The sequence below is a fragment of the Crocodylus siamensis genome, chromosome 15, assembly GCF_052110815.1.
Source record: "Crocodylus siamensis isolate JL-2025a chromosome 15, ASM5211081v1, whole genome shotgun sequence".
Taxonomy (NCBI): domain Eukaryota; kingdom Metazoa; phylum Chordata; order Crocodylia; family Crocodylidae; genus Crocodylus; species Crocodylus siamensis.
This window is the reverse complement of record NC_143409.1, coordinates 40,619,549-40,758,634: the sequence shown is the minus strand read 5'-3', so window position 1 is coordinate 40,758,634 and position 139,086 is coordinate 40,619,549. Positions and strand designations below refer to the sequence as shown.

At 48.1% G+C, this 139,086-nt stretch overlaps 8 protein-coding genes and 1 long non-coding RNA gene across 30 annotated transcripts; 4 read left to right on the top strand and 5 right to left on the bottom strand.

Annotated features, from left to right (window-relative positions):
* Positions 1-3,902: 3,902 nt before the first annotated feature.
* Positions 3,903-10,933, bottom strand: LOC149852424 (uncharacterized). Of its 8 annotated transcripts, none has more exons than XM_090028934.1 (6): positions 10,615-10,933; positions 9,813-9,875; positions 8,132-8,216; positions 7,551-7,622; positions 6,250-6,376; positions 3,903-5,379 (listed from the first exon to the last, which is right to left on the bottom strand). In XM_090028934.1, the coding sequence occupies exons 4-6, from the start codon at positions 7,578-7,580 to the stop codon at positions 4,367-4,369; spliced, it is 1,170 nt and encodes a 389-aa protein (XP_089885060.1). In that variant the 5' UTR covers positions 7,581-7,622; positions 8,132-8,216; positions 9,813-9,875; positions 10,615-10,933; the 3' UTR covers positions 3,903-4,366. The 8 variants fall into 8 exon arrangements, with proteins under 8 accessions (XP_089885060.1, XP_089885057.1, XP_089885055.1 ...); XM_090028931.1 differs by having other exon boundaries at positions 3,903-5,430; positions 7,551-7,590; positions 10,615-10,924; XM_090028929.1 differs by having other exon boundaries at positions 3,903-5,430; positions 7,551-7,652; positions 10,615-10,923.
* A 10,058-nt stretch (positions 10,934-20,991) lies between these two features.
* Positions 20,992-25,502, bottom strand: LOC149852423 (uncharacterized). 3 transcript variants are annotated; one of them, XM_090028910.1, is made up of 5 exons: positions 25,368-25,502; positions 24,640-24,728; positions 24,335-24,476; positions 22,879-23,073; positions 20,992-22,624 (listed from the first exon to the last, which is right to left on the bottom strand). In XM_090028910.1, the coding sequence occupies exons 2-5, from the start codon at positions 24,709-24,711 to the stop codon at positions 21,495-21,497; spliced, it is 1,539 nt and encodes a 512-aa protein (XP_089885036.1). In that variant the 5' UTR covers positions 24,712-24,728; positions 25,368-25,502; the 3' UTR covers positions 20,992-21,494. The 3 variants fall into 3 exon arrangements, with proteins under 3 accessions (XP_089885036.1, XP_089885038.1, XP_089885037.1); XM_090028912.1 differs by having other exon boundaries at positions 20,992-22,621; XM_090028911.1 differs by lacking the exon at positions 25,368-25,502 and having other exon boundaries at positions 24,640-24,810.
* Positions 25,503-30,136: 4,634 nt separating this feature from the next.
* On the top strand, positions 30,137-38,707 carry LOC149852422 (uncharacterized). 3 transcript variants are annotated; one of them, XR_016439312.1, is made up of 3 exons: positions 30,171-30,371; positions 34,736-37,867; positions 38,270-38,707. It is a non-coding gene; the product is annotated as an uncharacterized LOC149852422 (long non-coding RNA). The 3 variants fall into 3 exon arrangements; XR_016439311.1 differs by having other exon boundaries at positions 34,736-38,152; XR_016439310.1 differs by having other exon boundaries at positions 30,137-30,371; positions 34,736-38,707.
* Positions 38,708-41,469: 2,762 nt separating this feature from the next.
* LOC149852421 (uncharacterized) lies at positions 41,470-58,926 on the top strand. 4 transcript variants are annotated; one of them, XM_090028914.1, is made up of 5 exons: positions 41,470-41,571; positions 46,240-46,322; positions 46,745-46,871; positions 52,795-52,908; positions 53,326-58,926. In XM_090028914.1, the coding sequence occupies exons 1-5, from the start codon at positions 41,514-41,516 to the stop codon at positions 54,354-54,356; spliced, it is 1,413 nt and encodes a 470-aa protein (XP_089885040.1). In that variant the 5' UTR covers positions 41,470-41,513; the 3' UTR covers positions 54,357-58,926. The 4 variants fall into 4 exon arrangements, with proteins under 4 accessions (XP_089885040.1, XP_089885039.1, XP_089885041.1 ...); XM_090028913.1 differs by having other exon boundaries at positions 52,792-52,908; XM_090028915.1 differs by lacking the exon at positions 52,795-52,908.
* A 10,303-nt stretch (positions 58,927-69,229) lies between these two features.
* LOC149852420 (uncharacterized) lies at positions 69,230-75,819 on the top strand. Its single transcript, XM_090028980.1, has 6 exons — positions 69,230-70,020; positions 70,251-70,363; positions 71,193-71,272; positions 71,426-71,528; positions 71,912-72,019; positions 72,945-75,819. Exons 1-6 carry the CDS (start codon positions 69,423-69,425, stop codon positions 73,026-73,028), a joined length of 1,086 nt encoding a protein of 361 aa, XP_089885106.1. The 5' UTR covers positions 69,230-69,422; the 3' UTR covers positions 73,029-75,819.
* A 5,371-nt stretch (positions 75,820-81,190) lies between these two features.
* Positions 81,191-89,531, bottom strand: TERB2 (telomere repeat binding bouquet formation protein 2). The gene is made up of 7 exons (XM_090029626.1): positions 89,468-89,531; positions 88,744-88,825; positions 85,803-85,942; positions 84,006-84,067; positions 83,206-83,291; positions 82,302-82,390; positions 81,191-81,336 (listed from the first exon to the last, which is right to left on the bottom strand). Exons 1-7 carry the CDS (start codon positions 89,529-89,531, stop codon positions 81,191-81,193), a joined length of 669 nt encoding a protein of 222 aa, XP_089885752.1.
* Positions 89,532-90,102: 571 nt separating this feature from the next.
* On the bottom strand, positions 90,103-102,219 carry TRIM69 (tripartite motif containing 69). Its single transcript, XM_090029587.1, has 6 exons — positions 101,517-102,219; positions 99,353-99,448; positions 96,814-97,047; positions 95,455-95,477; positions 94,730-94,854; positions 90,103-92,959 (listed from the first exon to the last, which is right to left on the bottom strand). The coding sequence occupies exons 1-6, from the start codon at positions 102,105-102,107 to the stop codon at positions 92,409-92,411; spliced, it is 1,620 nt and encodes a 539-aa protein (XP_089885713.1). The 5' UTR covers positions 102,108-102,219; the 3' UTR covers positions 90,103-92,408.
* Positions 102,220-107,832: 5,613 nt separating this feature from the next.
* B2M (beta-2-microglobulin) lies at positions 107,833-115,736 on the bottom strand. The gene is made up of 4 exons (XM_090029233.1): positions 115,579-115,736; positions 114,650-114,925; positions 113,370-113,405; positions 107,833-108,681 (listed from the first exon to the last, which is right to left on the bottom strand). The coding sequence occupies exons 1-3, from the start codon at positions 115,658-115,660 to the stop codon at positions 113,392-113,394; spliced, it is 372 nt and encodes a 123-aa protein (XP_089885359.1). The 5' UTR covers positions 115,661-115,736; the 3' UTR covers positions 107,833-108,681; positions 113,370-113,391.
* A 7,543-nt stretch (positions 115,737-123,279) lies between these two features.
* PATL2 (PAT1 homolog 2) lies at positions 123,280-138,474 on the top strand. 8 transcript variants are annotated; one of them, XM_090029274.1, is made up of 19 exons: positions 123,280-123,404; positions 124,206-124,308; positions 124,802-125,247; positions 126,049-126,117; positions 126,525-126,584; positions 127,440-127,607; positions 127,939-128,025; positions 128,987-129,141; positions 129,482-129,562; positions 130,196-130,337; positions 130,862-130,982; positions 131,070-131,167; positions 131,830-131,874; positions 134,266-134,414; positions 134,675-134,834; positions 135,458-135,598; positions 135,869-135,966; positions 136,056-136,205; positions 138,044-138,474. In XM_090029274.1, exons 1-19 carry the CDS (start codon positions 123,381-123,383, stop codon positions 138,081-138,083), a joined length of 2,337 nt encoding a protein of 778 aa, XP_089885400.1. In that variant the 5' UTR covers positions 123,280-123,380; the 3' UTR covers positions 138,084-138,474. The 8 variants fall into 8 exon arrangements, with proteins under 8 accessions (XP_089885400.1, XP_089885405.1, XP_089885402.1 ...); XM_090029275.1 differs by having other exon boundaries at positions 123,350-123,404; positions 124,206-124,282; XM_090029279.1 differs by lacking the exon at positions 127,440-127,607.
* The last annotated feature ends 612 nt before the right edge of the window (positions 138,475-139,086 follow it).

Sequence of the window (139,086 nt, the reverse complement as noted above, 5' to 3'; positions counted from 1 at the left end):
AGACATGCTGGGGGAGCAGGTCCAGCTCAGCCTCAGCTTCTGAGTGGCAATGGAGGCAGCAGGAGCAGGGTCTGACTTAGGAAGTTCAGCAAGGAAAGGGACGGGGCTGCCTCCTCAGTGCAGTAACCAGAGCCCTCTCCTGGCAGCAGCTCACAGAAGCTCTGAGCCAGAGCCAGGCAAACAGTAGGTTGGTTTAACCTGGGCTCTGCCTGTACGGGGAAGTTCCCACACAGTGAACAAGGGTGTGAGTTAAAGGGGAACTGGCTACTCTGCTCTGATGCCTCAGAGGGCAGCCCTGGCTGCTCATAGCAAGTGTCCAGTGACTGACTCCACTTTCAAAGGCTCAGAGCTCTTCCCCTTCATCATGCTCTCACATCTGAATTGCTCTTCCTTGCTGAACCACACACACAGGACAGCCACAGGACAGCAGGGCCCTGGTGGAAAGTGTACAGCAAGGGGAACTGGCCCAGTACGGGGCAGGCATGGAGGAGAGAGCAGTACCAGCATCCTTGTTCTCCAAGCACTGCACCCATCTACAGCAGATCCCAGGGCTCATGGCTACCAGCTTCCCAGGCTCTGACCACTAATCCCTTCCCCTCCCAGAGCTGGGGACAGAGCCCAGGATCCCAACTCTTTCCCCAGGCAGGTCTCTTGTGCTGTCACAGAGCATGGTCTCTGGTTTCCCATCCAGGAAAGATTTTCTGAGCCACAGCTCAATTCAGGGGTGAGCCAAGGATAGGGAGTTCTCATCACTGTCCCTCCTTGTCAGCTCACAGGTCCTTCCCATGTGCAGGGAAGCTCTAGCTGGTACCAAAGCCCAGCAGAGAGCCTGAAGGATGTACACAGTTGCACAAGGATACACAGGGTATTTTGGAGGCCCCTGATGATGAATGCCAGGCACAGACTCAAAAACCACCTCGCAGTGGTGTTTACTTCATGCAGTGACCTCCACTGCAACTGCTGCTGCCCTCATTCTGCCCCAGGACCTGCTCCTTGCTCCACTTGGGGCTGGAGGGGGTAGATTGAAGGGGAGGTAGGGCAGAGTGTGGGCAGGGGCCAAAATGTGTCCAGAGAAGGGTCAGAAATGTGGGGACAAAGAAAAAAAATGGGGCAGCCAGGCAACATGAGGGATATTCAAGAGAAGCCAGGGTAAAATCTGCACTGCCAGTGGCAAAGAGAAGCTCCAGGATAGGGAGAGGCAAAGGGTTAAAAGTCCCCCAACTGCAGGTATGTCTGGACTAGAGTGGAAGTGGCCAAAGGGCTGGTGCTTCGCCTTGGCTGGTCCTCCCCAGCTCTGCAATGTTAAAAAGCCCATCACCCAATTACAGCAGCTCCTCTCTGTCTGGACTGAGACACTGAGCTACCAGAGGGGGTGGGATTTTACACCACTGCTAGTCCATAATTGCTGTTTGTGATATTTTTAAAAAGCCCCTTGAAGTTTATGTAGGTATAAGATTTCATAGATTTCATAGACATCAGGGCTGGAAAGGACCTCGGGAGATCATCGAGTCCAGCCCCCTGCCCAAAGGGCAGGAAGTCAGCTGGGGTCATAGGATCCCAGCAAGATAAGCATCCAATTTACTCTTGAAGGTGTTCAATGTAGGTGCTTGAACCACCTCTGCCAGCAGCTCACAAAATTCTCTCCTCTGCTGTTCTGACTGTGTAACAAGTACTTCAATTCCTGTACCTCACTGCAACCAGTCTCATTCCTTTTATTTAATTTTTTTTTAAAGTTTTCTTAGAAATCTGACTGTCCTTGGTACATCCTGGCTAGTGTGGAGACAGATAACTTAATGCTACTTAACGTGTTGTTTTAATGGCAAATAATCATGGATAGTAATATTTGATTGTTAGCTAAGCGGTCACATCTCATGGTGCTTTCTATTTATAACGGCTATAGTATTCTTCCTGTGACTGTGGTAATGCACCATGATTATTTCTTATAGCGCAAATAACAGATTCTGTGTTATCATGGGACTTCATTGTTGTCTGCTTTCTTAGGTTTCCTTCAAAACTTCCTCTGTGTCCTTTGAACCACCCATAAGGATCTCCATTGTCCAACCATTATTTTGATTCTCTCTCATGGTGCATTAGGCCTGGTCTTTAGTAAAAAGTGCTAACAGTTACACTGGACTGCAAATGGCTCTTTTTCAGCTCATCTCACTCCACTGCAATATGCCAAAAAATACAGTGGCTGTTCTGGAGTAAGGGAGTCTACCCTGGAGGTTGCTGTAGTATAACTCTGGCCATGGGCACAAATCAGGTTAATACAAGATCTTTACGAGCACTCATGGTGCTCTGGTGTGGTGCCAGAGGACTGGAAGAGGGCCAATGTAGTTCCCATCTTCAAAAGGGGGAGGAAGGAGGACCGGGGAAACTATAGGCCAGTTAGTTTTACCTCCATCCTGGGCAAGCTTTTTGAGAAAATTATTCTGGCACATATCCACAAGGGGCCAGCAGGGGAGGTCATGCTTAGGGGCAACCAACACGGGTTCATTAGTGGCAGGTCCTGTCAGACCAACCTGGTGGCCTTCTACAACCAGGTCACCAAATCCTTAGATGCAGGGGTAGCAGTGGACATAGTCTTCCTGGACTTTCGGAAGGCCTTCAACACTGTCGCTCACCCTGTTCTCATTAAGAAACTGGGGGACTGTGGTGTCGACACCCACACAGTCAATTGGGTCACCAGCTGGCTGGAGGGCCGCACTCAGAGAGTGGTGGTGGATGGGGCATTGTCGACTTGGAGGGACGCGAGCAGTGGGGTCCCACAGGGCTCGGTCCTTAGGCCCGCACTGTTCAACATCTTCATCAGTGACTTGGACAAGGTGGCAAATAGTGTCATCAGCAAATTTGAACAGGATGCTAAGATGTGGGGGGAAGTGGTCAAGCTAGAAGGGAGTAATAGGCTGCAATCAGACCTAGACAGGTTACGGGGTGGGCGGATGAGTATAGGATGGGATTCAACACTGACAAGTGCAAGGTGATGCACCTGGGGAGGAAGAACCGGCAACATAACAGTCAGGGCAGCTAGGATCTGGAACCAACTTCCAGGAGAAGTGGTGCTGGCTCCTGCCCTGGGGGTTTTTAAGAGGAGGCTAGATGAACACCTTGCCAGGGTCGTTTGACCCCAGTACTCTTTCCTGCCACAGCAGGGGGGTCGGACTTGATGATCTGCTCAGGTCCCTTCTGACCCTAGAAACTAGAAGTTCGTCATTTGCAGGCCCTTCCTCAGGGTAAGTGAGAGATGATTCTCCCTTCAATCTAAGGGGGGGGGGTGTAAACTGTTTCACTTTTATCATGAAATAAGAGCATGCGCATGCAGTTATGTGAAGTACCAGTTGTATAGTAAGCCCACATTGTACCTTGCTGCATGATAACTTGTAGCTATATCTGCAGCCAGCATAGGATATTAATATAATATCCTACAAACTCCGAAGACTCATGCAGCCTCAAGCTATAACCCACAGGTGTTAAATGCACCATTACTCTTAAAGGGCCATTAAGACCGAGACATAGTCTATGTGGCTTCAGAGCTCTTGAGCGTAAGAAGTATTAACATACAAATGTCCATTACCTGTCTTTTGTGGGGGTAGCAAGATGCTGAAGTAATATCTTTTTTTGGACCAACTCATGGTTGAAAGAAATGTTAGACCTGGTAACAATAAATTTGTGCTCAAAAGTTTGTCTAATGCCTCTCTCAACTAGAAAATGGTCCAGTAGAAGATCTTACCATACCTAACAAATCTTGCTTCTCACATATTCCCTGGACCATCCTGGCTACAAAAGTACTACAGCCTATTTCTGGGGAATGTCATGGAACAGAAGCAAAAAGCATTTTAAAAGCAAATGTCAGGTGTTAAAGGGAGCCTTTACTGCTTAAAGAAGAGACAAGTGGATTTTTTTTAGGCTTTTATTGCCTTAATATCTATTACAACAGTTCCCAATGTTTCCAGGCATTCATTTCTGAGTTTGCTTCAGGTGACAGAAAACTGGATTTGATGGTGTGGGCAGTCTCTTCTGGTCCAAGGTTACTACTGAGCAAGTGCAAACTCTGAACCTTATTTTCTTCTCTAAGTCTCCATGGATGGGAAGGAGGACATGGGAAGGATGGTGATCCCAACCCGGGGAGACAGAGCTAATGGTACTCTCTCTGTTCCCCCAGTGAGTTGTCAGGAGACAGAACCTGGATGCCCTGTGGCATGGCACTGGTTGTGGTGCATCTCTTTTGCCTGGGTCCTTATGCTAGGCACAGCTGGATGTAGGGACCCCAAGCTGAGTGGTGACATCTCTTGCTGGTTCTTGGACGTGTATGTGAAGATACTTGTTGGAGCGAGCAAACTTTGGCAGAGTGAAGGCTGCTAAACGATTACTTTTTCAGATGCGTTCTCTGGTGTTTTGTGAGACCTGTGCTGGAGATGAAGGCCTTCTCACACTCAGGGCACTGATAGGGTCTCTCTCCTGTGTGGAGTCTCCGATGGATGGTAAGGGTTGACTTGACCCGGAAGTTCCTTCCACAATCAGGACACTGATAAGGTTTCTCCCCAGTGTGGATTCTTATATGTTTAACAAGGGTTGCATTCTCCTTGAAGCCTCTCCCACAGTTGGGGCACTCGTGGGGCTTACAGACCCCATGAGTTCTCCTGTGCGTGACCAGGGCTGAGTGAGCACTGTAGCTTTCCCCACATTCAGGGCATGGATAAGATGTCTGTTCTGCATGTTTCTGCCAATGCTGGTTCAGAGATGAACGTTCAAGGAAGACTTTCCCACACTCCAGGCACTGGTAGGGTAGCTGTCCCAGGTGGACCAACCGATGAATATCATAGGAGGAGCTGTCTGTGAAGCTTTTCCTGCAGTCGGGGCACTGGTGGCGGCTCTTTGCCTTATGAATTTTAAGATGCTTTTTTAAGGATTTTTTTGATATGAAGCATTTCCTGCAGTCGGGGCATACAAAGGGTCGCTCCCCAGAGTGGGTTCTCTGATGGACCACGAGGCTTGATTTGGAAGTCAAGCTTTTCTCGCACTCAGGGCACTGATAGGGTTTCTCTCCCGTGTGGGTTCTCAGGTGTCTACTGAGGGAGGAGCCCCTGCTGAAGGTTTTCTCGCACTCAGTGCACACATATTGCCCCTGTCCCAAGCATACCTTTTGCTGTGTCTTGACACTGAGGTTTTTGTGCTCTTTCCCATTAGTGCCAGAATGAGCCAGTCTCTTTGCTGGGTGGCTTCTCTGCTGCCTCTCTGTCCTGTGCTGATCTCCACATGCCAGAGAGTCATCCCCTTTGTCTCTTCCCCATAATATCCCATATGGTTCCAGTTGCTCAAGACCTTTTTGCTGGGGACTCTCCTCCTCATCCTCACTTGCCATCCAATAACCTGCTGGGACTGAGAGAGCATCCAGAGGGGGATCATTCTCTGTGCTGGGGGAGAGGGAACCTGGGAGACAGTAATAGGGAAAGAGGGAAAATAACTGCTGGGGAGATGGAAAAATAAGAGGATAATTTCCCACACCCTGTGCCAGAGAGGCTGGGAGCCATTCTGTCTCCACATCCCATCTGAAGACCCTAAGCAAGGAGTTAGTCGAGATCAGGGGGAAGCCACAGGAGGCAACAACTATGAGACTGTATCACTGGCTGGGGACAATCCAATATTGTGTTTGTGGGAATTCTAGTTTTTTTCCTTTTCGTGGCCAGGGTTTCAGAACAAGTTCATCATAAGTGCTCTCCTTGGAGGTCTGGAATTCCAGCACCCAACAAGTAGGATTTTGTGTATAAGCCATGGGGGAAAGTGAAGAACCAAAACAGCACCAAGTCTAACATATATATTAGGGGCATCAGACATGAAGTAAGCACAGGTGGAGAGGCAGTGCGACTGAGGCAGTAGGAGAGGGCTATCCTTCCCACAATACAGAGGAACCTGAAGAAGTCCCCCCCCCAGTGGGATGTCCTCAAAAGGGAAACCCTTTCTCCAAAGGAAGAGGTGGGAGCCCATGACTTGGTGCTGGGCAGATCACTAAGCAATGCAGCACTGAAAAAAATCCAGCCTTAATTGAGGGACAAGATCGAACCCATTAAGACTTCTCTTCCACTGACATTATGCCATGAAACAGATGAGGGAGGGACACTTTCTCTCACATGGGTTCTAGGGCTCACTGCCAGAAACTAAAGGCACGAGGGAAAAGCCCTGACCAGAAGTCTCTGCAAGTGCTTCAAAGGGCCCACAGCTTCTACTGCCCAAGGGGACAAGAATCCTTACCCAGTGAAACCACCATCTCATAAATCTCCTGAATGACATCTGTATAGAGGGATCTCTGATCAGGGTCCAGCAAATTCCACTGTTCCTCAGTGAAATGCACAGCTGCCTCCTTGAAGGTCACCAGCATCTGAATCAACAGGAGTCCCACACTTAGCACCGGCTGCCCAAACAGAATCCCACTCGCTCACAGATGGAAAACCTCTTGCTAGGCTGCAAGCAACAAGGAGTATTCCTGGGCATGTACTGCACAATTCAAGCTCTTATATTGCAAGTTCCCAGCACATCTGCCTAAGTGGATAATTTTGAACAGAGCTCTGATGCTCCACCCCAAAAAAGGCCTCTACATCTGATTAGAGTTTTTCCAAGAACTTTCCTTGGTAGACAAAACGCATTTCTACAAATGTCTAGCCCTCATTTCACAAGCTTAACGGTACTCCCAGACAATCTGGCTGAAAGACTGGTTTCCAGGAAGGCTCTGCTGCTACTCCCCAACAACAAGCCTGAATTCCACTGAATTCCCATCTGCTCCAGCCCTTTTGCTGGTACCCTGCATGCTCCATGTTAGAGCAGTTGTTCTCAACCTTTCTAGACTTGAGGCATGCCTCAAAAGCTTTTCTGAACTGAGCAGTGCCCCATTTTATATGCTTTACTTATTACAGTGCTCATCTCCTTGGGGGCGAGAGGGCAGTGGAACTGAGGGAATGGCAGGGAAGAGCCTGAGCTTGCACTTATCTTTTCACACTGGGAGGCAGTAGCATAAGGTAGGGTAGGCAAGTAAGTGAATGTCCCCAGCACCACCTACAGAGAGGACACACAGGAGAGGAAGGGACAGCCATCACCAGCACTTCCAACCTTCCTTCATACATGCAGGGGAAGGAGTTCATGCAGAAATCAGCATCTCATGAAAATGATTACAGTTCCCAGGTATTCTGGGAGACCAATATTATGGAGGTGGAGGTCCCAGTGTTGCTGATCTGCTTCAGGCAGCTCCAGACCCTCCAAGGTTGTTCCTAAGCCATTTCTAGTGATCAAATCCAGGGGTGCTGTTCAAAGAAATATGGGTATTTGAAAGATTCATCAGAACCTTACTCCATTGACATTACCAGCTGTGAAATGGGGCCTTTTCCTTGAGCTCAGTGGTGGAACCCACCCCACTCCTGTTCTAGGAGTTGGGGAAATGCTGGCCCTTTCCCAATTCTGAGTTTTGGCTGGTTTGTGAAATCCTGTTCCACCTCCCATCCCATCCCCTTCTTGGATTTTCTGCCCATTCTCCCTCCAACAGGTCTCTGAAAATACTCTACCTGCACCACCTGTTCTGCAGCCACGTCCATTCCCAGTGGCCTGGAGCAAAGCACAAGAGGTTACTCTGCAGTCTGTCGGGATAAGAATGACAACTGAGGAGACTGTGAAAGATAAAATCCCATTAGTTGCAGACAGATGTTCTAAACTAGGGATACCAACCTGTGACACGGGTGCCACAAGTGGCACAGGCAGCCTCAGTATGTTGCATATGGCAAATACGGTGGGAAGCAGAAAGCAAAGCAGCACTTCAGGCAGGGAGAAGAAAGCTGAGCAGCAGATCAGATGAAGGGAAGGGATCAGAGTGGCACTCAGGGATGGTGTGGGACTAATTTGTGACATGGCTTGCCAAAAGGTTGGCCCCTGCTGTGCCAACTTCTGCTACAATGGGATGTTTTACGGCAGGAGAGACTCTACACCACCCACTAAGTCAAACTATGCATCTCAAGTCAAAGAGACTCCAAATTAAGTCCCAGGAGCTGCCTTGGGAGATTCCCTTGACACGCTCCCCTTGGCAAACCCTCTGTCAGCAGCGCAGTGGCCAGGCCGGGGCAGGAGGACTCACTTCTCCCTCTTTCCTCACCTTGTGCAAAGGACAGTAACTGGGGCAGAGCTGGCACTGGTTTTTCACTCTTCCCTTCATTTATTTCTTCTCATGGCTCTCTCTCCTGTTCAGATTATACAACAAGCTGGAAATGCTGGCGCTATGCACATATATTTGTTTCTGTTTAAAAGTATAAAGCCCCAAGAAGAGTGTGAATCCTGCACTGTAAGACATCTTCCAGAATTTAGATCCTCCAGTTGTTCTCATTCCCAGTTTATCAGGGAGCAATTTTTGGCAGGAGTCTCACTGTTAGATAGCCTCTGTCCTTTCAAGCAGAGGAACACTTGCCTTGGGTAACACTGGACAGTCTCACAATTCAAGATCATCTGTCCCGTCAAATTTCTGTCTTATTTAGGTGCTCAATTCCACAAGTTAAACCCTTATTTTTAAAAATTAACTGGGAATTTTTTATTTTGGGGGGGGTGGGTGGGAAATGGTTGTGGAAATTACCAAAGAAATAGGAAACTTGGATTGTAGATCCACCTCAGCCTAAAAGGACTCACATCCATCCACATCTTCCACCCTACAGGAGAGACACCCCTCACTACAATAGTATTCAGGCTGGTGGGTGGGATACTAGACCTAGCATTGCAGCACCCAGCCTTTTAGCTGCCAAGACTGTCTGGAGTTTCAGTCCAAAAAGGGGTCATTCTCCAAAGAGGAAAGAATAACTGGGTGCATCCAGACAAGCACGTACGTGAGGTTTGCAGTACCTCAAAGCAGTGTGAGGCACTGCAAACTGCATGTGATGCAAGTGCAACCATTCATTGGGAGATCCCATGGTCAAAAAAAAAAACACAAACAAACAAACAAACTAACACCACGAAAAAAAACCTAGCGTGGCACATGCTCCAGAAGCACGCGTCAGCAGACACAGAAGCTGGGTCCTCCAAGGAGATGCTCTGGATGGTGACCCATGTCCCCTCTTCTAGTTGTCCACCAGCTCCTTGAGTGCAGGAGCTGGGAGAAGTGGGGAAACAGATGTGTCCCTGAAATGGGGCATTTTGCCCCCCACCAAACCCCATGTGCAGGGGCAAAAAGCAGAGGCACAAGTTTGTGCTGCTGCTATTTTTGCCGCAGCAAACACAAGCCCCTACATGTGCACACTCATTGGGGCATGCCCAATGGGGCCTGTATCCTGATGTGCTTCTCAAGGGCATGTGAAGAGGCCTCATAAGATATTTCTTCTTAAGAGGAACCCAACTAACCAGTTCTGTTCGCTACTTTTCATCCAACAAAGAAAGCTTGGTTCAGGCCATCTCCCCTGCTGCGGCTGGAGGCCTGGCTTTGTGACCCAAATGTGTCTTAGGAAGGGCTCTTCAAACACAAGGGCATTAGAGGAATAAAAAAGACCTTCGTTGGGTTTCAAAAAGAAACAAGGTTTTTTATTTCCCCCCCAAAAAAATAAATAAATAAAAAGGAAGAATAAAAAGATCCCCACTTCTCCAACAGTTATGCCACTTAGTTTTCACAGGGAGCGAATCAAAGTGCCTTCCATCCCTAATGTCTATGAAATTTATGAAATCTATGAAAGAAGCCAAGTTGTTGGGCAAAAGTGGATTTCATTTGCCAGGACAACATCCCTTAGATGTCACGTCACTGTGACTTCTACATTTGCCCACAGAATAATTTTAAGAAATGCAGAATAGGAAAGACTTACGTGTCCTGTATCAGCAAGTCAGGGACAGCGGAAGAGCAAGAAACAACATTCCAAACTTTCCCCCTAAAATAAAATAAAAAGTAACCCAGTTATGTCTTCCCCTTTTATAAGTCACCATTAAAAGATACTGAGCCCACAGACACCCTGACTCCTTTCAACTAAAGCTCTCAGCAGGACTGAGGCTGCTGCATCACCCCTTCCGGTCCCTGTTTAATTACACTAATTAAATGATGCTGTTTGCAGGGAAGCAGGGGGTTGCATGAGTGTTCACACAGCTGCACAGAGTTCAGCTCCATTTAGAGCTGCCTTGTGTGCCAGAGCAAACTCCCTCCCCCTTACCTAACATTTCTCTACCATCAGGCAGATTTGCCCATCTCCCCACTTATCTCTGGGCATGGCCAGGGCTAGCAGTGGGAACAGGTTTTTAGGAAGAAGAGTGAAGGCAGGGGCTCCCTATCATCTCCTAATTGTGCAGAGAGGATTAAACAATCCCACTGCAGGCTAGCTTTCCTACCCAACATCCTTTGGGCTTTTTTGCACCCCTTCCCCTCCCAGAGACTTCATGGCACAGAAGCCAAGGGGTCCCCAGCAACTCCCACCCATCCCATCAGAGGCTGGTTCTGACCCTAATTCAGAGCAGTACTTTCCTTGCTGGTAGAGCAGCTGGGTCCCTCCTGCAAAAGCACCCACATCCTGGGAGAATTAACCCCAGGAGCTGCCAGGTACAAGACTCCCTGGACACGTGGGTGCAGAGCCCCTGCCCTGCCCATCCCAACGCCTCCCCCAGGTCTCTCTCCATTACCTGGAGTCTCCGGCTCAGGAGCTGGTGTTGGCAGAGCCCAGGACTGGCCTGGGGGGGCTGGTTCCTGCCACTGGAGAAAGTCCCCCCACTGGGCTGGGCACCGAGGGGCTGCAATTCAGGTCTTTCCCCAGCACAGACCCTGCGGGGGAAGCAGCCCCTGCTCAGCCTGGGCTCCGGGATCACAATGGAGCAGGCAGCAGCAGCATCTGACTAAGCCAGTTCAGCAGGAGGGAACAGAGCTACCTCCTCTCTCAATGCAACAAGCAGAGCCCTCTGGTGGCTAGGCCTGGGCCTGGTCTGCACATAAAAATGCTATTGGTTATACTGTACAGGGCCTGGTTCGCACACCGAAAGTGCATTGGTTATACAGGGCCTGGTTTGCACACCGAAATTGCATTGGTTGTACAGGGCCTGGTCTGCACACAGAAATGGCATTGGCTACACAGAGCCTGGTCTGCATACAGAAATTACATTGGTTATACAGGGTTATATAGTGCCTGGTCTGCGCACAGAAATGGCATTGGTTATACAGGGCCTGGTCTGCACATAGAAATGATATTGGCTATACAGGGCCTAGTCCGCAAACAGAAACGACAGTGGTTATACAGGGCCTGGTCTGCATACAGAAATTACATTTGTTATACAGGGCTATATAGTGCATGGTCTGCACACAGAAACTGCATTAGTTATACAGGATCTGGTCTGCACACAGAAATTGCAGTGGTTGTACAGGGCGTGGTCTGCGCACAGAAATTATATGGGTTATACAGGGCCTGGTCTGAACACAGAAATGGCAGCAGTTATACAGGACCTGGTTTTCACATAGAAATGGCATTGGTTATACAGGGCCTGGTCTGCAAATAGAAATGACATTGGCTATACAAGGCCTGGTTTGCATGCAGAAATTGCATTGGTTATACAGGACCTGGTCTGTGCACAGAAACTGCATTGGTTATACAGGGCCTGGTTTGCACACAGAGATTGCAGTGGTTATACAGGGCCTAGTCTGCACACAAACTGGGTGTGAGTTAACGGGAAACTGGCTACTCTCAGCTCTTAGCAAGCACCCACTTCCAAAGGCTCAGAGCTCTTCCCTTCATCATCCTCTCACGTCTGAATTGCTCTCCCTTTCTGAACTACACACACAGGGCAGCCACCCCCTGAGGCAGGGGCCCGGTGGCAAGTGTACAGCAAGGAGAGCTAACTCAGAAATAGGAAGTATCTGAAATCCTGGACTTGAGAACCTGAGATGGAGAATGTTTGCCTGTAGTTTCTGAGGGCATCCAAATCCCAAGACCTCTGGGCTTAGGCCTGCATGTAGGATGCCTGCCAATGGATTTGGGAGTATCTGAAGTCTCAGCATGAGAGGCTGGACAGGGGATGCTTCCCAGCTGTAGTGTTATACATGATGTTTAAAATGATTGAGTTCTGCCTGCTCAATCGATATGGTTTTTGGAGCGACTGAGTTCTGCTCAGTTGAGATGATATGGAACTGATTGGCTGATTTGACCTGGAACACAAAATAAATTATTAAAAGAAAGAGAGAGAGAGCATGCAGTACCAGCATCCTTGTTCTCTAAGTACCACCCTAACTATAACCATTGGGTCCCACTGCCTCCCAAGACCTAGGAGCAAATTCCAGGGCTTGTGACCACCAGCTTCCCTGGCTCTGACCACTAGACCTTCTCCCCTCCCAGAGCTGGGGACAGAGCCCAGGATCTTGTCTCCTTCCCCTGTTATTCTCCCCCATTCTTTCCTGTAGGTCCCTCGAGCCACAGGGTAGTTGGATATTGTTTCCCACCCGGGCTGAAGGTTTTTTCTGCCTCAGCTCAGTTCAGGGATTAGCCAGTCTTAGACTGGGAGCCCCACTTCTCCCCCCTTCCATGTCCCTTCTTACAGGCCCATGGATCTTTCCTGTGTTCAAAGAAACCATGGCTGGTGCTGAAGCCCAGTACAGAGCCTGTCGGATGCACCAGCTGCTCTAGGATGCTCCGGGCATGTTGTGGGGCCCTGATGATGGATGCCAAGTGCAGACTTAGATACTGCCTCCTGGTGGAGTTTGCCACTTTGCTGTGCCTGCACGCTGGCGCAAAATGACTTGTGACTCTGCTGCTTTGGGCACCAGGACCTGCTCTGGAGTGAAAGGGGCCTGAGTGGGGTTGCACAGAGGCCAGAATGTTTCCAGACAAGAGGAGGCAGGGGAAGGGGGGGTGGCAAATGGACTGTGCCGGATTATGACATGCTGAGGCCCTAAACTATGTCCAGTTTAAGAGGCCCCATATGATAAAAATAATCCATTGTATCTCTATTTTTGTCATATTCAAATGAAAATGTCCATATTTAGAGAGTCATTTCCCATATCTCCTTTATCCAACCCTGACTCAACTTGATATTGAGTCAGGGTTGGGGTTTTTTTTCTTATTTAGAGGCCCCTCATATTGTGAGGCCCTAAGCTATAGCATAAGTAGCTTAAGCCTACATCCAGCACTGTAAACAGGGAACCCTGGGGACCTTGGTTCGGAGATCTGGTAAGAAAGGGGGAGCTGCACTGCTCTGCTGTGGCAGAGGGAGAGACTCTAAGATAGGGAGGGGCAGAGAGGATAAGTCACCCCACTCACCTACAAGGGCTGCTGCACTAGGGAGTGGATGGCAGAGGGCCTTGTGCTCTTTGCTGGCTTGTCCAGCTCAGTACCCCTTCCCCAGTACTCAGGGCAGCTCAGAGCCCAGGTACAGCAGCTCCCCTCTGTCTGGACTAATGCACTGAGCTGCCAGAGGGGACATGATTTTAGACCCCAGCTGTTCTAAAACTGTTCTTTGTGTTATTTACTAGAAGCCCTTGTAAGCTTATGGAGATGTAAGGTATCTGCACAGAGCTTCCCAGCAGCTCACAAATCGTCCAAGGGATACACCTTTTCCTATAGATCGCTGCAAATACAATCTCATTCCCACTATGTAGTTTAAAATTGTTTATAAATCTAACTGTCCTTGGTACAACTTCATTTCCCTTAGCTAACACAGGAACAGATATCTTTGTACTACTTAATGTATTGTTTCAATAGCAAATAACTATGGATAATAATATTTGATTCCGTTAGCTCAGCAGTCACTTCTCATAGTGCTTCCCATTATAACAGCTCTTGTGTTCCTTTTGTGATTATGGTTATTTCTTTTATAGCACAAATAAAACTTTCCCAGTTATCATCTGACTTCAGAGCTGTCTGATCTCTTAGGCTACCATCAAAGTTCCTTCCAGTTTCTTAGAGCCACCCATGAGGACTGCCATTATCAATCATTAATTTGCTTCTCTCTCCTGATGCCCTCAGAGTGAAAAGTACTGAGAGTTACTTGGATACTACCTAATGTGAAATAAGAATGGGTTTTTTTCAGCTTCTCTTACACCCATTCCTATGTGGTAAAAAAAAGAAACTCCTGTTTTGGGGCTAGAAGTGTCCCCTTGGGGATTACAGGGTAGAGCTCTGGCCATGGACACAAGGCCAGATTACCACTAGATCATCAATTGCCCATATGTAGGCTCTTTCCCAGTGTCAATAAGAGATGGCTCAGCCTTCAGTGAAACGGGGTAAACTATTTCACATTTATCATGGAGTAAGAGCATATGCAGGCACAGTTATTGTGAAGTACATAAAGCAAGGGAAGTCTGCCTTGCAGCTTGCTGAGTGACAGTTTCTGTTTAGGTAGCCATACCTGATGTTACTATAGGATGTCAGTATAATTTCCCTGCAAACAAGCACAGAGACTTGTGCAGCCTCAAGCTATAACTGGTAAGTGTAAAATGCGCCATTGCTCCTAATGGGCCATTAATTCTGAGACTGCTAGTCTGTATGGCCCCAAGGCTCCTTCCCCATAGGAAAATTAACATATGAATGTCCACAGTGCTCCATTATGTGTCTTTGGTGGGGGTAGCAAAATTAGTTTAAGCTGAGATAATTTTTTGGACTAATTTGTAGTTGGGAGAACACCTGAGAAATGGTATTTTGTGGCTGAAAGATTATCTAATGTCTCTCCTGACTTTAAGGGGGTCTGATGAAAGATGTTACCACACCTCACTTATCTTGTTTCTCATGTTTTCCTTAGACCATGATGGCTACAACAATAGGGCACTTCTCAGGAGTGTCATTTAAGAGATGCAAAGAGCATTTTAAATGCAAGGAACTCAACTCTCTCTTTGTGGTTTCTCTTATTCCCTTCCTTTTCCTTACAGGAGACCTTCTTTGGGGTTTGATGTTGGCTTGACAAAATTATAACAGAAGCAAGGGCTTTTTGGTATCTTTTTACTGAACAATTCGTCCAGTAAATAAAACATCACCCCCAAAACCTTGCTTCTCACATAATTTAAGGACCACCACAGCTACAATGACACTCTGACCCCACTGCATTATAACAGGGAGCTGAAGGCTCACATTCCCGATCATCCAGTTGCTCATCTTTGGCTTTCTCTACCCTGATCTCTGATGAAGAGGATGATGAAATATCAGTAGTTTTATGATAGATGGGCTAACAAGAGCTTGGTAGCCACCAAGATGATGAAGATCATTCATTTACATCTATTTACCCTACTTGGTGTATGGCAGTGGTAGCCATTTTGCAGCACTGGTGCCAGAAGTTGCAGCCTCTGCATGTGGCATGCAGCAGATGAGGGAGGGGACAAGTGACACAGAGGCAGATATGGCAGGAAGCAGAAAGCAAAGCAGCAAATCATTCAGGGAGCACAGGGAAAGAAGCAGAAAGCTAAGCAGCAGATCAGGCAAGAGCACAGGGCTGGGCAAAGAAAGCAGAGCAGGAGATGAGGCAGGGGAAGAAGATTGGAGTGGCCCTGGGTGTGGGACTGACTTATGGCATGCCTGCCAAAAAGGTTGGCCCCCCACTGCTGTATGGTGACTTTCACCATGTAAGGTACAACTCTACCCTACCTCTTCTGTGACTTCAAATTAATATAGCTAAATACCTCTCTCTCCACATAAGTACATATCCCCCCATAAGTACGTAAAATATGTACATGAGGTTCCTTGCCCCTCCAAAATCAACCTATTAATCCACTTTTTCATTATTTCAACTGTAAAGATTTTCTCTGTTGTAGTTATAGGATTAATTTACATTTTCCTTTGCATCTTATGGCTAGTTATAAATGTACAGGTCTTTTGCATGCAAGCTCTATTTTTAGGGCAAGGGGGGTGTTAAGTTTGGTGAGGATGCTTTCGGACAGCACACCTCATATACCCTTTGTCTATTTTTTCTGCGGACAATCCAATCTCCCTACAGCAGCTACCTTGCCGCTCTACCCCTGTAGGTTTGCTTTTTTTTTTTAAACTTCAGAGTCAGAAACTTCCTCCACTCGTGAGTTCCAGAGATCCAACACAAGCAGGGCAGGATCGAGTCCTGAGATCTGTCAACTGTGAAGTTGTGGGTGATGGTTACTAAAAACAAACCCATCCACTTCCCCAGCTTCTTCCAGGCAGCAACACAACAGCTTCTGCTCTGTCTGAGAGGGGAAAGGAGGCAAGGCAATGAGAGAGACAAAGCAAAGAGCTGCTAATAGGCACCCAGGGACCCTATGGGCAATGCAGGGCCTGTCCTGCCAGACCCAGCCAGGAGACCTTCCCCACTTGGTGCCCAGGGGGGAGGATAGGTGGGGCACATGCTTTGTAACATGATGCTTTTGGGATGCAAAAGGCTGCTGTGCAGGGCAGCATCTGGAAAGCCCTGCCCTAGCCAGGGATCAAGGTTAGGTGTGGCAGCTCAAGAGCTCAGCTGGTTTGGCTTTCACCCTGACTGGAGAGAGGGGCAGAGCAGAGGACAGTGACATCCCTAACCAGACTACATTATGCTTTGTCAAGACCCCTGTGCGTAGTGCGGATGAGGTGGTCAGTGAAAACACCCTCTGCTGCAACGACTTGTGGGTAGCTGTGCCCCCACGCAGTTGACATAGCTCCTGTGTCTAAATAAGACCAGAGCTATAACAACACAGTGGTGCTTATTTGCCATTCCAATATGAGAAAAGAGGGGATTTTTTAAAGAAAATGTTAGCGTTCCAAACCAAATCAGTCAAATCCGTTCCAAATCCGTGAGTCAGTCCAGAACCATAAACGGCCCTACAACTGCCAGACACCCTCCGCCCCCACCAGGGGCTTCAGATATTTCCAAAGTCTTTTGGCGGGCATCCTACGTGCAGGCCCAAGCCTGGAGGCTTGGGGTTTGGATGCCCCCAAGTTTTGCCTGCCCTCAACCCTATGGCCACAGAAGCAAGTTAGGGAAGAACCTCCCATTTCCATAAAGTGGGTTTTAAGCCCCAACACCTTGGCAGGCACTAAACCATGCCAGAACAGTTTTCCCCAGGAATGCTTAGGAAAACTGCCTTCATGGACCTACATACATGGTGTTTCCAAAGAGATAAGTTTTCTAGGTAAGAGCCCACTGAAATTGCTCTAGCTCTGACCATTTCAGATACAGAGGTACACACCTCTGAAGGCAGGGGAAGTCTTCGGGGTGAGGGGATGGCCTGTTTTAGAGACCTGTCCCCATTTCCCTTAACTCTTACCAGCCCCTGGACTCGGTTCCTGTGCTCATATATACATGCCTCAAGCTGTTGCCTTTGGCCAGGGGTTCAGGAAGTCTTGTAAAACCCCATCACTACCCCACATGCCCCAGAGAGCTGAGTGTGTTGGAAGATCATGGGGTGACAGGGAAAGAAGAGATGCTTTGAAACCACAGGAATGGGCAACTTCACCAGCCAGCCATTGCAAGCAGGTCCCTCCTCCTGCCCCCTCCCATCACTTGCCCCTTTTGTACCTTTGGAGGTCAGAAAGCAGCAGCAATGAGGCTGCTTGAGTTCCCTCATTAGGAATAGGATAAGGTCTGCTATAATGAAGACCTTATTAGCAGTTGTCAGCATCAAGGTTTAATAGCCCCACACCTTGAAATAACATTATGAGGAAGTAGGGCTGAGAGTATAAATAAACAGTACCTCTTTCTTTCTCATATAAGATTGGGTAAACTTTACGGCCTTCCAGTGCAGATGGTTATCCCTTTATTTTCTTTCCCAGCCCTGGAATGGCATCAAACAACTAACCAGAACCATCCTGACCAGTGGTTCTCAACCTTTTTAGACTCAGGGCCTCCCTTGGAAAATGCCAGCTGCTAACTTTCACTTGTTTCTTGACTACAGGAAATAACCATGCAATTCTTCTGTTGCCAAGAACTTAGAAGGACCACAACGGGTCAGAACTTTGTGACTCTGGATTCCCACTTGAAATCTCTGGGTCTTTTTTGTGAACTGCAGGACCCCGGTTTAGAATCACTGTTCTACAATTAGGGCCCAGCTATCATTAGGGCCTATGCGTTATGACTTTGGCATCTTCCTTGCTGGTAGATATGACCATCCTATGTTAATTTTGTTCTTCTAAATCTCGTGATTCACAATGTGAGTCCATTATTATTTCTTTTTCTTATATCTTGCAATTCAGGAGAAGCCCCAGTCTGGATGTGCTCATATGGGGTGCATCTAGGATTTTGTAATTACAATTAAAAGAGTGGGTTTCACATGTCTTGACATGATATTGAGGGACACCATCATTAAAACTTAAGCTATCATTTTTTCCAGACTGTATGTTTTAGCATACAATTGCTTGGCATTCAACTTCTTCACCCCTTTCACACCCACAGCATCCCAACGCAAAAAAACAGTTGTGCAGCTGACTTCAGATTTCCCATAGGCATATTCAACAGGCGCCAAGATCTGATTGTCTGGTTTTCAGGCTGACCTAATTACTTTTGGATTGAACCTCAGGGGATTTATGCAGTGTAACCAGTAAACATTTACAGACACTCTCCTGGAGATCAAATTAAATAAATAGATTTTATTTGTGTCCTCTCTAAATAAAGGAGTAGGGCACTTATTTGTACTTTGTTCCTCCTCATGCACTGCAAAAAAATCAAAAACAACCATCCTGATTCAATGCCTATAGCCCAGGTTAAAATGCTGAATTCTGAACAGAACAGGATAAAAACTGAGAGAAATGGTTCATACCAGGAAAATGGTATATTTATATATATAAAAAACCCTATTACAGAACAATAGTTGTAAGAATAGCCCAAATTAAGTGACTTCATTAAAGTGAATAAAAAGAGGGAGAGAAAAAGGGTGTGACCCAAACCATCCAGGAGATCGAGATGCTTTTGGTTATAGGTTGGTTGTAAGATGCCTTTATGGGTTTGGAAATGTAATGTTTTCAGTAAAATGTACATGTTTTAAGTAAAATGGAAGGCACAAAGGTGTTCTCAAGTGTGTGTATAGGGATGGAGAGGACACAGTAAATGGAAATCTTAGCACTGAATGGATGTGTGGATCAGTATAAATATGACCCTCAGAGGTTGACGGTGCTGGGACTATGGTGGGATTGTCTCTTCCCATAGAAGATTTTCTAGGCCTGAAGGAAACCAGGCTCCATGAGTGGGACTTACTGTACTTCTACCTGGTGTGGTCAGGGCTGGCTTTTAGGACATGAAGGTCCAGTCAGTGGAGATCCTGGAGTCTCTGCTGTTGGTGACGGGCTTGAAAGGAAAAGTCACTCCTGCACCAGCTGGATCTGTTGGCTTCCTCAGTCTGCAGACGGAGCTCAAGCAAGTGAGCCTTAGGGTGGGAGGCCTTCTCACCTCTTCTCGATTGCCCAGTCCAGCAAACTTCCATAGCTCCTAATCATGGGCACTTCCTATTGACTTGTTGCCGGAACCAGCCTCTGACCTTGCGTGGAATCCACTCAGAGCTGTCATCTGTCAAGCACATCCAGTCCAACCACTCTGCATCTCACACCTACATCAGAAATGGCCATGCTGGGGATCTGTGCCTTTCCAGCTGCTTTCACCAATGCAACGTCCCCTAGAATTTGCTTCCCTGCATCCACCTGCTTCCTTGAGAATTAACAGAGTGGTCCCAGCTGTGTGGCTTCTGGGTCATCCCTACCACAGAGAACAGCTCCAGGTGAGGGCTGGACCTGTCTGAAATAAGGGCTGGAACCTGTCTGCAGAGCACGTTTTTGAATCCTTTGGCTTTTATGCACTACTTTTGCAGAGTAGAAATGTACCTTATAGACTAACTGAATCAGAGATGCATAAGATTTTGTGAACAAGAGCTTAGATCATCAGATGCTGTGAAAGGACATGCACAGAGCAGGCTATTAAATAGAGAGAGGGTGATTTGAATATAAAAGATAGGGAAGAGGCAGAGACAGTTCAATGCTGAGAGAGGCAAACAAGTAAGAAATCTACCAGGAAAAAAGGGGTCACAAAAGCTAATCCAGGTAATGGGATAAGAAAGACCATTGGGATATTATAGATAGCTCACCTGAAAACCCGCCAACCACCACAGCTACCTTCATGCCACCAGCTCTCATCTTAAACACATGATTAGATCTACCATCTACAGCCAAACTCTGTTACAACTGTATCTTCTATGATGCCTCCAGTTGGGATGCACACCTTATCTGGAGCATGGATTCATACACTTCAATACAATCACCAAACCATAGCCACTCAAACCAACAAAGCCAGACTCAGCCCCTACTCTGACCTGCTACAATACCAGTCCCCCAGACAAAGACAACAGAATCCCTCTGGTTGTCACCTATGGCCCCCAGCCTGAAAGCCTTGGACATATCATCAATAATCTGAATCTCCAACTGCTCCTGGAAAAGGGTGACCATCTTAAGGTAGCCGTGAGAAACAAACTTGTCCTGGCTTACAAACAGCCCCAGTCTCAAACGACAGGCTACTAACTCCTATTCTCACCAAGGCCAAGCTTTGTAATGTGCCCCCTAATCAGTATAAACCATATCATGACTGGGCCAAAGGTCACAGATTAAAACATTTGAGGGTCACATTCAACTGCACCTCTATCAGCATCATATACACCATCACCTCCTTACAGTGCCCCTCTGCTGCTTACATTGGCCAGACAGGGTGAACCAAATATGAAAGAATAAGGGGGCACATATTTGATATCAAGTCCAAAACCACACAAACTTTCATAGCAGAATACCTGAACCTTCCTGGACAGTCCATTGCTGACCTCTTGCTGGCTGCTCCTATACAGTGAAAATCAAAAGCAAACTTCAACACAAAATTGCCCCAAAAAAGAAATCATCCACAGACTAGATTGTGTTAAATATGGTCTAAACTGGAACTAGGGATTCTTATCTCATTATCTGGATTAGCTTTTGTGACCCCTTTGTCCCTGTGGGTTTATTACTTGTTTGCCTCTCAGCACTGCCCTCCCACCCACCTCTCCCCACCTTCTCTTCCTAGTCTTTTGTATACAAGTCGCTCTTCTGATGTGATCGTCTGCTCTGTGCATGTCCTTTCACTGCATCTAATGAAGTGAGCTCTTGCTCAGAAAAACTTATGTATCCCAGTTCGTGTATTAGGTGCATCTCTACCATGCCTTCTTCCTGACTTCAGACTAACATAGCTAACGATGTGTCTCTGCTCAGAGATGTTAAGGGGTATTTGATGGCTTATGGGTGCATGGGGGAGGGAGGGGGGTGGGGCCTGAAGGAGATGTTCTTGTGGATTTTTATTGCTTTAACACCTATTACTGCAGTTCCCAATCTTTCCAGGCAGGTAACCTTACTTCTAAGCTTACTTCCTATGTCAGAGGACTGATTTTGATGGTCCTTTCTGCTCCTACATTGCTGTTGAGAAAGTGTAAATCCTGGACCATGATTCTTTGTCTATGTCTTCATGAAATGGAAGCAGAGCATGGGGATGCAATGCCAGTCCAGGGAAACAGAGCTCATGGGATTCTCTTTGTTCCCCCGCCAAGTGGTCAGGAGGCAGAAAAAGCCAGCTGCTCTGTGGCAATGAACCCGTCATGGGAATCTCTTCTGCCCGGGGTCGGTAAGCCAAGAAGAGCTGGAAGCAGAGTCATCAGTCAGCTTGGGATCAACTCCTACTGGCTTTTGGACTGGTGCATGAAGATAATGGTGGGGTAATTTCTTTTTCAGGTGAGTTCTCCGGTGTTTTGTGAGGCCTGTACTGGACCTGAAGTCCTTCTCACACTCAGGGCATTGATAGGGTTTGTCTCCCGTGTGGAGTCTCCGATGGATGGTGAGGGTTGAGCTGGCCCGGAAGGTCTTCCCACAATAAGGGCACTTATAGGGTTTCTCCCCAGTGTGGATCCTTATATGTCGAACAAGGGTTGAGCGGTCCCTGAAGCATCTTCCACAGTGGGGGCATTTATAGGGCTTGTAGTCCCCATGAGTTCTCCTGTGCGTGACCAGGGCTGAGTGATCATTGCAGCTTTCCCCACATTCAGGGCATGGACAAGATTTCTGTTCTCCATGTTTCTTCTGATGCTTGGTCAGAGATGAGTGTTCAAGGAAGACTTTCCCACACTCCAGGCACTGGTAGGGTAGTAGCCCCAGGTGGATCAACCGATGAATATCATAGGAGGAGCTGTCTGTGAAGCTTTTCCTGCAGTCAGGGCAATGGTGGTTGCTTTCTGCCTTATGAATTTTAAGATGCTTTCTTAAGGACTTGTTTGACATGAAGCTCTTCCCGCAGTTGGAGCATACAAAGGGTCGCTCCCCAGAGTGGATTCTCTGGTGGACCACGAGGCTGGATTTGGAAGCGTAGCTTTTCTCACACTCAGGGCACTGATAGGGTTTCTCTCCCGTGTGGGTTTTCAGGTGTCTATTGAGGGAGGAGCCCCTGCTGAAGGTTTTCTCACACTCAGTACACACATGTTTCTGCTGTCCTGGGTGCACCCCTTGCTGTGTCTTGATATTGAGGTTTTTGTGCTCTTTCCCATTAGCACCAGACTGGGGCAGTTTCTTTGCTGGTTGGTTTTTCTGCTGCCTCTCTGTCCTGTACTGTTTTGCACATGCCGGAGAGTCATCCCCTTTAGCTCGTCCCCATAACATCCCATGTGGTTCCAGCTGCTCCGGATCTTCTTTCTGGGGACTCTCCTCCTCATCCTCACTTGCTGTCCCATCACCTGCTGGGACAGAGAGAGCACCCAGAGGGAAATCATTCTCTCTGCTAGAGAAGAGAGAACCTCAGAGGGAGGAATAGAGAAAGAAGGAAAGAACAAGTGCTGGGGAGATGGAATAATCAGGCAATCATTCCCACACCCTTGCCAGAGGACAGAGAGGCTGGGAGCCATTCTGTCTCCACATCCCATGTGAAGAGCCAGAGCAAGGAATCAGTCAGGACTGGAGGGGACCCACAACATTAGCTGGGCACAATCCTGACCTGGCTGTGATGAGGTTGAACTGGGGGAGCTCAGTTTGTAGTAATTCCAGTATGTTTTTATTGTTGATCCCAGTTTCAGGAGTCGTCCAACTGGTTCCTCATCACCGCTTTCTTCAGAACTGTGGATGTCTGGCACCCAGGCCTCTTCCCCTCGCTCCAGTCGTGCAAGGAAATCAGCTGTGTAAGTTGGAAACTCTGCGCATGGGCAAAGAAACAGGTGAGTTCGCAGTGGATTGCAGACTCGGGGGAAATGTGCTAAGGACATTATTCCAGCCACTTCAGCCTCAGTCCACTTGAAAGCAGCAAAACCCCAGGGCAGGCTCTCTAGATGCTCAAAACCACCAGGCATTCTGCTGATGGCGGACTTAATTCTCCACATCTGTGCTGGGAGCACACAGCCAGATACCCAGCATCAAAGATGTTCTTAAAATATTAAGCCAGCAGCTCCATGTCCCAGAGGGAAGAGATGCCAGCCAGAAAGGGAGATGCTCTGTATTTACTGTTTAAGAAAAGAGAAGAGTGAAGTAAAGTCAAGAATCACAAGGAAGCTCAAGAGTGAATGAACACAGTCCATCCTGAGTAGCTTATTTCGCTTAAGGCTGGGCTCAAGGAGGGAGCGTATCAAGCAGCAGAGCAGGAGGTAACAAGAACTACAGGGGCTAACCATAGCACTTCCTGAAGGGAACTGAGAGGGTGAGCATGTGTGGGTGTGTGCGTGTTCGATTTATATGCCACTCATCCCAACTAATGTTTGGGGTGGCTTACAATAAAAGAACAGAATAACTTACAAAACAGGGGAGCGGCAAGAGACCACAAAAGCTTAAAAGGGAATTAGAATATCAGCATAAAACAGAGATGCCCAAACAATATCTCAGTCTAGCTTAAAGTCTGCCCATGTAGGAAGGTCTTGTTGTGCTTCTGTCCAGCTCTGGCGGGGTCTCAAGATGGGGGGAGTTCCTGAGCTGAGGAGCAACTGGAAGGAACAACCTCTCATACATTTTCACCAAGCAAACTTGGGCTATTGTTGGTACTTGCCAAAGGTTGCTCTTGGCTGACTTTAGGGATCACAGTTAGGGCTGGACACAGGAATGGGCAAACCAAAAATTGTAATTTTTATTATTATTATCATTATCTCTGGCAAAAGGGGGCCCGATAATGAAAGTTCACCCGTGGCCGCCGGGAGTCTAGGTACAGTTCTGATCACAGTGGGGCATAAGGAAGAAAGTGGCCCCTTAGGTAGGTACAGCCAGACTCTTTAGGGCTTATAAGTCAAAAAACAGCACCTTGAATTGTGCCTTGAAAGCTTTTGGGTACCAGTCCAGACTCAGATCCAAGTGCAGCAGAGGATCCAAGAGTGCCCGAAGGCTGCAGACCTGAGTGGTAAGGGAAGACTGACCCTCATCAATGACAGATGCCCCAATCCCCCCACATCAAGTGATCTGCCCACCACCATCACCTCTGTCTTGTCTGGATTCAGTTTTAATTGGTTTTCCTGCTTCCAGTCCCCAACTGGGGTCTTCCTCCTCCTCTTCCTCCCCCTCCTCCTCCTCCTCCTCCTCGGTGGAAAAGACAATCACCTCTTCATAGGCCTCTGGTACCTGAAATAAGCATCTTCCACTCATTACCTGCCCCCACAGCATCAGCTCAGCCACAGGCACAGTATGAATGGATCTCACTGCCCTTAGGCACAGCCAAGAAGCAGGCACTCTCCAGCACAGCCCCCCTCCCCCTCACCCCATCAGCTCTGCGACAATCACTTACCTGAGCTAGCTTGGCTGCAGCCATTTCCTCTCCCTGAGCCCTGGGAGGATGGGTTGACCAGCAGTGGGTCATGGAGGTCCCTCTACAGCCTGTCAGGGCAAGGAAAACCAGTGTGGGCTGCAATCAGCTTTGCACCTAGCTCCCTCCAGCCCCCCAAGGCTCTCTCCCTGCAGACAGAAGCTCTAGTCTGCAACTTTGGGGAAATACTTGATCCCTGCATTACAGCTCAGACCTGACCCCTCCCACTAAGATTAAACCCACCCAACATTTTTAACTCCCCTCCCCTGCAGTTTCCCCCTCCCAGAGCCAGAAAAAAGCAGCATGAAGCTCCTCAACACTGTCCCTAAGGGCAGCTGCTTCCCTCAGCAGCACAAGGACCAGGCAGGAGCAGGGACTGGCTCTTCCTCTCTCTGCTCCTCACCTTGGTCACACGACAGTCTGGGCAGGACTGGAGCAGGTCACCTCCCTCCCCAGTGACTGCTCCTGCTGTCTCATCCAGTCTACCTCTCCCAGTTTCTGTCTTCTTCCACTTCTTGGACTCCACATCTCATTCTTGCAACCAGAATAGCTCCTCCCTGTGCTCCCAGGAGTGAGAGTCTGTGTGTCAGCAAGGGCAGCAGCTCTGGGACTCTGCTCAGGGAGCAGAGATGGATTCAGAGGGGCCATGTGTACAGAGAGACCCTGTCCTGCCAGTCCCCAGCACTTTCCCCAAAGGCTCTCTCCTTTACCTGGAGTCCCCAGCTCAGGAGTTGGTGTCAGGAGTTGGCTGCCCTAGGGGGCTGCTTCCAGCCACCAGCAAATGTCAGCATCTCCCACCACAGATCCTGCTGGGGCAACAACAGCTTCTCATCCTGAGCTCCCTGCTCACAATGGAGGCAGCAGCAGCACAAGCATCTGATTCAGGAAGCTCCACTCTTCCCCCCTTAACCCCATGCTGACCAGAGACAGAGAACACAGGTCCCCTCCCATAGCAATAACCACATCCCTCTGGTGGCAGCAGGCAATGTGGTTCCACCCCTGAGCTCCCCTCCTCGGTGCCCAGAGCTGGTGTGTGCAGGCGGTGGGGAGCCTGCCCTCCCCCAGGTAATATGTCCTGGGAAATGAAGGCAGGGAGGATCCAGCCTTTACCTGGACCCATGTCCAGGCTACACAGGTATGACAGGGGCAGTGGTGATGCCCAGGGTCACTGTGCTGGGCAGAGAGGTCTGAGACAGCTGCAGAGTTGTCAGTGTTGGGAATCCAACAAGATTCAGGAGTTTACATTTTTCTACATCGTGAGATTACCAGCACCAAACCTGCGATTTCACCTTTTGCTAAAGCAGCCACTGTTTCCCTTCCCATCCTGCAAAGTTGAATCCAAGCTGCTCTTCAGCATAGAGCTGCCATCCAGTCTCTCCTGCCTTTGCCCCTGGAGGAGGGGTTGTCCCTTGCAAAGCTTTCTGCCATCTCTTGCTGTTTTTACTTGAACTGCTGCTAGGCTGCCGGCAGAAGTGATGGCAGGGGGGAAAGAAGTGGTAAAGCAGCCACAGGGCAAATGTAAATCTAGCCCCACTAAATTAATATGGTTTTTTTAAAGACTGCTATTTCATATTCTTAAATTAGGGGAAAAAAATAATGCGGTGACTTTTTTTTGTTTAGTGTCCCTTATGAACATTTTAACAATGTAAAACAAACAAAGAAGAAAATTCCTAGATTAAAAACAAAGTTAAATTGCAGCTAAGTGTATGCATATAAGTAATTTTAGTATAAAACACTGAAGGGATGTTGTACTTATCCCAAAAGTTCATGTTACAAAACCAGGATGCTCAAAATGAGGGTTAATTTTACAGAAATGCCAGTATGGTATGGTATGGAAATATGCAATTAAGGTACCCATGCAACCTTAACTCTGCCCTATATGAGGGCACATACTGTAAAGGAAATCTGAAAGTCAGCTGTCTTCAGAAATACATGCCATTTGATCAGGGACTATAAAGCCTTTCTGCTGAAATTAGTTATAATGTTATGATCTAGCATTACTCCAGGATGGAGTGAAGATTATTCTGAGGATAATTAGAACTGCTGTAGTATAATATTACTTGTTTAGTTACAATTATATCAACTCCCTCAATTAATTGTTTAGTTACAATTATATCAAATTATACCAAATTCCCTCGGAGAAGTGCAATGAAGTCTTCTGTTTTGGCTGTCTCAGAACTACTTCATTTTCAGATTATTGGCTCTCTTTTCTTTTGTTCTTCATGACTGTGAAGGTGAAACACGTTTCACTACAGAAAATGCCCTGAAGCCTGACCTTGCAAAATGGTGTGATCTCTTTATTGTTCTCACTAGATTGAGCCTATGAGGCTAGAGCCATTGCTTTTTCCTGAGGGCAATAAGACTTCATTTCCATTACGAACAATGGGGCACTGTGGCCATTTTGAAAGAGGGCATCTCTTCTCAGAGCACCTTCTCATCAGGGTACATGTACACTAAAAGTCATTTTGCTGGGCCCTGTCTAAGCATAGAAAAGAGAAGATAGCTATCCCAAAAGGTTTATCTTCTAGCTTCACCTCTAATTTGCAGATTCTAACCTTACTAATATTGTTTTTCATAATCAAGGAATTTTATTATATAATTTAGCTCTATCTCGATGCACTGAAAAGTCCCAGATGCTTAGGATACATTGTTTCATATTAATTACCAGAATTTCTCTTTTTTCTTGGGGTTATATGTCCACCAGAACTACTGCATGGTGTTGCATACAGATGATTCTTCTTCAGTTTTCAGCCACTCAGTGAGTCTAATACAGATCCAACATCACTCTGCAAAGCACAGGGAGCTAACAGCATAGTGCAATGAGAGGGTTTTGTAGGGTGCAAGGTCAGGAGAGGGAAATGACTGTAGGGCTCAAAGACATGGTATTAATGGTAGGGTTCTTCATCCTTGGCTCCCAAGTTGGGGTTTCCAATCCGTGCATCATTCTTGCAGCTTTCCTTGGACTCTCAGCAATTTTCCAATCACCTTTTCAAAATGGGGATGCCAAGGCAGGGCCCAGGATCCCAGAAGAGGTTCCACCAGTGCTATATGTAGAGGCAATAGGACTTCCATTTGATACTGCCAAATTTGTATATCCCAGGATAGAGGTAGCACTCTTACTCACAGCATCACATGAGAAGCTCATATGGAGCTGGTTATCTACCAACAGACTCTAAACCTGTTGTAGACTAAAGGTCAAACCCACTCTGGTAAACTAGGTGCCTAGAGTTGAGGCAGAATTTCGGTACCTAAGTTGCAAGAAGTGATCATTGTTAGGGAGACTAAGGATTTTGGAGCTGAGTGCTGAGAGCAACTGCAGAGAAGGGCAGCGGTTCAGCCATACCTGTGCTGGGTCCAGGTAGCTCCCTGCTCAGTCTCCCGTGGACCAGTGGTTGGAAGTGTCCAGCTCTCCCCATTAACAGTATAGGCAGCCCAGACATTCAACCCTTTTTTTTGTGGCTTACTCTGCTGGAGCCAAGCACCTTATTTTAGCACACCAAAGCTGAACTTGGAGACACATAATGAGCTGGATTTTAACTGTTTTTCCTGTCTGATGGAGGCTCTTCAGTCTCCTGCCTTGCTTACTCCAAGGGCCTTATGGCTAAGGGCAAGCAAAACTCAGGGGCACCCAAACCCCAAGCCTCTGGGCTTGGGCCTGCAAGTAGGATGCCCACCAAAGGATTTGGAAACAGCTGAAGCCCCAGGTGTGGGTGGAGGATGTTTGCTGGTCATAAAGCCACTTACGGTTCTGGACTCTTGGATTTGAAATTAGTTTTGGCTAATTTGGCCTCAGTTACAATTTTTTTTTTTTAAAGCTCTTCAGATAGGGAAAACCATAGCAACAGTGAGTCGCTGCTGTTCAGGGGACCAGGGTAGCTGAAGCAGCTGTAAGTCTCCTTCCAGAAGGCATCATGTCTCTACCAAGGTACACTGCCACCATAGTGTGGCAGCAACCTCAGGATATGGACGAGGCCTGGGTCCGATGACTTGGAGAGGTGGAGAAGGCACAACCTGACTTGGCAGTCTGCTCCCCCTTGATTAAAGAACCTCAAACCCTAACCCTAAACAGGCAGCCTCCAACCCCTCAGAACACCCTTCTGCCAACAGACATCCTCCTGTAAAGCCCAGTGGTTACAAACACTCCCCCAATGGTGGAACTGTAAAGATGTGTTTTGGATTGTCACGTGAACCACAGCAGTCACAAAGCAGGTTGGTAGAGGTATAGTGATATATATAGTGAGATGTATGTGTGTGTGTGTGTGTGTTTGTTTTTGCCAACAAAAAAAAAATCTGGGAGATTTTGATTTGCCAAAATGTCTGCATTGGGACTCAAACTCTAATTCCCATCCTGTATTTCTGGGTCAGTCACACCCCCTTCCTCTGTAGCAGGGACTGCTCTTTTTCTCAAGTGCACACCGGCACTTGCCCATCCCACTTCCACCCTTGCTCCCTCTCTAGGACCCACAATGGGAACTCAAGGACCCTAAAACAAACCTGGCACAATGGGCTTCTGCTTCCTTCCTTATATCCCTCTGTCTCCTCCTACTCCCTCTGCCAGTCCCACACTTACCCATTCCCCCATCTCCCTGGCAGTTCCAGCACTGCCAAACAGATCCATGGATGTGCCAAAAGCTGCCTGCCATCTACAAATCCAGGTGTCTCACGTGCATGGCTGCAGACCAGAGCATGGCTATGTAACAGCTCAAGACCCAGGTGGCAAATAAAACCAGCTCTGTGTGAGATGGCTTTAAAATCTTGCAATTAAGCCATTCTCTTGATTTTTTTAAATAATTCTGGAAACAATATTATAACTCATGACCCCCCTCCCTACTCTCTGTGGGGCTGGAGCAGTCCATGTGCTGGGTTGCAACCTTCAAAGCAGCAGAGAACAAGCTGTGGGAGGAAGGGATTTGGAGCAGGCACTGCTGCTTCAGCAGTCAGTCTGTGGCTTCAGTGCTGGGCTGCAGTTATGAACCCTTCCCTTCCTAGGAAGAATCGGTTTATCGGGAGGAGCCAGGAGTCCTCCCATGCAAGGGCTGGGCTTGGTTCACTCAGCAGGGGGGCAGAGGCTCCAGCCCTAGCTGGGCTCCAGGGATAGATGTATTGCCCACAGCCAGTGCCCATCACTGCAAAAATGGGGGAGGGGGGCTGAAATACTCTAAGTCCCTGGGTAAGGGAAACACGATTCTTTGGGTAGATGTGATATCTTTTATTAGACCCACTAAATGCTTGGAAAAATTGTTCTTTGCAAGTTTTCAGACACAAACACCCGTCTCCAGGCACACGGTAAGAGAAAACATTCCTGCTGGGGCTTCCTGCCCAGCTGCTGTGCAAACAAAGGGGGCAACCAGGGAACTCAGAGGGGGGAGTCTCCTTGCCCAGTATGTGCTTTTGGCTGGGGCCCTTCCCAGGGTCTGTATGACACACGGACAACTGAGCTCTGGCTAAGGAAACAGCCGGTCTGTGCTGAAGACAAAGCTCAGACTCCCAGACACCCAGAGGTGGAGGTCTTTTGCGGCTGGGAGCCAGGACACCTGGCTTCTATGCCCAGCTCTGGAAAGATTGCTTCCAGCTGGACAGGATCCCCATCCCTGTGTGTGTTGCAGCCGGGATAACAGGGAGATACACAGGAAGGGGCTGGGCAAGCAGAGAGCAGCAGTGGCTGGCGGGAGATGGCAGCAGAGGAAAAGACTGGCTCAGAAACGGCATAACTTGTGAGTTTGAATTGTTAGTGATTAGGGCTGTTAGAAGAACCCACTTCAGCTACTGCTTTTTTTAAAGGAAAAATGTTCCTGATCCAAGCCAAGTCAGCCAAATGAATTCCAAATCCATGAGTCATTCAAGACCCAGATGTGGCCCTGCTACCGGCAAACATCCTCCACCCCTGCCTGGGGCTTCAGACGCTTCCAAATCCTTTGGCGGGCATCCTACATGCAGGTCCAAGCCCAGAGACTTGGGGTTTGGGCGCCCCTGAGTTTCACTCGCCCTCAGCCATATGGCCGCAGGAGCAAGCTATGGAGGAGTCTCCCATTTCCATAAAGTTAGCGTAGCTGAGATCTTCCAATGGGAAGTGAAAGAGGGAGGCTAACTATGTATTATCTCAGTCTGTCACCCCCTGTCAAGGAAGTGGTTTTCCCCTGCAACTAGGAAAACAGCTTTAGTGGTCATAGTATTTCCCCTGCCAGGTTCCTTCATAGTGACACAGGAGTCCAGGCTAAGCAGCTGCTGCTCCCCCAGCAGAGTCTGTGCTAGAAAAGACTTTCATTAAAGCCCCTCTGTACTCATCCCATGGGCAACTTTCTCCAGTGGCTGGAACCAGCCCCACAGGGAAGCCCCCTCCCCTCCACTGGCATCATTTCCTGAACTACAGACTTCAGGTGATGGAGAGAGACCTCAGGGAAAGTACTGGGGAGGGCAGGACAGGGTTTCCCATCACACATGGACCTCCCACCCCAGACTCAGTTCTTACTGCCTCTGGCGACCTGTGTCCTTGTTGTGATCACATCTGCAGGAGGGATCAGTGCTCCCTTTTCTATTCCCTCAGCTTCTGCTGGTATCAGCTCCAAGGTTGAAACCTGGGATACAGCTGGGGAAATGAGGGATGATCAGGCAAAGCCATTCCAGAGAGATCATGATCCAACCCCAGTGGCAGTTCCTATCTCTGTGTAAGGTGGAGGAGGTGTCTGGTGAAAGGAGACAACCTCTGGCTCAGTTTGCTACTTGCTTATCCCCGTGCATGGAGGTGATCTGGGGATGCAGAATGACCCCAGCTGCAGCTGCTGCCCGCTCACTGGGTCCTGGGACCTGGGACCTGCTCCCTGATGCACCTGGGGCTGGAGGGGGCAGATCAGAGAGGAGGGAGGGGCAGCATGTGTGGCCTGGAAGGGAGTGGGGGTCCAGTTTGAGTCTCTGAACACCCACAAATGCACCTGCTTTTTCAGCATGCTGTCACCTTAGCCTTAAGACTAAGTCACAGAAAGCAGTAGGTGGAGGAGGAGAATCCACTCCCTTTTTGCATTAACAGTTTTTCAGGTGTTGGAGCTGGAGCAGGGTGGAATTCTTTGTATTCAAGTCAAATCAGCTAAATCAATTCCAAATCTGTGAGTCATTCAAGAACCAGATGTGGCCCTGCTACCAGCAAACATCCTCCACCCCTGCCTGGGGTTTCAGATGCTTTCAAATCCTTTGGCGGGCATCCTAGGTGCAGGGCCAAGCTCAGAAGTTTGGGGTTCAGATGCCCCCAGGTTTTGCTTGCCTTAAGCAGTATGGCTGCAGGCACGTGTTGAATTCATAGGTGTTCTGTGACAGGACTGGAGATGATTCCTGGTGAGTCTGTGTGTATTGTAGACTGGCTGCGCTTGTTCCTACACAAGCCCTTCAAAAGCGTGGCCAGTCAAAGTAATGTACAGGAACTTCCACAACACTCCCCTTAGCTACAGCTGAGACTGTGGACAAGCAGGTCTATTATTTTCATGCACAAGGCTTCTGCGTGCTTCATCAAGTGCAATTTTGTGTCAAGCTTTTGTACTGTGCACCTGACTGTATTTGCCTGGCTCCCTGGTGTTGTCGGTGTATTCATATCATCCAGTGTGTGCTCTAGTTTGCAGTGTTTCTAAACTAAAACTCCCAAGATATGCAATTTAATTGTAGAAGCATCTCAGAATCTGCCTACTCTGTTAGTAAATTCCAGTGATATTTAGTGATTCACACTAAATGCTGTTACTGATTATTGATTATATCCTGTGTGTGAATTACACAGTAGTTTCCCATAATTAAAGTGTAATTCCATCACTAATTAGAAGCAGCTGTTACTTAGTTTTTAATGAGCAGAAATTACTGTGGATGGTTGAATATTGTAACAGATCAGTGACCTGCATAAGACAGATTTTCTTATCTTTCCTAAGAAACGCAACTAATATGGAGCAGGGAGCAAATTCTGTGGGTGCTCTTTCAAGGAGGGAGGCCAGATAAACAGCAACAGAGGGCTACGACGTAGCTCAATTCATTCTGTTAAACGTGATATTTCTCTGCAATGGCACATTTCCATCTTCGTAAATGCCCAGTTCAGAATCACAGGGGGCGTGTCTACACATGCAGTTACTGTGCAGTAACTTACTCTTTAATGTGGCAGAGCCACACAACTGCTTTATCACTGCGAGGTGCTCATCTTAGGTGCACAGCTGTGCTGCACATGTCAGCAGCCTGGTGGTACATCACCACACTCCCATATTCATGGTTTGACAACCACCGATAAATCCTTCCCGATCATTGTGTGTGTGTGTTGGGGTTTTTTTCAAAAATATTTATTTCTATACTTATAAAATATCTCTAACAACCTGGCATGTAACCACTGGTACACTTAACACACCAAAAACACACTTTAACAGTTAAACTATTTTAGTTCTGTTACAAAGTTCATACCATCACCCTTCCAGTACTTTTACACATTCATATTCATCATTGTCATTGTTTCCATCTTCACCATTGTCCTCCTCATTGTTCTCTTTGGAGGGTTTGCCTCTGCAAAGTCTGACAATCCCCTCTCTTCCATATGAGGTCCACCATCTCTTTCCTGTCATCCACTTCTGTCTTCCTGTAGTACCAGTACATTTCGCTCAGCCCCATTTTAATATAGTTCTCAACTGTGGGCTTTGAGTACCTGTTTGTGAGCAGGTTCCTGGCTTTCCACAAGGCATACCTGAAGCAAGAGATAAACTGGTTGAAGTGGGCTGTAGGGCCCCCTTGCTTATTTGGTCAAGTGCCTGTAGAGGTCCACTTCTCTGGTCAGGGTTCTGACACCTGTCACCACCAGGAGTACATGGACTTTCTTCCATACCTCTCTGGCTTATGAGCAGTCCAGAAAGAGGTGGTCAATTGTTTCCACCTGCTACCAGCAGAATTGCCTTAGGCATCTGGATGGACCTTTCTGCCCTGCATTGTTTCTCTTGGCCACCAGGGCCAGCTGAGGTGGCAGGAGCTAGTAAGGTCAGACCTGAAGCAGTGGGGGGTAGTGGGGTTGGACCTGAAGTGGGGGGCGGGGAGTGAGGTCAGACCCAAAATGGGAGGGAGGTGGGGGAGCAGGGCTGGACCCAAAGCGAGGGGAGGGGGGCACGGGGGTAGAGAAGGGCCAAATGAGAAGCAGCGGGGCGGGGTGGAGCAGGGCTGGCCCCAGGTGGCAGGAGGGTGGAGTGGGGCTGGACAAGGAGTGGTGGGCGGGGGGGACAGAGCCGTGCATCCGGGTCGTGCCCCTGCTTCCCATCATTCTTGGTGGGCGATTTGCTGGTAATATATCAAATAAGCACAACTGGGCCCCTTCTTCACTTAGGGCCCTAGGAGTGTGCCTAGTTTGCCTATGCATTAATCTGGCCCTAGGTGGCAGTGGAGGTTCTGGGCATCCTGGGCTTGCCTACCACACCCTCATAGCTCAGGGTCCCAAACCAGGAGAGCAGGTGCAGCCGGGGCATCAGGAGAATTAGCACCAGCAAGGCACAGTGGTTTAGGCACCCCTCTGCCTTCACAAACAGCTCATTGTACACTACCCAAGGCATATGAAGCAGCGGGATGCTTGGGATGCAGTGGCAGCCAGGTCAGGGGGCCAGCCCTAGGGTGCCTTCCTGGAAAGTCCTCCAGTAGAGAGGGCACGGACACAGCTAGCACCTTGCTCCAGTTGTCTAGGAACCCCATGCACCACAAGCCCAGACACTGTGGGCTGGATGGCAGCACAGCACCGTGGGTGGCCTGCAGGGAGAGAAGAGGAGAAATGGGATCTGGAGCCAGGGCAGCAGGTGCTGCCAGCAGACCTAGCTGGTCCTGTCCTGGGAAGGGGGCAGGGTATGCAGGCTGCCTGTGGCCAGCACTCGGTGGGCCACCAGCCCCAGGGGAGCAAGTGGGGATGGGGTGCTTGTGTGTTAGTTGCCTAGGCCCAGGCCTGCCTTGCCAGCTTACCATGGTCCCTGGGCACCCAGGCATGGCCAACCTCTGATCTGAGGCTGGGCAGTGCAGGGCCCCTGATGCAGAGCATCTTATCTCTGAAGTATTGCAAACTCTCACAAAAGGTCTCTGTCTCTTTCCTCTGCAGAGCCAACATCTGAATGTGGGGGAGAGCCCACCAGCCCCAGCAGGGATGCTGCTTTAATGTTGCCACCACCCACTGCTGGAGCCCTCTGCATGTACCACCTGCGCCAGCAGTGCACACAAGTTCAGACCCTCCTGGTCCAGCAAATGGTGGTGGTGGCCAAGGAGTGGGAGGTGCATAAGTAGACATAGGAGGCACAGGAACAGGTGCGGGAGGAGCAGGAGCTGGCCTGGCAGCAGGAAGACATTGTCCAGGAGACCACCTGAGAGGATGCACGGGCCCAGGCCCAACAGGAGTACTGGGCATGGATGGAGGCCCAGGAGTGGGACCATGTTGAGTTGCTCTGGCAGCAGGTGGACCTCCAGGCCCAGACATTGGAGGCTGCAGATGCTGACAGCTGGGCCCTAGACTCCCTCCTGGGTCTGGTGGCTGTGTACTTGCCTCTCACTACCCAGCCCCTGTCTGGGGCCCAGCAGGGCGCATGGGTTCCACCTGCTGCCCTGCAGCAGGGCCCCACCTGGCCCAAGGAGGAGGCCGTCCAGTGCCTTCTGGCTGCTGTAAATCCTGGCTAGGCCCCCACCCCGGGTCCCATGCCACCCACCTGGAACCAGCTCCACTGTTCATCCCAAAGCTAAGCAGCCAAAAAGGCAAAGGGGCCAGGTGCAGGACCACAGAGGTATGCTGACAATGGCCTCTGACAAGCAGAAGCGGTCCCAGACCTGCAGGGGGAATGGCCTAAGGCTGGAGGCCTGGGCACCTGCCCCTGGGCTCTGTCCCCTAGCCCCCCATCCCCCACCCCATGGCCCTCTATTCTGGGACCAAAAGACTGAGACTGATGTAAATAGTTTGCACTTTAGGAAGCAGGTTTTTTACTGGTGATGAGTGGAGAGGATGGTAGAAGGGCACTGCGTGTTGGGGTGGGGGTTCTGTTTGCTGAGGGGGGAAAGTATGGGGTGGGGGGTTGTGAGGGTAATAAGGTTTTTTTGTTTCACCCATGTGCATGTCCTGACAGTGGTGCTGGGGGTGGGCAGGGGGTAGGAGGCATGTGGACCAAGAGGCCAGCAGGCTGGAGCGGGAAGTGCAGGAGGAGGGGGTTGGCCTGGGTCTCCCCTGCACCAGCAGGGCCATGGCTGTCCTAGGGCCTGGGTAGGGGGTGCCTGCTGCAGTCAGCAGTGTTTTTGAGCAGTGGGCCAACAGCCCAACTCAGGTCTCAGGTGGGTGAGCACTTCAGAGCTGGCCATTATGGCTGCGACTTTTCTCTGCAGCCCAGCCAGGGTGCAGGGAAACCCCCTGGTATTGAGACATGAAACATCTCTGAAGCGTCTTGCTGCCAAAATGTTGCCAGAGCCCCCTGGCTCCTCACTCAGTAGGTTGCTGATCCTTGGACTAAAGCAATGTGTTCTGGTCAGCTCTGGCTACACAGCAGAGACCCACATCACAGAGATCCTGCTCAGCACTGGCTGCTGGGAAAGACTCAGTCCCTGCTGGTGGCCCAAAAGAGCAAGAGCTGGAGCAACAGCTCAGAGAGAGGTACCAATTGGAGCTGGTCAGCTCTGGGAGGGGACAGTCTGTGCTGTGCGCATTACTGTGAAGACACAAATGGCCTCAGGGCTGGGCTGGGATGTGTTGCATTGTCAGAGAAACTGAATTTTTAGTCTTATCTTTGTATCTAAGATCAAAACAAAGGTGGGTGCCTTCAGGACCTGCCAGTAAAAATGAAGACAGGGTTCTTTGGGTAGATGTGATATCTTTTATTAGACCAGCTAAATAGTTAGAAAAATTGTTCTTTGCAAGCTTTCGGGCACAAACACTCTTCTTCAGGCATAGGGAGAGTGTGTTGGTGTTTGTGTGCTCTCCTGAGTAGAAGCCAACATGCAAAATACAGGTCTGTGAATATGCAAATATATGACAGTAAGGTTCAAAGGGAATGGGAGACAATAGGTGTGAGAAGGCCGTAAAAATGAAGTCAGTAACATGGTAGAACAAGACCTCGCCCATCTCATAGCCCAGACCCCCTCACCTACCCCACCCACCTTGGACTCACAGACAGTGGAAGGAAAGGTGCAAGTCATATTATTGATCTTTACTCTTTAAAAGTGTCCAGGGGCAGGTGTGAGTGTGACTTTTCCCTGCTGGCCAAAGATCCCCTCTCCCCCCCCCATTGACTTATCTCCTACATCAACCTCCCACTAGTACATTCTACACTTGAATCCCTCATGGCCCAGCACAATAAAGGTATCTAATCTCTCCAGATCTCCTGGCACCTTGACTCTAGTTTTGGACATCTAGGGCTATTATGTGTCTGTAAGAGGTATGTGTGTAGGATGGAAAAAAGACAGCCAGCTCCACCTGGAAGAGAGACACTTGGCACAGACTGTTCAAGGACCTCACGGGAGGGGAAGCGGACAGTGAGAGTGAAGAGGACAGAGACATAACTGGACCCAATGACAGCAAAGTAGTCGGTGACAGAATCAGCAGCAGTGGCAGTGACAGCGACAGCAACAGCAAAAAGGACAGGGAATGAACTGAGATTTTAAACCGTAAAAGGGGTTTTTTGGACCAAGGGACTATGATTGGGTTAGAGAAGGGTAACAGGTAGGTGTGTGGGGCCCCAGAGGAACGGGTACATTTATTGTAATGCATGCACGGTTCTTGTGTGATGAAAGGTTTGTGGTGGAAGATAGATATATAGGTGTATATATAGATATATGTATATATATATAGAGAGAGAAATACACACACACACACACATATATATACATAATTTTCAACAAAAATGTGTATAGGTACTGGCTACTACTGTGCATGCCCAGCCCGTGTGCAGGTACATAGTTGTGCAAGCACTCAGAGCTGTATGTCTAGGAACGAGTGCATAACTGCCAAAAATGCCATGTAGACAACAGCAACAAAACGGCTATGTGGGTGACTAGGAAGGGCACAGAATGCCACCCTTACTCTTCTGGACCCCTTTCACTGCCCTTGCCAAGACCCTCCCCACAACACACCTATGTTCCCAGGGGACCAATGCCCTTGCACACACTGGGGGCATGAAATTTCTTCTGCTTTTCAGACGCTGCCCTGCCAGCCGACTGCAGGATTGTTTTCTTCCCCAAGGGGACTGGGATTCTGCTGCAGGTGGGCACAGAGGGCTTCTGGCTTCTAGAGTCTCACGTGATTGCTCTTTAGTGGATGAAGAACAGAGGAGGGTTATTCTGGCCAAGGGAGGCCTGGCAGCTTCTGGGAATGGAGAAGCTGTTTGGATCCCTACCAGCACTCTGCTCAGGACTGTCCCTTTTATATCAGCTTCTGACAAGTAAACATGGAATATCAGTTAATAGGAAGGCCCCTGCCACTCTCTGCCTGCTGGAAGAGATTAGTGGCTCTCTTTCTTCCCACAGCTTCAAGTTCCTGGCTGCGCAGGTTGGTAGTGGGATTCCCATAAAAAGTCTCCATTTTTTGGAGCACTTTGCCTACAAAGAGTAGTGGAATTGGTGGCCGCAGCAGCAGGTACCAAGAGGGAAATTTTTGTTGTTTCAGGAATTGATGACTTGTGGGCAGGTGCCTGGTGTTTCACTGAAGGACAGTGGTCTCTGCTGGACCGTGGACGTGACACAGTCTATGTGGGAGGGCGACCTTATGAATGCTGTCACCATTAGAAAAGCTTCATCAGATGTTCCTGTCTTCAAGCTCACCAGAGAATCCATGAGAAAAAACCTGATAGACTTCCTGACCATAAGAAAAGCTTCAGTGAAGCTTCACCATGATGATGAACCCATGATGAGTGCATGTGAAGCAAAAAAAATCACTGTTCTTTACTACAGGTGGTTAAAGTCCTGTTGACACTAACGTTGAAAGTAAGCCTTTGAATTATTACTGTGCGTTACATCATAACACACTGTATTTTAAACATCAGAGAATGCTTCATTTAACATTAAAACCTTACCTGTGTTTGCTTAATTGAAATGCAAAATCAAAGCACATATTTAAATTGCTTTAACAGCGTGTAGTACAGAAAGCCATTTATGTGCGCATACAACATTCTTAAATGGGGAACACTTTGTTTAACATAAAAACACTTGTCTGTTGAACAGACATGCAACATCAACACGTTTACAATTTTGAAATAACAGAACATTTAACATGTATTTAATGTTAAACAAATTTGTTATGTTTGTTTGCTTAGTAGAAATGGGTCTGTTTAGTAGAAAGTCTGGTACGTGAGCCAAAGCAGTGAAAATGTCATTTGTCACTTCAGGAAAGCTATCTATACAGGGTTGGAGACCTGCAATTTCAGCCTATATAGGGTCAGATGACCTACTGACTGTGTGTGTGACACCATCTCAGGGATAGGAGCATAAACTTCATTACCCTGCTCTTCTTTGGCTCCTTTCCTAGATTCATTATCATCAGATCTATTGACCATTCTGACGATGTTCTTGAGGGCCTCTGTTTCAGATGTCACAAGTTTGCTATCACCTTGGACAAACTCTTCAAATATGACATTCTCATCAGCGATCATAGACCATTCTGCTTCTGTGCCTGGTGCCGGGGTCTGGATCAGTTGCTATCTTATGGGTTGTCAGGCTGAAATGTGTCTTGGGGAAACAATTAACAATGGTGCCAAGTGACAGCATTCCAGGTTGCATGTACAATTTGAATGGTGATTATACATCAATGCATCTGGATGTCCTGCTCCATAGTGTGCAGGACATAACATGTAATTCCCTTCTGTTTGAATGCAGTTATTATACCTTGATCACATGCCTGAAGCACACGTGTTGTGTCTCATGGACGGGAAAATAGCTTTTGTTGCTTTGCTGGTAACAAAATCAGCCCCAGTGACTCCCTATCATCTCTGTACTGTTCCTGGATCCTTTTCCCAGCTCCTCAATGTTTTGGGCTCCTGTGGATGGGCACACTCAGCCGGGAGGAAAGCTATGGACTGGCAGTAAGATAGAGAAGACCCTGATCTGGGGAGGTGATGCCAGAGGTCTAAAGGGACTAGATACAGGCAGCATCTTCTGCAGCCCAGGCATCACTGCAAAAGAACTGCAGGGAGTGGAGGGGAGAGGTGGGCTCTCGCAGATAAGACTGCTCTAAAATTATTTTATTTAAAAAATCAAGGAAACTAATAACTTCCCCAAAGCTTCAGCTTTAAGGTTGTCCACTGCTACCCAGTGCCATTCCGGAATATGTGGATTGGCTGGACATAAATGTTTGGACATGAGGAAATGTGGAGTCAGAATATATTCTGCCTTTTTGAACGCCTGTTCCAGTACATCAGTGGCAGACATAACCACTTTCTGTCCCTCTAGATGCTGCAGGGCATTTTGGGAATAGAAAACAAGGGCAGGATTTAGCAAAGTTTTCTTTTTGCTAAGGCAAGACTCAGGTACAGTGCCATCCTAGCAAACAAGAGGTCCCAACCCTCAGGCTATGCTCCAGGAGTAGTATAGTATAGGTGATCCCACTTCACAAAAAACAGCCCAGACCTTGCAGGTTCTTTCCTAGCCATTGCCTTTGCTTACCCATCACTGAGCCGTGGAAACCACGGTCTGTGTTATTCCTCTGTAAAACGATCTCTCTGTGTGTCTCTGTTAACACAATGCACAAAACTCAGTGCTGACATGAAGTAGACTGGTCCCCTTTCCTCAAATTGCAGGGACAGCTCTGCACACCCACTCCACCTAATCCCTGGAGCTTTCCACACTGTTCACTGCACACAATTCATGGCATCTAAAGGGTGCACAGCTAAAGCCTGGATGTTAAAACTGCAGAACACAACACAACAAAAAACAAGGCACAGTCTCTGACACACTCCTTCTATCTACTAGCTATGGCATTGCTGTTCCTGGACCACTGTGGCTACTGCCAAACCCAGGGGTAGGTCAAACACAATTAGAGACGAACATAAAAACTAGGGGATGGGGGAAAATATGAAAAGGAAGGCACCCTCCATCAGTAGCTCCTTCCATCTGTATGAAAAGGTCCAGTAGCAAATTCTGATGACCACCCATTGGCATTTGTTACCGCTGGACCAGAGAGTAGCGAAAACCCTCACTAGCAGCACAGTCTGCCAGGGACGCTCTGTGGTCTGTTTTGGATTCTTATGCCAAGAAAATGATGTGCCTTCAACATCCGTTTTTGCTACTAGCAGCAAATCCTGATGGGAAGCAGTTTCTAATACTGTACCATTAGCAGCAAAGGCTCTTTCCTGACTCCGAGAGCTCAAGGTTGCAGGTCCATGGATTTGGAGCAGATTAGCCATCACTGGGGCTGGAGAAGAGGGTGAAACTACCCCAGTCAGGTGAGCGTGTCCTGAAGCCTCCAAACTGATCCCCCTGCTTTGGCCCCTCTGCAAATACTCCTGCCAGGGTTGAGTTGGGGGGTGCAGTGGGATATGGGGGAGGAGGTCTCCTTCCCTGGGATTGATTTACACCTCGGGGCCCCTCACAAGGCATTCGTGACACTCGGCAAATCCTGCTCTGGCTGAGAAAACCCTGCTCAAGTTGGATGGATGACAAAAAACCCAACCCTAGGCAGGGGGGCAGGGTGCCCGCAGAGAAGGGGGAGTCATGCTAGCTACTGTGGAGAGTGAGGAGGGCCAGGGTGCCAGGGGTCTATTTCCAGCTCTGGGATAGCTAAACCAGCCAAAGAAAATCCCTGCTCCAGTTCACGTTGCAGCCCGGGTTGGTATCAAGGGACACGGGAAGGGGTTGGAGCAGCTGAGTCTAGGGGAATAAAAAAAGCAACAAGCAGGGATCTTGCAGCCTCTTGTAAGATGTTTCTGCTGCTGCTCCTGCCCCTGCCCACACCAACTGCTGAGTCAGGGACGCCAGGTAACCGGGACCTTGGGGAAAGCACTGGGGACTGTCAGGACAATCACTGCACACATGGCCCCTGGAGCTTCAGACCTGGCATCCCTTGGGAGGGACAGGAGCTGACTTACCAGCAAGGAAGCTGCTGTGATGGAAAACTTCTCACTGGATGCATCTACACGAGACACTGTGCATTGGCCTAATAACACTTCATAGCAGTGTGTCACAGCAAAAATGTGCTAACAGCCTACTGCGTGGTGTTATTAGGCTAATGCACAGTAAGCATCACTAAATAACTGTTCACCAGCACTACTGCACAGTAACTTTAGGTATTGTGCATTTAGTTAGTCCTTTACTAAGGAAAGAGTAAACTATATGTGCAATATCTAAGGTGCATTAGTGAACGTGTAGATGTGCCCAGTGAGCAGAATGAGGGTGTGTTGATTGGCAGAGAGGAAGGGAATAATTCAGAGGGGCAGCAAGGGGCCCATGAATGGTTCCCATGGAGGGTTCCTCCTTTGTGTCTCTGGGAAGCAGAGTTATCAGAAGGGGAACTGGTGAAAGATAATGCAGGGACAAGCTTAAATGCAGGGGTAGCGGGTGGAGAGAGAATATGAAATGTGGTAGCTGTCACCGTCTCTGCGCATCCAGGACGCTGCAGCAAAGATTGTTTCCCTAGTGTGTTGCTTTGCTCTCTCCACACCTCCTTCGCAGGCTCCCCTTCTCTGTCACATCCAACATCCTCTGCTTCTCTTCACTTTCAAAGTTCTTCCTTCCTGCGGTTACTCCACCCATCACCATTTTGTTCAGCATTCAGAGGTCAGCTCCTGCCTTCAGTGAGCCCACTGCCAGTCTCCATTGCCCACCTACTACGTTTTCAAACAAGCACGTTCCTACTTTCTCCCATGCTGCCCCTCATACTTAGGCAGAGCTCCCTGGTGACATCGGCACAGTTACCTTGCTAGCGTCCTTCCAGTCCCCCCTTAAAATTCTCCTTTGCTGTGATGCCTATAGAATACTGGACATGAGTTATGGCAGGGGTGGCCAACCCATGGCATGTGGCAGATCCAGTAGGGAACAGGGAGAAGAGCAGCAGAAGGGCAGGGAACAGAAAGTAGAGCAGCAGATTGGTCAGGGAGCGTGTGAGAGGGAGCAGAAAGCAGAGCAACAGAGCAGGCTGGGGAAGGGAATCAGAATGGCACTCAGGGAGGGTGCAGGACTTAGCTTGTGGCACACCAGCCAAAAAGGTTGGCCCCCACTGAGTTAGGGTGATCCTCAAACTGCAGCCTGTTGATCCGTTTAATAGTTTCTTGTGCTTCCCTGTCTGTATTCAGCTGTTACCTCTCGACTCATGCTGAGATGGTCAGTTCTGCAGGACAGAGACTGCAATTTTTATTGGGTCTGTATAGCACTGAGCACACTAGGGACCTCTGTCATGAGCATCCCTCCTACGAACAGCACTAGCACAGAGAGGAGAAGAGCAAGCAATTCAGAGGAGAAGGGAGGGTGGTAATTCTTAGTCTGGAAAATTACCAACCACTTTAGAGATAAGCAGTGTGGTCTCTTCCATTTCCAGAGTTGAGTAAATTTCCCTCATAGGCTTGGAATGCATGAATTTACATGGGCATTTCTGTGCTGCCCCCCTTCCCCCAGTGAATAACATGACACCCACAGAAATGGTGCGCGTCCATCCATGAGGGCCCTCTTGATTTTACAAATCTAAACACATACACTAGCCTATGGGTGGAGCCAGCAGACCCCCAAATTCACCAGCTCTTTGGAGGTTGTTTTGTGCTTCTCCAAAGTCTTTATTTCAAGTAATACCCAGGACTTTATACTGCATTTTAAATAATGATGGAGGGCTTTTTTGGTGAGGAGAGGGTGACAATCCTGTAATCTTTCATTCCTGAAGGTGTTTGTTAGCACTTTCCCCTTTCCATAAGCATTTTATTTATTAACATCATTAACTAGATTGTGATTAGCGCTGTGCTGGAAAGAAATCTTCTGTTTCCTATTGCCTTTAGCCTAATCTTGATGGCAGCTGAGCAGGAGTTAAAAGAAGCTGATGCACCCAAGATTTTAAAGGTGCCCTGCAAAAAAGAAACCAGAACCATTTGATTTGTAACATTTTGCTCCCTTAACTTCATTTTAAAAGGTCTGGAAAAGATTTTCTTCTTCTTCTTCTTCTTTTAAAGCAATTTAAGCCACGCAGCAGGTTTATCTGGAACTGAGGCATCTGACCAGTGTCAGCTAATTTTGCAAACGCATCAACTGGCTGCCAAGTAGTAGCAGAAGCCTTACTCTGCACTGCAGGAGTGACATGGCCCTGCCTGCGAAGGAGAGTGTGTTCTTCTACCATAGGAAGGGGAGCTTGAAACTTTGGACTATGATATGCAACAAAATCACAGCACAAACCAGAAAATTAAGGGGCTGAGGAAGTTGCCCATCAAAGCACAAGCAGCTCCTTGATTGATTGATTGATTCAGCTGAGACAATGAATTACAATATGGTCCCTCCATAAATGAGGTGCTAATGGGAAAATACTCGCTAAGCCTACAGCATTCCTGAGAAATAGCAGGCTTGCTTCCTTCACTTTAAGTCACGCTTTTAATATGAAATCAATAGGAGTTGACAAATGGCTGGAGCTTTTTGCTCCCTCTAAATAGCTGCTTGAGTTGCCCTTGAGTTACATCCAGGATGTTACACTCCTCTGACCCTGCTGACAGGACGAGTAGTGCAGGTCAGGCCCACAGATTGGCTCTGTATATGCATGCCAGGTCCAGCATGCGGGGAAACACCATGTATCTGGGACCATGAAGGCAGTTTTCTTGAGCATTCCTAAAGATAACTGTTCTTCTGGCGTGGTTTAGCACCCGCCCAGGTGTTGGGGCTTACAGCCCACTTTATGGAAATGGGAGGCTCCTCCATAGCTTGCTTCTGCAGCCATATGGCTGAGGGCAGGCAAAACTTGGGGGCATCTGAACCCCAAGCCTCCAGGCTTGGGCCTGCATGTAGGATGCCTGCCAAAAGACTTTGGAAATACTTGCAGCCCCTGGTGGGGGTGGAGGATGTTTTTGAGTTGTAGGGCCACTTATGGTTCTGGACTGACTCACGGATTTGGAATGGATTTGGCTGATTTGGTTTGGAAAATGAAAAATGTCTGGGGAAAAAAAAAGTGTCCCAGTGTGCTGTGCATGTCCCAAAGCAGGTGATCAGAAACCACAACATGTGCAACACCCACTCCAGGCCCTTGCAACACCTGCTCCACCCCCAAGGACCATGTTGCACATGCACATCTGCTTCAGCACAGGTTCGCTCCATGCAGGATGCAGCATGTGTCCCAGAGAACCTGGAGTGGGCACTGCAAGCATCAGAGCACCTGCACCAGCAGCTCCAGAACTGGCCACCTGCTCCACAACCGTACTGCCCACTTTAGGACCTCATTGGCCACTTTGGGATATGTGCTGGATCTGGCATGGAGCAGACGCTTAGTCCCAGAGTGGCTGGAAGCAGGTGCCATATGCAGCATGTGGGGCCCTCTGCACACACCACATGCCTGTGGGTCAACTCTAAGACCCACAGGCAGCACAGCACAGCACAGGGGGCTGGATGATTAGTTTCTGTGGACCAGATGTGGCCTGTGGAATATATTTTAACACCCTTGTCTTACATGGTTTGTGCTATAAGTTCATCTCTTGAGCACTATAATTCTCCCTGAACAGTCTGTGGAGCATAGGAGAATTAGAAAGTACATGACGAATCAAAGCTCTTTCTGCCCCTGGGTTTTCAGAGGAGTTTGCCAGGCTTACATTTAATGTGATGGCATTTCTCTGTTTGTCTGTAATGGGATTGCAAGAGTAATGTATTAATATAAGATCCCTTATAAATTTCCATGCTTTTGATGGCAAGGTGTTGTTGAGTGATATCTTTAATTGGACCAACTGCACCGTTAGGATAGACTTACAAGCCTTCAGCTTAACACATATAACTAGGTCTCTGTGCTTTAGGATAGACTTAGACAAGCTTTGGAATATAGTGCATTCTTCTTCAGGTCTGTGCTGTTTGAGCTCTAATTATCAAACTGTAATTTCATTTCTACCTGTGTTTTGCCCTTTTTCTCTCAAAGTATTGGTTATCAGGGGAAATCCATCAATGTGGCTCCTTATATTCAGCTCTCTTCTTGCATCTGCATTACATTGTTTCTGGCATGCCTCAGATTTTTAAGGAGAGGAACTTGCTTTATTCTGGGAATCAAGACCTCTTTAGTAGCTTTTTTAGACCAAGACCCCATCCGCCTGCAGCAGCAGCACATAGCATGAACATTTCAGGGCCTGTCCAATTTCAATCATAGCTGCCCAAACTTAATCCTAAAACTGCAGCTGCAAATTGCTCTCATATACACTAACACATACTCAAAATGATTTCAATGTATAAAGAATATGAACCTAAGCCTAATACATCTGTTCCAGGAACCTCACATTTATTTAGGCACAGGATGTTAAAAAGGTCTTGGTGGGTTCAGTTCTGGCAGAAGGGGCTGGGGCTGTAGTGTACTGAAGTGAGCAAGCCTTTTCCAAGCATCAGAATCTAAATGTGTCTGTGGGATAGCCTGGAGGGATTTGAGGTGCTAAGTGAAGATGTTCTGAAATCTCCTTTCATACCCTGAAATTGCCTTTCTTACCCTAACAGGTTGCAGAATAATGTCCATACTTTGTCCTGGATCATCCCATTCTTCAGGGGGACAGAGGAAGGAAACAGTGGGGCCAGCTCAGGTAGGAGAGTTTTTGAGATTGTTAAAGGATTTATCTCAGGAGGGAAGAAAGGCAGTAAAGATGCAAGGGTGTATGCATGAAGGGACCTCCACCAACGAAGTCCGGGGAGAAAGAGCATCCCTTAACATCCAGCTGCTGTCAATGGGAAATCTGTTGGGATTCCTTCATGTCCCTGGAATCTACCTTTGCCTTCCTCTGGCTACCAGGTGTGTGATAAATCAGAAGGGCCCTTCCCTCACCTCTCTGATGGCAGGGACTATGGGTTCTCTTTTTTCTCCCCATACCATGAGGTCTCCTGGAAGCTCTGAATAGGCTGCGATCCTCCTCTGTCCTTCCCAGTGCTTTTATTTTTTGGACCACCCTAAATGGTGGGACAGTGACTGTGGCAAAAGGGATTGAGTGGGAACACTTACTGTTTTCAGGAGCTGATGACCTTTGAAGATGTCGCTGTGTATTTCACCAAGGAGCAGTGGGCTCTGCTGGACGCCAGTCAGAGAGCTCTCTACAGAGATGTTATGCAGGAGAACTATGAGACTGTGGCCTCACTCGGTAAGGATTCCTGACCCCTTGCATTTTAGAGGTGGAGCAGGGAGTGTCTCTGAAAAAAATCACTGCTTGGTGTTTTTTTCTTGGTCCCTTAAACTTTACAGGGCTCATGTCCTCTTACTTGTGTGTGCAGACAGTCCTCGGACTTGCGACACAATTGGTACCTGAAAACAGGGTCTTAAGTCAAAACGCTGTAACTCAGAACCAATTTTCTCATAAGAAATAATGTTATAAATGGGGGGTTCGTTCTTGAACTAAGGCCCAATACCCTATTTTCACCAAAAATACCCCAAAATTTTGTACTCAATCAATTATAGATGAGTAAATTTATATTGTAAATAGCAATCATATTGATTTGGAACGACTTCTTTGAGGTGATTTTGCTGGACTTTTTGAAAGGCTCCTAGTTGGACTTTTTGAAGGGTTCTTGGCTGAAGTCTTGTAAGGAGTCTTGGCTGCAGGTTTTTTCTGGAGTCTTGTCTGTTTTCTTAAAGAAAGTGTCCAAGGAAGTTTGGACAGATTTTCTCCAGGGAGATGAGCGACACAATGAACTTGTTTGCTGGCATGACATCACATCGGATCAAGTGTTGTAAAGTCAAAACTGATGTCATAAAGTTGAAACGGGGTGTCAATTTATAAACATTTGTCACGGGATAGGGTCCCCAGGGATGGTCATGATATCCCTAGGGCTCACTGACTGTGCCAATCCTGCCCAACAGGCACCTTCTTTCTCACCCGCCATGCCTTGCTGGTAATTTTCATAAATCGGGAGACTGCCCTCAAGTCTGTATTCTAAACATGGTCCTGCTGGACCCCACTGAATCCTGTGGGTTCCTAGACCTCTTTGGCATCCCGCTTCAAAATGGATGACTCACAGGATACCCTCAGCCTTATGAGCTAGATACGTGGCTCCAAAACCACCCCTTTACCACTCCCCAAGCCTTGCAGATGGTATTCATGTTGTATCTCCTGGGCCTTGCTATAGCTCAGCCCCTTGTCCTCACTGGGCTCTCTGCAGCCCTGTCTCTGCACCCCACACTGGTGCTGGGCTCTCCACAGCCCCTTATCGCTGCACCCCACACTGGCGCTGGGGTCTGTTCACCCCCTTATCCCTTTGCCTTTCTCTGGTGCTGGGGTCCGCACACCATCATGGGCCCCCAGTGAGGCCTCCTCCTTCCCCAGTAGCCTCAGCCCAATCCACTGGTAAAAGAGCAACTAAAAATCTCAGCCCCTGGGCTATAACATAATATAAGCAGTTCAGGGTGTGCTCTGTACTTCTCATAGATTTCATAGACATCAGGGCTGGAAGGGACCTCGGAAGATCATCGAGTCCAGCCCCCACCCAAAGGGCAGGAAGTCAGCTGGGGTCATAGGATCCCAGCAAGATAAGCATCCAAATTTCTCTTGAAGGCGTTCAACGTAGGTGCTTGAACCACCTCTGACGGCAGGCTATTCCAGACCTTGGGGGCTCGGACAGTAAAAAAATTCTTCCTTATGTCCAGCCTGAAATGGTTTTGCAGGAGTTTATAACCATTCGACCTCGTCATCCCTTGGGGCGCTCTGGTGAACAAACGTTCCCCCAGATCCTGGTGGTCACCCCTGATAAACTTATAGGTGGCCATCAGATCACCCCTGAGCCTGCGCTTTTCCAGGCTAAAGAGTCCCATGGCTCTCAGCCTGTCATCATAAGGTCTGCTTTCTTGACCTCTGATCATGCGCATGGCTCTCCTCTGGACTCTCTCAAGCTTCTCCACATCCTTTTTGAATTGTGGAGCCCAAAACTGGACGCAGTACTCCAGCTGCAGCCTCACCAAGGCCGAGTACAAGGGGAGAATGACGTCCTGGGATTTGCTTGAGAAGCATCTATGGATGCAAGCCAGCATTTTGGTCACTTTATTAGCTGCAGCATCACATTTCAGGCTCATGTTCATCTTGTGGTCAATGATGACCCCCAAGTCTCTTTCTTCCGTAGTGCTAGCCAGCGTAGCACTGCCAAGCCTATAAGGATACTGCAGGTTTTTCCTCCCAAGGTGGAGAACCTTGCATTTTTTGGTGTTAAACACCATCAGGTTCTTGTCTGCCCAATTCTTGAGCCTGTCCAGGTCAGCCTGGATCACCCTCCTGTCCTCAGGTGTGGATGCTTTGGTGCCATCAGTGAACTTGGCCAGCCCGCTTCTGACACCAATGTCCACATCACTGATGAAGATGTTAAACAATATGGGTCCAAGGACAGAGCCTTGAGGGACCCCACTGGTCACAGGGCACCAAGATGATTGACTTCCATCAACCACCACCCTCTGGGTCTGACCACGGAGCCAATTCTCCAGTAGCAGATCATGGTGGACCCTTTAAAACATAAAACGTTTCCCAGCACTAAGTGCCTTATAAACCAGGGTCTCTGGTGAGCTCCTGGAGCTCCTTAATCCTACCCAGAGTAGACCAGACAGCCAAGCCTCTCTGGGGAGCTTCTTCTCCGAGAGCTCCTTCCCCCTTGGCTGCTGACAGAGAGCTAAGTCTCTAGTCCCAGTGCTGGGGTTTGTATTTGTCCAGCTGACCGGGTGCAGGTGCAGGCTAATTTCCTCATTAGCCTGTTGTCATAGTAACCTGCACCCGTGGGCTTCCGTCTGGCTTTTAGGGCCCTCTCCCTAGGCAGTTTCTGCTCTTATAGTAGCAGGCACCTTAGTGCCCTGCGACAATGTTGTAAGTGTGAACCATTGTAACTCGAAACGTTGTAAGTTGAGGACTGCCTGTATATGAGAGAATGGTGAGAAGCACAGCACCAAGGAGCCTCATACACTATAAAGCACTTAAGACACCCCTTGATAATGTGGGCACCCATTTAAAGCATGCAAATACCACAAGCCATTTGGTAAGTCCTGTTAATTTCACTGTTAAAGGCACCATGTAAGTTTCAGAAATTCACAGATTCATAGATATTAGGTCCAGAAGGGACCTCAGTAGATCATCGAGTCCAACCCGCTGCCCTGGGCAGTAAAGAGCACTGGAGTCAGATAACCCCAGCCAAGTGCACGTCTAGCCTCCTCTTAAAGACCCCCAAGGTAGGGGAGAGCACCACCTCCCTTGGAGCCCATTCCAGATTCTGGCCACCCTCACCGTAAAGAAGTTCTTCCTGATGTCTAACATAAATCTGCCCTCCGCCAGTTTGTGGCCATTGTTCCTGGTTACTCCGAGGTGTACCCTGGTAAGCAAAGCATCTCCTGTTCCTTGCTGCCCCCACCCCGATGAATTTGTAGGTGGCCACAAGATCCCCTTTCAGCCATTTCTTGTGGAGGCTGAAGAGATCCAGGTCCCTCAATCTTTCCTCATAGGGCTTAGCCTGCAGGCCCTTAACCACATGAGTGGCTCTCCTCTGGACCCTCTTGAAGTTATCACCATCCCTCTTGAAGGGCGGTGCCCAAAACTGGACACAGTACTCCAGCTGCGGTCTGACCAGTGCTGCATAGAGGGGAAGTATCACCTCCCTGGACCTGTTCATCATGAACCCGCTAATGCATGATAAAGTGCTGTTAGCTTTACTGATCATTTCATCACAATGATGACTACTGCTCATCTTGGCATCAACAAAGACTCCAAGATCCCTTTCTGCTTCCGTGCTGCTGAGAAGGTCCTCCCCCTGCCTGTAAGTGTGTTGAGTATTCCTTCGCCCTAAGTGCAGCATTTTGTACTTGTCTTTGTTGAATTGCAACCTATAGTGTTCTGCCCACCTTTCCAACCTGTCCAGATCCACCTGGATCTGTTCCCTACCCTCTAGCATGTTAACTCTACCCCACAATTTGGTATCATGTGCGAATTTGTACAGAGTGCTCTCCACGCCCTCCTTCAAGTCACTGATGAAGACATTGAAAAGCACCATGGGACCATCTACGTTGCAGCCTCTCAATTTATTTCTAAGACTAGGATGAGCTACTGTAACAAAGGCCTTCTTAAAATCCAAGTAAATGACATCTACCTCAACTCCTGCGTCTTAGCATTTTGTAACCCGGTCATAAAAGGAAACAAGGTTAGTCAGGCAGGATCTACCTGCTACAAATCCATGCTGGTTGTCCTTCAGCATTATTTTTCCTGCTGGACTCACACAAATGTGATCCTTAATAATTTTTTCAAAGGTTTTCCCAAAGATAGAGGTAAAACTAACTGGTCTGTAGCTACCCGGATCCTCGTTCCTCCTCTTCTTGAAAATAGGGACCACATTGGCCCTTTTCCAATCCTCTAGGACCTGACCCAAGCACCATGAGTGCTCAAACAGCTGTGCCAATGGCTCTGCTATGAAACTGGCCAAATCCTTTAGCACCTTTGAATGAAGATCATCCAGGCCTGCTGACTTACATCCAGTCTTTCTAAGTATCTCTGCACCAAGTTGGCACTAACAGTTGGTGGGCTGGAGTCCCCCTTGTGGCAGTCAATGAACCAGTTGGGAAATTTGTTTTGCTCCATGTTTAAGGAATACCGAAGCAAAAAACTCATTGAAGAGCTCAACCGAAGCAAAAAACTCATTGAAGAGCTCAGCCTTGTCCCCCCCCCATGTGTCACTAATTGCTTTTGTTTATCCTTAGGGTCCTTGTACTACCCTGCACCTTCTTTTTACTCCCTATGTACCTGAAGAAGGACTTACTGTTGTCTTTAATTTTTTTTGCCAGCCTAAGTTCCATTGTTGCTTTGGCCTATCTAACTGCCTCCCTGCAAGTGTGGGCCAAGTAGGTGCACTCCTCCTTGGTGGCTGTCCCCTGCTTCCACAGCCTGTATGCCTCTTTTTTTGCCCCTATTCTTTCCTGAATTTCCCAGTTCAGCCAAGAGGGTTTCTTGGCCCCTTTACCCCCTTTCCTGTGCAATGGGATTGTCTCCTTCTGCACCTGTAGGATTGCTCCCTTTAGGAACGACCACTCTTCCTGGACTCTCATCTCAACAGTGCTCCTGTTCTTCAGTGCCTCACTAACTAATCTCCTGAGCACACTGAAGTGATCCTTTCTGAAATCTAGCACTTCTGCCCTCCTGGTTTTCTTTCCCATCCCACACTGGATACTGAATTCAATCAATTGATGGTCACCATTCCCTAGGTTACCTTGTATCTGCAAATCCACCACCAGCTCGTTCCCTGTGGCCAACACTAAGTCCAGCAAAGCGTTTCTTCTAGTGGGACTATATACCTCCAGGGTTAGGTGAAGGTCTTGAATGCAGGTTAAGAACCTACGTGAACAGTGGGATCTAGCTGACTGCTCCTCCCAGCAGATGTCCAGGTAGTCAGGTCACCCATGACAAATGTGTCTCTTGACCCTACGGCCTCAGAGAGCCACCTTGAGAATTTCAAGTCCAGCTCTTCTTCCTGATGTGGTGGTCTGTAGCAGACCCCCACTACCAAATCCTTTTCCCCCTGGCCCCCTTGTATTCTGACCCACATTACCTCAATTTGCCCCTTCTCTGATCCCATCTTGGTTATGGAAGATGTATATTGCTCCTTGACATAGAGAGCAACACCCCCCACCCATCCCTTTCTTCCCTACTCTGTCCTGCCTGTGCGAGTTATACACCTCAATGCTAACTACCCAATCGTGGGTAGGGTCCCACTAGGTTTCAGTTAGTCCAACCAAGTTGAAGTTTTTGTCTGCAAGCAGATGTGTGATTTCCTCCTGCTTGTTCCCCATGCTCCTAGCATTAGTATAGAGACACTTAAGCCCTCTGTTGGATGCATTTGGCGTCCCCCTGCTCTGCTGCCCATTGGGCTCCTTATTACTTACATGAGCTGTTGCAGTGCATGGCTTGAGGTTTGTAGATCCCAGGTGCTCTCTGTTGTCTACATCCACATTGATTTAAGCCTCTAATTTGTGAATCACGGATCCCAGTCATGGAGCTTGAACAATCACGTGAACAATTCAGCCTGATCCCATGCACTTGCTTTTTTCTAAAGCAGGATTTCCAATTCCCAAACCTGAAGTGATCTCCCAGCTAGAACAGGGAAAAGATCCATGGATCCCAGGCCTACAGGGCTCAGAAGGAAGGAAAATCCCTGGCGTGCTCAATCCAGGTAAGGTTTTGGTTCAACCCACTCAGTAGCCATTGGTGAATGATGGAAAATGGTGGGATTCCCACAGAGAGCCTTTGAGCTCCCTTAGGGTGGACTGTACCCAGCAGGTGTCATACCTTGAGGCTGGACAAGACCCAGGGGTGTCCTACCCATTCTGATTGATGCTTGGTTCCCTGCTCATGAACTTTTCCTTCCTCAGCAGTGTTCAGATGGTCTGAGGAGATCAAATTGGGGCCCTTCCTGATGTGGGAGCTGAATTGTTCCCCAACCCTTTCTGGGGGAGGATTTGGGGAGATTCAGTTGAGTTCACTCCCCAAGACTCGTGCAATATTTCTTTCTAAATTTTCCTCTTTAGGTTGTCACTTCCTCCTGACACGAGGAATGACTCCAATCATGATCTGTTCTTTACCCTGGCAGATGATGGGATCAAAACTGAGACTGGGGAGGAGAGTTCTCAACTCACCCATCCTGAGCACAGAGAACCACGTGGGACAGCACTGGGAAAATGCAAAGGGAATGTTTGCTGCAACACTAAGCAGAAACAATCCCGTGAGAGCCAGTGCAGCACAGAGAGGGAGCTGGGAAAGCATCTGGTGAAGAAAGTGGGGAAATCCCTTCCCTGTGCAAAAGGTCAAAAGCCCTTCAAGGGCCCCAGAATGCAGAGAATCCACATGGGAGAGAGAGAAAGCACATGCAGCCAGTGTGGGAAAAGCTTCAGCAGCCGTTCACACCTTATTATACACCAGCGAATCCACACGGGTGTGAAACCCTATACCTGCCCGGAGTGTGGGAAGAGCTTCAACCAGAGCCCAAACCTCGTGACCCACCTGAGGATCCACACAGGTGAGAGACCCTACAAATGCCCTGAATGTGGGAAAAGCTTCACAGCGAACTCCACCTTTATTAAACACCAAAGAATCCACACAGGGGAGAAACCCTATAAATGCCTGGAGTGCGGGAAAAGCTTCAATCAGAGCTCAGACCTGATCAGGCACCAGAGACTCCACACTGGGGAGAAGCCCTACAAGTGCCCCGACTGTGGGAAGAGATCCAGTGACAGCTCAGCCCTGATTGTCCACCAGAGAATCCACACCGGGGAAAGACCTTACAACTGCCCCGTCTGCGGGAAGAACTTCACTTGCTCTTCACACCTTATAACGCATCAGAGAACCCACACGGGAGAAAAGCCATACAAGTGCCTGTACTGTAGGAAACGGTGCCGGGTCAAATCAGCCCTCATCATCCACGAGAGAATCCACACAGGGGAGAGGCCTTACAAATGCCCCCAGTGTGAGAAGACCTTCAGCAGCCGCTCGCACCTGAACTCCCATCGCAGGATCCACATGAAGGAAAAGCCTGACACAAAGCCTGACATTAGGAAATGCCTCAGTGAAAGCTCCTCTCTGGTTAACACTACAGAAGCTTCACACACAAGAGAAAAGCCATAAACACCTTGACAAGAGGTGATTTAAGATTTGGTCTGCACTTGCAATTATTTCAGCTACTCTGTTTCTCTACCTTAGCTAACCAGCAGTAACACTTCTAAAAGCCGTATGTACACACAGCAGCTGAGATGTATTAGGACCGTGCTGTTGGTTATGGTACCAGAATCAGACTCCCTCGCTCTAAGGACAGCAGGCCAGTAGAACGAGATACCTAGGGACATGGGGAAGTTTCCTTCATTAGAGGTTTTTGAGAAGAGGCTGGATGCGCATCTGTTGGGGAACAAATCCTGCATCAGTGCAGGTAACTTAAGGTCCCTGTCAACCCTCTGAGTCTATGATAGCTTAAGCTACTCTCCTTTTCAGCCCTTGTGTCCATGCAGTGCTGCACTTTTACAATATAAAGTGTATGTTCTGAGCAGGAGGCCCATGCATTCTGGGAAGCGCATTCTGGGATTCTTCGCGTGCTGCACAGTGGGTAGCTCCCACAAACCACAGAAATGTTGGCAGTCTGGGAGCAGAGTAGCCGCGTCCTAGGATTTTTTTTCTTGTCATCTCACCATTTATTGGGCTTTGGAAGCTAAGATTGTTTTCAAGTCACTTGCAGAAGCAGCACAGAGGCAACACTGCTGAGCATTGCTTTCCTGATAGTCCATAGTGCAAATAAGCTGATGCTCGTACACACCCTGGGAGACAGCCATGGTATTGTTGAATCCTTGTGGGCCTTATGAGTCAAGGAAGATGTGAATGGAAGAGAGGAATCACTTCTGCATAACCTCTCTTGGAGCAGATTTACTAATCGGCCAGCTGTCTTTGGATGTGGCCAACTACCACTGCCTGTTGGGAAAGGATAGTGATGCAAACCTGGGATGATCTGCAGTGGCAGCAAAACTTCAGGATGTCAAAAGCCACTTTCATAGACACCTGCACAGTGTTCATTCAGAGCAGCAGTGGCCGCATAAATTCCCCTAAGCATGGAGAAGCATGTAGCCATCACTATCTGGGAGCTCAACATCACATTGGCCTGTTTGGTAGCAGCAGAGAAGTGGTCAGAATTATTGTCGTAAACATGTGAGGTGGTACTGAGGGGATGCTGCACCCTGGTTATTAAGTCTGACAATGCACAAGAGGTTACTAATGAATGTGTATGGGTGGGGGTCCCCAGTTGTTGGGATCATGGGTAAGACCCACATGTCTGTCCCCTTTCCTCAGAATGGGGCCTCGGAGTGCCGCAAGACTTGGTCGGTCATCATGGAAAGTTCACCAGTACTGATGTAGAGTGGCATTGAAAAGTCCTGATGCCAAAAACAGTTGAAACGCTAGATTGTTTTCTGCAATGAAACAGGGATTCAGGTGGAGGTGCCTGATGATGAAGCTGGCCACTGCCAGGCAATACCTGCTTTGTATGACAGGGGCTTGCTGCATTTTACACAATATCCGTGGAAACAAATGGAGAGAGTACTCAGTAATGCCTGGGAAGTGATAGTTCAGAGACCTTCTGAACATCATGAACAGCCAGAGTGTCTTCCCTGACTACATGCTATAATTGGTCATTGATGAAGGATCAGGGATGTGCCGTGTTCTTACTCTGAGGCTAAGTATAATGGAGGAAAATGTATATACCCCTTGGTAATAGAATCTTGTTTTCTGCAAAGATTTTATGATTTTTTTTCCACCAAGGAATTGTAAATGATAAAATCCTTTTTGAACATAACCCAGTGCACACATAAACTACTGAAACTGAGGCAGGCATGCCTCAAGTATAGAGTTCACTCTTGTTTGTGGAGATCATAGCCACATGCTATGGCACTTGTGGGCACTCATGATTGAGGTGTCTCTTTCTCTTGGTGCATGGATGGCAATGTAGGCCTATTCCTGGCAGCTGGACAAAGGAAGGGAATTACTTGGTCCCCGTGTTTTCAAAGTGATACAGGCTGCAGCCAGCTTGGGGTGCTGGCCATGAGTATGGTGCTGTTGCCGGCACAAGGTGCCTGAGGGAGGCAACAATTGGGTTCGTTGCCCGGTGTGCGTCGCGCCAAATAAACACACTGGGGGGAGAAGTAGACAGAGTTTATTTGAGCTCAAGTAAAAAGCGCAGGGAGACTGTATGGCCACAAATCCCGCACCCCTAGCCCTGCAACAGTGTATATTTATACCCTGGTCATTTTCTGCAGTAGTTTTCCACAAGCTGCCCCCCCACCCTTTCCCTCCTCCCTTCTCTCTCTGAGCGGTGCCCTTGCATTCCACAGGTAACAGTTTTTAGGGAGTTTCAGCTTGCTACTCATCCTGTTTACCAGTATTACAGGAGATTACAAAAGTCAAAGAAAGGGTTACAAAGGTTGGGGAAGCGGGGGGGCCTAGCTCGCCTGGGCCTAGAGCAGAGGGTCTTCATCAACACTCGTGGCCTTCCATCCCTCTGAGTTACCTAGGGTTATGCCCAGTGACACCAACAACTCCCCCCTTTGAGAATACTCAACAAAGTTTTGGCTGAGTTTTCTCATATTCTGAAGATAAAAGGCGATTAAGTGTAGTAAAAGGTAACAGGAAAAGAAAGCCTACAGTAAAAAAGAAAAATGTTACAGTAGTTTTGAAACTTAAACTAGAATTCATACTGTTAATTCTAAACTTTTCCCCTTTTAAACAGCAACTTTAGTCCAAGGTTGTTGGTGGGCTGGACGGTCCACTGTTCCGTGGGTGGAGTAGGCACCGGTTTCAGACGGGAGTGATGAATCCAGTTCTTGTGTCCGTTGACCTTTGCCACTGTGTGGGAAACTAGTAGGACGGTGTGAGGTCCTTTCCATTTCTCTTGGAGGGGCTCATCCTTCCAGGTACAAACGAGCACGGAATTTCCCAGCTGTAACGAGTGGACTGGAGCATCCAGCGGAAGAGGCTGCAAGTCTTTAGTGTACCTATGGAGAGAAGAAAGAACAGAAGACAGAGAGCACATATACCGTGACAAAATAATACATCCTATTTCCCACTTCCCTGCTAGAACCGGCATCCCGTTCATAGGCCATGCCCTTCCAAACATAATCTCAAAGGGGCTAAGCCCTAATCTTCCCTTGTGGAGGGCACGGATGCGAAGCAGAGCAAGGGGCAAAGCATCGGGCCATCGCAGAGAGGCCTCCTGGCAGATCTTTGATAGATGACGCTTGAGGGTCTGATTTGTACGAGTACTGGGGATCCGGGAGCTCCCCCACTGATGGAATGAGGGCATGCATATGGGTGTCAGCAGGTCTCGGCGTCCTCAGGGCGGCAGCATTTTTAGCTTTTCTGTCCGCCCGGGTGTTACCCCTGGCTGCGTCTTGATCCTTTTTCTGATGCGCCTTACAGTGCATTACTGCCACTGCCGAGGGAAGCTGAACAGCTTCCAGGAGTCGGAGAATTTGGGGTCCATACTTCACTGGGGAGCCTTGGGCTGTCAGCAGTCCCCTTTGTTTCCGTAGGCCAGCATGGGCATGCAGTACTCCAAAAGCATACCTAGAGTTGGTATAGACGTTGATCCGTTTCCCTTTTGACAGTTCTAGCGCCCGGGTCAGGGCTACCAGTTCAGCAAGTTGAGCAGATGTTCCAGCGGGCAAACCCTTGGCCTCAACAACATCATAGAGGGTCACAACAGCATAACCTGCCCTCCTTTGCCCTTCTACAACAATGCTACTGCCATCAGTGTACCACTCACAATCAGCATTCAGAAGTGGCTGATCCTGTAGGTCTGGACGGCTGGAGTACTGTGCATCTATGATGTCTAAACAATCATGCTCTTGTTCTTCCGTTTCAGGTAAGAGAGTAGCCGGGTTGAGGGAGGGGCAGGGTTGCAGAGTCACTTCAGGGTTCTCCAACAGCTTAGCTTGGTACCGAGCCACTCGAACCTGGGTGAGCCAGAGACCCCCCTTCGCGTCTAGCAGAGCCTGGACCATATGAGGGGTATACACCTGCACGACTCCTCCCAGCGTTAACTTTTCAGCTTCCTCAAGTACTAGGGCAGTTGCCGCAACTGCTCGTAAACACGCTGGCCATCCCTTGGCAACTGGATCAAGCTGTTTGGAGAAATAAGCAATGGGACGTTTCCACGCCCCCAACAATTGAGTAAGCACTCCCAGAGCCATCCCTTTTCGTTCATGCACATACAATTGGAAAGGTTTAGAAAGGTCCAGTAAACCCAGGGCAGGGGCTTCTATTAGTTTCCTTTTTAGTATTTTAAATGCCTTGTCAGCTTCTAGAGTCCAATAAAAGGGGTCATGGTCTGCCCCTTTTACACAGTCATGTGGTGGTTTTGCCCATAGTCCAAATTCAGGGATCCATATTCTGCAAAAACCTGCCATGCCGAGAAACGCCCTGAGCCGCTTACGGTTTTTTGGGGTGGGAACCTGACATATAGCCTCCTTTCGTTCACTTGAAAGCTGGCGCTCCCCCTGTCTTATGTGAAATCCCAGGTATCGTACTTCGGGGAGAGCAATTTGAGCTTTATTTCGAGCCACCCGATAAGTCCAATAAAGTTCAGTATGTTTGCAGTGGCATTAAGGCAAGAGATTAAATCTACAGCAGCAATTAATAAATCATCCACATATTGTAACAAGAGAACTTCATGCTCATTATTCCACTCCTCCAAGTCTTTAGCTAAGGACTGGCCGAAAAGGGTAGGAGAGTTCTTAAATCCCTGGGCTAATACTGTCCAACAAAGTTGTTTCTTAACCATTTTTCTGTCCTCCCATTCAAAAGAGACCATCTCCTGGGGGGGTGGTCAACTGGAATCGTAAAAAAAGCGTCTTTCAAATCAAGAACTGAGAAATGAGTATACTGCCCCCCTATTGAGGCCAGCAAGGTATACGGGTTTGGGACGAGGGGATGAATAGTTTTAACCCGTTCGTTAACCGCCCTTAGGTCCTGCACCAGTTGTTATGTGCCATCAGGCTTTAGTACAGGCAAGATAGGAGTGTTCCAGGCTGACTGACACTCTCGCAGTATGCCGTACTTTAGGAAACGGTCTATACTCTCCTGCAGTCCCCCTCTGGCTTCCTTTTTGATTGGGTACTGCTTGATTCGTACTGGACCTTTTCCCGGCAGTAGTTGGATATTAATGGGAGTTTGATGTGTAGCCTTTCCGGGGACCCCCCTTGCCCACACCAAAGGGTATAGCTGGTCTTCCCACTGGTTCCACTCCAGGGGGGCGTTCATAGCTGAGGGTTCAACCACAAGGGTCATTATCCATGCATTTTCAGGGGGCAATGTGAGGGTTATTTCATCCTGGGTAAAATGCAGTGATGCACCTAATCGACAAAGCAGGTCTTGTCCTAGCAGGGGTGTTGGGCAATCTGGAAGGTAGACCAATTTGTGAGAAAGAGCCTGGTCTCCCAGAGCACATTCTGCAGGAGCATACACTGGGCACTGAGTCTTTTTTCCCGTGGCACTTACCATGGTGAGAGAGTCCGCTACGGGAAGTTGAAGAGGTTGATTTACAGCGGTCCGTGCCGCCCCGGAGTCTACCAAAAAATCAATTTCTGAGTTCCCCACCCGCATTTTTACTCGGGGTTCTGGGGGTGGGGTGGTCCATTTCCCCTGACACCCCTACTCCTGTCCTTCTGCTGCCATTACAGGAGTACAGTCTCTCCCTTTCTCTGGGCATTCATTCTTCCAGTGTCCCTCTTGCCGGCATAAGGCACACTGGTTCCATCCCAGGTGTCTTTCTTGTGGGCCAGGGCGCCCGCGCCCACGACCCCTTATACCTCTGCCTCTCCCACCTTCTTGTGGCCTTTCTCTGACTCCAGCCTGTACTGCTGCTACTAGCATTCTACCTTGTCTCTTTTCCTTTTCTTCCTTTCTGAGGGTACACGCCCTGTTTGCAGTCTCCGGGATTTGTGCTACAGACATACCCATTAAGTCTTCCTTTTTTTTTGTAATTTCCACTTTATATCAGGGGCTGCGCGGCTGGTAAAAATACCCTTTATAATCACCTCCATCGCCTGGTCATCAGGGTCTGCATTGGTATTTTGCCGAATGGTGTCCCGGATGCGCTGTAGGAACGCAACTGGACTTTCCTTCGGCTCCTGTACTGTTTTGTACGGCTTTGCCCAATTATTATGTTGGACAGCCGAGTGCCTGAGCCCATGCATAAGCAGTTCTTTGTAAGAGGTAAGACGGGTATGATCCACAGGGTTGTTAGGGTCCCATCTAGGGTCTGCTAGGGGAACCACATCTGCCGGACCAGGAACATTGATGGGATCCCTTTCATGCCTCCGCTGTGCTTCCTCCCTTGCTTTGGAAATAACTTGATTCCGCTCTACTTCAGATAATAAGGTTCGCATAAGGATATTACAGTCGTCCCAATCAGGCTTGTGACTAGCTAAACATCCCTCAAAGACAGAGATAAACTTACTCGGGTTAGTTGAAAATTCTCCAGCCTGTGCCTTAAAAGCCGCCAGGTCCACCGGATTAAAAGGTACATGGGTGTATACTTGCATGGTCTGGGCTGCACGCCCATCTTCCCCAGGCCGGGCTATTACAGTTTCAGTAGGTAAAGGATAAAATCCCACTGAGGGAGGAATCTCTGGAACCAGGGGCATCTGATCTTTATATGGTGGAGGTGTTAAAGCCAAAGGGGACACCAACTCTGGCATTACAGTGGTTGCGGGGGAATACTGAGACTCAACACTGACAACTACCGATCCTGTCGGAGTCAAATTACACTTCTGCAAAATATCTGTCTTATTTCGTAAAGCCATAAACAATTGCGCATACGAATGTTCATTCCATTTACCCGTCCACTGACAAAACAGGAGTATTTGGAGGATTGTATTATAGTTAATTGACCCTTCCGGAGGCCACCTTTCCTGATCCTCCAGTTGATATTGAGGCCATTCCACTGTACAGAACCTTTTAAGATTATTTTTAGTCATTAGATCTGACTTAAACAGTTTCCAATTAGTCAGAATGCATTCTAAGAGTGTACACCGTGCCCTGCCAACCGTACTCTGTCCCTGCCCATACTCCAGGGAGACACTGGGCGTCCCCAGGTCTTAACAGGCAATGCTCAGACTGCTGAGCTTATCCTACCTTGTCCGAGGGACCAGTTCCATACCATCGCCCACGATCGCTTCTCCACTATTTGAGCACATTGCACCGTTGTGCCCTCCGGGGTCAATCAAACCACTTCTCCGCCGAGGCCCCCGATGAAACCACCGGTGCGCACTGGGCGTCGGTCGTTGCTGCAAGTTGTTGACCCCAGGAGGGATCCGGGCAAGGTAAAATGTTAGCCTCGAGCCCCACATTGGGCGCCAAAAACTGTTGCCGGCACAAGGTGCCCGAGGGAGGCAACAATTGGGTTCGTTGCCCGGTGTGCGTCACGCCAAATAAACACACGGGGGGGAGAAGTAGACAGAGTTTATTTGAGCTCAAGTAAAAGGCGCAGGGAGACCGTATGGTCTCAAATCCCATGCCCCTAGCCCTGCAACAGTGTATATTTATACCCTGGTCATTTTCTGCAGTAGTTTTCCACAAGCTGCCCCCCGCCACTTTCCTTCCTCCCTTCTCTCTCTGAGCGGTGCCCTTGCATTCCACAGATAACAGTTTTTAGGGAGTTTCAGCTTGCTACTCATCCTGTTTTCCAGTATTACAGGAGATTACAAAAGTCAAAGAAAGGGTTACAAAGGTTGGGGAAGTGACGGGGGCCCTGGCTCACCTGGGCCTAGAGCAGAGGGGCTTCATCGACACTTGTGGTCTTTCATCCCTCTGAGTTACCTAGGGTTATGCCCAGTGACACCAACAGTGCCATTATGTTTTCCAGCATGGCTGTCCACTTGTCTCTATATCATCTCCAGCATGTCTGCTTGCATGTCTTTTCTTTATCAGTGGGCTCCCTCCAAGCTTGCCCTCCTTCTTGTGTGTTTGCAGTCCCCAAGTTTGGGTATAAAGAGAACTCTTTTGTGCATTAGATGTGTGGTAATCCTCTACTTTAGGACTTTTCTGGTTGGAGGATATTAGCCTGAAGCATTTGCCAAAAAGGAAAAGCAGGATCTTGTTCAAAAAGGCAGTGAACAAACCAGGAAGTTACAATGCATTGCTTTTTGCCAATATGTTGTCCAGTTGCTGGTGCAGGAGTGGGAAGAAACTCTCACCTGTTAGGGCATCCTTGAGGATGTCTCATTACCTTGTCATGTGCGCACCAATGTAAATGACCTTCTTTGCCTTAAAGTTCCTTCCGTAACATCAGCATATTGCAACCAAGTGCACTGCAAAATGCACAGCCTTCTGTAGGCATTGTTCTGAACAGTATAAAGGGTGTGATTAAAAATGCCTTATCACAACAGAAAAGATGTGGACAAATTGGAGAGAGTCCAACGGAGGGCAACAAAAATGGCAAGGAGCTGAGACACATGACTTATGAGGAGAGGCTGTGGGCACTGGGCTTATTTAGACTGAAGAAGAGAAAACTTAGAGGGGATTTAATAGCAGCCTTTAACTACCTGAAGGAGAGTTCCAAAGAGGATGGAGCTGGGCTATTCTCAGTGGTGACAGATGACAGAAAAAGGAGCAATGGGCTCAAGTTGCAGCAAGGGATATGAAGAACACCTCTCTCACTAGGAGGGTAGTAAAGCACTAGAACAGGCTACCCAGAGAGATTGTGGAGTCTCCATCCTTGGAGGTTTTTAAGACCCAGCTAGACAAAGCCTTGGCTGAGACGATGTAGTTGAGGATGGTCCTGCTTTGAGCAGGTGGTTGGACCCTCATTTTCTATGATTCTGTGATCTCTGTGGTGCTTGAAAAATGTTGCTAGCTTATTTGAGCAATACACCTCATGCCTTCCACCCAACTGTGAACAAAGGGTGGGGGATTCTTTCATTTCCCTCAATACGTACAGCTGCCACACAATGTATTTGATATTGTTTAACCTCTGTGGTGCTATCATCCTGAGCATTTGTGTGGGCAGCAAGCTGGGGGAAGGGGGAAGCATTTAATAAGCAGAGAAAGGGAGAACAGAAGGGCAATGTATTTGAGCAATGCTGCTAGGACTTTTTATTTCAGAGAAATAAAAGCCTAGGGGTTCAAATTCTCTGGTGGGGATGCAGTTTTGACCATGTTTTAAGGCAGTACAAGGGATAATAAAAAATAAAGTAACCACACACAAATAGCTGGCTGATTAAGACCCTTGCCCAGCTGTCATGCTGTGCTCATGGTCTTTATCCCTAACACTATGTGTTCTCTGGTATCTATGAAGGCAGAGTACTAATGTGTGTGTTACTGGCATATTAGGGCATCCCACAGAGAGGGCAGAGTTAAGGCTGCATCGGAGGTATGACAAATACCTTAACTTCGCATTTCCTACTTTGCAGAGGGTTCAGTTCACATTGGTTTTAGAGACAGCTGACTATTAAAAGTGGCTCTTACTAGGGGAGCCATAACTCAGATATGCCTGGGCCATGACCTTGTGCTTCCAACACTACCTAGATCCCTGGCACAGATGTGATGCAGCAAATATCAAGACAATTAGCATCAGAATATTGATTTTAGAGCACGTAGAAAAAATCAGCCTTAGCTATAGACATGGTCCTGCCCTATTATAATTCATGTCTGACAGCTCTAGTCAGGGTGCTGACACAGTTTCTCTTATGAGGCTCATTTGATGCCTCATATGGGTGGAGCTGTGACTGAAGGTCTTCCCACAGTCAGGGCATTTATAGGGTTTTCCTGCCGATTCTCTGGTGCCTGATCAGATTTGGTCTCTGATTGAAGTTTTCCCCGAAGTCAGGGCAATGGTAGGGTTTTTGTCCCATGTGAGTTCCCTTGTATCCAATACAAGTTGACCAGTCACAGAAGTTTTTCCCATGCTCAAGGCAGCGGTAGGGTTTCTCTCCCACTCAGGTTCTCTCATGTCTGATAAAGCTTGGCCGGCCAGTCACAGACATTCTTCCCGCAGATGGAGCAGATGAAGGGTTTCTCTCCCACGTGGATTCTTTGGTGTCCGATCAGTTGTGGATTCTGGAAAAAGTCTTTCCCACACTCTGGGCACTTGTAGGGTTTCTCCCCCATGTGGATTCTCTGGTGTTTTCTTAGGGCTGGATTATCAATAAAGCTTTTCCCACATTGGGGGCATTTGCAGGGCCTCTCCCCTGCATGGACCCTGTGATGTGTTATTACCTGTGAGCTCTGGCTGAAGCTCTGCCCATGCTCTGTGCATGTGTTCTGTCTCTGTCCCTTGGGGATGCTCTGCTACATCTTGGCCTTGCTGAAATTCCTCAGGCCACCCTCACCATGAGTGGGTTTGTAGCCTTTTCCAAGTTCACGTCTCCCAGACACATTCTCCAGCAACATCCCATTCAATTCCCCTCACTCAGGTCCTTCCTGATGAGGATTCTCTGTCATATGACCATTCATTACCCAGTTACCTTCTGGGAAAGATAGGGAGGGAGACAGCCCCAAGATAAATCATTTCCCAGGCCGGGGAAAAATGGCAACTTCAAAAAGAGGAAACTGAAAGGAGGGGAAAAAGCTAAAATACCATTACTTGTTGGAAGATGTGAAAGACCAGGAGGAGAATTCTCCTCAAACCTTTCCCCAAAGGGGAGTATGGAGGGAACAAATATGGCCTTCCCCACCTTTAGGAAAAAAAAGATACTGCCTGGCTTAGTGTAGAAAACACTGGCCTGAGGTTCAGGAGATCTGGTTCTACTGCTGACCGGCTGGGCAAGCCAATGCACGTCTCTCTGCGTTAGTGAAAGGAAGAGTCATGAAAATGAAACTGGTCTTTTCCCTTCTTAGTTCCTTACAGGGAGGCAAATCTGACCACAGGAAAGAGGAAACCAAGGGCAGCAGGTTCACAGCTGCTAACACAGCTCTAAGTCCTACAAGAAGCTCATTAAAAAAGAAGAGTCATAAGAGCTGAGGCATCTGTGCATGCAGAGTCTCCCTCTCCTGCCTGTCCCCAGCATGTTCCTCAGGTCTCTCTCTGTTACCTGGAGTCTGTGGTTCAGGAGCTCCTGTCTGCAGAGCCCAGGGCTGCCCTGGGGGGCTGGCTCAAACCACGGAAGATAGCTTCGCTACTGAGTTGGGCACATCTGGAGCTTTAATGGAGACATCTCCCCAGTAATAGTCCCCACTGGGGGAGAAGCTGCTACTCATTTTGGGATCCCAGGCCACAGCAGAGAAAGAGTCAATAGGGTCTGAGAGAGGGAGGAAAACAGAAACAGAGTGAGAGCACAGTCCCTTCTCTCTGACCAAAACCCTCTGGGTACAACAGTTACTGACCTTTCCCCCAGCTCTGTACCATCTAGTCTCTCCATTCCCAGGATGGACCTAGACAGAATCCTTCTCTATGCCTCTAAACTACAGAAACCTGCAGAGTAAAACAGAGTATCTGTGTCACTTAGAAATCCCTTTTGCAGCTCTGGACAGCCACCCTGGGGCCAGAGTCCTACCACCCACATATATCCACTTAAGGACCCTTTTGAACAACCCCATAGATACCCCTATTTCTCCTTTCCACAGGATCTTGAAGTCATCTTCCCATTGACAGAAACTTCTATGCATGATTCATCCTTAAAGCCAAGAGACAAAGGCTGCCATTGTGCAGGGGACATTAAACCCCTTAGAAGGGGTCTTACAGATGTTTTGGGAGCTGACAGTGCAGCCAGATTCAAAAAAGGGAATGGACAAATTTTTGGAAGAAAGAGGCATCAGCAGCTATTGAGCACAGAAGTCAGGAGCACAGCCTCTGAATCAGAACTTCCTGGACCTTAAATGCCGGAGGCTGCAAATGAAAGAGGATCAGCTGGAAAAAACCCTGGTCATACCCCTGTCCTCTGCTTGTCATCATCCACTCTGCCCCTATGTCACACAGGATACTGGGCAAGATGCACTTATGGTCTGATCCAGTAAATGGCAGTTCTTATGTCCTTAGAGGGGAGAGCTTGGTGCAGGGTCACTGCAGGCCTCAGGGAGGAGCTGGTAGTGGAGGGGTCCCTGGGGTCACACAAAAGCTGGCAGTGGACACCACTCTCTGCAGTAACTCCCTGCGTGAATTCTATGGTTCCCCAAAATATTGCTTACAAATCCCAGAGCCCCATCTGATGTTGCTGGAAATACCAGATTCCTGGTTTTAAAAAGGGAGAGGTTAATATTGAGGGAATAACTTTGTTTTGCCACTGGCTTTCAGGTGACCAGGATTTCACCCCAAATTCTCAACCCACTTCCCTTGCAGGATCTTCAAACCCAGACAGTGCAAAAATGGAGACAGCAGCAAAAGCAAGTGGAAGCAGGGGGTGATGACAAACAGCCCTTCTCTAGCACAGCTATAATGTACTGTAGCACATGTAGGAGGACTGATCCATGCATGGGGGCTGCACAGAGCATTTTTTTGGTTTCTTAGGGGCTTCCTCGCTGCAATTCACATCTCTTTTCACCCCTATACAATTTCCTCATAGGCTGCCAACCCTTATCAAACCATGCTCTTGATTCAGTTCCTCAGCTCAACCTTCCTCTTGTCCATTGTTAGCCTTTGCAGCCTAGCCCACTCTCCTGGGAAGCTCAGCAGGAGCTCTTTGCTCAATATTTGTAACATCCTCCAATTCTAACCCTCTGCCCCCACTTTGTGATGGCACGGTTGAGCAGTCTCCTTCAGCCTTGCCTGAGTCGCAGCTTTTAGGGCCCCACTCCTAACAGATGTTGCAGTCTTTAGTGTATTTTATCTTCACCATAATCATGACAGGTGCGGAAGAGCAATTACCCCCATTTTACAGATAAGAAACTGGAGGACAGAGAGACAAAGAGGAACATCAGTTTCCAAAGTCTTATGTGACTCATGATCCTCATTCCTAAGTCCTCCGGCCACCTGTCCTCCCTAGAAGCCCCTCCATTAAGTTTGATGGATGTTGCAGTTGGGGCTTACAGCTACAGCCATCCAGCTCATGAGCCCCTGCAGATCTTAGCAATCTCTCAAGTAACTATGGCCCAAACCACTTTGTAGCCAGGCTGTGAGGGGTATCCTGCTGGAGCAGCTGAGTGCTGTTTGGGTCGGGGTTGGGGTCAGGGTTAGGAACAGGAAAGGGTTAGAGGTGTCTTCCTGCTTGGAGTTGGTCAGATTCCCAGAGATGTATTCAGGACATGGTGGAATAGGATAGTTCACACGCACAGGAAGCAAACTGGACCCCAGGGTCCCCCAGCTGGGCATGGGCTGGGAGAGCTGCCAGCATTGGGGTTGGCATTTGAGTGGCAGGGGCCTTTTGCTCCAGGACTGTTTTGGCAGCTGGAGATGTATCAGCTGGTCTCTCCCATGCCACCCATGGGCTTCCAAGGTCCTGTCATGAGGCTTCCCAGGCTCTGCTTCCTGGAGTTGCTGGAGCAGCCTGAGAGAGGCTTTGGGTGCACAGCCCTGTGCCTGGTCTCCTGCGTCTGTTCAGAGAAGGGAGAGCAGAGCAAGTCCAGGAAGCCCGGCGGGGTACAACTGTGAGCAGGGCCCCGGTGCCGTGCACACAGCTCCATGCAGTGCCCGCCATGCCCGTTCCTCATGTTGGCACCAGTGAAAAACAATGTGGTTGTGGCAAAGTGGGTGAATGGACTGGGCATTTCACCCCCCCACCTCCCTTGAACTGGGGAGTGCCTGGTCTGCCCTGAGGGACACAGCCCAGAAGGAGGAAACAGAGCCATGCCCAGCCCAGCTGCCCCACCACAGGCACCTGGAGATGGGGTTTCTCCTCCCTTTTAAAGAAGGGCAGAATTGAAGCACAAACCCAGATCAATTCATTTCATCCTTAAAATCACAGTCCAGGGGGATAAGTAAGTATTTCCTACATGTTCATGTGATTTAAATGTCCCGTCTTGTTTCTGTTAGCAACCATCAGGTGCCAGTAGGATAATAACAGGAGAACGAGTTTTAGGGAGAATTTCACTCTTCAATCCCTCACCCAGAAGTGAGCAGGTCAGGATCGGGTCCTTGGGCAACGCTGCCAGAGGCACTGGGAGGGGAGCGAGGATCTCTTGTGCTTTCAGGCTTGTGGCCTGCATTCAGAAAAAATGTGAAACATCAAGATAGAGCTGACAGGACCCTGCCCTTGGAGTGAGGGGCTGAGTAACACTCCCTGAAGCTCTGTGCATAGGATGCAGGAGCCTGGCATGCTCTGGATGCCACCCCCTGCCTAGGCCATGATAAGAAATGTTTCTCCTTTAACCATCTGTGTGTTTTATCTCCAGTTCAGAACATCTTTCCTGGCATGAGTGTTGCAACTCTTCTCCATTGCCTCCCGGGACAGGGCTCCCTTCCCTGCCAGGATGGCTGGGGCACGGTGCAAAGCCAGCATTGCCTGAACACTGGTTACAATTCATTTAAAGCAACCTTTCTTGATGGTGCAGAGCAGGGGAATTGGTCTCTCCTGGGTACCAACAGGCATGCAGTAAAGCTCCAGGGACAAGCCAGTAGCAGCTGTGAGGTAGAAAGTGTCCAGTGGAGGGTGGCAGGAGTCTCTCTTGGATGGCAGGAAAGGGCCAATAAGGGAAGGTCCAGGAGGAACAAGGGTCCTCGTGTGAGCAAGCAGAGAGGGGAAGGGGCAGTGAGAGGAGAGGTGTAGATTTGTTTTGGGGGGAAAGGCTGTGCACAAGGATGGCTTCCAACAGGATGGCATAGTCTCTTTCAGGGGTAGGCATCGCTCCCATCAAGGCAGTGACTGCAGGTTGAGGCAGCGTGGGACATCCATCGGAGGAGAGGCAGGAAACCTGAGTACCGAAGCTGCAGGGAGGAGTGTGACGTCCCCAGGGCCTGTGAGCATGGGGTGAGAGGGGAGCTGTGTGTCCAAAGCAGCTGTGGGGCTTTGACCCTGAACCCAGGTCTCTGCCCACCTGCCAACCATAGTGCCAGGAGGCTGTGGGCATGGGTGAAACCCAGGGTTCACCTGCCTGTCTCCTGGATGAGTGGAGGAGGGATAGATAAGTGTGATGGGGTTGCTTTGAACCCCAGTTGATGACTGTTCCTGCTCAGTGCCAGGATGGACAAGCTGAGGCGAGTGCTGAGGAGGAGGTTGGCCAAGGTGCTTGCCATGGGAGAAGAGAGCAGCAGTGAGCCTGGGCAGGAGGATTGGGGCCCCACCTGCCATGACGAGGAAGGGCCTATCAAGGCAAGAAAGTGGCTGTACCCCATCTGCTGCTGAAAAAAACCGAGCAGTTTCCAGTGGCAGGGGAAAGGAGGGAATGAAATCCACCACCTCCGTGTCCAAATGGAGGTGGCCCTGGGTGCACGCAGGCAGGCGGGAGCCAATACCATCAGAGCCCCAAGCACCCAAAGAGCCATGCAGCTCCCCTCCTGGGTCATCGAGCAGCCTGGAGCCCGGCCCTGCAGCCCCACAGCAGGAAGCAGCCCCCTGCCAAACCGGGGATGAGGGCCCAGCCACCCTGGGGCAGGAGCTGAGCCAGGCCCACAGCAGCCCCAGCCCGAGCCACTGCTCCTCCTGGGATGACTGGCACACATCCCAGCAGTCTGGGAACACCAACCCCAGCATCAGCTCCTCCTTGGAGGACTCTGAAAACTCCTCCAAGTCACAAAGCACCAGCACAAGCAGCACCTCCTCCTCAGAGGACACCAATAGCTCTGAGGAGTCCACAAGCACCATGTTGACCAGCAGCTCCTCCTCAGAGGACTCCAGTAGCTCCCTGGAGTTCAGGACCAGCCCGGCACCTGGTGCCAGCCATACAGGTAAGAGGAGCTGCTGGGGCCCGGAGGTCTCAGCACCTTTCACTAAGTGAGGCCAGTTGGACCCTCCATGGGGTTGGGCAGGGGGATCCTGGCCAAGGTGAGGGGACTGAGCCGCACACCTCCCTAGCACCTCCTGGTGCAGGCAGGGCACCATTTCTTCCCCCGACACCCAGCGTCCCTCCCCCTCAGGAGTACACGAGTAACCCTCTCCCCTTTCCTCCCTGCTGCAGTGATTCCCAGCCCAGCCAGCGAGGAGCTGGAGGAAGAAGAGGAAGAAGACAGAAGGTCCCTGGAAGAAACTGTCCTCCTCCTTGTCAAAAAACACCTGCAGGACCCAGGGAAGGTATGAAACTTCCCCAGCACCCAGTCAGTCCTCTGTTCCCCCCATCCAGGCCGGGGGAGAAGTCACCCCCCAGGACCCGGAGCCCTCAAGGGAACACACTCAGCTCAGGGGCACTGCTCGAGGTAGGTGTGTTTGTGAAGCCCCAACTGGGTCCCCTTTCTCCACAAACACTGCCCTGCTCCTCACTCCGCCTGCCCCCGAGGAGATACATGTCACCACCGTGGGAGTCAGAGGAGACTTGAGTCCCACAGAGAATTTGGGGAGGAGCAGGAGGCTCCTGGCTAAGAGCCTACTTTAGCCCTGGTCTTGCTCCTGGTAGATGCTGGATGGGAAGGACAGGCAGCGCTTCCTGTTGGCGATCGTGAGCCTGAGCATCACCGCCCACCACAGCAGACAGGTGGCTGTGGAGCTGGAAGGCCTGAAAGCAGCCATGCTGGAAAAGATCATTTTGAGTAGCACGGGATGGTGTGGGGAGAGGGAAGGAGAGGAAATGTTGTCTTGTGAGGGCAGGAAGGAGGGGAGAGGTGGAGCTGGATTAGAGGGAGAAGGGCAGGTGCACCTGGGCCTGGATATTAGGTTGGGGCAGCAGACAAGGGAGATTGTGGTGGAAGATGAGGGCAATCCTGCATCTGGAGGGCAGATGAGGGTAGGATCTGGGGGCAAGTGAGAAATTGGAGTGGCAAGTCTGCAAGGCCATGGGAGCTGAGTGGGAGGGAGGGGGATGTTTGGGATCCTGCTGCCTGCACCTGCAGCACTGAGTGGTCTCCTGTGGGGGACGTGGCTGTGGCCTGTGGTTTCCTAACCTCGACCTGCCCTTTGGGTCTCTCAGGAGTTGATGGAGACCATCTCGCTGGAGGCCGACTGGAGAAACATCCTGGCATACAGCATAGATGCCATCCGTTGCCTCAGGTACCAGGAATTCTGCCCCGCTCCCCTCACTCTGCCATGGGCCAGGGGGATCCCCACTGCTCAGACCCAGATTTGCAGGCTCTTTCCTGCCCACCCCAGTCCCACCTCCACCCTGCAGAGCTCAATCTGATGCAGGCTCCTCTCTCCTGACAGTGACCTGAATCTCAGCCTGGAGCCAGCTCTGGAGTCGTGCCTCCTGTGGGCCGCCATGGAGAAGAGCTTCCTGGCCATAAGGCATGAGAGCCATCGCAACCAGGTGGGTCCTCCTGCCACTGCCATGTCCCACAAGCCACCCTCTGGCAGGAGTGGCCCCAGCCTCCGTGGCACTGACCCTTGGGTCTTCCTCCCCTTCCTGGTCATGAATTGGCTGTACGAGGAGTACTAGGAGGGTCTGCTGTGCTGCGTCTTGTCCAGCACCCCCAGCCTGGGCAAAACTCTACTCCATCTGGGAGGCGAGCACGATGCAGAGGGGCTGGGCTCAGGACAGCTCCTGCCCTGTGCACTGCAGCAAGCCTTTCTCAAAGCGTAAGGCAGATGGACAAGACCGAGCTCAAAACCTGGGCCCTGAGCAGGATGGTGCCAAGGCTGCTGGGTTAGGCAGGGCACGTGCCCATTGATCTTAACATTTTCCTCCCACAGCACTTTACATCGTGTATTGAGCTGCCAGATGCCCAGCACCATGCACTGGGTATGAAGATCTTCACCAGCATCATTGCCTTTGCTGTCCAGCTCCTCCCACAGTTTGAGGTGAGTGAGCCCCGAGCCCAGTGTCCTGGTTCCCTGCCACTGCCAGGGCCATCCTTGGACAGTGGGGTCAGAGCTGGAAACTAAGCTTAACTCCAGGGCCTCTGCTTCTGCCTCAGTGGTGTCCCCTGGCTCTTTATGGGTCTCTTTTCCATGGCCTGCCCTGGATATAGGACCTTACTAGGTCTGGAGCATCAGGCACAGGGAATCATCCTGCAGCCCTGAACAAGACCCCGGACTCCAGGTTCCCAGGGGAAGAGAGGGGTGTCATGCTCTGGCACTCTGGTGTCTGCCTTTCCGCCCTCCTGCTGGGTAATGGAGGGAGGTGGAGAGAGACAGCCGGGCCTGGGGAATGTAGTGGGGAGGGAAGGTGGGACGTGCATGGGCTACTCTGACATACCAGAGGTGGGGGACATGGCAGCCTGCCTGGGTCTGTCCATCAGCGACCCGGTGGAGAGCATCGGCTGCAAGGCCAGGGAGGGTGTGTATTGGCTCGCTCAAATCCTCCTTCAGCAGAGGGGTAAGGAGACCCAGGTGGAGTCCAAGGCTTCACTGCCAATGGTTTCCCTCCAAAAGCCTGATCCCAAATGCTGGGCCACATGTTGTGTCCCCCTCTGTCCATTGCCGACCTGGGAACAACTCAGGGTGTCAGCATTAACGACCTTGTCCCTTCTACCTCAGCGCCCAGGTCTGGCCCTGCAGCCTGTGCTAATGCACCAGTCCTGGGTCTCCCATACAGGCACCTGAGAACCCATCCCAAAGCCCCCAGCCCAGACTGGTCCCAGGACTCCTGGTCCTGATTGGCTCTCACAGAACGATGCCCTCCCTGCTGCGGCCCTGCCCTTCACGGTGCCATAAGGGCAGCCAGAGCCCCACTAGCACCAAAGCTAGGATGGCAGGTCACAGCCATATGTCTCCATTCTCCTAGGCCAAGACATGCAAGGGGCAGAGGAGCTGTGGTGCAAGTGCCAGATGCAGCAGAGACAGGTCCAGAACTACAGGGACCTGGTGAGAGCTGGAGAGGCGAGAATGCTGTGATGAAGAGGTGGGGAAAAAGGGCTGATGCTTGTCTCCAGCTTGCAGAGTTGTTCCTGTGGTGGGTTACAGCCTTGCAAGTATCCAGGGCAATGTGGTGCCAGGCCTCAGAGATGAAGCATGTCTGTGGGATGTGCCAAGCCTTGCATCTTTTTGTTCCAGGGGCTGAGAAAGATCTTGCTGAAGGAGCAAAGGAGATCTTTCCTTCAGAGGGCCCTTCATGCAGTTCACAATGGACACATGCACATCAGCCAAGCTGGGCTGGTCTTCCTCTATGCCACCCTGGGGGAAGCCAGCCGCTTGATGGGGCACAAGGTCAGCACCCACAATAGGAAGTGAGGGGAGGGAGGAGAGTGAACTCAGGGCCCCTCTCCTCTGTGCCACATGAAGTCACTCTCATCCCATCACCACCTGTTGCCTCTGGAAAACATGGAGCAGAGAGAGGTCACTAGCCACTGGAGTCTGAGCTCTAGCTTATGCCGGGGCTTATTTGCACCTCAAAGACTAACTCAATCAGTACCTATATATGTTTATATAGCCCAGATATCATGACCCTGCTGGTCACTTTGGCAGAGGGTGAAGCCTGCCCCCATCTGTAAGGTGCAACTCTCCCCTGCCTTCTGAGGAAACGGGCCGGTAGGAGAACAGAAGGCCTGACAAGTGCCTTGGATGAAGGAATGAATTCATCTGCCTGGGCAGGATGGCAGCAGTCTGCCCTCGCACAAGTCATGCCCCTGATGGTCAAAGTCTCTGGCCAGGCCCAAAGATACAGAGCGTGTCCCCACAGAACAGGTTTCCCCTTCCCACCCTCCAGTCAGGAGTCCTTAGGAGCTGCACAGGGCCCTGCACAGCACCATTTCTCCTGGTGTCCCTGAGCCTGTACTTGCTCTAGGGAGAATGGAGGATTCAGCCACTTGGTGCTGCCAGTCTGCCCATTTGCCCTGGGCTGCCACTCCCTGTCTTCACCATGACTCCCAGAAAAAGGTCCAGCTAGGAACCTGCCCCCATTTCCCTGGACTTTTGCCAAAACCCCTTGGTTTCAGTCCAATCCCGGCTCCATGACCCCTCCCCACATCCCCCATCCTTCCTGGGGGCAGCAGAGGCTCTGATGAGCTTTTGTGCACCTGCAAGAGAAAGAAATCCCCATCAGGGCCCTGAATAAGCTGTTTGCCATCACCTGCTTCAAAGATCTGCAAGGACACAGCCTGCTCGCCAGCTCCTCCAGTGCCCCCTCCTCTTTCCAGCCACCCACACTTGGTCCTGCAGGTGCTGTCCTGTCCCCTCTGCCCTTAAGGGACAGGTATCAGCAGGAAGGGATGGGGAGGCTCGCAGCACTAACACAGACCTGCTCCCTGCCGTGTGTGGGCAATTCTCCCCTGTGCCCCCAGAGAATCCTGTCCTAGCCTCTGTCCTCCATAGGCCTTTCCTTTCTCCTCCTCTCACTTGCAGGAGCCTTTCCTCATGTCCTGCTGCCTCTGGACAAAACTCCCCCTGCTCCAGGTGGTGTGGATAGGTCTGCATGGTGTTGCCATCTTTCATGAAGGAGCCCCGGGAGCTTTCCCAAGTGGCTGAGCAACCCCAGGTCAGGCAGGACCCTCAGCCTCCTGTTAAATGCTGCTGTGGCTCACACAGTTGGAGACCTGCTTTCCCTTGCTGTGGCTCTCTCAAACACAGCCTTTTTGGGGGCTGAGGTTGTCCATTCAGAGCACCTACCTCATCTTGAATATGGCTGGGTAGTGATGCCTAAAGATGTTCAGCTTCTTCCATGTAGGAGGCTAAGCATCATCTATTTTGTTTTCCCTCATTCAAATGTTCTGGCCTTTGTGTCCCAGGAAAGCTCTCAATCCCCATTTCCTCACAGCAGAGCCTTGTATCATGGTCACAATGCATGGATCTAATCTTTTGCTGCCTTTGCTTACACGGCATTGCACAACCTGCAAACCACTTCGACACTGACAGCACCTCCCTGAGTGAACACGACCTTCCCAACCTCACCGCTAGCCTGGTGGCTACAGAGAAAAGCTGCAACAAAGCCGAAGCCACCACACAAGTCACTGACTGAGCAGATCCATCCAGTCTGAGCCATCCTCCACTGCAACTTCAGCCTCTGCACAGAGAAGCAGCCTGAGAAACCCTCATGGGTGAAGAACCTGAAAATCTTCTTCCAGGCCTGCCCTGCAAAGGGCTGGGATAAGACCAGGAGCCATGAGTTTGTGGTAACTAGGTTGCTAAGTGAAGGATGCTCTTGTGTGGATGGCATTTTGTTACCCCTGCCTCAGGGCTTTGGCCAGTTGCCATTTGGGGCCAGGAAGGAATTTTTCCCCCCTTCATTTATGGAACTAACTTCTGGGGGGATTTCACCTTCCCCTGAGGCATTGGGACGTAGTCAGACAATCCCAGCTTCTGTTGCGTTAGTAGCCTGCCTTTGAATCCTTTTCAGGCCATTGAGGGAGAGAGGAAAGCAAAGGCATAAATAATGTGTAATGCTGAACATAGATTTCGTTAAAGTTAAGAGTAGATGTAGGATAATTAAGTTAAGTTTAATTTATTTTTTGTTATGAAAGTTGATGTTCATCTCATATTCCTGTGTCAAATACAAGCTCATGACGTGCAAGGGAAAAAAGAAGACACGGGGTCTACAATTCACAGGAGAAATCTGCCATTTTTAGCTCAGAAAGTCAAGGTCGAGCTGACTGAGAAGCTGTTAAGACTGCTTGATGGGGAAAGCCCTTTGATCCTCAGAGAATCAACCTTGGGTGGTCAGGGAAGTGTTTCAAGAAAATTGCAAAGGGAAAAGGTTTCTCTGCTCCAGGTTGCCAAGGGTTTTTGGGGAGATGTGATATCTCTTAGAAAAAAATGTTCTTTGCAAGCTCTTGGGCACAACCAGGAACCATGCTCCAGCTTGGTCTTTCTGTCAAGGCCAGAGGGAGAAATAGAAGAGAGATGGTGAGCATGTTGCAAGAGCAAAGGCTTTATGGTGTTCAAGGCACTCAGGTGGGTTGGGAAGACCCAACTCTGTATCCCTCACAGGTATCTTCAGAGTCTTTTCCATTGGAATAAACAGGGCCTTTGGAAATAAACCCACTTAGCCTCCCCCTGGCACTCAGGGGTAGATCCAGACCCCTCTCACAGATGCAGGAGCAGTGGCAGCTGTGGTCGGAGCAGATCGGTGTCAGCTCAGGGGGTCTCAGGGATTAACGCAGCCATCAGTCACTCCCCCAGTGCTGAAGCACACATCCATGCAGGCTCCACACCCTGCAATTCAGTGGCGTTTCCTTATCTGCTTGTCCCACCGCAAATTCCTGGCCCCTCCAGGAGCCCTGCAGATCAGAGGACATGGCTCTGTGGGCTGGATCCAGCTCATGGGCCATATTGTTGACACCATGCTGTAAGGCATCTCTCGAAGCTTTGAATCTCTGCTGTGATACCTATAGGCACCACTCCTAATTTCCCACCTTTTCCCACATGCAACCCTGGACCCAGTTATGGCTCCCAATACTGCTCTCACCAATGCTACACAAAAGACAACATCACTACCCAACTCTGTTGCTTTTACATCTTTGGATGTCCCCGGGATATTTCCTCACAGCGTCGTTCTGGGAGCTCATGGCTCAGTGTTTGCCCTCCCTTACCCCTAACTCCAATGGTAGTCACTGCTCTTATGTGACATGTGAGGAGCAGGGTTTGAATGCCCACCCAGCCCCATTCAAGACCCAAGACACCTAAAAGAAGGAAATGGAAGAGCTTGCGTTTGGTATCCAGGCCAATGCAATCTCCGATATGCTGTTATGTTTTCCCAGCACATTTGCACTGGTCCAGACAGATGGTGAATGAGCACAGGGAACACTCCTCTGTCTCTGAGGTACTGCAGCAAATACACGGCACACTGCACACTAGCATCCCGCACAGGGGACTGCAAACGCTTTCTCATCTCCTCAGCCACAGCAGCCTTGATCTGGGCTCCACGCCACTGTGGGGTGTGAGGAGTGTTTGGGGGGAGGAGGAGGCTGTAGCTGAGATTCTACAATGTCCTGACACAGAAATGATATCTCTGGGTGCACATTCACCCCAGCCCAGTGGAGGGGCTCTGCCTGCCCCAGGGATGTGCTAGTGCCTAGCCTGACATCTCGGGGCCACAAGCTGATGTCCAACCCAGCCAGCTCAGCAGGGACTGACAGTGGCTCTCAGCCTGGCGAACAGAGGGCTGGGCTCGCTGGTTGTGGCATGCACACTTTGGGGTCTCACTCCCAGCTCTCCCAGCACAGGAGCCTTCTCTGGCACTGCACTGAATGGCCATGTCTGCCAGTGTGACACTAGGGACAAAGCATCTGAACCTCTCATAAAACACTGTGCTGAGGGGATGTGGAAGGGGAGACTGAAGCCTGAGACTCTTTTCCTCAAAGGATCATACAAGGGCCCTGACAAAAGCTTGGCACACGATGCACATGGGGCTATGGCTACATGGCCCAGCCCTGCCCTTGGGAGGGCCCTAGCTGGAAGCCTACAGCCCACTGCAAGCAGCTTGTCAGGGCAAAGGGGTTGTGGGGTGGGGAAGATCCCCCAGGGAAGCTCCAACTAGCAGCTTCAGAAGCGCTTTCCCTGCCACTCCAGGTGCCATGGGGCCATTGGTGCTGCTGGGCTTGGCCTTGCCCTGTGCTGAGCTGGCACTGGCTGCACTGATTCCTGCAAAGAGGATTTTTATGGAGGAGCTGAACCCCAGGGGTTGGATGTTACAAACATAACAACATTTGGCTGAAACTGGGCAACCAACATTTTGCAACACTGTACAAAAAGAGCTATGGGGGTGATCAAATATTAGAAGCAGCTACCTAGAGATATTGTGAAATCTCCATCTTTGGAAACTTTCAAGAACAGGTTAGACAGACACTTGGCTGGAATGGTTTGGTCAGGGATGCTCGGGCCTTGAGCAGGGGGCTGAACTAGATGAGCTTGTGAAGTCCCTTCCAGTCCTGCTGTCCTATGATCCTAAGGCACCTGCCTGTGACCAGTGCTGATATCACCCATTAGAATGCTTTCCTCCAGTTTCCAACAGAATACAACATACATATTTTGCTCCCTCACACCCTGCTACAACCAGCCTAGCCAAAAGTTTCATACAAACCCTCAGGTAAGCTCTAGGAACCAGCTAGTCTGCTGTAAATCTTGAACAGATTGCACCACTCCTTACTCATGTGCCAGAACACACCGGGGCCACGATGCTACTCTAGTCCTGAACAGACCCCTCTGTACTTGTTTCAACTTTGTACATCCCAACAGGTGCTTCGATCCTGAAGTAACCAACACGAGGGGCTGACTAGACCTGAGCTGGATCTGTGGCAAAGGCTAACTGGGCTGCAACAGCACCTTAACCCACTGAGCTGAAGAAAGTGAGCTGGGATCTCTGATCTGGGTCATGGAGCTGTTTCTTGGGCTAGGACCTGGTAGAACAGCACTGGCAGAGGAGAGCCATCTGGTGCCCCTTAGATACCCTGAGACTAACTTTGGGTGTGTGGGGTTTGTTAGGGAACTGGGTCCTAGATTTCTACCAGTCAAAGTTGGATGAGTGGGTCGGAGGAAGGGAGAAGCAAAACCCCTGATGTATAGAACTGAAGTGCCCCAGCTTATTCATGTATACATTTGGTGGTTTTTCATGCTTTCTTTCATCCTTTTCTGCCAAAGTAAGAGTTCTTGGTGATCCCTGAACCCTACTGAGTGGGCTGTGCTAATGTGTGTACATACATGCCCCTGTGCACATACAGACATGCCAATGCCCATCAACACCAAAAGGAAACCTGCAAAGGTAAATGAGGGGCACTTCAGTGTGAAAGAACCAGAAGGAAAGTATAGGACCCAATGATACCTGACTGCCTTTTCCCAAAGCCATCTGTTTCCAAAGCTGCCTGCCTCACTCCTGTGGCTAGTGAGCAATCTAGTCCAAGCCATGAACAGGCCGTGACCATTCAATACTGCCCATAGCCATTCCCATGACGCAACACTACATTATGCTGCTACCCATCTGTCCCCTAATGCTGCTTGAGGCCTTAGACTTTAAATGGAGCTCTAGGTTTGGGGGAAGTATCACCAGAGGCAAGGACCTGGAAGAGAGAGCAGAGCAGAATGTGGATTGGCAGGCAGGGGGCATGGAGAAGAAGAGCAGGTGAAAGGAGAGCTATGAAGAAAGAGGGTTAGGAGCAAGGCAACAAAGCTACTTGGACAAAGCAATTCTGCCCTTTATAGCAGCCTGCTAGGAGCACAAGGGAGATAGACATTCCCTCAGCCTAGGAAGGGACTTTCTTGACACTAGGTAGCATGCAGCGAGCCCAGCCCCCAGGCATCATAGAAACCCAGCCAGCTTTGCCCATTATTCCAACACAAGGAGGAGGAAAATTTCCTAGAACCAAACTAGGAAGGGCTGTTCAAGGCCAGTTTGTGTTAGATCCATTACAATGTTCAAATTTCATACATGGTCATTATCCACAATCAAACTTACTGGCCCAGGGCAAGAGAGATGGGGACAGCGTGAAGCACACCAGTCACCCGGGGTTTCTGTGCTCCCCCACTTTGTTGTATCCAACTTCATACAGCTTCAGTCACGTCTTTTCATGCCCCATGTCAGAGTGGTGGAGTTTTAAATCCTCATTTGTGCACTTTCTCCTGGCAAAAGTTCCTCCTGTTGAAAGGGTTGGTTATCTGCGATACACATCATGCCAAGCAAGCCAGTAGCAGAGAAAAAAAATATTAAGATGAGTTGCAAATGAAAAAAAACAACAACAAAAAACCACAAGGTTACGTGCCTAATCTTGCTTCTTTACAACAGAGAGAGAGGGTTTGGATGGTTTTATTTCCCCTAAATGGTTATTTTTACTTCAGAAGTATCACCACTATCAAACCAAAACTTCCATCTCGACTGGAATCATCAAATCAAAGAAAAAGGAGATTGCCCCGATATCATGACAGTAATCTCTTGGAAGCAACTTAGAGACATTGTAATACTGAGGTTCTACCCAGCTATAGGGGTTGAAGGTCTCTTGGCTTTTCTAGTTAAAAAAAAAACAAAAAACAACCCAGCTTTTAATGTGGGTTTCCTGATCAGCTCATTTTTTTCAGTCTCCCTAACTCCACCTCACATCTATGTTAAAACTCTACTGAAGTCAGAATACAGCTGCTTTGAATGACTTCAAAATCAGATCAGAGTTGTACAAGCTCTGTATTAGTCTAACTTTTAGACAATTATAGTTCTATTATAAAAATGGATGCCACTATATGCAGTTCTTCACAATCTTCACAAGAGGGTGCCAATGTACAATAAATAGTAGATCTGTTGCTATCTGGTATAACTTCAATTGTGGTTTAAGGTTTATTTGACAATGAAAATGAGGGAATCCATGGATTTACTTTGTGCAAGCAAATAGTTTCGACAGACTCCTTTTCACTACATGCACTCTGTGTACATGTGTATTGAGAGGGAAATTTGCCTCAGTCACACTCACATACACCTATGGAGTTAGTAGATAATATGTGATAGACCTGAATTTGGCTTAGAATCTTCCTCCTTACAGAAAGGGAGAGTTACTGACTGTGAGCTGTATCTTGAGAAGAAACCCTAGTCGTTTAGTAGACAGAATAACTAAGAAGATTCTTTTCTTTTCAGTGACAAAAGGAAACAAAAAAATCCTGCAAGAGGAGTCAAATTAAAACTGAGATTAGTTACCAGAAAAAAAGCAAACATTGCACAATGATTTCAGAGTCTATATTTAATTTTGATACAAAATACAAATTTTAAGAGGATAACAAACGAGAAGATTTTCACAGCAAATATAACCAGTTTGTTCAAATGTTATGAGCGTCCAAGAAATTATGGCACACTGAGGATGAATCAATGTAAGTAAAACTAGCCTGGGTTAGCTGGAAAATGCCAAAAGAAGTAGAAATTCAAATTAGAATTCACAGACCTCCACCTTCAATTCCCAAACTAACAAAATGTTAAGTGTCATTTCAGTGAAATTCAGAGTAATCAATCAATAGAGAGAAAAAAAAAGTAGGCATTTAAAACACTAAAGATGATGTCAACCAGAATGGACACACTTATATTTGATAACATTGTTGACAACCCAAAATCCCATTTTTTATCTCTGTCATTTATAATTTTCTTTTCAATTTATTTTTCACATCAGAGAAAATATTAATTTCATCTTGAACCCAATAGGCCACATAATCCGAAGTGCCTGGAATGAAATCACATAGTTCTCCAACGTACTTCCTCATCTCACTAGCAGGGACATGACCTGCAAAATGAAAATATATATGTAGCCATAAACAGCATAGAAACTGTGGAGTTAGTGTTAGTTACTGGATTTTCTAGAGCAGCGATTCTCAACCAGGGTGATGCTGCTGCATCATGCTGTATCATTAGATTCTTAAGGGGTGTCATGCAATATTAGCACTGCTAAAAGTACAAACACTTATACATGATTTACAACATAAACCCAGAGATTTCCAGTAGGAATCCCTTGTGTCAAAAACATTCTGACTCATGGTCTGAGTGCTCCACAACAGTAGAATTGCTTTATTATTTTTCCATAGTTGAGAAATGAGTGAAAGCAAAGAAATGACATGGGGTCTTGAGAAGAAATGGGGTCGAGTCTAACAAAGGATGCCTTGAGTCTAAAATGGTTAAGAACCACTGTTCTAGAACATGAGGCAAAATATACAATATTAAAACTTGCAGACATTGACAGCATCAAACACGGGAATGCCTGGTAAGTTATTATACTTTCCCATTTGAGATAAAACTGCTCAATTGTATTAAACATCATCTCATGGGATGCATAGAGGGATGGTTTGCTGAGAAATATGTGCAACTCCCACTGCCCTAGAGAAAAGTGAGCACCTCTCAGGTCCTCTTTTAGTTAAGTACTTCAGTCTGTGCTTGAGTGTTTGGCTATAGCAGGGCATTAATAGCATTCATATAAATGCTCAAGCCCCACTCTATGCCAGGAGTGTCCAGCCTGTGGCACATGTGCCAAAAGTGGCATGTGTAGAACCTGTGCATGGCTTGTGGCATATCAAGGAAGGAGCAGGCAACACAGTGGCTGAATAGGCAGGGAGCAGAAAGCAGTGCAATAGACTGGGCAGGGAGCACAGGACAGAGCAGAGTGGCCAATCAGGCAAGGGAAGGGTGGGCAGGGGTTTTAATTTGTGGCACATCTGCCAAAAAGGTTGGTCTCCATTGCCCTATGCTGATAATTACCTGTCACCATGTTGTTCACTGGGTAGTCTTGTAGTGGATAGCATGATAGCTTCTCTCCTGCTGGCTTTCTTGCAACTGGTTTTTCTATACTGTTATATTTAAAAACAAGCAAACAAACAAAAAAAAAACCCACTGTCTTTTTTTTCTTAGGTTTTATGCTTTGGAAAGCATACTTTTAGGAATGGGCTCTGCCCACAAGGTCAGCTATTCACAGCTTTTTCAGGTTTTTTTCTATTCAGTTGCCAATCTACAGCCCGGGTTGATGACCTAAACTTCATAGCATGATCTTCTGGCTCAGTGGGAGATGATCACTAGACTCCCACCAATCACTCTTCTTCAGGCATAGGAAGTCTGTCCAACAGACTCTAACAGAACAGCAGAGACTTCCTATGCCTGAAGAAGGGCGATTGCACCCGAAAGCTTGCAAAGAACTTTTTTCCAACTACTCAGTTAGTCTAATAAAAGTTATCACAACTACCTGAAGAACCTTGTATGCTAAACTGGAAATTATACAGCAATTTTTATTAGACATGTGTTGTCTAATATATTAAATAATTGCAAATAGTCCCCTTTGTTTTATTAATTTTACATTAGTCAGGCTCTGGATCTTCAGTTTTCATTGTACTTTTATTGAACAACAGACACTTGCACTGCAGACATTGAAAGCTTCAGCAGAGGGACAATATATTGGGGAAAAAAGTAAAATACAGTTTAAGGTCCTGATAAAAAACATATTAATTGGATGCTTCTCCTAACATGATCAGTGGTAAAAATCATTAACATTGGCATGTAAATAGTGACCCTTAGAATCCAGAGTCAACAGCTCTTTGATATTGTATGCGTCATGTGTGCAAGTGCTAAAAACCAGGATTAAGTCATCCAGCAGTGAGAATAAAAGGAATACCTTCTAGTCAGGTCTTGTTTGCCCCTTATTCTTTGCTCCTCCTCTTCCCCAACAGTTTTTATTTCAGCTGGTGTCAATATTTCAAGCTGTGGAATAGCAAGGAAAATTGTAATTAATTAAACAATTTAATGTAGCTGATTGGTGAACAGCACTGTCTGTCTTGATGCAGTTTGTTAAGGAAGCAAAGGAAAGTGCTTCTAAATGATCATCATTTTAAATATTTCTGACTGTCACCAGTCTTCTGAGAGGATCAACATCAGTGGAACTTCCCCAAGGAAGTTCAGGTGGTCCTCACTCACCACCATCACGAGACTCCCATCAACATGACCACTATACTAAGCTCACAGTTGTGCTACTTTTAGACTACCCCGTCCAAACTATTACACAGTGTGCTGCATCTCAGGGCTACACATGAGAATAATATCACTCTGAAAGAGAAACAGGCCACCTCAAATGATTGCTCTGCAGCTCCTGCTGCCTCTTACCAGAGACAACCACTATGTCACCCAAAGTAAATATGCACTGCAATCAGACAGGATGAAGGTTACTTCCCTAAATCCATTTTTGCAGAAGTTCTACCCATTTGCTCCCCTACATGCTATGCTCTCAAAGGGGCATATGCAGTAGGCAAAAAGCAGAAGCACACAGCTTAATTTTCATAATGTGATAAGCAAGGCAGGCAGCATTTTTTGCACAGTATTTCCCTTACAGCTCTGCAGTGAAAGCCTGGCTCCAGCTGAAGTCATGGTGACTTTACCATTGTTTTCAGTAGGGCAAGATTGCATTTAGTACTGTCTTACCTGTTCTATCTGGGAATTAGTCATCTGTTCCCATATAAAACTACCAATTTTTCTTTTAATTTCTGGAATGAAAAGAAAGATCATATCAAAAGCATAATGGTATGGTGCAACCTATACAACAAAAAAACAAATCAGTCCCTTAACAAGAGATGGTCTTTTCTAAAGTTTCAAGTCATATAATGATAAGATACAGAATAAAAATTCTGACTGAGGACTTGCAAAGGGAACTAAAGAGAGTTAACAGGGGTGATCTTTTCAGAAATCTTTGCTAAGTAGGAACAAAAATAAAAAAGATTAATAGTGTGGAGTTCAACCTCATGAGTACGTGGTCACAGTTCACCTTCCTGACCTCATTCAGTCTATTCCTAATGATTCACTTATGAGATCTTATGGAACAAGGAGAGGTAATATATAGATGGAAAGTCCACAGTGTTAGGGGTATAGGTTAATATACATCCAGGCCTTAGACGTGGATCTACAACACCTCTGAAGTTAAGCACCTTAAAATGAGCACCCAAAATTAGTGTTTCTGAAAATCTGACTCCAAACACAAAAACTAACAAGAAAGTATTTAACAGCCAACCATGTCCTGCTGAAATTTTTTAAATGAGAACAGAAAAAATGAAGAACAGTGTAGTAGCTGAGGACATCCTCTCTGGATCATAAGGAAAGCAGGAGAGCAAGAGAAATCAGACTGGATCAACTCTCAAGATACAAGGAACTGCAGTTCCAAACACAGGGGCAACTCCAAGTACCCACTCATTTGTTAAGCAACAAACAATTACCCTTCTCTGAGCAAACAATACTTGTGTGATGGCTAATCACATCATAGAAAGTAAGACTGGAAAATACCACAGAAATCATCTAGTCCAACTCCCTGCTCAAGGCAAGATCATCTCTACCTACACTACCCCAGCCAAGTGCTTGACTGTCCTGCACTTCAAAACTTCCAGTGATACGGATTCCACAGCCTCCCCAGGTGGCCTGTTTCTATGCTTAGCCACCTGCATAATTAGATAGTTCTTCCTAACATCCAACCTAAGCTTCCCTTGTTGCAAGTTAAATTCATTATTTCTTGCCTTGTCCTCTGTGAAATTCCACAGGTTGTGGGATTTCCATCCTTGAAGGTTTTTAAGATGCAGCTAGACAAAGTCTTGGCTAGGATGATCTAATTGAGGATAGTCCTGCTTTGAGCAGGGGGTTGGACTAGATGACCTCCTGAGATCCCTTCCAACCCTAATTTGCTATGATTTTATGATTCTAACAGATAAGCACCATACTTTTTATAACAATCCTTATTTTGTATCAAACCTGCCTTGTCTTCAAGGAGCCTGGAGGAAGAAAGGTAACTAGTTGTATTAGTCTGAAGTCAGGCAGGAGGAAGGGCAGAGTAGCACCTGTAGACTAACTTGTTAAAAAATTCATAAGCTATTGTAGGAACAGCCTAATTAGTCAGGTGCTATGAATGAATTTCAACAGGGACCTTAAGGGAGATCACTAGGAAGCAGCATTTACTATATAACAGAGTTAACTTTAGCTTCTTCTATAGTCAAAACTACTTCTCACTGCTTACCCTTGGACAGCACCAAGTAAAACAATAAGCATTGCTGATAGCACTTAGCTCTCATCCTTCTGCACTGCAGAACTGTGGGAAGCTAATCATAGGATTGCTCCTTATTGCTCCCAGGGCACCTGAGCAGAGGCACCTCAGATGATGGACCTCCATGTCGCTATGCTTCCACAGTGGTTTAAAACAATGTGGAAATTGTATGTGCACATTTATGTATTTTCTCTAACCTTCTTGCAAGCAGGCAGGAGGAAGGATGAAGTGACCTAAAAGCACAGTCTGCTTCATTTCGGAGCTGGCATTTGCAGAGAGATAACAGGAGTGAAATACAGTAGCTTTCCCTTCAATATAATCACAGCTCTTGTGAATTCTAGAGGGGAAAGGCAAAATGTGTTTATAAAAGCAAACATGAAAAAAACACAAAATACTGAATGTCTGAACGATCAGTTTACCCTGGTGGATGACACACGTGGCTTGGATAAAATATTTTGAACAAGCAAGGGTTTGGAAGGATATTGAAGTTACATTAAACATCTTTAACATTGTTAAAATCCAGTGGGGATGTTTTCAGCGTGTAAGTATTCAGCTTCTAAAGGTGAGCAAAGAATTGTCACAGACACACAAAACATTTACAGATCCAAAAATTATGACCAGACTATTTAATATGTTGAAATTGAAATTATAGATATATTTTTAACACAAATTATTTGAAAGACGTTTTATTTTCTTTCATTACCTGTCAAGATCTGAATTCAGGGTTCTATGTTTTCTCTAGGAGAACTAAACCACATAGAACTCTGCCAGATAGCTGATAATTGTGATAGTTTATCAGGTGTTGTAGGAAAATCATGAACTCCTTACACCTTCACATCATAGGGAATGGTAAACTTCCATTATTTTTAGCACCAAAACATGGGATAAGAAAAGTGTTAATTGGTGTGTTATTGTGTGAATGATAACTGTTATTTCATATATGGGATTCTACCAAAACTCCAGACTCAGTCCCAACATCATTCTAAAGCATGAGGTAAAGCACTGGGAGGTCAGATAAAAGTTCACCATTATGCACTAATTGGTATAGTTATGCAACTTGCCAAAGAAATGGTGCCTGTCCTTTGAAGAGTAGTTAATATATTTAAAATGTTTCAAAGCCATCACATACACATAACACATTTGATGATCAGCATGGGGACAGCCCCATACTCAGAAAGGTTCTGTGTCTGCCATAATATCATCAAAACACACTCAGCAGATTCAGATCAGGGCTGGAGCTCATGACTGCAGCCTGGTTGGGTGTCCTAAAAACTAAGCAGATAAGGATCAGGTTTAGGTTTTTAGGAAATAACTTGAATTATCCTCCTGAACCCTTTTATCTGGAGAACTTGGTGCATATTGCTTAAGTAAGTAGATCCAACATCCTCTTTGTATATCATGGGTAATATATATTTACCTGATACTAACTTAAATATTTAACATAAATAGTAACTTAAGGATGGGATAGTTTCCTTCATTTCTAAGTTTTGCAGTTATCCTTCCAAAATATTGTCACATCTCCTTTTGTTTTCTATGCGTTGTTCAATTCCATTAGTAATAATTTGGCAAACTGAAAATAAAATGTATTTCCTTCACAAATCAGCCTTTTTATCTCTAGCAAGCTATGTTCTCACTTTTTTCCTATTTTGCTTTTAATAATTTAATTTGCTATGCCTTTTGTTTTCTTTCCTTCCTAGTTGTGCTATAGCGTAAGGAATGAGATCAGCAAAAATACCAGAACTCAAGGTTATCATTTGGCTCCCAAAAACCAGTGGGGAGAGTATATGAGACCCAAGATTTCACTTCACAGCAGAACGAAAGTTGGCTTTGGAAACTAAACACACTCAGGTTTAAATACTTGACCCGTGACCAAAACCCTGCTCTACACAGAATTTTATACCAAGGTTCAGTTAAATGTGTGTTTTGTTTTGTTTTGTTTTGTTTTGTTTTTACTTAAATGGTTGCATCAATATAACCCTCAATGTGGATGTAGTTGCATCAGTACATCAGTATATTTTATTCCCTTCCTGTATAGGAATAAGCAATATCAGTACAAACACTTTTAATGGTAGAAATCTGTCTAAACTAAGGGGGTTGTATTGCTTTACTTTGATAGTACTGTTAAAGCTGCACAACTTTTGTATGAGGGGAAAAAACCTGATATGTTTTTACAAACAACTACATATCCTCTCCAACACAGCTGAGCTACTGCTTATTGTGAATGTGATTTTCAAAAGAGCCCAGAATTAACCAATCTCTGTTCCCCATTGAAATAAATAGCTCTCATTGACTTCAATGTGAATTGATTGAAATGGGAAATTAATTCAGTGGGATTGAGAGTTTTATTTATTTTAATTTCCCATTTCAATCATTTGATTTCAATGGGAACAGAGGGTACATCTACATATGCCAATTTAAGGCACATTAGCCATTTTTAAAGTGCATTAAGGGTGCAGGTCTACATGTGTGTGTCATTAATGCACCTTCAAAATGGTGATTATAGGCTATTTATGCACGAATAGCTGAAGTGCCTTAATGCACATGTAGATGTACTAAGGCATTAATGCTGTGTATGTTAACTGATTTGGGACTAAGTTTAGTCCCAAGACAGTGTCCACATCATGTTAATGCACCATAGTGCATGCATGTGTAGACATGCACCTTAATTGCCTTAATATACATTAAACAAATGCGTATTAAATTTAGGCATGTGCAAAACCACGTGTAGACACGCCCAGACAGTCTCTTTTAAGGGTTTCATCCTGTGTTTTTAATTTCTCTCTCAAATATTGGGATTGTTATTTAACACAGTCATTTATGTTAATCTTTTGTCTTACATTATGTTTGTCTAGTTATCTGTAATTAATTGCATAGCTGAGATACTCCAAGAGGTTAGATTTATATACTGTGCAGTACATGTAATAACAGATGCAGAATGTACAATATTTTGAGAAGTGTAGTCAGGAGATTCTCATAACAGGTAGTCCATAATTAAACCAGGAAAAGGTAGGAGACTTATTTGCTGTAGATTCTTTCAGAAAATAAGGTAGTGGGGAATTAGAGTTGGTGCACATCCAAAAATATTGGATAGATAAGAACAGAGCAAAACAGCTAAGTAGCAACCATTCCAAGGGATACCTCTGTGTATCAGGGCATGAGGCATTGCTACTGAACAGGTAATCGGCATCATGATGATTTGTGATCACTCCTCCTTCAGCCACTGAAAAACAGTTCACAAGGAGAGTATGAGGTACCTCAGGTAGTAGATCCCTGGGGTATATGCCTTCATATCAATCTTATCTTCCCCACTTCACTTCTTCAGTGGCTTTTGTTTGAGCTCAAGCATTTGGCCCTTCTTTTACCCGGTTTCAGGGGCTTTGTTCCCAGTGGGAGGGCTCTGCTCAGAGCAAGAACAGGGGGGAGGAGAGAAAGCTGCCCTTGCCCTTTCTGTGCTCTACAGCTTGCCAAAGGCATCCTCTGGCTTATGTTGGCTGAAGTGGTTTCCACAAGCCATCCTGGCAGCTGGAGGGGAGCAGACAGGCCTTCCCCAGCTTTCTTCACCCCAGCTGGGTCCACAGACACCCTCCCCAAGCTCTTTTCTCAGATCAGGTTGGCAAGGGGGAGCAGCGTCTGCCAAGAGATGGCAGGAGGGAGGCCAGCAGCTCCAGTCTACCTCTAACCAGGCACATGCAGCCATTACCAGAAGGGAGGGAGCTGCTCTGGCTACCACCCTTCTCGCAGGTGGGATTGTGGTTCCCTGCTTCTCAAGGGCTTGTTTCTCTGCCTTCTCCCTCAGGGCAGGGAAGGCACCAGCCCCCTGCCTCTCCGCCTCACTGAGGGGACCCCCGCGCTCCCCCCTCACCCCAGAAGTCACAGAGCTCCCGGCCGACGCTTTGGGAGAACCAGGCACTGCAGCTCCTGAACATCCCGCTGCCAGGGGAGGCCGCCTTGCCTTCCCCCTGCTCTTCTCCTGAGTCACTGAGGAGAGGGCCAAGGCCAGGCCAGGCCAGGCCAGGCCGGTGGGGGGTGGGGCAACAGGCCTGCAGAGGAGGGGAGCAGAGAGCACTGCTGGTCAGCACCCTCTCCTAAAGGAGGAGGGGGAGGGCAGGGCCAAGCTAGTTCTCTGGGAGGTGCTTGAGGAAGGTTTTGAAGATGCTAACTCTGCACACCGTGTCCTTCAACAGCTCCACAGCACGCCCGTCCGTCCACCCCAAGCCCAGTCCAGCCCAGCCCGGCTAATCACAGGTGCACAAGGCCAGAAATGAGAGACGCACGGTCTGTAGAGGGGAGACGTCCCACCACGCAGAGCCCCTGCTTGCCCTCAGGAGAGACGGCTCTGTGTGTATCGACAACCAGACAGCTTCGCAATAAAACAAGAGCCATCTCAAATGTTGTGTCATTTTACAAATAAAGGGCAGTCCTGGCAAGGACTCAGTCCACTTCTACTTTAGGTCAACTTGAGGCTGAAAAACAACTGACCAAGAGTTACTGGTTTGGTTTTATCACTTTATATACTGTTTTGAAACCACTTTTTTTCTCTCTTGCACGTAAAACAGGCTATAAAATGCTTCCATCGCAAAATGAAAATAATAAATTGCATATTGATTATAAACAGAATGTGATGTTATCTTTGCACATCAGTTTTCTTCTATTTATTTATATTTTGCAAATTGTTCTGCATACAAGCTGCACCCTTTAGCAATCAAGAGTTTCATAAAAAAGAACAAGCAAACTGATTGATGCATCATAACACTACTGCACACATATATTCTGTGGCCTTATCTCTATTAGTGCCCAATAAGAGTAAACTCACAAAAAGGCAAAGCAGATAACACCCAGCTGGAGAACAGAAATTCTAGCATACAGCTTTCAGCTGAGTTAACATTTAAAATGCTTAACACTTCCTTTATCTAAATACCTATCTAAACTCCATAATCAAATGCTATACAGAAAACGCAGTTTGAAATAATGCTCCAGTAACTAGCATTCCAATATTCAACCCGTGACTTAATAAACAATAAGAATTAACCAGAAATGAAATCAGTAATATATATTTTCAACTTTAAACCTGAAAAACAGTGACATCAACAGGTATATAACCCTGAGCATAAATACTTCTTTACACAGCGGTATAAAACTGCTACAAATCAGAAAAGAATCAGGACACAAGTATTTTCCTTTCATAGTGCTCTTATCTCAAACTAAGGATTCCTGTTAGAATTTCAGTAGCTTACTTTAATTTTCCTCAGAAGCATTAAGAGTGAAGGTTTTTTTATTATTCAAATATAATAGAACTGCTGTTAAGGGCACTCTATAGCATATTCTATATGTAGGGGGCTTCTTGAATAGTAATGATCATTAGCAGATATTTCTAGCCACATATGGAATATCTCCTCCTTCCCAGATCCCCAATATCTGGATATTTTTACATTCCACTCCATTCTCCCACTTTTCTGCACTACTTTTGAGGGTTTTAAAATTCTTAATCACAAGAAGATCTGGTGATTGTCCTTCCCCCATTCAGGTTTTTGAAAGTTTGCTATTGACTTCAAAGTTAAGAGGTTAGCGTCTTTCTCATGCCTATATATTTCAGTAGTGCTGTGGTCTGACTTCCTAGATCCTCCTCATTCATAACTTAATAGAGCTTACATTGGGAGGGAAAAAACACTTTACATGACAGGACAGCGGAACTTGGCATTCTGATACAGAGACAAGACAGAGGTTGAGCTGATACCTCCAAAATGGCAATAGGTAGCTGGGGGAAAAAAATCTCTCTCTTTTTGGCCTTGCTGAGTTCCTAGGCCAGATTTGTCAATTATGGTATATTTAGGCACCTAAACATGCAAACGGGCACTTAGTTGAATTTACACATAAGTGCACATAAGTGTCTTACAAAATCCCAGTAGGCAGCTCCCTGTATCCTTAGATACCTAAATCCCTTTAAAGATCTGGCTCATTGCCAGCAGCCAGTGGTAACCTGTTCCAACTTTATTACAATTGGTCACCCCGGTCCACTTTTTTTGCCCCAGTTGTGTTTAGCAATAAAATGTCTGTAGCTGTCAGAAATCCTCTGTTGTTCTTTGTATTTCACCTTTGCCCCTACCTGTTTCTAATTTTATCATTTTTAATTGCATGTATATAGAGAATGGTATGTCAAGCACTAAAATGACTAAACAGAATATCCCCAGCACTGGACATGTGAGCCTATTATATATGCAGAGAGAAGACTGACCTAACCCTTGCCAAAGAAGGTCCCCTTAACCATTGAACAATAATGGAAATATAGTAATTTTCATCACTCTTCCCACAATACTTCAACGCCTTGCTAGGATTTATACTCCATTATCCAAATATCCCCTCTTCCCTGTATTTTAGCCAAATCCCACTCTCATCTGGCTCCTTAGTGGTTTCTTACCCCATCCTCGCTGAACTTGCTCAGTTTGTTTCCCACCCTTTCAAGATCCCAGCCCAAAAGATCTGGTTATATTTGTCAAATGAGAAGTATGGTTGTCCCTCAGCACAGAACAGTGAGATAAGCCAGAACTCAGACAAGGCAAAGTTCCTGCCCATCAGTGTTACCTGAAAACCCTTCCAATCCCCAGACTATTCCCCTATACTAGAAAATATCAAAGGTAAGAGTGATACAAGCTAAACACTAATGATGCTTTGTGGGTTGGAAGGGACTGCAAAGCTATATGCAGCATTTTCACCAGTTTTAGAGAATGACATGCTATTAATTTTATAAGGCCTATGGCTTCAAACACTGGTGTCTACAAACATGTGTTTTACCAGTGGAGTTGCTGTTATATCTGGTCCCTCTTGCTGAAGATTTTCAGTGGTTCACTGTTCTCTCCAGAGTCATTCAAACATGGACAAAAGTATGGGTAAATTTTCTCTGTGAAAGTGTCCATGAAAGTATAGATATGAGACATCCTATTAGCATCATAAAAAGACACCTGTCCCCCCTCATAGTCCAGATACACCCCAACCTTAGAAAGGTTAGTGTTCAGTGTCAGACTCGTGGTGAGTCTATCCAGTGCTTTAAGTTCATTCCTGTTCCTCAGCTTTATAAGCCAGTATCCATCCATGGGTGTTAATGTGTTGTTCCCTTTCCGGTTAATGGACTCCTTAACCACTCCCAAAGTCCATTTTGTCTTGTTCTTTACTTCCACTTCCCAATAATGTTTCCCTGAGGTGAACCCTTCAGATCCCAGGACAGCAACACTGGAGTCAAACCGCTCTGGAGTGTCTGGGAGCATCTGCTTTGTGTTGTCATGTCTCACACAGGTCAGATCTTCAGACAGAATGAGATTTGGATGTGCTGTATTAGGATCCAGAGTTATAGAGGACAGACCTAGTTAAAGAGTAAAAAATAATTATCAGGGAGAGCATTTGAACTGTTTTTTTCTTTACAAAGTACCGGGGTCCATACCATAATGCCACAATAACCACTAGAAAACAAATTCCCTCTTATCCAATATTTTTACATTCCAAGCAGGTGGAATCAGATAAACCAGGTTCTGTAAAGCTGTCCAGAATAGCAGACCTCAGCACTACAGTAACTCAGACCATGTAGTGAAGGTTTAACCAAACTCAAGTTAAAACTATAGGAAGAGTTCAGCTGGAGAGAGGAAACTGTATGACAGGAATGGGCAGGAAGTAAAGGAGGAAAAAAATATGTTTTCTTTTGCCTGTTTCCACTAACAAACAGTACTTTCTTAAAATTCTTTTCCTCTTTAATCAAGTTATACTGTGTTTTCCCACCTTAGTAGAACTTAATTTAGGCTAGAGGAGAGATCACTGATCTGAATCCAGAAGTTGTAACCATACTCTTCAGCTAACTAGTGTTAAGGCTTTACATTTCTCAAACCATATTTCACAAGGGTTCTAAGGCCTCTGTTTGCTAGGTATCATATTTTATGTATGGGTTAACCAAAGTCCAGAGAGATGGCTCAAGACTATCAAAGACATTTATAGCAGAACTAGGACTAGAACTAGAAATCAGATCATGTCCCTTCTCTGATTTTCCAGAGAAGGGAATTACATTTTTAAACCATATTGTGTTCAAATCTCAATTCAGATTGACTTCAGCAACACTTGTGTTTATCAGTTCTACAAATTTGGGTCCAGGTACATTACATTGGGCCCTCAGAAAGTGAAGAACACACAGTAAGTAGCCAGATGTAAACACCTGGGTTTAAGTGATTTACCCAGAATCACCCAGGAACTCTGTGGCAGAGGCAAGGACAGAACCCATTTCTCCAAGAGGACATTCAGCAGTCTTAACCAAGTCTTAGTCTCTCTACCGCCCTGCTTCTGTGAATCCTACTTCCCTGTTCCTCTCCTCCTGTGCTCGTATTAGCCTCTCTGCCATATGTGGCTATCTACTCATGCATACAGTTCCTTGTTCCCTCCGCTTGGCTCTTATCCAAGCCCCTCCCCTCCTGTCTCCTTCTTCCTCCATTACCTCCACCCAGCCTCTCCTGTCTCCCACTGCTTCCTGCCCCTTCTGGCTTCTGCACATCTCTCTCCCCACGTTCCTCACACTCCCCTTCCATTCCTCAGTCATCTTCATTCTAAATAAGGGTTGATTTGTCCTTCTGGCTGCCTGGAGACCAGCAGGGGGGACGATGTGAGCATAGACAAGTCTCCCTGCTCTCATTTACAATGCTCGGTGGCTCAGAGCAGTGGTTATAGAGTGAAATACAAATGCAGTGTAATATGTCAGAGTTCATACCCTTCCTTCTAAATGAAGTGTAATAGGTGGGTACAAGGAAACTCACGGGTTTCAGCCCCAAATTTTGGTTTGGAAAAATAGTTTCACAAACTCTAATAGTACCAGGAATATGTTCATTTTTTGTCAAAAATTAAATTTCAATTGAGACATTTTTGTTTTGGATCTAAATCCTTAAGGTTCCAGGACTCAATAACAGGCCCATTATTATAGCACTTGAGCTACAAATGGAGACAGACTAGAAATGAAAGAAAGTGGTACATAATAGTTCATTACTCATTTGAAACTCAGAAAGGAGCAGCAAGACAAGGAAGAAAATAAAATGGAGACAAAGAAAAGCACATATGTGTCTGAGAGGCTGTAAGGAATAATAAAGTAATATCCCATTACCTGGGTTGAGGATGGATTTCATGCCCTTCCACAAAGTGTATTGGATTGGACCCTTGAGTTGTCCTAGGTTCAGCTCTTGGGAGACCATGTCCCCCTTAGATAGAGTGGAAATATTTTTCTCCAAGCTACATAAGGCACAAATCACACTGCCTGTTTATATGAGATCACAGAATCTGATAAATACAGAGAGTGCAGCAGTGCTAATACTACAAAAGTATTGATGCAAGTACTCCTGAAAATGTTAACCCCATCTCTCTCTGACTCAGTTTATGCACCTTTTGTGTTCACTTTCTGGGAACAATCTAGCAAGCCACCTTTGCTGGCACAAATACATAAATGAAGCAAAACTGAAACCTGAGTATACAATAAGAGTTAATTTCAAGTTATGTAACTATTTAACGGTAAATATGCAATTCAGCATTTGTGCTCTTGGTTGATTAATTATATATGTCATCCAATCAGGGAATTAAATTAATATTGTATGATTTACGCAAGGCATAGCCCACCCCAAATTCCAAATTTTGAATATTCTCAAAGAACTTTCTGCAAATAATCTGAAGACCAACAACTGTTTTCTGAGGAAATTTGTGGATTATCACCAATTCTGAGAATTTTACCATCTGTTCTTAAACAGTTTTGCAAACAGAAAATGATTTAATTTGTCAATTTAACTGTTTTGTATGAGTTCTGATACAGACTGAAGAATTCTACAAGCTCAGACTTACCTTTCCATAAAGGGTTTTATACCCTGTAAAATGAAAGGAGAGAAAAGTTAGAAGAGACATTAAAAACTGTATAATTGCTACAGAGTACTTAATAATATTGAAAACCTCAGCAGCCAGTTCTATTGCAATATTTCTGAACTCTCATAGGAGATAAGCCTGACTCATCATAGCCTCTTTCTCACAAAAACCCTCCCCAGAGCATTTTCTGTTTCTCTCATAAGCATGGTAAAAAGTAGTACAGCAAACATGCTTCCCAGGATATTTGACATTTCTCAGCCCATTCTGATACTGGACATTAAATAATCTTTTCTGCTAGCAAAGATAAAATACCTCTGCCAAGTGAGGTAAAGCTTCTGCCACCCTCTAGCAGAAATGTGTAGACACCCCCATACCTTCTCCCAGTTGTTGTAGTGCCTTCAGCAGCTTGTAAGCAAGGGAGTGCAGTTTGTGGCACCACAAACCTCTCTGTGCCCTGGTATCAAATTTGCAGCCTGAGCCAAAATTTGCTACCAGAAAATCCTGATAGCAAAAAAAAGTGCTGGGAAAAAACATGGTACGGCGCATGCAAGAAGAGTGGGTGTGCCAGCAGACATGGAGGCTTGGTCCTCTAGGGCAGTGGTCTCCAAACTTTTTTGATCATGCACCCCTATCAGTAAAAACTTTTTTGAGCATGCACCCCAATATATATTTATTTATTTATTTATAAATTATATACATGTACTACTTGCGTACCATATGTGACACATGACTGTCTGACATACGGACTGAGTAAGGGTGCCAGTGTCAATCCGTATATAAATATTAGTAAAGCTTAATTTCTTTCTTATTTTTTTAGATAAAAAATAAATAGAAATAGAAGTTCTAATATTTTCTTCCCACACCCCAATGGATCATCTTGCACACCCCACTTTGGAGACCACTGCTCTAGGGAGACACTCTGGTTGCTGCCTGGAGTGTCTCCATTTTCTTCCTTGTGTCCTAATTCCTCCAGCACACCAGAAGCCGGGGGGACCTAGGCCAGGGAAGTTTGCCAGAAGTGGGACATACAGAGGCACATACAACAAACCGCACATACAGGGGCATGCACTGTGGCAAAAAGTAGCAGCACAAATTTGTGCTGCTACTATTTTTGCCACTGCAAGTGCACACCCCTGCACAGCTGGATGCAGCCTAGAGGTGCATTTTACAGCCCTGTGGCCCAGCTGCTTAAGGAAGACGTGTAGACCCAGCAGAAACACATGGGTATGAAAGCGTTACGGTGGGTTTGTGGTGGCAGCTCCGTTTGTTACCAGAACTTCTGTCGGTAGAGCAACGTGAGCATAGAAAATGTCTTGGTACATTTAAGTCTAGATTTCTCACTGTTAGGAAGCTGATGAAATTGTGCTGGTAAAGCCGGGACTGAATGCGCAACAATGTCTCCTTTGCTTGGTGGCACTTTTCTTGGAGAATATTTAGATTTGCCTCCATTTCTTGAAGGTAGGTCTTCCCCTCTTCCTGCAGCTCATTCATTAATCTTCTCTCCCTGCTATGAAGGAACTGGTGAAGTTTTAGACACTGTAAGCTGATGTTTTGTTGAAGAAGCATCTTGTTTTCCTGGAAAACACAGTTTGTTAAGATGGGACATCTTTGATCTCAGGAGCATCACATGAAAACATGGGTGGATCTAGGATTTTGAAAAGAGGTATGCAGATGGTGTGGCATGTCATCACATATAACACAACACATTTCCAGTTAAAGATAATCTTGACATTTTTTTAATATGCTAAAAGACTAGCACTATATCATTCAGTTTAAGATCAAAGCAAAAACAAAAATAACTATTAGAATGTGCACTGATTTACTAGATTATATATAAAGTTTTCAAAAAAACACAAGAAACTAGGCAAAAATTAGTCAAAGGAGGCAAAAGATATTGTGTCATTAGTACTGTAATAACTATTATAGTTAAATATAAATGTCTTATTCAGGTTCATAAAACAAAATCTAGTCTTCTTGAGCATCTTGACATTGCCTCCAATACCTCATTGTCAGTCAGTTCTACATCTGAGGTAAAGTTTTTAGCTAGGGCTAAAAGCAGTCTGCAGGGCTGTGAAATACAAAAGAGACATTACCAGAATTAGATAACAGAGAGCAAAACTGCAGAAGATAGGATAATTTGGATAGTGGAACCTCAAGACCATTAAAACGGAGAGATGGTCATTAACACCTGTGAAGTGGAGACTGATTAGCAGGAATTAAGGATCTGATAATGACCAATGAAATCAATTGATTCTTTGAGCACTTCCTGAATAGAAATGCTGCTGCTCCCCTCCCCCGCTTTAAAGTTTGGATGGAGCAGGAATTAGTGGGGTACAACTGCACCTCTGCACCCTCACCCCCAGATCCGCCCTTGGACGAAAACACCAAGATGTATAATTGAATATGACTAGCTCCTAATATAAAGTGACACTTGTTTCATGTTTTACTACTCCCGGTGGAACCTATATATCATCTATGACTCCTTATATAATTGTAAGCTCTAATTTACAAGAAAGACCATTGATCCATCATTCTGATTTCATCTCCTCTCTTGACAAATACCTGCAAGTTCAGAGGTAGAAGAAAAAAATGCACCTGACCAGTTGTACAATGCTCTGGATTCCTTTCCAAATCCTGTAGTGAATGATGTATGTAGTGAAGCATTGTACTTGGCTACCTTTTTCAAACTAAAGATGTGACTAGTGAGGAGAAAATCACTGTCAAGAAGAAAAAGAGGATACAAAAAAAAAAAAGAAAGAAAAAGAAAAGAAACTGAACAAAACTTGTATCTTGGAAGTCTACACCAACCCAGCTACCCCCAGTTTTTGTGACTGTCTCAAAATGTACATATGGCTCTTCAAAAACTTAAAAGAAAAAGTGGGGGGTTTGTGTGATACCAGTGGAAACTCAGTGAATATGGTTAACTCACTTTGAGCCTCTCTGAAATGTAAATCGTAACCAAAGAAAAATTCCATGACCCTCTTTGAATAGATATCACAGGCTTTGAAGAACTCTAGAGCAGTGGTTCCCAACCTTTTTAAACCATGGACTGGCAAACTGTGGACCAGCATACTGCAGACCAGAAGTGACCAGCATACTGTGGACCAGAAGCCAACCCTTTTTTTATACTCAGTACACATATACATGCATATACTCAGTATAAAAAAGAGTTGGCTGCCAGTGCAGCAGCCAACCCTCCTGCGGACCGGCAGCCAACACTTTGCAGCCCTGGGGTTGGGAACCTCTGCTCTAGAATAACCAGGTTCAGGACAAATCATAGTTATTTATAACTGTCTTCAGATTAGGTACAAGGATTTTTTTTTTGCTTTACCTGTAAACTGTTCATCTAAGAAACTACTGATTCAGTTTCTACTCTTGCTCAGCCAGTTCGCTAAATTAACATGTCAGTGACAGCATACAACATGGTCTGCAGTTATTACAGGTATGTACACACATCTCAGATACGCTTTCAAGACATCAACAATCCTTGGAAAAATTTAGACATCCAGAACTTTGCATCACAAAAGATCCTAAATTCAGGTGTCAGTCAGAATTATCCAGACATTTGGGACTTACGGGCACTGGATGCCCAGCATACAATCAAGGTACATAGTGAGTAAAAGCCAAAGGAGTCATCCAGATGCCTTTCTGTAATGTCTGTATGCCAAAGGTTTATTTGAATGCAGGAATATTTCATTGTGCATTATGATGCTTGGTATATGCCGCAGCTATATAGTGGCCAACAGAAGCTTGTTCTTAATAGCAAACTGATTACCCTGCCTAGACTCTCTGCTCTGATAAGGAATCTGAGTTCTGTTCTTGCTGAGAATTCGAGCTGAGGTATAGTAAAACCAGGTCCTTTTGACTTGATGCTACTCACTTTGTGGCAAGAGATCTTCTCTTGCTGAGCATTTTTCACTGTTTTTAATTCCTGCAGAGTGGACTCCACCTGAGTTCTGGCCGAGATCAGATGTTCCTGTCATTATGACAGACACAAGCATTACTCAGTATTATATTAGTTACTTGTGCTAGATAAAGTTACTGGCAAATTGTTTTCGGGTACTTTGATTATTCTCTGTAATCTAGAGACAGAGTTCATGAAATAGGCTGATAGTTTAGCAACCTCAGTCTACAACATCTCCACAGGCTGGGAGTGCTGTTGTGATGTGAAATATTTGTTTGGGAGGTGAAAATAATAGCTCATACCCCTTAAATACATAGCATGTTGGTGATCATGTTTTGTACTTGTTTTTTACATTTCTGTTTCTTTAATAACTACTGTAAACCTTCAAACTCGGAATGCCCTGTGAATCAATGCATTTTCATTTCCCCTTTTAAAAAGGGCATTATGTGTGATAGCAACCCTGTAACCAACAACTCTCCAAAATGCCAGGATCTCAAGAAACAGGGCAGAAGACACTGCCCCAAAGAACCACCCCCAGAAAACAACACTGCTCCCACAACCAAAGAACACGGGTCTTTTAGTTAGCTAAAGGGACTCCTACAGTCCTGTTTTTCATGAGAGATTAGTTCATCAGGGACATACCAGCAACTGCCCTTAGGTTTCATTTACTCTACAATAGTTAACTAGAGTCCTAAACAGAATTTAAAGAGAGATTTTCAACTGGGTCAAGCTTAAATAATTAAGCACAAATCCATTTCTTCAGACAGGATTTTCTTCAGAAACCTCTAAATATACTTAAAGAAGAGATTTTCTGTCCTTCAGGGATTCCTCCTTCCATAGATGAAATCTGCTATGGAACTTAATCCTAGTGACCTCCCTGCAAGAGAAATTTTAGAAGGAACCAAGAGTTCTTTAAATGCAAAGATCTGAACAAATCAAACCCTTCAGTGAGGAAGGTTCTGACTTAGCAAATGAAAACTGAATGGGAACTTCCAATCTTCAGTGATGAATTAAAAAATTTCCCAGTGGTCTGGATCTAACAGCTGATGCAGAATGGCATTCTAAGGTTTTTTAAATGAAGCTTTTACCTCTTATGTTTGGGAAGAATCCTTCTAATCATGCTGAAATGTAACTAGCCAGAGTGATGTTGTCTTGAGCCTGCCAGCAAGCTCATCATCAGATAAGAACTAATATGGCCAAAGAGTGTGCAGCCAAAGCTGGCTCTGTGTTGTGGCAATTCCTAAATCATCACATTTCAATGGAGTTTGATGATTCTAGCTTCTAGATTAGACTGATGCTTGCCATGCTCCCACTAAGGGGAAGGAAAGGTATAGAAGGGATACCTTCAGGAAGAACTCAGACCTATATATAAAATATACATTTTTTTTTATGTTTTTTATATTGATAGACTTCAAAGCAACTGCCTTCTGTCAGGACCTGATAGAATCAGCTGGCATCTGAGGAAGTAGGCTGTCACCTACAAAAGCTCTTGCCTCTCCAAACTAGTTAGTCTCCTGGTGCCACCCTGCCCTGCCCTCTGCCTGAGTTCAGACTAACACAGCTAACCTACCACTATCAGGAGGAAGCATACAGCTCAGCAAAAAGAAACATTCCTGTTACGCAAGGGTACATAAGAAGACCCCATAATACACAGGGGTGCATGTATCTTGCATGAGCTTTTAAAATCCTGCTCTTTCCCCTTACACAAAAATTACGCTGAGTTGAATTATCAGTACTGTTTCACCAAAAGTATCAGTCAAAAATCATGCCTCAGCCCCCCATAATTATGAGAACAGTTTGTAAAAAATCATGAAAATGTTTTAAAATAAGAAACGCAGAGTTCATTTTCTTCATCTTCTGGTTTTGAAACTAAGAGGATGTACTTGTGCTGCTTTGTAACTATGAGAGCTAGAAGCCTATTTTTACTTCTAAATGATACCTTGGGATTCTCATATAATCACAGGATTCCAGGAACTGGGGCTTTAAGAATACCACCAAACATGGAGATAATCTCACTAAAATTGTGAGAGTTAGCAACAGCCTAAGTGTCACATTTTCCAAAGTCTCTGTAGCAGGAAAGTCTCTCTCTGGAAAAGGTAAGAAAATAGCAGTTTCAGTCCTGCTTCCCTGTAAACCTTACCACATACAATTGCACAGCCTCTGACAGGAGAAGGAATTGGGAGCTTTGATCTTCAGGCTTCTGGGAATCTCTGCAGAGAAAGCACGCCAGTTTCCCATCCATCTTCCAGAACAGCGTAAGGGGCTCAGAGTGTTCCCTGCATTTCTGCTGGAATCTCTCCATGTGAAAGGCCTGGATCCTTTCTACTACCTTTCCTAGCACAGAGTTAGCAATGTACTGCCTATTTGGAAACTCTGCTTGGCACTCGGGACAGGAGCAAACTACCATCTTGACCCAAATGCCTTCAATGCAGGATTTACAGTAGTTGTGGCCACAAGGCAATATCACTGGATCTTTAAACCATTCCAGGCACAGCGTACAAGACAAATCCTTGGTAAAGTCTTCACTTTGTGGCCCTAAGACCAACTCTGAGGAGCTGGTACTTAAGAGGTTTATTTTACTTTCATTTTCGCTCAGAGAAGCTGATGAGGAGGTACTTGGGCTGGAAGAAGAAAACGACATACTGGATGGATCAAATACTGTCCTGTTAGAGATAAAATGATTGAAATGAGATCCCAATGATTGAAATGACATTCCCATTTTCTCTCCCATTCTTAGGACAAATATCTCTGTCCTAGGACACAAATAAATGCATAGACAATAAAATGAGTAGCACAGGTGAAAGAAGGACTATAATGAAGCTCTCTTGTTGAGAGGGGCCTCAGTGGAGCATTGTATACCCTACAAATCATCCACCTACAAGCACAATTCCTTCCATTCATACCACCATACAGCCACACTGTGTAAGCCTCACAACTTTTTAACGGAATAGTCAATTCTCAACTTGAAATCCATCCTATTTGCTTAATGAGCAAGTTTTACCCTGAATACATGAGATCTCATAGGCCTGCTGTCAGTAACACTCAACCTGAAGATACACACTTAGACCACGTCGAGATGAGCACAGCAATGCAGTATGTGGCACCGCAAACCATTCTGTGGCACCACACACTCAGATATCCTCCACACTGCAGGGGAGAGCTGCCTAAGCATGCGCTGTTCCACTTCTTTCCCCAGGTTTTTTTGACCCCTGGATGTCCACATGGAAAAGAAAAAGAGGAGCAGCACACACACGGGCAGCACATACCACTCAAAAAAGGAGCCGAGCCACCCAGAGCCACGCTGCGACTGCCAGCCAGGCTCTGCATAGCAGAATTGCCACTGCTGCAGCCCCGGGAGGCCCCACACTAGGTAAGGCTGTTGAGGCCAGCACTGTGCTGGCCCCAGTCTCCCCTACCCCACCTGGGGCAACATGCCATGTGCCAAAGCGCCCATGCCAGAGTTGTTCCCTGGGGTCAAGTAGCAGCGGAGCAAGGTGTGATGTTGTTATTTGTCCCCAGGAAACCAAATGTCCACACCACCTGTTGATGTGGCCTTAAAAATGAACAACTGATGCAAAAAATGCAACCTATAAACACATCCATAACCTTGTCAACTTATACAGGTGACCCTCACCATTCACGGGGGATATGTTCTCTTATCCCCCGCGAATGGCAAAATCCACGAATAAGGCACTGCATTCATGAACACAGTGCCCCCAGCAGCTGTGGGGGGCACAGCTCCAGTGGCAGCGGCGGTGGGAGTCTGGCGGCAGCAAGCACACAACTCCCAAGGAGCTCCAGTAAGTGCTAAAAGTGTATTTAAAATGCTCAGACAAAACCTTGCTTCCCAGATATACTACTACATAAAGAAATGCCTGTTCCTGCTACATTCTAGCCTCACAAATACTCTCCAAGCATGCACAGGGCTACTGCAAATCTTATAGCAGTATGCATATCAACATACTTCATATTCATTATATACTACTAAACGTTCTAACACGTACCCTCAACAGCCTTGGGACCCTTTCAATGGTCCCACAGGGAACCACACAAAGTTAGTTAGTACTGTTAGGTGCACAAAAATGATTCACAAGATAAACCTAGAGATTTCAAAAGAGGACTCCACTGTGTTAATAACAGCCTGACATCTTGTAGTCTTTCCAAGCTCTTTGCCACAGAAAAGTTGATCTATTATTTTTCTGTAGTCAAAAAATGAGAAAAAAAGAAGAGCAGGCATTTTCTGAGGATTGATTTCAGTCTAACAAGGGTCGCTTTTAGGGTGGCCATCACACAGGACAGCCTGGTTGTCCTCTGTCCTCTATTGATACACAACCGAATGCCTTTATGCCCTCTACTTCTCTCTTCAAGAAAAGAGAGGCCCCTCCATTGAGGCCCCTCTCTTCAAGAGAAAAATAGAGGACATAAAGGCATCCAGTTTCATAGTAATAGAGGACAGAGGACAGACTAGCATAAAACTGGAATGTCCTCTATGATGGCTCCCCTAGATGCTTTGAGTTTATAAAGGTTGAAAACCACTGCTCTAGAAAACCCAGTCCCACATACTACCCTCACCTTCACCCTGGGCACCCAAAATTCATGTGTCTTATTTGAAAATCAAAACCTATACTTATATTTTACCTGGCTACATCTTGTATCTTGATTGCCCTAACCCAGAGACTCCCAAACTTTCTGGATTAATAATCACTGTCGGCTCTCAAAATTGATTGCAGACCACCATGCACCTTTGTCCTAAAACTAGATTGATGCAATCTTCAGCCACAGTTTGGGAATCCCTGCCCTGATAAATGATCTAAATGACTGCAAGAACCCTATAGCCTCAGCACTGCAAATCCAAGTCACAGCCACCTGAATTAAAGGAGCAGTCTCCCTACCACAAAGCAGTAGTAAGCTTTTATTGCCTTTTGAGGAACTGCCACAACAAACACATGGAACCAGAAATTTACTGAATACTCCTGGTCACATGGGAGTCTTTGAATCCTTAACAATTTAGCACACTTTTTTTAATGTAAACACACACACACACACACAGAGGCTTTTAAATATAAAGAAATAGTCCTGCACTGGGTTTCACATCGAAGGCACTGGGCCCTCAGTCATTCCTGTCCTCGGCTCAGTGGAAGCTCACACAAGAAACACCTCCCCCAGCTAGCCCTTTTCTTTTCCTTATAATGCCTCATCCCTATGACAGCTTATTGGGGTGCATTTCTTTCTTCCCTGCCTGGTCTTGTGTAGGATTTTCTGTCTGCAACACACTGGAAAGGGAAGAGGAAGATGCCCCGCAAGGTCTGATCTTCCACCCCTAGGCAGCAGGTGCATCAACCTTGACAAGGGCTCTGAGCCTTCCTGCAGTTCACACCACGACACTTTGGCTGCAGCGGGGAAAAGCAGCCAGAATCAAGGCAGCTTCTCTGTGCTCCCTCCCCTCCCGTAGGTGACAGGCCTCAGTGAGCCTGGAGCCAGGCCTGCGTGGCTGTGGTGAGGACGCAGGTGTTGGAGGGAGCTGTTACTGAAACATGCCACTGGAAAACGGCTGAGGGAAGGTTCTGGAATCGGGCGGCATGGAGGCAAGAATCCCGGGGGTGGGGGTTGTCACAGCCCAGGGGCAGGGGGAGCAATAAAAGACCTGGAGTGTGGAAGAGGATAGACACTGGTCTGCTAGACCCAGAGGATGAGCTTGTGATCTGGAAGGAAACCAGCGGCCATTCAGCAGCAAACGTGGCTGTTTGAGAAGGAGGTGTCAGCTGGCATGAGTCACAGCGGCAGTTAGCGCGCGCTATGCATCCCCTGCCCTTTCCTCTAGTGAGAGACTCCAAAAAGCAGGCCCTGCTGACAGGGGAGAGGCTAAGGGAACCAAGATAATGCTTTGCCACCAGTTAACATCTTAAAAGTGCTGTACAAAACTCAGCTCCTCTGGGGGTGTCAGGAGTCAGAAGGTTGCACAGGAAGGTCAGCTAGAGAGACTGGCAATACTGTATTAATAATGCCGGCTTCACATTGTCCTTCAGAAGTATTTCAGTGCTCCTGCCATTAAATCAGGGGTGAGTAACATACAGCTCCTACACCCGGCCTGCTGGGCTACTGCCAGGCTGGGGAATTTGAGGGCATGACTAGGAGGGGATGTAGCCTGGCACTAAATCCTGACCCCTAGGTCCTCAGAGGATATGGAGTGAGAGCTGTCTGACACAGCCATGGGCTGCTTCCAGCCACCTTGCCAGCCTCTGTGACTGCAAGTGACTGCCTTGCCTGCAGCCACTGTCTCCACCATCACTGCGATGACCACCAGTGCTGCGGTGCCCACAGTAGCCACTGTCACTATCACCCCATGACCAAGACCAAATCCAGCCTGCAAGGGACCCCACAGGCCAGATACATCTCAGAACCCAAAGTGAGTTTGACATCCATGCATGAAATAACTGAAGGGGAACCTGAAGATCAATTTAATCCCCCAGATGTAAGCTTAATGAGAACAAGCTTTTTCATAGCTTCACCTCATTAGAGATGTCATGTTCAAGGGGCAGGTAGGCAGGAAGCACAATGGCACCTTTTCCCACTGTTGGGGACGGGAAGCCCCAGAGCTGTTCTTGCCTGCTGTGCCAGGGCTGGGCTCAGCTGGGGGTGGGGACAGGGGCAGCAAGGATGGACAGGGATCCCCCTGCCTGCACCTGCACCAGCCAGGTTGTTGCCACTGTCCCCTCTCCAGCTGAGCCCAGGTACTGCTCAGCCTGGCTGGTTCTGCAGCTCCCCACTCCCTGAGCAGTAGAGAATGCAGCAGTGGCAGGGGGGTAGGGGAAAGCAGAAAGGGGCTGCCTTGAGCAGGATGGGGGAGAGGGGGTTTTCACCTGCTTTAGGGGCTAAAATAAAGTCTGCCCACAGTGGTGCGGGCAGCAGCTGGGAGCAGAGGGCGCAGCCACCCCTGCAGTGTAAGTTGCAGCCACCCCTGTAGCATCCGTTGTTGCTCCTGCACCATTTTCAGAAATCCTGGATCCACTCCTGGTCACATCAGACTTCATTTTGTTTAAACTTTCAAAGGGAATGGCCTGTTTCTAAAGGTAGAACATTTCATTGCCGCTTCTCCAACCTAAATGCTAGTATGCTCTGGTGACGTGAGAACTAGGGAAAACAGACTTATAAACCAAGTATCATATAATCTGTCAAAACAGATCAACAGAACATCACTAACACACGAGAAACGCTGCCATCGACAGGAAATCCTGCTTCACGTGTTCTACTCCTGCCCTGTATCAGCTTCCTGTTGAGCACTAGTATTAGGCTTTTTGTTCGGCTGCGAGCCTATGTTGAATCTTACATATAATAACATAAGGCCAGAAGATCCTACAGGCCACAGGGGAGTTTCTGTCATTACTTCTTGGACCAAGCCCAATTACCTCCAACTGAGGGGTAACCAGGCTTAACCCAGCTTTGCTGCTGACCAACTTGACCAGCATTTGTAGAATGGAAACACTCCACCTCTCTTATCTGGAAATATGGTACTATAAACTAGGAAAACCTAAGTTTATGGATACATGGCATTCTCTAAATTTGCTCTCGCACATTTGCCCCTTTTACTCTTTCGGATGTATTTATTCATTTGATAATTGTTTAGTCTTCAAGGAAGGAAATAACCACCTTACAGTAATTTTAATAAAGACATTAGCAGAAGTCAGGAAGGAAAAGTCTATAGAATTCAGATTTTCTTGCAAACTTATTCCAAGCTCATAGATCATTACCAGAAAATGTTTAATTCTGCATAGATTGCTACCCTTTGCCTCAACAGGTACATGGCAATGGGAGAATAGCATAGAGGGACAGTAACATGGCAAAAAACCATGGAAGAAGGAAGTTTAACAGGACAGCAGGTTTTGTATAGTTGTTGGATACAGGAACAGACAAGCCTACAAAGAGGGAGCAGAGCTGTGAAGTTCTGAAGGTAAGAGTGAGAAGTAAATACTATTAGGAAGAGGAACAGGACCCTCAGACCAGAAGGCAGGGCATGTTAACGGACTAACTAATTGAGAGGTGAACAGACTATTTGAACAAAGCCACTGCTACTGTTTTGTTTAAAGCAGTAGTTCTCAGCTACAGCAATGCAAGATCCTTTTAAGTGGGTTGCAGGATACTGTGTAATATTAGCACTATTAGGTGTACAAAAACATGAACACAAATTTAGAAGATGAAGCTCAGAGACTTCACTGAAATCCATGACATCAGAAACATTCTGCCCTGTTGCAGTCCTTCCAAAGTTCCCCAAAACTTGTGCTCAGAAGAATTCCTTTATTATTTGTTGTTGTAGTCAAAAACTGAGCAAAAGCCAAGAACTGGAATTTGTTTTTAAGAGTGCCTAGTCTTAACAAGGTGGGGAACCACTAGTTTAAAGGGTTTGAGCACCACACTGCATTCAGTGCCATGAGACAACGTGATTCCGTTAACTCAGTAAATAACATATTTCACAACATTTTATTAAATGTACTCGAGATAAAAACATTCTATACAAGTAAGCATAAAAAAGGTTATACAATCTTTTAGACAGATGCATACAGGTTCTTAAAGTCTGATAGAACTGATTTTTTATCCCCTTATTGACAATAATTTATTAACAAACATTTATTATGGATGCTGTGCCCAAAACTTGCTCCTGAAAGCTCCATTACTACCAACCCCAAACTGGTAGGCCTTATACCACTTCCAAGTCCTGGCAAGGACTGCCAGTGCCTTTGGGTAGCTTGCACTGGGACCTCTGCATAGTTCTGATTATACACCTACCCCACCCCCAATGCATGCAAGTAGATTCAGGACAGTACAACTTTCAAGTTTGCAATGCAAGTTCTGCTATAATGCCTCAGGCACAGAATGGATAAATTACAGATAAAATTCATGGATTTTGAATTTTGATTTCAGGATTTATTTTAAAGTAACTGATCATTTCAAGTAGCAAGAAGCCTGTATTATATTTGTAGGTGTTAACCTAATAACTAAGATATCTAATGTCTACAATGCGCTCACCATGTTAGTAGCCAAGTGCTTCTCTCTCTCTTCAGAAAGCTCAGTGAATTTGAGCAAAAGGCCAGCTCTTAGCTCTCCACAGCTAAGTGCCAGATCAGAGTTTATGCTAGCAAATTTTCACTTCAAAAAGACCCTCTCCCCCCTCCCACTTCAGAAAAAATAATTCAGTATTAGCTACAAAGCTATATGTATTCATTTCAAATATCAAGTAGTTGTGTGCAAGGAGACAGGACTACAGGTTAGGGCTGAAGCCAATTTCAGAGTGCAAGGCATAACTTCAAGACCTGAAAAGGTAAAGAGATAAAATGTATTAATGAGGAAAATAAAACTTAAGAGTAATTACAGTTATTTTAGAGGACAAGGAACTGGAAAGACTCCAAGACCCAAGCCACAATGATCTAGAATCCCAAAAGGCCTACGCTGGAGGAATGGCAAGAGGCTGTCTTATCCACCACAGAGACAATCCACAAATGTTTGTTTGACCTGTTCTTCCACCGCCTACGTGTAGCTTGTTCCAGCATGTCCCTGCTTTCATTAGTGTCTATCCCCACCCCACCCCCCATCTACTATAAATCTACTTTGCTGCAAGTTAAGCTGTACTTTTTTGTCCTCTTCCAAAACAACAGGATGAACAGTTCATCACCAGGCTCTTCAGCAGCCTTTTACATTCTACAAGACATGTCCCCATTCAGCCTTTTCTAGTCCTTCAACTTCCTCAAAGGTCATATTTTCTAAACCCCATATAATTATTACTGCTAGAACATCTTTCATTTGTTTACATCTTTCTTCAAGAGTGCTACCCAAAACAGTGCAGTTTGCCAACTGAGGTCTCCCATGTTCTGATTAAAACCCACTACCTCCCTGGTCTAACTATTACAGTTGCTTTTTTGCAACAGCACCATTGACTCAGAAGTTTATTTCATGTAACTTCCCAGATTCCTTCCTGCTTCAGCAAGTGTTCACTCCCCAGCTGATTTCTAACTGTGGCATTTTGCAGGTGTCTTTACTGAATTTCACCATGATTTCTGACCATCTCTCCCAATTTATCAAGATTATTTTGAATTCTGATTTGATCCTCCAGACAGCTGGCAAACTTTTCCGGTTTGATGTTGCCCACAAATTGCTTCTGCATTCTCTAGTTCATCCTCCAAGCAACCATCCTCCCTATTACTGAATTAGAATCATGCCCAGAAAAGGGTCCCCAAGGAATCCCCACTTTTAGATTTACATATAGATAAGTGTCCCAAGGTTGCTCTCTCTCCTTGTAAGTCCTAATAGATCCTAATATTATTGCCAAAAAATTAGAGAAAGTTCTGGGAGCAGTTACACCTCAGGAGTCTCATTCTGTAACCAGCTGTAGCTTTTGAGATCAGTCTGAGTTTCTCAGTCTAAGCACTGATCCCTCTAGCAGTATATTCCAAATCAGGTATCTGTGGATGCTTCCCACAAATCAAGTCTACCCAAGCCCAATATCTGAAATATGCTTAAAATACACCAATTTCTATAGCTTCCTTCCATACTAATGGTTATGTGGCTAGCTTCACATCCAGCTGCCTTTACTACCCCCACCGTCCCAGAACCACATACCCATATCCCCGCTTCATAGCTAAATCAACTCAGGACAGCATTCACCATGAATCTAGGGACACCTGAACTTAGTTTCATAGTTTCTAGGGTCGGAAGGGCCCTGAGCAGATCATCTAGTCCGACCCCCTGCCATGGCAGGAAAGAGTACTGGGGTCAAACGACCCCAGCAAGGGGTTCATCTAGCCTCCTCTTAAAGACCCCCAGGGTAGGAGCCAACACCACTTCTCCTGGAACTTGGTTCCAGATCCTAGCTGCCCTGACTGTGAAGTAGCACCTCCTGATATCTAGCCTAAATCTAGCCTCTGCCAACTTGTGACCGTTATTTCTGGTCACTCCTGGTAGTGCTCAGGAGAACAGGGACTTCCCCAGTGCCTGCTGATCCCCCCGACTAGTTTGTAACAGGCTAGATCCCCACAATCAGCCTTCTCTTGTGGAGGCTGAACAGGTTCAGGTCCCGTAGCCTCTCCTTGTAGGGCCTGCCCTGCTGCCCCCGATCATATGAGTGGCCCTCCTCTGGACCCTCTCCATGCTGTCCACATCGCTCTTGAAGTGCGGCGCCCAAAACTGGACGCGGTACTCCAGCTGCGGCCTGACCAGTGCCGCATAGAGGGGGAGGATCACCTCTTTGGACCTGCTCAAGATGCATCTGTGGATGCATGACAAGGTACGGTTGGCCTTCCTGACTACATCCCCACACTGTCCGCCCAGGTTTATCTTGGAGTCAATAATGACTCCAAGATCCTTTTCCGCCTCTGCACTGACAAGAAGGGAGTTCCCCAGCCTGTAGGTATGGTGCCAGTTGTTCCTCCCCAGGTGCATCACTTTGCACTTGAGAATAGGATGGGATTCAACACTGACATCTGCCCACCCCTGTAACCTGTCTAGGTCCAATTGTAGCCTATTCCTCCCTTCTAGCGTGCCCACATCCCCCCCACAGCTTAGTGTCATCACCAAATTTGAACAGGGTGCTTTTTACCCCCTCGTCCAAGTCACTGATGAAGATGCTGAACAGTGCGGGCCTGAGGACCAAGCCCTGTGGAACCACACTGCCCACATCCCTCCAGGCCGAAAATGACCCGTTCACCACCACTCTCTGGGTGCAGCCCTCCAGCCAGCTGGCGACCCAATTGACTGTGTGGGTGTCGACACCACAGTCCCCTGGTTTCTTAATGAGAACAGGGTGAGAGACAGTGTCAAAGGCCTTCTGAAAGTCCAGGAAGACTATGTCCACTGCTACCCCTGCATCTAAGGATTTGGCGATCTGATCATAAAAGGCCACCAGGTTGGTCTGACCGGATGTGCCTCTAATGAACCCGCGTTGGTTGCCCCTAAATATAATCTCCCCCCTGCTGGCCCCTCGTGGACATGCACCAGAATAATTCTCAAAAAGTTTGCCCAGGACCAAGGTAAAACTAACTGGCCTACAGTTTCCCGGGTACTCCTCCTTCCCTTTTTTGAAGATGGGAACCACGCTGGCCCTCTTCCAGTCCTCTGGCACCACACCAGAGCACCATGAGTGCTCGTAAAGCCGTGCCAGGGGTCCTGCAATGACATCAGCCAATTCCTTTAGTACTCTAGGGTGGAGATCATCCGGACCAGCTGACTTGAATACATCCAGTCCCTCCAGAAGTTCCCTAACTAGTTCCTCACTGACCCTTGGCCTAGGTGTGCCTCCCCTCGTGTCTGAGGGGGACCCAGCAGGGAGGTGACTGTTCTGGCCCCTGCTTAGGAAAATGGAGGCAAAGAAATCGTTAAATATGTTGGCTTTGTCGCCTGGTGTGACAACCAAATTTCCTAACGTGTTCTGCAGGGACCCCACATTACCCGGAACCTTCTTTTACCCCCTATGTATTTAAAGAAGGACTTCTTATTGTCCTTAATCTGGGAAGCTAGTCCCAGTTCCAGCTCTGCTTTGCCCCCCTACACCCCCGAGCAACTGCAGTATAGTCATCCCTGGTGATGTCCCCTCCTTTCCATTGGGTATACGCCTCCCTTTTAGCTAGGAGACATTCCCAGATGCTTTTGGTGAGCCATGGGGGCTTGTGCGCCCTCCTGCTCCCTTTGATCCATGTTCAGATTACCTCCCTTTGGACTTGAAGTATCGTCTCCTTAAGGAGCAACCACTCTCCTTGGACACCTGGCTCCCCTCCTCTCCGGGACCTCAGTGCTTCCCCGACTATTCTCCTTAGCTCATTAAAGTTTGCCCTCCTGAAATCTAGGGCTGCTGGCTTGCTGCAGACCTTTGCCACCTTGCGCTGGATGGTGAATTCCAGCAAGCAATGATCACTGTCACCCAGGTGGTCGAGCACCCACAGTGCCCTCACCAGGTCATCTTCCATGGCCAACACCAGGTCCAACAAGGCATCTCCCCTGGTGGGGCTGCGCACCTCCTGGGTTAGATGGAGGTCCTGCATTCTGGCAAAGAACCTATGTGAACTTATATCTTCTGGAACCACAGCAAGATGCTTTGGCTGCTCTGCTACCATTTCTCTGCTGCATACTAAACCTTACTGGTATTCAAACCCAAATTGCCCCAGGGGAACCACTGTAATGATTTCCTACTTCCAATGCAGTGTGCAATTCACTAGAGTATAGCCTATGACATGCTTTGTAAATTCATCTCATTTCAAAGGGCTGCTTTTTCTAGTTCCTGGAGAACTGAGGAGTCTCTAGAATGGGTGGGCAAAATACAGCCTGTGGGCCAGATGTGGCCCCCCAAGGGAATCTGTCCGGCTCATGATGGGTTCCTTGGTCCTGCCCAGCCCAGGCCATGGCACATGTGGCCAGTCCCAGCATGCCCTACCCACAAGAGTCCTAGCTGGTCTCCATGGAGACCCCAGGATCCTAGGGCAGTGGCAGCATAGGGCCAGGGCAGAATAACCATACATTCCCTGCATGCACGCCCCTGCCCACAGAACCCACACCTGTTGTAGGGCCATGTGGGGAGTAGACTGTGACTCTGCCTGGCTCTGCTGTGTCACTGCACCAAGATCCCAGCCTCAGCCACCCTGAGATTCCACTCCAGACCACATAGGGAGTTGTGAGCTGTTGCGTTTTGGGGGGGGGGGTGCTGATCTGGCCTATGACAGCTCACCAAAAACTCCCTACATGGCCCTTGGGCCCTAATAGCTGCCCACCCCTGCTCTTGAAGGACTAGATACTGTTCTATTTCTTGGAAATTGTTGGGTATAAATTTTAGGGTGAACACACTCCCAACAAAGCATACCACAAACATCTACAAATTTAGTGGGATGACACCGTCTCTGATCCTCACACTGTGGAGGGGAGTGTGCAGCATCCTGCATTAAGGAGCAAGGGCAAAAGGATGAAGAACAGTCTGGTACTGAACTCTTTGAAAACAAGACAAAGAAAACATGCAACTTACCATCTTTGGCTGAGGAAGACACTCAGTTATCTGGCTCTGCAAGAGAAAAATGGCAGAATATGAGACTTCCTTCCAAGGAAAGCTCAAACACCATAAATAACCACCCTGTAAATCACAGAACACATATAATGCAGTGCTGGATGAAGTGCACTCTTCCAGCAGCCAGACACATGCTCAGCATAACCAGTGCTAGCTGATGCAGTGGACCAGGCCACTGCCACCTGTATCTGTCTAAAACTTGATCTTAGTTTTATTTGTTGCAATTAATTACTCTCTCTCCTCTCAACAAGCCAAGCTCAGCTGAATTCCATCCTGCCCTGTATCTCCAAACTACAACCACAAAAACCAGGTCCAGAAGCTTTTAATAAAAGCACCACACTGTACCAGTTATAAGAGTCAATCCCACATTTTCAGGTTCAATTTTAGGAACCATATTCCAGGGAAAAAGCTGTTGATAACTTCTGATCAATACCTTAGATCAGGGCCGTTGAAAAATCTAAAAGGATAATAAACACACACAAGGAAAGGAGCCAAAGGATTAAACTCCACTACAAATTTGAAAACAAAACCCACATCAAATGAAAAAAAATCATATGCACAAAAATACTGCAACTGCAAGTCAGGACAACAGGAAGCCCAATTGTAGGTCAAACCTATGTATAAATCAAAGGTTTCTTTACTTTGTTTTGTTGGGGGAGGAGGAGTTAAAACAAAAAAAAAATGGAGTTATAACATGAATAATACAAGGCTCTCTTCCTTGCATCCCCTTCAAGGACCAAGTCATGCACCAGGTTCTCATGCACTATTTTGTTTCTGGTAATCGCTATTTAATAGTAAATAACTGATAAACAGAACATTAAGATACTCAGGTAACATCATCAACTGGAATCTAGTACAGCACTGACAGGGGCTGCAGACTCTTCTGAACAGGTCTTTTAGCTGACTAGATTTACAGCACCTTCAAAATATCCAGAACCTAACCTTTCTTTTCTGCAACTAGCAGCATCATGCAAAATGTATTAGTTTACACGTTTCCATTAATACCCAGTTTGTGTCACTGGAACCCAAGAGAAGTCCAAATGTCTACAGAAACAAAAATTCAGGAATCATCTTATCTTCCACTCTTTCCAAAGAAAAAAGAAAACAAAGCCAACACCAAGTAATCAGCCAAGCAGTGTCCTGGAGACAAGAGTAGCAGCAGCAACAACAAGGACTGCCAAAGTTTAGCCCCCTATTCTTAAAGAACCCAGCAAACAAGATGGGGATAGTAAGACACTCACCCCACTTGACATCCTTGGGCTGCTGCATGGAGATATGGTTCACTCTGCAGGAGTAGATATCTTTCGAATTGGTGAAGGGAGCTGAGACAAGAAGCTGGAAAGTCCAGTCGTCTTTGAAGGTCAGATCACTCTTTACCATCCCGTCCATTGGCTTCCCGTTCTTCAGAAGCTCAATGTCGATCTTCGGGGGATGGAAGCCATCCACAAAGCAGTTCAGGAAGTTTGGCTCACTGCTGCCGGGAGGGTTGCGGGTGTAGATGTGCACCTTGGGGGATTCTGTGGAGAAACAGGAGTCAGGAGCTCTCCCAGCCACTTGTGGGGGACCCACCATGGGCAGACACAGCATGTGCAGGACCCTTCTTTCCCAGGGGGCCGGGGGGTGGGAGCGGAAATGTACACAGGATTTCACAGGCAAAACAAAAAAAAAAGGGGAGAGATGGGACAAATTCTTCGTGGACAAGGGGCACCTGCAGCTACTAACGGGGGGAGCGAGGTGCTCAGGCTCTGCCTCAAACCTTCCTAGAGCTCAAATGCTAGAGGCTGCGAGGGGAGACAAACACGGGAAAACCCCTGGCAGCGCCCAGCTTGCCCTGCCTCAGCCCCGGGCAGCGCAGGCCTCGAGTCCGGGCCAGGGGGCGGCAGCTCTGCTTGGCCTTGCGGCACCGAGGTGCAGCCCCGCTTCCTCCACAGCAATGCGCGACCGCCACAAGCCAAAAGCGAAACCGACCGCGTGACTTACGGGAAACCCCTGGCGCTGCGCCCGAGCGCTGCTCCGGGAGCAAGGGTCCTACTGCCCGCCCCGCCAGCCCCGTGGCCGAAGCGCGGGGAAGCGCTGCCCCCGGCCCCCTGGAGCCATCGCTCCCCCAGCTGCAACCCCCGCCCCCCCGCAGCAACAAGCCCCGCGCAGGAGGCCGTCCCTCTTCTCTCACTTGTGGTGGCTTCCATAGAGGCAAGACCGACCAGCGCGACCAGCAAGAGCAGCACCATCTTGAAACTCTCCGCACGCGCCATCCTACACGACCGCACCCGACTAGCTCCTGACAGTCAATGGCGGCCAGCCCGCTCCCCACCCCTTTTATATCCGCCGCGTGCTGCCAATCGCCGTGCGGCCGCGCCCTACGCGTCGTTAGTCCCCAGGCAGAAGAGGCGCGGGCAGGTTAGTGGAGCCCGAGCGGGGCTTCCCGGCGCCTGCGCGCTCACGCCCCACGCCAGGGCCTCCTTTCGCTTTCGCTTTCCTGGAACACTACCCCCCCGCCCCCGGCGCTTCATGGCTGACATTGAAACCTGTTAAAATTCCCTTTGAAAGCCAGTGTCGGAACAGCTGGCTCCCCGTCCTCGGAGCCATGAGGAAGCAGGCTTTACCTTCGCGAGCTGGACCCATTTTACTCAACAACGTAGCTGGTCCAATGAGAGATGCTCCGGCACTGCTAGGCCCCCATGTCTGAGGGGGCTGCGGGTGGTGAGGGGCCTAACACACAAACACCTGTTGTTCTCCTGTGAAGCTTTACTAGTGAACTAGGGCTGGGTTATTCTGTTTAAGATGGAAGCAAAAACAAATATAAAGGTCATATTGGAACAAGTTAAAAACAGTCGCCAGGGCAGTGAATTAGCAGCTTCCTTACCAGGAGCAGGGAAGAGGCAGCAGAAGCACAGAACAAAGGTTGGCTGGACTGGGGAAGCATCAAGACCACTGAAGAGGACAAAGGGTTGTTAACACCTGAGAAACGAAGAGTTTAGAAGAAATCAGGGGAAGGCGATTGTGTGCCAGGAAGTCAATGGACCCCTCAGCACTGCCTGGCTAGAAACACTGCTGGCACTGCCAGGCAGATGGCTTTAAAAGTTTGGAGGAGGAAGGCAGGAATCAAGAAGATGTGCAAACGCACTAGCACACCCTCCCAGACCTGCCCCCTAAATCATGCAGAACAGGCCAAAAACAAAGCCTGTTCTCAATGGCATGCGTGTGATCCCTGCGGCAAGAGGAGGCAAACACAGAACCTGGGTCTTCTTTCTTACACTTACTGAGAGCCAATGATTGCTTTTAACCTAACATATATAGTTTGATCTTCCAAAAATCAGGCTGAGATAAGGCCTTTCAGGAAATGACAGTTGCTTCTCATTTGCCCTGCTTGTAAACACCTGTGAGGGGCTCAAAGAAAAGTTTGTGCCTGAACAACAGAAATCAACTTGGTTCATAACAGAAAATCCCCTTTCAAGGTTGCAGCCTGCTTGCAACACAGTTGCTACCCAATAAGCTACAGTCAGAGCCCCACCCCTCCTTATCAAGGCAGAAATCAAAATTTCTGCCAACTCAAGGCAACTGAATGTATAAGTCTTGTTCCCACAGCCTCAGAAAGCAAATAGCCCTTTTCACTGCATCAACAACCTTTAGCTTTGTGGAAGAGACCACTTCATGATAACCTTTTTATGAGGTCCCATGACAAGTTTCTCCAGTTCCTGGCATCATATAAACTTAGAAGAAACTGCAAAAAAAAAAAAGCAAGTTTATTGTCCTCAGGATTGAAAACGTTGTCCAAGTGCATGTTAAAGGCACAGAGAGCAAAATGAAAACTCCTTAAATGCATTAAACTTATTATTTTGTTGTTTCAAGGTTTTCCACTTGTTAGAGTATTGCCAGTTCAAAGTGCTTAAATCACAAGTGTCACCTGCTCCCCAAATTGGGCCCCGGTATATAATTTTCTTTTCATCCCCAAAAAGGGCAGGGCAGTAAGTGTTATTAACCTATAAAAGGCCCCTTACTTACCTATATTAATTTGTAATTGATAACTAGTTACACTACCATAAGAAGTCATTTTTGTTCCCTCAGTAACAATTCAATGCACCAGCTTGATGCAAGGGGAATTCTGCCTTTGGAGGTGCCATTTCCAGACAAGACCCAAACCCAAATCCTGTTTATTTATGTTTTTAAATATCCACCAACACTTATTTTGTACATTAGGGCATTGGGTCAGACATCCTGTTTGAATTAAAAATATTTACATTGTGTGCCACACAAGTTTGTTTGGAGTGCAAGAAATTTACACCCCCCCTAGCTATAAAAGAAGAAAGCTATTCATTAGCTAGAGTAGTGTAGCATGCACAGGCCAGCCATACAACAGTTAGGGCTAGGGCTGCAGCTATTTAGTCTGTCAAGCTTAAAAGACAACTCAGGGAGAAAGAAAAGAGTCCTAGACAGGAGTAAACTCATTTAGAACTGGGCAGTAACAAGGAATCAAGATGCACCAGTCCCTCACATTCTACTGCCACTACGCTGCATGAATTAGGACAAGAAGTAAGAGCAACCCTACTTTGTTGTGCTTAATGTGAATTGTTAAGTAGCTGCTATGTTCTAACCTAGAGGTTTATGGCGAGGGAGATAGTAGGAAAATACTCCAGGTCCATCAGTGTTCTTCAGACCCTCTCATGGATCTGATGGTCAGCTGGAACAAGCTCTAATGCCATCTAAGATTTAAGTGAACATGTTCCACCTTTTCCACTTCAAGACAATTAGTGATCACTCAGTATCTTGTTCCCAGGATTCTGACCTTGCAAGGCTATTTGCATGATTGATTTCTGCAAAATGAAATACATGCCCAAGACTTTGCCAGCAGAAAGGACTTTGCCCCACCTCCTGTTCATCTGGGAATTTCCAGTGATGTCAACAACAAGGATTGGCAGGAGTTTCTGTAAAAGGAACCTGAACTCTAGCTTCTTCCCTGCATGACTTTCTAGAAGACCAAAGTAATCCAGTTAGCTTAAAGCAAAGTAGTATCTTGCAGCTCTCTCCCAACTTCAGAACATCTCTGCTCTCTCAGCTATTACAGTCTACATACAGAAAGCAAACGGTTAGTATGAGATCATAAGTGTTTTGTGACTACAGCACAATCTGTTCTACACAAGAGCTCGGTTGTGACCATGGAAGGCAGCTGAAGGCATGATAAGGAAGTGCTTACATTTCCCTACAGTCTTGTTAAAAGTTAATTACTCAAGAACCAACCCTGTGCCAGCCAGCAGTTCAGTAGAAGTAGACCCACAACTGAGAACATTTATTTTTTATTCTAATAGATTATAAAGTCCATACAAATAAATTCATTGGGACCATTTCCAGTTCTGCAGTTCATACACTGAATGTTTGAAAAATGCTCATCCATTAGCCAGGATAAGTAAGAAAGCCAATCTGTTCAGGGCTGAAAACAGAAAGTTGAGATTAAAACTAACTGGATTTTTTACTCCACTGTTCGTGGTAGCTGTCACAGCAACAGAGGCAAGGGCTCGGGGCCTAATTTTTCCTGAAATGTACATGAGAAACAGGTGTCATCACTTCCATTCTGACTAGTCTTTGCACAGATGTAAACTACTATTCAAGACAGAAGGAAACTCAGACTGCTGATGCCAAGGTGTGGTCATGAATTTCCTCCCCGCTTCACTCCTTCATTCCAGCAGCAGGGTGGGGGCTGCATCTCTGTAAGGTAAGCAGCAGCTCTGAAATCTGCAAAAATCTAGCACATTTCACAGGAGCTGTTCACAATCTGAAAGGCAGCACCTGCCACAGTGACAAGTTTTATTGTGCTGCTGAGGAATATCCTAAGCTCAAAAACACATGTAGAAGTGTGAGGGTCACCGGAAAGGTAAAATTTGTTTTTTTGTTCCATCTTGTCTCCAGGAGCCCAGAGGAGGAGGAGGAACATCAATCCCTGTTTTCAGCAGCCAGAATTGGGAACCTCTGTATTTGTGGAACACCTATAAGCCAAAATTTATGTAATTAAGTGAGAGAGAGAAAGGATTCTTAATTGGATCCAAGGAAAGTCTATTGGGGAAAAGGCATTCAATGCTTCCTTCCTTCAGGAGCTGTGGAGCAGAGGTACTGCACAAGCCCATCCCTCCACTATATCCAACATAGCCTATATTGAGAAAAAAAAATTGCCTGCTATGTTGCTAAACCAAAAATTCTTGCCACTTCTAGCATCAAATCCTCGTAAGGGAAAAAAACAATTTAAAGCAAGGAGTATCCAGCCCCGAGGGGTATCCTGTGTCTAAATGGAAGGGTGCAAAGAAGCCGAAGGACAAACATCAAATACCTTTCACTAGAATTACTTGATATACCCCTTTTTGTGGGCAAGTCACAGGTATAGTATAACAAGCCCTTTGTTTGAGCCTTTGTCTAGAAGTTCAGCACACTAGCCTCAATACAATATGCAGCCGCTAAGACCCAACCATCTCAAATATTTACACCCAATTTGGTACCAATCTATCAGAGATTAATAAACTAACCAGACCAGTGGACTGGTACTGTGTATGGCAAGTCCTGTGCTCTGGCCCTCAGTCAAGCCTTCTCCTTGAAGTAGGCATTAGCAAGAGCCAAAATGCTTTATACAAACATCCTGGCTTTGTAATTCTCTTGGTCATGAAGCACCCTTATCCTGCTGAGCCCAGAGACCACAGTTTACAATGGGGAAGGCCAGGGCCCACAGGGATATAGCTGGGCCATAAATTCATCATTATCGCATGGAGGAAGTGGGAGAGGCAAAGGAAAAGTAAAACCAGCAAGTTAAGCCAGAGACTAAGCCAGCAGTACTGACAAAGAGTGATGTCAGTCACTCCTACCCCCATGCACAGCTACCAACACATCCTGGCCATCGGAGGAGGCCCCTTCCCAACCCAGTCGCCACTCTGGCTACCTACACTCCTGAAGTTAGAAGAGGGAAGTAGCACACACTTTGTGGGAGGAGTAAGGAAATCATTCCATGTTCTGATTTGCTAATTCTGGGCATTTTACTGCGTACACTTAAAGCAACAGCTTTAGAGTTCCAGGAAGAGGATCCATGGAGGCAGATAAACACATACCATAATCATAAGGGTGGGGGTGAATTCCTACCCCCTTCAGGGACATTTTCTACACATGTAAATCTACTGCATTCCTCAAAGAATGAGGGCTTCAGGAACAAGCCCAAAATATTCTTCATAATCCAGGCATCTCACAGGCCCCAATCCAGCAGCAGGCTCTGTGCAGAGTTGGGATCCACCCCCAAAGAGACTCTGCCCAAGCACAGCTCAGTGCACAACCAAAAGAAAAACATTCAGCCTATCTTACTAATGCAGTTGCCAACAATACTGTATTAGATGAAAATGGAGGCAGATTGTGGGCATGGGTTTGTTCCCGTGGATCTATAGTCTTCATCATCTCTCTCTGGCCTGGGAAGCCTCATGGGACCAAACAGTTTGATTTATTCATTCATTCACTCTGTCCAGAACAAGTGCCTCAAATCCCATCTAGGAATCAAACCTTACTCAACTGAAACCAAATCTAAGCCCAACAACAGCCTAGCCTGCTTGTAAATACTCCCTCTACCATCAAGAGTTCTTCTCTGCATCCAATACTTCAGGGGGAAGATAGCTCACCTACTCAGTGTACTCTCCATTATACCTGTAGGTCAGTACCCTCACAGAGTCCAGGACAAACCAAGGCACCAACTGCAGTCATCTCCCATCTCAAACAGCAGCTCAAAGCAAAAGATGAGAACCTGAACACTTCCCGTCAGCTTTAGTGATAGCTACTTGGATGCTAGCTGTACTTACCAGATATGAAGCCCTGGAATGATTCTATTCTCATTGGCAGTATCCTACGTTCCAGAGAAGCACCCTGTATCTTCCAAACATGATACTTTAAACACTTCTCAGTAAATCTGAGAACCATCAAGCATTAGCACCCTTTAAACAATACACATTCTGAACAAAGCCACGCTACTGAAAAAGGTGCACCTTTGTCTACTTAACTAGTCAGCACATGAATTGACATATTTGCAGTGTCTCAACTACCCAACTGAAACACCGCAGGTGCAAAATTAATAACTGTTGCTACATACTCATCACTTAAATGCGCGCTCAGCTGTGGGCTCCTGCCTTAACACTGCCCTCTGCAGACCCAGAGCTGAAGCAGCGAACACAACGCAGATTCAAGCCAGGTCTATTTGTTACCTTAAAGAATCATGGCAGATTCAAGTCAGGCTACTGAAAGCTGCAGGGCTCATCTCTCATACCAATGGGCACATACTATAATCAGCCAGCCTCCTCTGGTTTCCTCCATTGCAGGGATTTTAAAGGACTGCTCAGGCCATTGAGAAGTGCACTCAGTACAGCTTGGCCTTAGGGATGGCAGCGGGAGACCCCATTATGTTCACAGAGACATCTTCTCCCCACTCCCACACAGAAATCACAGAAAAGCAAGGCTAGGAAGGACCTCCATAGGTCACCTAGTCCAGTTGTTCTCAACCTTTTTTTTGTACCAGGCCCCATTTGTAAATATTGCTATCCAGGCCCCAGCTTCCCAGTGTGTGGGGCTGGGGGTGAGGGCAAGCAGCTTCTCATAGGCTGGAACTCTGCCAGCCTGCAAGGAAAAAAACCATAACTCCCCATGTTTATCTCCTTTAAAGAAGAATCAATTTTTTAAGTTTGTTTGCAACCCTTTCATATATTTTTGTGACCCACTTGTTGAGAAATGCTGATCTAGTCCAACCCCTGCTTGAGGCATGATCATCCCTATCCACAGAGCCATTCCTAGGGGTGCACAGGGCCTGGGGCATATCAGTCCATGCTGGCCGGGGTGGGCAGCAGCAAGAGCACAGAGCTGGTAGCACACAGCAGCTGCAACAGAGCTGGCGGTGGCTACAGCACAGCCTGTACAGCACTGTCCACAGGGCCCCCCAAAGTGCAGGGCCCATGTTGGTCACTCCAATTTGCCCCACCCTAGGGACAGCCCTGCCTACCCAAGCCATCCTGTAGAAATCCTAACTTTTTAGCAAAAAACCACAATCAATCCTGACACCCCAAAGATACAACACCCTCACCTACTACAGGGAAAGCAAAGGGATGGCAAGCAACATCTTTGTGTTGTAAAGGTTTTTAAATGCACTCCAGAGATCCCAAGAAGATAGTCATACACCCCACTATAGGAGAAGGAAGATTTCCCCCCTACCAACCATATCATGGGGCAAAATTCCTTCCTGACCCCAAATACAGCAATTGGTCTGAAACAGAGGGTAAGGGGGCAGACCCTCCAGCCAGGAACATCCAGATTTCAGTTTTAACAGCATTGTTAGCACCCACTAGACACAGCTGCAGCAACTTAGATTAGCTTCCTATACCAGCAGTGTTTCTAGGCAGCATCTCGAAGTAAGCCTGGATGAGGCTGTGTACCTGCCCATCTCCACACCCCAACAGCAGCTGGGCACTCCAGGCAGGGACTGAGCCTCCCCCTCGCTGCACCAACAACACAGAAGTGCGATGCCCCACTGCAATCTACTCCCTGAACTAGAGACCGAGCCAAACAGCTAGAGGAGAGAACAGAGGTAGCAAAGTCACTGTTCCCCTTCCAAGCCTGCTATGAGTAAGGGTTACTTAGAGGCAACCTCCTCCTCCCCCAGCCCAGCCAGAACCTTCGCTGCTCCCGCTCACCGAGCAGCCCCAGGCTTATATCAGTGGGAGGAAAGACCCACTGCACCCGCAGCCTGCACGCGATGACGGGCAACCCGCAGCTGGCGGGGGGGGGGGGGGGGGGGGCGCGTGCTGGAGTGCGCAGGCGCGCTCGGCTTGTGCCGCCTAGGCGCCGCCATGTTGTTGTACGGAAAATCAGGCGCTGCGCATGCGCCTGTGGAGGAGCCTAGCTCCCAGTGCCACTGCCCTTTAAAAGGCGGCAGCGGCCGGGGCCGACCCCGTGGAGGCGAGTGGCGGCTGCGGGATGGCGGGGAGTAGCGACTCGGTTGTAAGTGTTCTCCACCACTGCCCCGCTCCTCCAGCTGGGCCGTCCCGTCCCGGGGACGCTGAGGCGGCTTCCCCTGCGCTGCACCTACCCCAGCCGCTCCACCCCCACCCCCCGGGCTTGCCCCGCGGCGCTGTGGGCGCGGTGTGGTGCAGAGGGAGTCTCCTTGCCCCGAGGGGGGCAGCTCCGGGCGCCCCAGCCCGGCCCCTGTTGGGCACCTGCACGTGCCTCTTGCTCCCCGGCTTCGCGCTCCCGCCCCGAGGTGCGGGGGGGGTGGGAGGCGCCTGCGATGTCCCCCGGCGCCTCTGCCGCCGCTTCTCCTCCGCGGCTCAAGTGCGGCCGCTCCTGCGGGGTGCCCGCTCCCCGCGAGCTCGCCCCGTGGGCTCTTGGTCCTCGCTGGGCCCCTTCGCCCGGCCCGTGCGCTGGCCTTCTTGGCGCTCTCTGGGCCCACGCAGCTCGTGGCAAGGTTGGGCCCTGAAGGTTTAAAGCATACTAAAGGAAGGTGCCTCTGATTGATTGAGCTGGGGTGGGGGATGAAAGTTTACAAAAAGTAGGACCATCTCCTTTCACTTTTCAGTTAATATCTTGGAGGTAAGTGAGCAGTACAGCTGGTCCTGAGCTGGCCAGCATGGAATTGCCCTATCTGCAATTGTTTGGAAGGGTATTTTGTCACTACTGGGGCGCTCCTTTGGTGTGAAGCCCATGCCTCTGGCTCCAGGCAAGTGGTACTGTCTCCTGCCTCTACCATTTAGCTCCATGAAGGGACTGAGATGCTATTGCTCCTCTCATTCTGGCCATTCCCAGGTCCTAGAAGATTACCTTCTGGCAGAAGATGCGCCTTTGCTGGAGGAAATGGCTGAGGAGGATGAAGAGATTGACCTGTACAATGACATGACCTTTGGGTTAGGTAGGGAGGGGGCAGTAGAAGGAGGGAGGGGCTCTGGTCTTGAGGAAAGATAACTGTGGGGACAGTGGGCCCAGGAAGGCTTCAATATTAGCATGTAGGCTGGGAGGGGTGGGCGAGGAGGGGCTCATGGTGTGGAGATCTGAGGTTTCATATTGTTTAGAGTAGGAGGCTTGATGGCCACCCCTAAGCTAATGTATAGACAGCCTGTGTAGCATGCTGCACACTTGGAAGGAAGCAGAAAGAGCAACAGATGGGCCAGAGAACAGAAAGCAGAGTAGCAGGTGAGGCAGAGGAAAGGGATCACATGGCACTTGGGGAAGGTGCTGAGCTAATTTGTGGCACTTCTAGCAAAAAAAACTGGTCTCCACTACACTAGCTTTTGGTTGGTACCAGTGGGGGGGGGAAGGCAGAGCTTACCAAAGGGTCTGTCATTGAGCTGCCAGGCAGCCCCCAGTGACCCCTCTCCTGACTAGAGCCCTGCTTGCTTTTGAAGATCGAGACTCCATGGAAGAGGAGGTGGCCAAAGCCCCAGCCCCTCAAGATAAAGACCCTGAGCCAAGTCCCATGGACAAGAGTATTGAAGAGGGGACAGTGATGGAGGAAGATGAGAGCAAGGCTGTGGAGGAGCCTGGGCCTGAGGCAGAAGAGAAGCCTTCTATTCTAGAGGAGATGGATGAGGCAGAGGAAGAGCATGAAGGGGAGCCTGGGACTCGGCTAGAAGACTATGGTGACATGGAGGAAGAAGGGGAGCTAGGGGCAGATGAGCATGAGGAGGTGGAGGTAGAGGTAGAGGAGGAAGAAGATGAAGAGGAGGAGGAGGAGGAGGATGAGCAGGAGGAAGGGGAGCAGCAGCACCATGATGATGGGGACTCCAAAGAACAAAATGACCTGGGAGACCCGGCAGTGATGAGAGCAGTCCATGGCAAGCCCACCCTGGAGGTAAGGGCCAGGGCCAGGGCCAGCCCCAGCTGGGTCTAGGAGCATGGTTGGCCCAGGTGCCTCTGGACAAGGGATCTCACCTTGACTTGAACCTGTTCATTCCCCACAAGAGAAGGCTGAGGGGGGATCTAGTGGCCATTTACAAACTAGTCAGGGGGAACCAGCAGGCATTGGGTCCCTGTTACTCCTGGTAGTGCTCAGGGGAACTAGAAATAATGGTCACAAGCTGGCAGAGGGTAGATTCAGGCTGGACATCAGGAGGCGTGACTTCACTGTCAGGGCAGCTAGGATCTGGAACCAACTTCCAAGAGAGTGGTGCTTGCCCTGGGGGTCTTTGAGAGGAGGCTAGATGACCACCTTGCTGGGGTTGTTTGACCCCAGTACTCTTTCCTGCTGTGGCAGGGGGTCAGACTCGATGATCTGCTCAGGTCCCTTCCAACCCTACCGACCATGAAACTAAGCCTGACTTGGCCCATTGCCTTGGGCTGTGCCTGATCCAAGTCCGAGGACCCCAGCTGGGGCATGGGGTCTGCTGGGAGGTGGTACAACATTTTCCTGCTGCAGGCCCCTTCTCCCTTGCACCACTAATGTGCCAGGCACTAAGCCCAGTCCTTCCCCCAACCCTGCTCTTACTATCAGGTCCCAGGGCAAGTCCCTGACCCCTCTCCCTGGAGCAGGAGGGAGAGAAGGGAAGGCTTGCCCCTTTCCTAGCACCCAGGGGTGACTCCTTCAGCTGCCTGCCCCTTGGGAGCTGAATACTGGTCTCCTCTGCCCTTTCAAGCTCTCGCCTTTGCCCTGCAGAGTCTGGACTCCGCAGTTGTGGACAGCAGCATCGGTTCCAGCTGGGAAGGGTACAAAGCAGATGATTTGGTAAGCAACAAGCATCCTGTCTTCAGTCAGGCTGTATCTGCTCCTGCCTCCTACCAGAGAATGTTCCCTGCTGGCAGGTTAGATTGTGGGGGTGGGGAGGGAGATATAGGCTTCCCACCACTTTGTTGTGGGTCCTCCTACCTGATTCCTTCCCTACATGTCCCTATAGTTCCCCTGCTGGGAAACTTGGGACTGGGGGGGGGGAGCTCTCTGGCATAGCTGACTCCTGCTCAGGTCCCCACAGTGCCTCCTGCAGGCAGGGGCTGGTATTTAAGCTGTTCCTGCCTGTGCCATGTCCTCCCCCTGATTCTCCCTTTTGGCCCCTCTGTCTTTTCCTGGGGAGTCTTTTTCCCAGGGAGTCTCTCTTTTTTTTCTTCCTCCCCTGACTAGCTCCTGCTGCCTTCCAGGTGCTTGCAGATGTGTGGTCTTCATCCCCTGGCAGCATCCCATCACATCGCATGCTGGAGGTGAGCACCACCCTTTGCCTTCTTTCCTGCATCCAGAAGGACTGCAGGTTGGAGCACTGTGGGCCCCTCTGCACCTCTAGGGCAGTAGGGGGGCACCCAGGGTCCAAGCCAAAGTGCTTGCTGGGTTTTGGGTAGGGCTGACGTTGGATGTCCTGCAGGAGCTGCTCCTCTAGTGGGAGGGAACTTGATGCAGGTCTGTTGGCATAGAGGGGAAAATAGGATCTCAAGGTATTGGTGAGGTATTGAGAGGCTCTCCAAGAACAGGCTAGTGCACAAAGGCTCATGGGAGAGCAACTGCCTACTGTGCAGCTGGACTGATGCTCCAATGGGGCTTGGGATCTTTGTAGGGCTGACACTTCTCCAGCTGCATAGCTCCTTAGGGGATCAGGAGAGGCAGGCTGTCTCAGGCACAGGACGCAGCCCCCAGCCAGAGGAAGTGGCTGTAGCAAGAGCTCTGTCAGAGCAGGTCCTCTTCTCCCTGGCCTGTGCCCCCTCCAGCCCAAGGGCTGGGCGTGTGTGGGAGGAGGCCTTTTCAGCTGCTTTCCAAGCAGAAGATGGTTAGCCACCTGCATAGCTTGGAGTTGTGCCCTGGCATGCTGGTGGTGGCTGCTGGAGTTCAGGGTCTGCCGCTCTTAGCCAATGCTCCCAGCTGCTCTTAGCTAATGCTTCCGCCCAGGATTATGGGTGGCCTGTAAGACAAGTTTGCTTGCTGACCCAAACAGATCAGTGGTGATGGAACCTAGTCCCTAGCAGGGGGGATGCCAGGGATTGAAAACCTCTCCCTCCCTCAGATCCCCCACATGCCTAGGACATAGTGCAATGGCTCTTTCCATAGTGTTCCCCTGCTCCCCATAGGACAAAGCTATCCTTCATGTGCTGGAAAGGGTCCCCCCCACATCTCACATGAGCCTGGACTTCCTTGGCTCCCCAGTGCAGAGAGGGTACCCAGACTCCCCAGGACTCAAGCGTCCAAACTTCAGGATGATGTCCCCTAAATCCTTCCCTCAGCGATTCATGCGGCAGGTAAGGGACTCCTGTTAGACGTCTGTCCTATTGTGACCGCCTGCCCCTCTTCTGTCCCATGTGAAACCAAGAGCAAGCTATGCCCTGAGACTCTTCTCTCTGGAGTTTCTCTGTACCTTGCTGAGGTAGCCTGCATGCTGTGCTGCCCTCTTACAGCAGCCAGACTACTGTAACATCCCTGTGTCTCCTATTCCGTTTCATTTATACCTACAAATGCTGATATAGCAAGGCACACTGCTGGGCAGGCCTTGGGTGCCTGGCACCTGGGGCCCAACCTATTAGCTTGCCACAGCTCTGCTTCCAGTAACACTCCCTGTCTCCTGCTGTGCAGCAGTCTCCCATGATGCCTCGCTCCCTGTACTCCCCTCGGCCCTTCACGCCACCCCGCAGAGCTTCTCCTCTCTTCACTCCCAGTCAGGTAAGGCACTGGGTGGTGGCGGCGGCTGCTGCTGCTACTGTCTTGGCCACAGCCTCCTGTGGGTGCCAGTACACAAGAACTAGACAGGGTTGCAGCTAAGCAACCCATCACCTGCTGGGGTTGTATGGGAGGCTTTGGCCAAAGCACTGAACCTGACCAGCCTGGCTGCAAGTCCTGCTCTGTACCGGGGAAGAGCATCTCCTGAGTATCCTCTTAATTGGGAAGGCTTTCTGCACTGAGTGGCAGGAGCAGTGCTTGTAACATCTGCGGGAGTTTTCCTGAAGAGGTCTTGTTGAGGGGATCAGTTGGTGGTTATTACTGGACTGTTCTCCTGCAGGAAGGAGTTCCATAGGTGGGTTGCATAGTAACTCCCATGGTCCAGGCCAAACACCTCTTAATCCCAAAAGCCATTCCTTGTTGGCTTCTGGGGCATGTACACAGAGCCCTTGCCTGGCCATTATTTTGGGCTTCCTGTTCCCAAACAACATGGCTGTCCTCCTTCCCATGGCATCCCAAGCCCCTCAGATGCATCATCATCCTGGATGATGCAGAGGCCAGCTTTGGTGATTCCTGACCTAGGCTGGGGGACGGGTGGGCAGGGGCTGGGCCAGCTCCTGAGACCTGTGAATAGGTCACTTGCTGACTCCATGTGCACGAGGACTGTGTCAGGTTCTTTCTCCAGTCACCATCCTGGCTGGATCTGCTGCAAAATGCCAAAGTCCCAGAAGTGGTCTCTGGCTGCCTGTGCAGGTTCCTTTCTGCCCCATTGATCCCATCCTACTCTCTGCAGTCTCCTCAGTGAGATGGGTGGTTCTGCCAACTAATCAAGAGGCAGTGGGTGCAGGAGCACAGTGGCTCAAATGTGACTATTCTGGAGGGCAGTGGACTCCTTTGGGAGAAGAGAGGCATTCAAGAAGTGTTCTTGCTCTAGGTCCTTAATGCTTCTTTCCTCCCCTTTCAGAGCTCAGAGTACACATCTCCAATGCCCTTCAGGCCCATGTCACCCAATATCAGGACACCAACGCAGCCCTTGGGTATGCGCTTTGGCCCCATGTCACCTTCTCTTGACCCCTCGCTCTTCTTTAGTCCATCAGCTGGCCTCCAAGGGAAGTTCAGGTATGGAGTTGGCAGGTGCAACATCCAAGTCTTGCAGTTCCTCAGTGTGTTGGAAGGGAGGGCTGGGGGGGAAGCAGTCTCCCTCCCCTCAACTGTGGCAGGTGAAGACAGCTGGAGAGAGACTATTCTGAAATGAAAGCTGAACCCCTAGGTCCCTGATGGATGGAGGGCTAAGGGAGGCATTGTGTGGCTGGTGAACCCCACAGATGTTAGTTTAGCCTGCTGGTGGAGCTGCCTTTCTGTGAAAGTCAGTAGCCAGCTGTGCTTTTTGCCTGGTGGCCAATCACTGCCAGGCCCTCCTTGTCACTGGATCCCACCCTCCCCTGGATTCCTTTTGCAGTGTGCCCAGCCACATGACTCAGCTGCACCCCCAGCATCAACGGATCCTGAACCAACGGCAGCAGCGAGGGCAGGTGCAGAGGTAAAGTTGTTGGTAGACTTGGGGCTCTCACTCCCTGCAGAGCCTTCTATGGGTGCCTCCCTCTGCCACATCCTCACATGGCTGGAAAGGTCTGGGTGGGAAGGGTGAAGGGCAGCTGGGCAGGAGGAGAGGTCTGGCCTGCCTTTTCCCATGCAAATGAGATCAAGCAAGTGGAGAGGGGTGAAGACCCAGGGTTTCAGGGGAAACCAGTTAACTGGGTGGGACACACCCTGATGGTGGGGTCAGCTCTGGTATGGAGGATCTTGTCCTGAATCCTGCACCTGCCTTCTCTGGCTCAGCCTGAGAAGGGAGGATCTAGGACTGGGGAAGGTGGGTGCAGGCGTAATGCAGAGAAATGGGGCTGTCCTATCCCAAAGTAGACAATGGCTGGAGGGAAGGAGCAACCCACATGATTACTCAAACTTCTGGGTCCTGTGGAAGGATCTCCCTCCCACTTATTTGCTCAGTGCTGTTCCCTCTCCCTATGCCTCCTCTGCCTCTCAGTTCCCCTTGGCCATTTTCCCCAGGTAGCCCACCTGGCTGGTCCATGGACATGGCATAGCAAGAGAGGGGCTGGGTGCTGTGGGTTTGTATCTGCAGGAATAACACTGGGGTATGGTTTCTTGCCTGAAGCATCTCCCCCAAGAAGCCCTGGTCCTCAAAGGCAGACCCCTATGCTGGGCTCATGACTCTTAAAGAGAAGGACTGGGTCATCAAGGTGCAGATGATGCAGCTGCAGAGTGAGAATCCCCACTTGGATGACTACTATTACCAGGTGAGCAGAAGGATCTAATGCCTTCTCCCCTTCAAAAGGGAGACAGCTGGATGCCCCTCCCCAGCTGGGTGAGGCTTGAGTTTTCACCCATACCTCTTCTGGCTCAGCTGAGTGTTTCTCCCATCTGCCCCTGTGCTTAAAGGGGAGATCCTCCCAGCAGGAGGAGACTGAAGCCATCAAGTGGCTGCCCACCTCAGCCAGTCTGGCTCTGTCCCCCGGGCCTTCATATCCAACACTCAGCCCAGGTATTGGGGCTGAGAGCAGGGCTGGCATCTCAGTGCACCTATTCTATCCTGACCAGGCCTAGAGCAGGTGTACTTAGGAGGACACGTGGCAGAGGGGTAAGATCCCAGCTGAGAGCTAGACCATATACACTAGCCCTAGGAGCCATATGGGCTTGTGTGGCCAGACCAGTAATTCTGCCCTCTTCCTCCCCAGCAGGAGGGCAGAGCTCCTGTCATTTGCCATGGGGCCGCTCCCACTCTGCCCTCTCTCACTGCTGCTCTGCCATCCTGTGCTTGCAGGCATATTACCACCGGTTGGAGCGAAAGCAGGCAGAGGAGGAGCTCTTTGGGGGCCGGAGCAAGCAAGAGCCTCCCAAGCTAGTCACACCTTATATCCAGAAGATGGAGACCCATGACTCTGGTAAGGGGCTTGAGCGATGAGATGTGACATGAGCAAGCTGTGGGGCTACAGGGGGGACCAGGCACACTACATCTCTGTCTCTTCCAGTGGTGCGCATAGCAGGATCACTGGGCCAGGTTGCCATGTCCACGTGCTACAGCCCCCGCAGGGCCATTGATGCTGTGCACCATGTCCTACTGGAAGAGGTATGTAGGGGACTGCCCACAGAGCCCTGGGCATATAACAGACGAGCAGTGCCTGAGTTCACCCTGAGTCTTAGTAAGGCCTTAGCTTCTAGCTAATTTAAAGCAGGAGTTGCCAACCTGCAGCACAGGTGCTACAAGTGGCACAGGCAGCCTCTGTCATGTGGCAGACTGGGGAGGGAATAGGCAGCCCAGAGGGCAGGGAGCACAAAGCAGAGCAGGTAAGGGAAAAGGATAAGGGTGGCGTTCAGGGAGGGTATGAAGTTAATTTTGTGGAACACCTGCGCAAAAAAAAAAAAAAGGTTGTCCCTTACTGGCTTAACTGGAGAGACTGGGACCTCCTGCTCAACCCTCCAGAAGCTGCTGTGGCTACCAAGGCACTGGTGTGCACAGTGCTGTGGCTAAGCACAGCATTGGGGCTGGGCTAGACTAAGGAGCTGGGTAATGAGGCCTTTCTCCAAGGGAAAGCTTGCTTAGGTGGAAGCTCCACTGACTCCACCCTGCCCAGGCAAGCTGGAGTTGAGGGATGAGCTGGGGGCTCTCTATCCTGACACCATCTGCTATCTGCTTTTCTAGTAGCAGTCCAGGCAGAGCCTCCAATGCCTGGGCAGCTGCACCTCATGCAGGTGGTAACTATTTTCCTTTCTTCCCTCCTGGATCCAAAGGCTGTAGGGAACCAGCGGCTTCGAGCACTGGACAGGATCGAGAAGGTGAGGGGACTTGTTGGTCCCTATTGTGGCTTCTCAGTAATACATCCCTCCTCCCACTGAGATGCTGTGTGGGGAGCTGGAAGCCATCCAGCTGAAAGGTGGGTCCCATTAGAAACTTGCTTTTGGCTCCTCTTCTTCTAAGGCCTCCAGCCCTGCTAAGTCTGGACTTGGTGAGTGTAGTTGCTTGGTGCTGAGATGCTGTCGGGGGAGGGAAGGCTGAGATCCGTGGGTCCAAGTGAGCTGGGGACAAGTCTGACAGCACCTTCAACTAGCTTTGGAAGGTGCTCTGGGATTCATAGATACTAGGGTCAGAAGGGACCTCAATAGATTGAGTCCAACCCCCTGCGTGTGGGAGGAAAAAGTAAAGTCATGTGACCCCAGCCAGGTGCTTGTCCAGTCTCTTGAAGACATTCCCCGCCCCCCACCCCAAGGTAGGGGAGAGCACCACCTCCCTTGGAAGCCTGTTCCAAACTGGCAATCCTAATGGTGGAAAAGTTCTTTCTGATGTCCAATCTAAAACTGCTCTCTATCAGCTTGTAGCCACTGTGCCTGGTTATTCCAGAGGGGGTGCCCTGGTAAACAGCATATCCTATTACCTGCTGCCGCTGCCTCCCCCTCTGGTGAACTGGTATACTGCCACAAGATGCCCCCCTCAGCCTTTTCTTGCAGAGGCTGAAAAGATCCAGGTCCCTCAGCCTTTCCTCCACAGGGCCTTCCCTGCAGGCCTCTAACCATATGAGTGGCCCTCCTCTGGACCCACTCAAGGTTATCCATGTCTGTCTTGAATTGCGGCACCCAGAATGCAGTACTTCAGCTGCAGCCTAACCAGTGCTGTATAGAGGGAAAAGCACCGCCTCCTTGGACCTGTTTGTGGTGCACCTACTAATGCACGGCAAAGTGCAGTTAGCTCTGCTGATTTACTTCATCGCATTGACAACTTGTATTCATCTTGGAGTTAGCAACAACTCTGAGATCTCTTTCCGCTGCTGTGCTGCTGAGGTCATTCCTGAGCCTATAGGTGGCTAATTCTTTCAGCTCTGCTATGACACTGGCTAATTCTTTCAGCACTCTTGGATGGAGCTCATCCAGTCCCATTGGTTTTGTTTTGTTTTGTTTTGTTTTTTTAACACACCCAGCCCCTTCAAGCTTTACTAGGTCGGCAGTAGGTGGGCTGGTGTTCCTCCTGCTTCTATTTAATGCATTTGGGAGATTTGTCTAGATTTGTGTTCAAGAATAGAGGCAAAAAACTCACTGAAGAGCTCTGCTTTGTCCTTCCTATGTCATCAACTGTCCTAGTCTGTCCTGTAGGGGTCCTATGCTGCCCTGCACTGCCTTTTTTGTTCCTTACATACCTGAATAAGGACTTCTTGTTGCCCTTTAATTTTTGTCTCCATCTTAAGTTCTAATGCTGCTTTGCCTTCCTGACTGATTCCTTGCAAGTGCAAGCCAAGGAGGTATACTCCTTGGTAGCGACCCCTGCTTCTACAACCTATGTACCCCTTTTTTGCCTTTTAGGCTTTCCTGGATTTCCCTATTTAGCAAAGAGGGCTTCTTGGCTCTTCTGCCTCCTTTTCTACACAGTGCCTCCTTGCAATGGGCTGTTGCACCTTCATAGGGGCCTGTCTGCTGGCAGATTCTTCTTTCTCAGTTGCTTGCCTAGGGCTATTCTGAAAGTCAGATGGTTTGTGTGTCCTGCTGTAGATGAGTTAATCCTTGGCCATGCCACCAGTCCCCTGTGGAGTTGATCTACCTGGAGCTCCTAGCCTGTGGCTTGGCTAAAGTGTCAAGGCAATCTGTATTATCACAAGGCCTGGAAACCTCTGGGACTAACAAGAGCACAAAAAATCAGGGTGCTGGGTGTAGTGCTTTGTCTTGCTTACCAAGTACTGACCTAGTCTGATCCTTCCTTGCTTAAAAAAAACCCAAACCCAACAGAGTACAAATGCGTTTCCCCACTACCCAGTGCCACACACTTGTACTTAAGCCTCCTATATTTGGGAAAGTACAGGGCTTAACAACAGCTGGAGTCTTTCTACTGCTGCACCCCTTCCCCCCCCCCCCCGGACAACACACACATGTGCACACTCTCTGGGAAAACAAACTTAAGATCCATGGTCTCTCCTTCAGCTAATGGAGCTGCTGGATCTCAGTAGAGAGCATAAAATAAGACCTAGGTTTGAGGACCCCTGGTCTCCACCCAGACTGAGATGGTGTCTTAGTGGACAGGAGTTGCTTGCCTGGCTGGAGTGTCTTGCCCAGTGAAAGAAACCTGCCCCATAGTCACTGGGTTGAATACTGCAGGATGAAGTTGAAGGTTCCCTATCTGGGAAGAGAGGGATGTGTAGAGCTGATGAAGGCTCCCCCCCAACTTAACTTGTCACATTTCTCCAGATGTTTCTGCAGCTGTTGGATATGGAGGAAACACAGCGGAAAATGACCCTGGCACCAGAGGAACAGCACCCGCGCTTCCAGGAGAAGAAGAGCCATGAAGTGGGCCGCATCTTCCACACCCTGAAGACAGGGGCGTGCGGCAGTGAGGAGTGAGTCCGATGGTGCGCATGAGTGTGCAACCTCGCAGCATGCTGCTGGCCCCTAGGGAGGGATGGCTTGAGGGCAGGTAGCAAATCCCTTGGTGAAGCTCCAGCCACCACCACAGAGTTGGTGGGAGAAAGGTCTTGGAGATGGTGGGTTTGAGAGAACCCACTCAGTCTCCCTTGCTGGCGACCCCAGGTCCCTTTGCAGGCTGGGATGAGTCGTGGCTCCCATGGAGTCTGCACCAACTCCACCCCCTGTCCTCCAGGGAGGCAGAGGATGAGTTCCTGCAAGTGCTGTGTGTGCGGAAGGGCAAGAAGCTGACTGCACGGCTGCTGCCCCACCTGACACGGGAGCAGGCTGAAGGGATCCTGGTTGCCATCACCCGCCATCTGCCATTCCTCATGAGGAAGGATGTACTGGATGAGGTAATGGCATGCAGGGGCAAGGAGGAGCTGGGTACAGTCAGGGCACCAGTATCCACTCCTCAAGCCACCCCCTGCTCTGGGCTTAGCAAAGGGCTTGGCCTCTGTGTTCACTCAGCACACACTCATAAGTCCCTAGAAGGGCCCTTCTGGAAGCACTTGACCAATGGCAGGGAGCTCAGGAGAAGGAAGTAGGAGGGGGCCGGTATCTGGCTTAGGGGACTGGTCCCATTGACTGGGAGACAGTGGTGTGAGGGAGATGCAGGGCAGTGCCACTGAAAGAAAACCGTTCTAGCCAGAGAGGGGAAGTCCTGTCAGGGAGCTGCACCAGGCTGTGACCTAGTCTCTGAAGAGCAATTCTACTTTAACACCCTTAAGAGAGTTTGTAGGTGCACAACCCTGAATGATCCCACAAACCCTGTAATAGCAAGGGGAGATGTTCTTCCAGCTCTGCAAAACTTCCCAGTGCTACTTGCTGGCTGGCTTAGGTTCCTGGCCTTTCTCGCGCAGGCAGATGCCCTGTGGAAGCAGGGGCAGGGTGGGGACGTTCCAGGAGTGCAGGAATACAGCTCATTCCAGCAGGTGTTTGATCTTGACACCCTACTGGCCCCTCTCTGCCCTTTTAGTCGCTTCCAGTTCTCTACGGCCCCCTCAGTGAAATGGTGGGCAAAATGACCTTCAGTGAACTCATTGAGGTCCTGCAGGAGCTGACCAGACCGCTACCTGACTCTCTAGAGTTGCCACTCACCATGGCCCTGAAGAACCAGGTGTGTTGGGTTAGGGTAATGAAGTTCAGCAGGGCCCTCTGCAAAGATATTGAGGGGAGAGGGGTATGCAGTTCTAGTGGGGTGGGGGGAGAAGAAGTATATGTCCCAGGAAGTTGGCATGGAGAGTGGGACTCCAGGATGCTTCCAGGGATTTGGCCCTTCTGGCATGGTGAAATCCTATTGTCTTGGTCCCAGACCAGGTATCATAAAGCTGTGAGGGGCTGAGGCAGTGTTTCCTCCTCTGAGCTGCCAATATGCACTTTCCTGCAGTTTGGGATCTCGCTTCTGTACTCACTGCTGAGCCATGGTGAGAAACTGCTCTCCTCAGATGTGCCCCTGGAGCCGCATAGCGGGGACTTTGAGAAATGGTGAGGTACCACAAGGATGGGGTGGAGGGTCTCTGCAGTGCATGCTGTGCCAGCCAGGTACTCACTGCTGGGTTTGGTCCCCTTCTCAGGACTGACACTGTATTCCTGGTTGCCAGAGAGCTGTCCCAAGTGCCCAAGACCTCTCTGGTGGAGCCTCTTGTCCTCCCCAGCAACCTCCTCTCCTTGTTCTGCCGCTACCTAGATAAGCAGACCATCCACCGGCTGGAGGTCAAGATGGAGTGAGTAATGTCTGCATTGCCTGGCAAAGGGCACCAGGGCCTGGGCACTAGTAAGCTGACAGTGGTTGTTGCCTTTCCCAGAATGTGCTAGTTCCTCCATATGGGCCCTGCCATTACTCTACTAGGATAGAAAGCATCTAGGCAATGCCAGGGGTATGGGCAAAAGCCTTAAGGATCTCAGAGTAGCATAGTGCTGCAGGGGTGGGCTCCTTGGAGGGCAAGAAGTCACTGCTGGCCTGCCCAAACCAAGAGTTGAGGTCTGAGCAGTGTGGAGGGAGTTGGCAGAGCTCTGAGAGTCTCTGGGATAGAGGGGAGGACCTTGTGCCCACATAGATGGGGAACTGAGATGGGACTGTCTGCCGTCAGACTTTCTGCCTCCCTGACTTTCTGCTAGTTAAGATGGGGCTGCCCTTCCAGTGCTGTCTGGGAAGCTGGCTCCAGTCTGCCCAGGCAGAGCTGAGGGTGTTGATGTTGGGCTGTGTTCTCTCTGCTTCTTTGTGCTCAAAGCTTTTGAGATCTGCCTTGTATAACCTTGCTGCCCTTGACTCTCCATTCAGACCTCTCTGTTGCTCAGTCTGTGCAGACCTGGAGATTCCCGGGCATATGCCCTTTCTGGTATCGGAAGCATGACCCACACTGCTGCAAGTTGCCCCTTACCCCAAATTGCTGGTCCTGCTACTTGGCAGAACCAGTGGTGCCATTTGAAAGGGATGTGGCGCAGTCTTGTCAGTCATAGAGAAAAAGGTGTGGCATCCCTCCAGGGACATGACCCAGAGAGAGTCCTCAGGCTGGAAAGAGGGTTGTGTTGCAATGCATGATGGGTACAGATGGGCAGGGAGGAAGACCTGGCATGATGGATCTGGCTGGACTTTGCCCATGGAGATCCAGAAGCTGCCCAATATCCCTGAGCCTGCTGGCTTCAAAGGTAGCAGGAATGGTGAAGAGCAGACCAGACTAATGTGGGAGTTTGGCTGCTTCCACCCTAGGACATACTGGGTCAGCATAGTCCAAGGCAGCTCTTTTTTAATCTGTCCACTTGAAGTGCTTTGTTTGCTGTCCTAGGGCAGGCAGATCCCCAGCCCTCCTCAGGGAGGTGAGCTCCTTGCTGCCTGGTTGAGAAGTAAAAGTCACTAGCAGGGAGATGAGCCAGTCACTTCCTCCAGCATCCCCTTCTGGGGCAAAGCAAGGGAGGTTCCCTGGAGAGGGGCATGACTTGGCTCCACCATCCAAATGGGTGGTCCACGTTATGGCAGTGCTTCAAGCAGAAGGGAGATGGTTTCCTTGTGGCTAGGGGAGGATCCAGAGGAGGCATGGTGGTGTGGTGGCACTCCCCCCTGGCTGTACACTGCATGCCCAACAAGCTCTTGAAGGTCACCAGCTTGTCAGCAGAAACCCTCCTGGGAGCTCTGCGTATGCTGTGATGTCTGCCTGCAGTCCTGGGGCTGAGGCTGGTGTGGGGGAGGGAAAGAGAGTAAACAGCAGCAAACTGAAGAGCTGAAAGCAGGGATTTCTCCAAGCAGACCCTGTGCCAATGAACTCATAGTATTCACAGCAAGGGGCTGTAGTCGCACCCCTCGAGTCATGTGGCACACATGCAATGAGGTCTCTCTTGACTGCACATGTGACCATACTCCCTTTGGCTGTGTGGGACATCACCCCTGCAATGCTGGATCTGGTCCACCCATGCCTGTGGCAGGTGGCTTGTGTCCTAGGAGTCTACATGACATAAGTTGGTGATGATGTGGGGTAGTCCTTGACATGTGCCTGCCTAAAAGGGGAATTATTGTGCTCTAATTTTGTGTCTTCTCCTACCCTGAACCCTGGATCTCTTCCTGCAGGTGTGCCTCACTGCCTTCGGAGACTGCTATGCTATGCTGAGGTGGCCTAGCCTTGGAGAAGAACAGATTAAACCAGCCTGCCAGGCAGTGGTACTTATCCCTCCCAAGGTGCATGGGCAGGGAACATGATGTAATGACTTTGAGTTTTGAAATTGGACAGTACTCTGGCGTAAGGGGCCTTTGTGTTTTTTTGCCTGGGCACTGCTAAGAGCATTACACAAGGGCCTGGTTGTGGCCCTGTCCACAGCCAGTGCCTGGGAGCGCACAGCACAGACACATGGGTAACTTATTTAGGCCTCATCCAGCAGGAATGGGCACTGTGGTCCAGCTGGTGTAGAATAGGTCTGTACAGTTGGACACTGGGAGCACCTGGCTGGGAGGGTGATTTTTGAGTTCATGTACAGCACTCACCACAATAAACGTGGCTTATGAGAACCTCCAGGCTCTGTATAAAGCACAAAGAGGCTTCTGTGCCTAAAGCTTAAAACTGTTTTTTGACATGGAGGAGCAGCCCTTGTGTTTCCACCATGCTCCTAGCACCAGCACACACCATCCTGCCAGGTACAGAACCACACTCTGTAGAAGTGGGAAGAGAAACCCCATGGCCCTGGCTTGTGTCTGCATGTCTGCAAGGCAGTCTAGCATACTTGTGTGATGGGGGGGTGGGAATAGAGATGCTGTCCAAACTGGGAGCTTTGCCATTGACAAAGCCCTGAATCTCACTCCTTTCTCAGAACTGTGAGCAATGAGCATATAATGCGAGCCTTTCCCAAGAGGGCTACTTCCTCTATTCTGGTCTTAGTCAGCTACCAGGGCTAGTCTTTTACTAGGCACTCTGAAGGCTAACAATGCCAACTGATGAAGTTTTACAGCAAACCCACATCTCAAAGTTCCTATTTCAGCCTGACTCTAGACTGGGGCTGGATCACCCTGTGGAAAACTTTCTTCCTAGTATTCTTAATCAAGTAGAGATTGTGGAGCACAGCATGTGGCATTATGCTCAAGACAGCTGCTACCTCATGTTGTGCTCTCCCTCCGTTTGA

Coding starts and splice junctions, on each gene's coding strand:
- LOC149852424 (XM_090028931.1), bottom strand. CDS start 7,580: ATGGACGTGGCTGCAGAACAGGTGGTGCAG. Junction 6,377..7,550: donor CTGCAGAACAGGTGGTGCAG/GTAGAGTATTTT, acceptor CTGTTGATTCAG/ATGCTGGTGACCTTCAAGGA. Junction 5,431..6,249: donor TGAGATGGTGGTTTCACTGG/GTAAGGATTCTT, acceptor ACTGTCTCCCAG/GTTCCCTCTCCCCCAGCACA.
- LOC149852423 (XM_090028910.1), bottom strand. CDS start 24,711: ATGACCCACTGCTGGTCAACCCATCCTCCCAGGGCTCAGGGAGAGGAA. Junction 24,477..24,639: donor CTGCAGCCAAGCTAGCTCAG/GTAAGTGATTGT, acceptor TGCTTATTTCAG/GTACCAGAGGCCTATGAAGA. Junction 22,625..22,878: donor TTCAACCTCATCACAGCCAG/GTCAGGATTGTG, acceptor TCTCTGTCCCAG/CAGGTGATGGGACAGCAAGT.
- LOC149852421 (XM_090028913.1), top strand. CDS start 41,514: ATGTTTCTGCTGCTGCTCCTGCCCCTGCCCACACCAACTGCTGAGTCA. Junction 41,572..46,239: donor TGCTGAGTCAGGGACGCCAG/GTAACCGGGACC, acceptor TTACCCTAACAG/GTTGCAGAATAATGTCCATA. Junction 46,872..52,791: donor TGAGACTGTGGCCTCACTCG/GTAAGGATTCCT, acceptor TTTTTTCTAAAG/CAGGATTTCCAATTCCCAAA.
- LOC149852420 (XM_090028980.1), top strand. CDS start 69,423: ATGACGAGGAAGGGCCTATCAAGGCAAGAAAGTGGCTGTACCCCATCT. Junction 71,273..71,425: donor GATGCCATCCGTTGCCTCAG/GTACCAGGAATT, acceptor CTCTCCTGACAG/TGACCTGAATCTCAGCCTGG. Junction 72,020..72,944: donor AGCTCCTCCCACAGTTTGAG/GTGAGTGAGCCC, acceptor CCATTCTCCTAG/GCCAAGACATGCAAGGGGCA.
- TERB2 (XM_090029626.1), bottom strand. CDS start 89,531: ATGTTCAGGAGCTGCAGTGCCTGGTTCTCCCAAAGCGTCGGCCGGGAG. Junction 85,943..88,743: donor TCATGCCCTGATACACAGAG/GTATCCCTTGGA, acceptor TTTCCCCTCTAG/AATTCACAAGAGCTGTGATT. Junction 83,292..84,005: donor CTAATTCCCAGATAGAACAG/GTAAGACAGTAC, acceptor GCTATTCCACAG/CTTGAAATATTGACACCAGC.
- TRIM69 (XM_090029587.1), bottom strand. CDS start 102,107: ATGGGAGAGAAAATGGGAATGTCATTTCAATCATTGGGATCTCATTTC. Junction 94,855..95,454: donor ATAAAACCCTTTATGGAAAG/GTAAGTCTGAGC, acceptor TGCCTTATGTAG/CTTGGAGAAAAATATTTCCA. Junction 92,960..94,729: donor GAAATCCATCCTCAACCCAG/GTAATGGGATAT, acceptor CTCTTTAACTAG/GTCTGTCCTCTATAACTCTG.
- B2M (XM_090029233.1), bottom strand. CDS start 115,660: ATGGCGCGTGCGGAGAGTTTCAAGATGGTGCTGCTCTTGCTGGTCGCG. Junction 114,926..115,578: donor CTCTATGGAAGCCACCACAA/GTGAGAGAAGAG, acceptor GTTTCTCCACAG/AATCCCCCAAGGTGCACATC.
- PATL2 (XM_090029274.1), top strand. CDS start 123,381: ATGGCGGGGAGTAGCGACTCGGTT. Junction 131,168..131,829: donor ACCATGTCCTACTGGAAGAG/GTATGTAGGGGA, acceptor CTGGATCCAAAG/GCTGTAGGGAACCAGCGGCT. Junction 135,599..135,868: donor CCATGGCCCTGAAGAACCAG/GTGTGTTGGGTT, acceptor ACTTTCCTGCAG/TTTGGGATCTCGCTTCTGTA.